Source organism: Saccopteryx leptura, chromosome 6 (assembly GCF_036850995.1).
Source record: "Saccopteryx leptura isolate mSacLep1 chromosome 6, mSacLep1_pri_phased_curated, whole genome shotgun sequence".
Classification (NCBI taxonomy): domain Eukaryota; kingdom Metazoa; phylum Chordata; class Mammalia; order Chiroptera; family Emballonuridae; genus Saccopteryx; species Saccopteryx leptura.
In genome coordinates, this window is record NC_089508.1 from 79,085,694 (window position 1) to 79,189,951 (window position 104,258).

The 104,258-nt window shown below is 42.7% G+C and overlaps 3 protein-coding genes across 7 annotated transcripts; 2 read left to right on the plus strand and 1 right to left on the minus strand.

Annotated features, from left to right (window-relative positions):
- Positions 1–212: 212 nt before the first annotated feature.
- Positions 213–32,676, plus strand: NDUFAF1 (NADH:ubiquinone oxidoreductase complex assembly factor 1). Of its 4 annotated transcripts, none has more exons than XM_066344261.1 (5): positions 213–307; positions 12,294–12,942; positions 26,132–26,317; positions 31,208–31,282; positions 32,440–32,676. In XM_066344261.1, the coding sequence occupies exons 2-5, from the start codon at positions 12,370–12,372 to the stop codon at positions 32,587–32,589; spliced, it is 984 nt and encodes a 327-aa protein (XP_066200358.1). In that variant the 5' UTR covers positions 213–307; positions 12,294–12,369; the 3' UTR covers positions 32,590–32,676. The 4 variants fall into 4 exon arrangements, with proteins under 4 accessions (XP_066200358.1, XP_066200361.1, XP_066200359.1 ...); XM_066344262.1 differs by lacking the exon at positions 213–307 and adding an exon at positions 342–455; XM_066344263.1 differs by lacking the exon at positions 213–307 and adding an exon at positions 9,482–9,511.
- A 129-nt stretch (positions 32,677–32,805) lies between these two features.
- NUSAP1 (nucleolar and spindle associated protein 1) lies at positions 32,806–78,730 on the minus strand. The gene is made up of 11 exons (XM_066344260.1): positions 78,575–78,730; positions 69,576–69,644; positions 61,998–62,141; positions 60,578–60,695; positions 55,180–55,281; positions 53,783–53,892; positions 46,708–46,895; positions 44,048–44,205; positions 39,092–39,208; positions 36,253–36,361; positions 32,806–35,276 (listed from the first exon to the last, which is right to left on the minus strand). The coding sequence occupies exons 1-11, from the start codon at positions 78,665–78,667 to the stop codon at positions 35,183–35,185; spliced, it is 1,302 nt and encodes a 433-aa protein (XP_066200357.1). The 5' UTR covers positions 78,668–78,730; the 3' UTR covers positions 32,806–35,182.
- A 270-nt stretch (positions 78,731–79,000) lies between these two features.
- On the plus strand, positions 79,001–97,043 carry OIP5 (Opa interacting protein 5). Of its 2 annotated transcripts, none has more exons than XM_066344266.1 (5): positions 79,001–79,344; positions 79,573–79,639; positions 85,109–85,231; positions 92,110–92,191; positions 96,610–97,043. In XM_066344266.1, exons 1-5 carry the CDS (start codon positions 79,035–79,037, stop codon positions 96,703–96,705), a joined length of 678 nt encoding a protein of 225 aa, XP_066200363.1. In that variant the 5' UTR covers positions 79,001–79,034; the 3' UTR covers positions 96,706–97,043. The 2 variants fall into 2 exon arrangements, with proteins under 2 accessions (XP_066200363.1, XP_066200364.1); XM_066344267.1 differs by having other exon boundaries at positions 85,133–85,231.
- The last annotated feature ends 7,215 nt before the right edge of the window (positions 97,044–104,258 follow it).

Sequence of the window (104,258 nt, forward strand, 5' to 3'; positions counted from 1 at the left end):
AGAAAAGATTAGGAGTCGTGGAAGCCGGACTTTTTGTAAAGCTTGTCGACCAAAAGCCTCAGGTCGCTTGCTTGGCTTGGGGATCCTCGTTTTTATTTCTAGGTCTTCCCGGAACACTACAGTCAAAATACTGGTTTGGCGGCGGCTTGTAAAAGCAGATGGACCTACAGCGGGAAAGTGAAGTACCCGGTAGGGAAAAACTGGAGACCCGGGCGGAAACTACTCTTGAGCGCGGGCGGGGGAGGCAAGCCGGAGGTTTCTGGCGGTATTTGCGTCTCGGACGCGGAGGGCGACAGATCACGAACAGGTGAGGGTCGAGGGGAGCTTCTCACCGCGGCATGGTTGGGACAGCTACCCCACTCGGGTTGGGACCTTATTGCCTGGACTCGAGAGTTTTGTCACTTAGTGTTTGACCTTGGGCAATTTTATCTTGGAACCTCTGTTTTCTCGTCTCTGTAAGTGGAATAATAATAGTACCTCTCTGACGATTGTTGTGAGGAGTCCATGAAAATACATTTAGAACAGTTTCTAGCACTTGGTAAGCCCTTGATAGGCAATCTATAAAAACTGCTCTCTATCTGCGCGGGTTACCTGCAGTCAAAAGTCATCAACTTTCGGCGGGACCGTCTGTTTATGGATTTGACTTTATTGGTTAAAAAAAAAAAAAGGGAACCATTTATAATTTTTCTTTTTTGAGAGAGAGACAAAGACAGCAAGGGAGAGAGATGAGAAGCATCAAGTCGTAGTTGGGTCGCGTTAGTTGTTCATTGGTTGCTTCTCATACCTGTGTGTGTGCGTGGGGCCTCCAGCACAGCCAGTGACCCCTTGCTCAAATTTCAAGCCAGCGACCATGGAATCGTATTTATGATCCCACCTCAAGCTGGTGAGCCTGTGTTCAAGGCAGATGACCTCAGGCTTTCAAACCTGGGTCCTCAGCGTCACAGGTCAATTCTCTATCCCCTGTACCACTACCTGGTCGGGCAAAGCATTTATAATTAAAGTTCTATTAGAGAAGTAGTAACACTCCTGAGGGTTTGGAAATAGGATGACCATTACTCATAATGCCATCATACTGCACAAGTTTGAGACTTTTATCCTGTCTCCCTCCTCCAAATATTTTTTCTGTACCTTTTTTATACTGTAATGTTAGCATATTTGCAGGGGTTTTTGTTTGTTTGTTTGTTTGTTTGTTTTTTCAGAGAGAGAGGCAGAGAGAGGGATAGACAGGGACAGACAGACAGGAACGGAGAGATGAGAAGCATCAATCATTAGTTTTTAGTTGCGCATTGCAACACCTTAATTGTTCGTTGATTGCCTTCTCTTACATGCCTTGACCGCGGACCTTCAGCAGACTAGTAACCCCTTGCTCGAGCCAGCGACCTTGGGTCCAAGCTGGTGAGCTTTTGCTCAAACCAGGTGAGCCCTCGCTCAAGCTGGCGACCTCGGGGCCTCAAACCTGGATTCTCTGCATCCCAGTCCGACGCTCTATCCACTGCGCCACCGCATGGTCAGGCATATTTGCAGTTTTGATTCCTTTGTTTAAATATTTGCTGCTTAGTGTAGCTTATGTATGGGGTATAAGAGAATAATTTTTACGATTGTACATACAAATTCCGTTTTATGGGCATATTTTTTTCCTAAATTTCTTTATATGTAGAGATAAAATATAAGTAGTATAAGTGAGGAAGTTTAAAAATATATTTTTAAGTATTTTATTTATTTATATATATATTTTAAGATTTTATTTAATCATTTGAGAGACAGAGAGAAGGGAAAGGAGCAGGAAGCATCAACTCCCATCTGTTCCTTTACCAGGCAAGCCCAGGGTTTCCAACCGGTGACCTCAGCGTTCCAGGTTTATGCTTTATCCACTGTGCCATCACAGGTCAGGCTGGAAATTTAAATATTACCTATGATTCTAGGACCTCATCTCAACTTTTTATTTTTCCTGGTTTCCTTCTATTTTTAGTCCATGTGAAAACATATTGTTGGCATGGTTTTCACTTACTCAGTAAACATTGAGCATTAGTTATGTTCAAGCCATAGTCCCTAAGATTAAGGCAGTCAGGCTGGTAGCTAGACAGATAAAAGCAAGAGTCTAATATATAAGAATTATGAGGTATGCACATATGAGAATATCGAGGAAGAGCAAAGTCAATGTCCTCCACAGTCAGAGGCCACCAGAAACGTGTCTATTGTTGAACAAGATGGGTTTATTCCTCCTTGTAGTGAGGGAGGACACATACCAGGGGAAACCTTGGGGCATCTCAGAAAGAGGGCCTTAGAAGGGATTTGCTATAGACATGCATTGTTTAGCAACAGGAATACATTCTGAGAAATGCATGGATAGGTGATTTTGTCCTTTTTTAAAATTATTTTTTATTTTAATTTCTTCTAGAGGCAGGGAGGCAGAGAGACTCCCGCATGTGCCCCTATTGGGATCCACCTGGCACGCCCTGTTTGGGGCCAATGCTCTGCCCATCTGGGGCCGCTGTTTCTTTGGCAATCAAGTCATTTTAGTACCTGAGGTGAGGCCATGGAGCCATCCTCAGCACCTGGGGCCAACTTGCTCAAACCATTCGTGCCATGACTGTGGGACGGGAAGAGAGAGAGAAAGAGAAGGGGGGGGGGGTGTGGAAAAGCAGATGGTCGCTTCTCCTGTGTGCGAGAATTGAACCTGGGACTTCCACACGCCAGGCTGATGCTCTACTACTGAGCCAATCAGCCAGGGCCAATTTTGTCCTTTCCTGAATACCATAGAGTATACTTACACGAACCTAAATAGTATGCCCAGTGATTTTCAATTTTTTTACTGTTGGGAACTGATGAAAATAAGAATTATTTTGGGGATTGCCATGGCAGAAATCACCCTGAACATAAGTGAATTTGATTATGATCATTGGATCTATAGACTTTATAAAACATCAGGGTGCTTAACTCTTTTGTGGACTGGTGTTTGAAAAACACTGGTATAGCCTGACTTGTGATGGCGTAGTGGATAAAGAGTCAACTGGAATCCTGAGGTCACTGGTTTGAAAGCCAGGGCTTGCTTGGTCAAGGCACATGTGGGAGTTGATGTTTACTGCTCCTCCCCCCACTTCTCTCTCTCTCTCTCCTCTCCTCTCTAAAATGAATAAATAAAAATCTAAAAAAAAAAAAAGAAAAAAACACTAGTATAGCTTACTGTACATGTAGGTTCTATGGTATAGCCTATTGCTCCTACACTATAAGCCTGTACAGCATGTTACTGTACAAAACAACATGAAATTAAGTACAAGAGAAAATAATGCAATCAACAGACATGGTAAACACAAGATATGAGAGGCTGCTGCTGGTGTAACACAGCCTACAATTTTATGTCAAACTTTTATTTTTTTACAAGTAGATAGAGTACACTTTAACAATAAAAAGTACAGTACAGTAAATAAACCAATAATGTAGTTGTTTATTATCATTATCAAGTATTAGGTACTGTATATAATTGAGTGTGCTATACTTTTATATGACTAGAAGCGCAGTAAGTTTGTTTACATCAGCATCATCATAAACATTTATCAGGGGTCCCCAAACTTTTTACACAGAGGGCCAGTTCACTGTCCCTCAGACCGTTGGAGGGCCGCCACATACAGTGCTCCTCTCACTGACCACCAATGAAAGAGGTGCCCCTTCCGGAAGTGTGGTGGGGGGCCGGATAAGTGACCTCAGGGGGCTGCATGTGGCCCGCGGGCCGTAGTTTGGGGACGCCTGATAATGTGCTGCACTATGATGTTAGGACGGCTGTGATGTTACTAGGTGATAGGAATTTTTCAGCTCAATTATAATCTAGGACCACCTTTGTATACTCAGTTCATAGTTGACTGAAACATTATTTGGTTATTCAGTGCATGACTATATTGGATTTAGGTTTGTGTTAAGTGATTTTGGGGAATGTAGTCAGGAGTTAGAGGTAATTCTGTGATTGGGTATCTTAAATCTTATCTAGGAGACAATTTTATGTATCTTTTCAATAGATTGAGGCTAATGCCATCACTAGTTGAGATTCAGCAGGTGCTTATAGTAGGATAGTAGATTGTTGGTACTTTTGTGGTTTGAACAGTGTTCTTTTTTTTCTTCTTTGTGTTCAGATAAGATTACAGTTGGTCTTAATACAGCTGAGGGTATTGCTCATGGATGTAAAGAAAAGTTAGGCCAGGGATTGGGCACATTTTGGAGGGCCATCTTTACCTTTTTAGGAGTTTGAATTTCTAGGAGAAATTGGTGAATTATGAGGGAAGTACCATATTTAGAAAAATCCCTTACTGTGAATTGGGAGGAAGTCAAAGTCAGGGAGATGTGTTAGGACTTTGCTCCTTAAAGGGTAGTCTGTTGGCCTACAAGGACATCACCTGGGAGCTTATTAGAAATGCAGAATCTCTCTCCAGACCTGTGGTGGCATAGTGGGTAGTGTGTCAATCTGTAATGCTGAAGTCACCTGATCGAAACCCCGGGCCTGCCCGGTCAAGGCACTTACGTGAAGCAACTACTCTGAGCTTTTGCTTCCCACTCCTCCCCCTTTCTAAAATCAATTAATAAAGTCTTTTTAAAAACTGCAGAATCTCGGACACCATTCTATACTTAATAAATCCAAATCTGCATTTTATAAAAATTCCCCGGATGATTCATAGGCACTTTAAAGTTTGAGAAGCCCTTTGTTAGGGGAATGATAATAGTCCCAGGAAGAAGCAATAAGGCATTGAACCATGACACTGGTGGTGAAGGTGGACAAATGTGGAGATATTGTTTGTTCAACAAATATTAGAAGTCTTCTGCATGTCTGACCCCATACTGGGAGTTGGAAGTACCATAATATCTCTTCCCTCAGGACACTTCCATTCTGGTCAGGGAGACTGACAAGTGAACTGGTTAGTGAACTGTAGCAGGGAAAGTGTAAGCCCAGGATCGATGAGAACTTATCACAGGGATGTGGTCTTGGTAAGAATTGAGTAGTAAAGGAAGGGTTCTTGGATGATAGCCAAGCTTAGTTCCAAAGGGTAAATTGGCCAGGCAAACTCAGTAGACGGCATTCCTGGCTTGGGAGTAGCATGGGCCAAGGCCTGACATTCAGAGAACAAGTACTGAGCAGAGTTTATTAAACTACAAGTGTTTTCTGGGATTGGAGCACAGAGTGAGGTGTGACTAGAGGTGAGGTTGGAGAGTTGAGCAGAGGCTACATCTGAAGGAATTGTAGACCCTGTGGAAAAAGTTAGGGTTTATTCTTAAAACCATGAGGGAGGTTCTGAAGTGTTTTGATCAGAAGATAAATGATTAGTTTTGTATTTTAAGACTTTGTAGATGCTGAGTGATGAGGTGGGGTTGCAAGTGTATAGGCAGGGAGCAGAGTGCAGTGATCTAGGAGAGAGAAGGTACTTATGCATCTGAGGTGGGGAGTGAGGGAGGAGGGGTATTCTAGAAAGTATGACTAGTTTTAAGTTCTAGTTAGAGTAGTCTGGGTGTTACTATTTTTTTTTAAATTTTTTGTTTTTTATTTATTCATTTTAGAGAGGAGAGGGAGAGAGAGAGAGGAGAGACAGAGAGAGAGAAGGGGGGGAGGAGCTGGAAGCATCAACTCCCATATGTGCCTTGACCAGGCAAGCCCAGTATTTCGAACCGGCGACCTCAACATTTCCAGGTCGACGCTTTATCCACTGCGCCACCACAGGTCAGGCATGTTACTATTATTTTTTAAGCATTCATTTTATTGACCTTAGAGAGAGAGAGAGAGAGAGGGACAGGAACATCAATCTGTCCCTGTGTATGCCCTGACTGGGGATTAAACCACCAGTCTCAGTGATTCAGGATGATGCTTGAACCAACTGAGCCATCCGACCAGGGCTGGGTGTTACTTTGATGTAGATTCTTAGGCAACTGAGGCAGGTAAGCTGGATTTTGGCATTTTTTTTCCTTAGGGTTTTGTGTTTTTGTGTGTGTGTGTGTGTGTGTGTGTGTGTGTGTGTGACAGAGACAGAGAGAGGGACAGATAGGGACAGACAGACAGGAAGGGAGAGAGATGAGAAGCATCAATTCTTCGTTGTAGCACCTTAGTTGTTCATTGATTGCTTTCTCATATGTGCCTTGACTGGGGGGCTACAGCAGACTGAGTGACCCCTTGCTCGAGCCAGTGACCTTGGGTCCAAGCTGGTGAGCTTTGCTCAAACCAGATGAGCCTGTGCATAAGCTGGCGACCTCAGAGTCTCGAACCTGTGTCCTCCGCGTCCCAGTCCAATTTCCTATCCACTGCACCACTGCGTGGTCTGGCTGGATTTTGGCATTTTTAAGGCTTTTTTTTTTTTTTTACAGAGAGAGAGAGTGAGTCAGAGAGAGGGATAGACAGGGACAGACAGGAACGGAGAGAGATGAGAAGCATCAATCATTAGTTTTTCATTGCGCGTTGCAACACCTTAGTTGTTCATTGATTGCTTTCTCATATGTGCCTTGACCGTGGGCCTTCAGCAGACCAAGTAGCCCCTTGCTGGAGCCAGCAACCTTGGGTCCAAGCTGGTGAGCTTTTGCTCAAACCAGATGAGCCTGCGCTCAAGCTGGTGACCTCGGGGTCTCGAACCTGGGTCCTCTGCATCCCAGTCCAACGCTCTATCCACTGAGCCACCGCCTGGTCAGGCTGAGGCTTTTTTTTCTTTTAAGTTTTCAGTGTCCTGATGAGTGGGTGAGTTTCTGTTTATCATTTGTCTCTCCTGGTGTTGGGAAAACAGCTTTGTTAGGATTGCTCGCTTGCCCTTTGCATGATTAGTGCGTGAACACAGGCAGAGCCATGTGTGCATAGTCTTTGTAAGGCTACAGTGCTTTCACTGAGGGTGGTGTTTGGCGGATTGCTTGCCTGCCACTGTGAGGGGCCGTTTTACTGTTCATTTGCTTGGCCATGAGAAGTGGTTTTTCCCTGCCTGTTTGCTCATCCAATATTGTGAGACTCTATTAAACAGGAATGGCCCAATGTTTTCTGGCTCTGCACTTCCTCTACTGTCTGCCTAATCCAATATGAACCTGCCTGGCCTCAACCACCAGATTAAATCTGGTGCTGTGAGCAGGATTTGGATTAGATTGTTATGGAGCCACAGCACTGTTGAAAAGTGGGAGAGAGGAGTGGCTGTTGTTCTCCAGCATATGGTTCCCTGTGGCTATCCTGTTGGGGGCCACTGGCAGGGTGTTTTTTACAGCCCTGTGAGAAGAAACTGAGAGCTCTGTGTGAGTGGCTACCCGAGGTCAGGAGTTCCAGGATGAGCTGCAGACTGAGCGTCAACAACAGCATGAGCTGGAATGGTTCCTGAAGAGAGTTGCTGATTTGAGAACTGCAGTTCAGGCTACAGGCTGAGAACCAACGATGACTTGAACTGGAATGAGTGCTAGAGAAGGAGGCTAACTGCTTTCAAGAGCTGCAGTGTGAAAATGTAGGCTGAACATCAGTGGCACCTGGAACTGGAACAGTCTGTGGAGAAGGAATTATAGGTTTCAAGCTGCCATTTGCCCTAGAAACAGAATGTTGGTAGCGACAGTTGTTAGAGAAGGAACTGCAGGTTTAAGAGCTCAAGTTTCAGCTTCAGGCTGAGAGCCTGCAGCCTTAAGAGCTGAAGCTGGTGCTGAAGAACGAGCTCCATTCATGCTGACGGAGGGGCTCTGAGTTGGTGATGGTAGCAGGTGTTTCCAACTCCTCTTCTTAGGAGAAGGAGGTTTGAGATGAAACTGCTGTCAGCAGACTCAGAGTGCAACCGGTGGTCATCCAGAAGGTGAAAACCCAGCAGCCAAAAGTGCCTCAGGGGCAGGCACATCTCCCTCTGCAAGTAGTGGAGCACTCTATGGTTCAGTCCTACGCTCCGAGTCAATGGAGTTAGGGGCGAAATTCAGGCAGAAACCCACTGAGTCCCTGGCAGCTTGGTTACTGTGGTTGTGGGACACAGGGGCAGATGGTATCATGTTCTCTGGAACAGAGATGGAGAAATTGGCCGCCATTCCCAGGCACTCCTCCTTGTGGCAGCATCTTCAGAACTGCCATGATAACCCAGGAAACCATACCCAATTAGAATGGGTGATGGCTGCCGTTCATATGGTCTGGCAGAATGCTGATGACTTGCCAAGGGCAGTGAGTAAGTGGCATTGCTATAGTGAGCTGCAGCAGGCCCTCCAGGAACTGGGTATGAGGAATGCTGCTTTCAACCTGAGGTCCCGTGGGCCAGATGGGGAAGTATTTATAGCAGGGATGAGGGACCTTATTCTCTGTAGCACCCCATCAGCCCTTTTGGGTCACTAGTGTCTATCTTGAGTCCCTATGTGGGCAGCCATCAGTGTGGTTACACAGATGGTGGCAGATTTGGGAGGGTGGAGGCAGCATGAAATCATAAGACTGTATGGGCTGCTGCCTGTGCTACCCCCCCCCCCCCCAATTAACAAGAGAAACAGGCCTGTAAAGGTTACCTGAACACAGGGGCGGGTTGATTTGATTGAGGCCAGGGCAGATAGGGAGAAATTAATGGCATGTCTAATAAAGTCCTGTTAGAGCTTTGGTGGCAGCTTAAGCTGCCACAGAAGTTCTAGCTGCTGAAAAAGCGGGGGAAGCAGGTGGCCCCAGCAGCTGCCAAGACAATGACTGGTGTTCGGGTTGCACGGTTGCAGGATTACTTGTTGAGACAGCTGATGGAGAGGAGGATCCCCAAGACCCATTGTCCCAGTTTGAAAGGGGGGAAGGATGAGGGACCCACCTAATAGGGATGGGCAAGGGGAGCTGGAGGCTCTTTGTGGTATTGACAGTCCACTGGTGCCCTTCTAATGTGTAGCAGGTATTGGCATAAGATGATAATAGGTACTTTTTTGCAGTAGTAGCAGCTAAGAGAACTGTCAAGGCAGTATAGGCCTTGAATGTGTTTGGCCCTGCCATACACTGTCAGCTTGCTGAGGTATTTAGATGGGCTTGTGGCAACAGAGTGCTTATGGAAAGGAGCTGAGGTCTGTTATCAAAAATCTATATGGCTCGTTGCCTGAGATGGACTTTTTCCTTGGGTGATTTTCACAGACAGCTGGGCTGTCTATCGTGGACTAATCATTGAGTGGTTTAATGGACTCTTGGACTGTGACCAGATGGGGGCACTGGCTCCCTTGCTGGATGGACACACTGCTTGTGGACAGTACTATAAGAAACCTTGATGGGGGCCATGGCACCTGTGGATGCGCACTGGGAAGTTTCTCCCATTCAGTTGCAGAGACACCAAGAACACTTTCTTCAATGGACATGGACCTGGACTTTAAAGGTCCCCACCTACAGTGGATGGCCTTGTTGGTACTGTGGGGTAGGGGGCTAGTGGTGGGCCTCCAATTAACTCCCTGGGCAGAGTGCTCAGGGAGACATTGTGAAAGGCACCTTTGTAATTATTGTGTAACTTGTGCTGTTGCTGTAGGCTTTGTTTGTGTAATGTACCTCACTTCTTGCATAGGGATCATTGCTGAAGATACCTGTCCCATAGATGGTGAGGTGAGCAACTCTAAAGGGGCGAATTGTTGGGAAAACAGCTGTGTTAGGCTTGCTCGCTTGCACTTTGCATGATTAGTGCATGAGCATGTGGCAGAATCGTGTGTGCATAACCTATGTAAGGCTACGGGTGGTTTGACTCAGGGTGGATTGCGGATTTCAGATTGCTTGCATTCCACTGCAAGGGGCTGTTTTGCTGTTTGTTCGCCTGCTGCCTTGAGAAGAGGTTTTCCTCTGCCTGTTTTCCCTTCCTATTTGCTCTGTTAAGTGGGAATGGCCCAGTACTTTTCTGGATCCACAGTTTCTCTACCGTCAGCCCAAATCCTGCCTGGCCTTGGCCACCGATATTAAACCCTTTCATGCGCTCTAAAATCAATAAAGTAAAGGTTAAAATTTAAAAAAAAAATGATATTTAAATGTGATGGTATTAATGCTGCTGTTGTTTAGTTTCCATCTTTATGGAGCTCAAATAATAACTGATAGTCAAAGCTTTGTTACTCAAAGTGTGAACCTTGGACTAGGAGCTTGTTAGACATGAAGAATCTTGGGGATCTTGTTAGACTCTTTGGATCAGAGACCCCTCTTATAGCTATCATTCCATCTGATCTTCAGAAGAATCCCTTAAGGAAGGTAGAGGAAGTGTTAACAAAGCCTTATCTCCTGACCAGGCAGTGGCACAGTGGATAGACTAGAGCAGTGGTTCTCAACCTTTCTAATGCCGTGACACCGCAATAATGTTGTGGTGACCCCAAACCAAAAAATAATTTTGGTGGCTACTTCATAACTGTAATTTTGCTACAGTTATGATTCGGAATGTAAATACCTGATATGCATTATGTATTTTCCGATGGCTTTAGGCGACCCCGCTGGGGTCGCGACCCACAGGTTGAGAACCGCTGGACTAGAGCATCTGCCTGGGATGCAGAGGACCCAGGTTCGAAACCCCAAGGCTGCTGTCTTGAGCACAGGCTCACCAGCTTGAGTGTGGGGTTGTAGACATGACCCCATGGTTGCTGGCTTGAGCCCAAAGGTCACTGGTTTGAGCAAGGGGTCACTGGCTCAACTAGAGCCTCCTGGTCAAAAAAAAAAAAAAAAAAAAAAAAGGTTAAAGCCTTATCCCCAGGAAATGGAGACTTTTTTTTCAGAGAGGGAGAGAGGGGAAGGGGAGGGCAGAGAGAGAGGGAGGGAGGTAGAGAAATGGAGAAAGGTGAGAAGCATCAACTCGTAGTTGCATCACTTTAATTGTTCATTGATTGCTTCTCATATGTGCCTTGATGGAGGTGGAGGTCTAGCCAAGCCAGTGACCCCTTGCTCAAGTCAGCAACCTTGGTCAGCAACCTTGGACTTCAAGCCAGCAATCTCTGGGCTTAAGCCAGAGACCCTACAATCAAGTTGATGAGCCTGCACTCAAACTGAATGAGCCTGCACTCATGCTGGCGACCTTGGTTTTTTTGTTTTGTTTTGTTTTGTTTTTTACAGGGACAGAGAGAGAGTCAGAGAGTAGAATAGTTAGGGACAGACAGACAGGAACGGAGAGAGATGAGAAGCATCAATTATCAGTTTTTCGTTGTGACGCCTTGGTTGTTCATTGATTGCTTTCTCATATGTGCCTTGACTGTGGGGCTACAGCAGACCAAGTAACCCCTTGCTCAAGTCAGCGACCTTGGGTCCAAGCTGGTGAGCTTTTTGTTCAAGACAGATGAGCCCGTGCTCAAGCTGGCGACCTCGGGGTCTCGAACCTGGGTCCTCCGCATCCCAGTCCGATGCTCTATCCACTGCGCCACCACCAGGTCAGGCGACCTTGGGGTTTTGAACCTGGGACTTCAGCGTCCCAGGTAAATGTTCTATGCCACTACCAGTCAGGCAGATGGAGACTCTCAAAAAATCAACTGCTTTAAAAAAAAAAAAAATCAACTGCTTTACCTAAGGGTAAACAGCTTTATTAGGTTTAGCCATGTGAAATTGCCAATATTCACAATACTTACCAACCTAATTAGAGGACAGAGCCAGGTGTCAAATCCAAGTTTTCTGACTCCATATACAATGTACAGTGTAAGTCCTTCTTTTTATGAAGTGCTAGTATGTTGTCAGTTAACCTAGATTCTGGAATGAATTGGTTGAATATTTTATTTTAGAAACCAATTATTTCTTTAAAAATATAGTCCTGGTGGGGTTGCCAGGAAACAGACAAACAAAAATAACCAAAAAACAAAACCAAAACAAACAAACGAGATCTGGCATGAAAATTTGTTTTAAAATTGAGACAATCTTGCCTGATCTTGCTTAAGAGCAGGCTCACTAGCTTAAGCAGGAGGTCACCAGCTCGAGCAAGGAGTCCCTGGCTCAGCCAGCCCCCCCCCCACCCCACCCCCGTCAATCCGTCAATGCATGTATCGTAAGCAATCAGTGAACTAAAGTGACTCAACTATGAGTTGATGTTTCTCATCTCCCTTCCTGTCTCAAAAATAAATAAATAAAAAAACAAACCAAAAAACCCCTGCAAACAATTGACATAATCTTTTGAAACATATACTTGAATTATTTTTTGGTTGGTTATAAACCCCATGAAGGGATCAGTGTTTATATTCATTTTGGTATTTTTTTACAAGGCAGAAGGATGCATTATGTATAGTGCAAACAGTATTCTCATAGTAAGCCCTGGGTAAATGTTTATAAAATTAGAAAATAAGTTCACGAATTTCACAATACATGATTCATGGTGAATTTGAAATTGTGTTGTATTTTTTGTCATACTGGTAACTCTTCAATGTCTCTTCTGTCATAGGTGGAATTGGGCTGTGTGCTGAAGCTTCTTTCCCTGGTAGCCCAGGGAGAAATTTATATTTTGACTTTTTCTTACCATGGCTTTGGTTTACAAATTGCTGAATGGCACTTATATTCTCAGAAAATGTCTGAAACCAAGTGTTGCCTCGTGTCCATTTTTGAATACTCGCTTCGCAGACTATTGTTCCAGTAGTCTTCAGAAACCAGTGGCTACTCCTGGCAAAGCTTCCTCTCAGAGAAACACTGAAGGGGATTTGCAAGATCACCAGAGAGAAGTTGATTTGGATATAATTTCTCCTGAGGAGCAGCATGAAGTTAGTTTTGATAAAGCAATTAAAGATGAAATGAAGGACCATTTTAGGCGTTTGAAGGATGATATTGTGAATCATTGGATAGGACCTGAAGGCCGCCCTCTGCATGAGGTCTTGCTGGAACAAGCCAAAGTTGTCTGGCAGTTCCGTGGAAAAGAAGATTTGGATAAATGGATAGTGACTTCAGATAAGACAATTGGAGGCAGAAGTGAAGTGTTCCTGAAAATGGGCAAGAATAACCAAAGTGCACTGCTGTATGGAACTCTGAGCTCTGCAGCGCCTCAGGATGGGGAGAGTGGTCGCAGCGGGTACTGTGCAATGATATCCAGGATTCCCAGGGTAGGTTTAGCCCAGGATCCTGAGCTTTCTAGTGAACAGGGATGAATTTCAGTGTAACATGAACTGTAGCCGAGCGCTTTTGTTTCTGTAAATGATAAAACCTGGCATCTCATCTTGTATGGGGTTAAGTTACTGGGAACAAGTGTAGAGCTGAAACATGAGGGGGCAGTGGTTCTTGAGGAGGGGCTACTTGTTTCTGGATATTACTTTGGGCAACTGGGGCCTTTTTTTTTTTTTGTATTTTTCTGAAGTTGGAAACGGGGAGGCAGTCAGACTCCTGCATGCACCCTACCGGGATCCACCCGACATGCCCACCAGGGGGCGATGCTCTGCCCATCTGGGGCATCGCTCTGTTGCGACCAGAGCCATTCTAGCGCCTGAGGCAGAGGCCATGGAGCCATCCTCAGCACCCGGGCCAACTTTGCTCCAATGGAGCCTTGGCTGCGGGAGGGGAAGAGAGAAACAGAGAGGAAGGAGAAGGGGAGGGGTGGAGAAGCAGATGGGCGCTTCTCCTGTGTGCCCTGGCCGGGAATCGAACCCGGGACTCCTGCACGCCAGGCCGACGCTCTACCACTGAGCCAACCGGCCAGGGCTGTACTGGGGCCTTCTTATGTATGAGGAGCTCTGAGAGGTTAGACAATTGAATGATGGTCTGGGAGATTTGCATCTCCTCTAATGTAGACCACAGACCCTGTAATGGCCAGGGGTTCCTTAGAGTGGAGGTAGGATCAGCCTGTGGCTTTTTTTTTTTTTAATTAAACTTAATTTTTGAGTAGTTTCAGTATTATAGAAAAACTGCGAAGTAGTACAGAGAGTTCCCATAGCCCTCACCTAGTTTCTCAAGTTGTTACCATCTTATATTGCTATAGTACATTTGTCACAATTAAGAAACCAACATTGGTACATTACTATTAACTAATTCCAGACTCTTTGATTTCACTAGTTTTTCCACTAATATTTTTCTGTTCCATGATCCCATTCAGGATCCTACATCACATCTAGTTGTCATATCTCCATAGTCTCCCCTGGTCTGTGAGAGTTTCTCAGTCTTTCCTTATTTTTCATGAGGATTTGAGAAATATTGGCCAGCTATTTTATAGAATGACCCTCAGAATCCTCAGGAATTCTGATGTTTTTTTTCTGGGTTTTTAGGAAGAATGCCACAGAGTTAAAGTACTCTTCTCATAATATCATATGAAAGGTACATGCTAGCAATATGACTTATCACTGATGTGTTAACCTTGATCACCTGGTCATTCCATTGTTCAGTTACTTTTATTCCTTCTTTTAATACTGTGTTCTTTGGAACAAGTCACTAAGTTCACTCTACTTCCAAGACAGGAAGGGTATGGTGGGGTTAAGTTGTTTCTCCTGGAAGATGTAGTATTATATATATACACAAAGGAAGATTTGTTTCTTCTCTCACATGTATACATTTAGTATGGACTCACACTTTGGGTTATATAATCCAGTACTCTGTTATGTATTTTGTTGCTCAGATTGTCCCAGCTCTTTCAGGTTGGCTCCTGTCCCTTTGATTTGCCCCCATCCTTTTGTTTTTTTTGAGCACCTTTTGGCTCTACAGGATTTTTTTTTTTTTCTCATTTTTAAAGATGTTATTTATTGATTTCAGAGAGGGGAAAGAGAGAGAGAAGGGGCCGGGAGCGGGAAGCATCAACTCATAGTAGTAGTTGCTTCTCAAATGTGCCTTGACTGGGAAGCCCAGGGTTTTGAACTGGTGACTTCAGCATTCCAGGTCAACGCTTGATCCTCTGCACCACCAGAGGTCAGGTTCTACAAGATGTTCTAAGCTCATTTTATATTCCCTTGTGTCAACCCTAGACCCCTGGATGGCAAACTGTGTCTCGTGAGCCACATGCGGCTCTTTCACAAAATACCACGTGTGGGCGCTACCTCGATAAGGAATGTACCTATCTATATAGTTTAAGTTTAAAAAATTTGGCTCTCAAAAGAAATTTCAATCGTTGTACTGTTGATATTTGGCTCTGTTGATTAATGAGTTTGCCGACCACTGCCTAGACCAATCCATTTTTTGAAGGAGCCTTGGCTCCTTTTTTGTGGAGAATGACATTAGAAACCAAGATCTGGACAGTGAGTATGCTTGTTGCTACTGGCTGACACGATGTGTAGGACATCTCAGTGGACATAGCTAGGAAGTATATGTATGCATACCAACCTGTGGAAACATGTTTCTAATTATTTCTGTATCCATCTGAATCTAAATATGAATTCATACTAATGTTCTGACTCTAATTTAGTACCATGTGGTTCAGCCTTCCCTCTGTAACAGTGAGAAACATATCTCCCACCATGTACCATCCTTTTACTTAATAATTTAAGTCCGATATAGGTTTAAAGCAGTTCCAGACTTTTTAACCTATAGCCCTGAGACAACTTTACCAACTAGACTAATAGTGTTTATATAAAGTGTTTTTGGCCCTGGCCGGTTGGCTCAGTGGTAGAGCATCGGCCTGGCGTGTGGAAGTTCCGGGTTCGATTCCCAGCCAGGGCACACAGGAGAGGCGCCCATCTGCTTCTCCACCCCTCCCCCTCTCCTTCCTCTCTGTCTCTCTCTTCCCCTCCCGCAGCCAAGGCTCCATTGGAGCAAAAGATGGCCCGGGCACTGGGGATGGCTCCTTGGCCTCTGCCCCAGGCGCTAGAGTGGATCTGGTCGCCACAGAGCGACGCCCCGAATGGGCAGAGCATCGCCCCCTGGTGGGTGAGCCGGGTGGATCCCGGTCGGGCGCATGTGGGAGTCTGACTGCCTCCCCGTTTCCAGCTTCAGAAAAATACAAAAAAAATAAAAATAAAAATAATAATAAAGTGTTTTTTGTCTTTAGCCTTACAGTTTCCAGTAAGAACAGTTTTCCAAAGTTACTGTCAGTTCCTTTATCTCGCCACTGGCCTGTGGATTTTTGCAAATTTTCTGACCTTATATCATTTCAGGGTTGCCCTGGACAGGTTACTATGCCTGGCCTTGGCAACAGCCCCTGGATGTTTGCTTGGATATTGTGCTTTAAGGAGGAAGACAAATGATAGTAGTAGTATTAGGTTCCTCTCCCCAGGTAATGATGAAAAAGAAAGGTAGGTAGTCTGTTGTTGTGAGTCAGGGGCGCAGAGAGAGAGATCAGCAGATGGAATCATCAAGGACTAGCAAATGACCACCTCTCGCTCAGGCAAATGGCCCTGAGTTCATGCATTGTCCTAATTTTATTCACAAGACTTCAAAAAGCTTGTTTACTGAGAAATTGGCATAACATCAAGAGTAACTTTTACTTAGAGATACATAGAGTGCACCTGCAAGATAGCTTAGTAACAACATAATATCAGAAGGCATTAATTGCTATTGCGTCTATGGATCCCACAACATTCCTCTCCTTATCTTAAGGGATAACCTTGGAAAGTACAGAAATCTTATGAGAATGTTTTACTGAGAACAAAAAGCCCAGCAACTGCCTTCAGTCACATAGACCTGTTTCAGTGACCCGCCTTCAAGTCACAAAACAACTTTCTTGGCAAAACATTCTTTTCTTGTTGGCTGTGTTCCCATCCAAGGCCATGCAGTGGGTTATTCCACTACATTTCCCTCTTTTTGTTTATGCTGAATGTTATGAAGCACCACAGAAAACACAGCCTTCTGTCATTCATCCCTTATTTCTCTTGCTTTGATTTGTTGACAGACTACATATAAAAGAAAGCATAGAATTAATACTATTATAAAAAGTCCTACAGTGGATCCCCAAAATTCCTTAATATATTCAGTAGAATTTAATTGTGATAAATTATCTATTAATCCCTTCAATATAGATTGACATGTTAGAATTTCTAATTTTCTTTGAAAAGCTTCATGAATATGTCTTTGTAATTTAATGATTTATTTAGTTACATTATTATGATTTAACAAATGCTTTTTAACATTTTCCTAATGGAAATAAGTACGATTTTTTTTTTTTTTTAAACTGTGGTATTTATTTATTTTTTATTCATTCATTTCTAGAGAGGAGAGACAGAGAGGGAGAGAGAGGAGAGAGACAGAGAGAGAGAAGGGGGGAGGAGCTGGAAACATCAACTCCCATATGCGCCCTGACCAGGCAAGCCCAGGGCCTCAAACCAGCGACCTCAGCACTTCTAGTTCGACGCTCCATCCACTGCGCCACCACAGGTCAGGCAATAAGTACGATTTTAAGAAATAGGGGTAACACAAAAAGTAGTTACATTCTAATCACATCTTAGTTTAATTTGTCTTTGCAGGCTAACAATTTGATCTTTTAACACAATCATAGTCTGTTCTAAATCATTAACTTTAGTATTAATGTTATTATTTATACGTTATTGAGAAGTCCACAGTTGTTCAGAATGTTCATGCCATTTTTGCACAAAGTCCACAGTCTGTATACTTTGGTGTAATGTAACTCCAGATATAGCAGCCACGGTGGTTACAGCTATTAGTCCTATAATGATGGTGATGATCAGTCCAACCAGTTTTTTGGTTTGCTTCAAGGACTTAATAAGATGTTGTAACAGCATTATGGAAGGGGAACCCTGCCACATCCGATGCATCTGTACTGGAATCTAGACTCCTGTTCAGGTTCTTAAAATGTAAAGACTTTGACTATTTTATTAAAAAGTATAGAAGAGTTAATACATGTATACAAAGCACACTTAGTGCAAGTTATTGAATAATTTTCAGCTATTTGGTTTCACCTATAATAAACATATAAGATAATCTAACACAAGCAGATATAAAATGTGTTTCATTTTTCTTAAAGATTAACATAATATAATTAGAAGGATAATTTCTCCAGATTTTTCCTTTCTACACTGACATATGTTTAAGTGCTATGGCTACTTTCTACAAATGATATTGTATAGGACCAAATTTTATATGAGGAGCTTAAGGTGACATCCCTCCTCTATACTATATGATAGTATGATTACTTTGATCACTAGCTATAATTAAACTATTGTTCTTATGCCACCTTAAATCAGCACCCTGCCCTTTAACTTGGGCAGAGCTATGAGGGCTTTAATCTATAACGTTTTATGTACAGATGTATTACTTTTTTTTTTTTCACAGAGACAGAGAGAGGGATAGACAGGGACAGTCAGGAACAGAGAGATGAGAAGCATCAATCATTAGTTTTTCGTTGCACATTGCGACACTTTAGTTGTTCATTGATTGCTTTCTCATATGTGCCTTGACCGCGGGCCTTCAGCAGACCAAGTAACCCCTTGCTTGAGCCAGCGACGTTGGGTCCAAGCTGGTGAGCTTTTGCTCTAACCATGAGCCCGCACTCAAGTTAGCGACCTCGGGGTCTTGAACCTGGGTCCTCCGCATCCTAGTCCGATGCTCTATCCACTGAGCCACTGCCTGGTCAGGCTTACTTTTAAATCTATATCCTTATAACAAACGTTTTTGTTTTTTGTTTTTTTTTCATCTCTTTACTGTTATCTCTGACAATAGAGAGCCAAGCTTGAGCTTCTATGTTTAAACAATGTGGCTCATGTCCTATACATATAGGTAATTCCTTAATTCCTGTTGTATGATTTTCTAATTTAATGCCTTCTTTCGAAGGTGCTAAGGGACCTCTATTATTTAAAGGTCCTAGAAGCCAATTAGTCATTAACAAAAATAGGAAAAGGCACTATTTTCCTAATGAATAGCTCTACTTAATGGAGGATTAGGAACATATGCCTAATAACTAAAATTTTCAGCTCTACTTACCAGAATTGTTACCAAAGCAATCATTGCTAAAAACAGGTTAGTAGCATTTTTTTCCTAGTAGCTTGTAGCATATTTTTACCATTAAAGGTCAGCTTTTTAAGTAGACCCTAACTTGGTATTTTAGCCTTTTCAATACTTAGCAGCAGTACCTTTAAGATTCTTCTTTTGGCCCTGGCCGGTTGGCTCAGCGGTAGAGTGTCGGCCTAGCGTGCGGAGGACCCGGGTTCGATTCCTGGCCAGGGCACACAGGAGAAGCGCCCATTTGCTTCTCCACCCCTCCGCCGTGCTTTCCTCTCTGTCTCTCTCTTCCCCTCCCGCAGCCAAGGCTCCATTGGAGCAAAGATGGCCTGGGCGCTGGGGATGGCTCTGTGGCCTCTGCCTCGGGCGCTGGAGTGGCTCTGGCCGCAACATGGCGACGCCCAGGATGGGCAGAGCGTCGCCCCTGGTGGGCGTGCCGGGTGGATCCCGGTGGGGCGCATGCGGGAGTCTGTCTGACTGTCTCTCCCTGTTTCCAGCTTCAGAAAAAAAAAAAAAATTCTTCTTTTGAAATTCATTTCTTCCATCTCAGCAATGGGCAGATATGGAAAGAATCTATTGTTCTTATTCATGTTGTTAGTTTAATTCTGCGAGCAGGACACCAAAGGACTTCACCGGATTCTGCAATGACACAAGCAAAACCCTCTTCCCCAATGTTGCACTAACTAGGTACCTATGGATTCAACTCACTTCTATAATGCATTGGTTGATTTAATTTTAGAACTGTTATTTTTTGTCCAATGTCTGTCTGCAGCAGTCAAATTATCTTCTCCTGTATTTAAGAAATTTAAAGTAAATAAAGCTTTGTGTAACATAATTCTAGGGAATAATCTCCTTTCTTCTCCCCCCTTTTGTTTAAGTAACATATTTTTCAGAGTGCAATTACTGCGTTCAATAATTACTTGTTCTTGTGGATTATATGGAATTCTAGTAGTATGTTTAATATTCTAAAATGCTAAGAATTGTTGAAATTTAGTAGATGTATAGGCAGGACTATTGTCAGTTTTAATTGCTTTAGGAATGCCTATAACATTAAAAGCTTTAATAAGCCTGACCAGGTGGTGGCGCAGTGGATAGAGCGTCGGACTGGGATGCGGAAGGACCCAGGTTCAAGACCTCGAGGTCGCCAGATTGAGCGCGGGCTCATCTGGCTTGAGCAAAGAGCTCACCAGCTTAGATCCAAGGTCGCTGGCTCCAGCAGGGGGTTAGTCAGTCTGCTGAAGGCCCGCGGTCAAGGCACATGTGAGAAAGCAATCAATGAACAACTAAAAAGTCGCAATGCGCAACGAGAAACTGATGATTGATGCTTCTCATCTCTCTCCATTCCTGTCTGTCTGTCCCTGTCTATCTCTGCCTCTGTAAAAAAAAAAAACAAAAAAAAAACTTTAATAAGATGTTGAATGACACAATTAGCCTTTTCTCTAGGCAAAGGTGTGGCCTATTGAAAGGAAGAATAAATATTAATAAAACTATACATAAGATAGTTTTTTTTTAAAAGAAGAAATATGAGTAATATCTATTTGCTACAGGTTATTACTGTGTTGCCCTCTAGGATTCATTCCTCTTGGTAATGGAGGAGCATTTGTAATACTATACTGAGGACAGTTTCTAACTATTCTGAGCTTCTCACCAGGTTATTTTAAATTTTTGCATTAAATCTTTTTTATTTGTATGAGTCTTTGTATAAAACTTAGTAGCTATTTTTATTGATCTAATGAGTAATTAATCAACTTCATTATCTGTAGTAGACATAGGTCCTGGTAAAGCTGTATGAGAACAAATGTGAGTTATATAGATAGGCAAATTTCATTCCTACAATAAAAGTTGTAACTCTTGAAACAATTTGTGCAATCTAGAATTATTTGAAATATGAACAGTTTCTATAAGTTTAATTGTATGTTCTACATATTGTGAATCAGTAACAATGTTAATAGGACAGGATGTTTGAATTTTGTCTTTAACTACAATCAAACTACAGTGATTTAAGGTTTCAGAAGCATTTTTAAGGATGACTGAAAGTTCAGCATTATTTTTATAAGCTATTAATATGTTATTTATATAATGGATTATTAAAGATTGAGGATATTTTTAACAAATTTTTTCTAAAGGTTGATTTACATAATGTTGATACAGTGTCTGACTATTCAACATTGCTTATTTAAGTAATATAAACTTAGTAAGAATAGTTAGTTATGCTTATTGTTATAGACACAACAGCTAACATTGCTAGAAACAGAGTCAGTGATGTTTTTTGAAATCTTAGTCTTAATTTAAAATTTTTTTGCTTCCTAGGTAAGTTTATTTAATTGTCAAATTTCCCTTTTTTTTTATTTCCAACTTATGCCGAGGCTTCAGTTTTCTGGAAGGTATCTACTAGTCCCGTATCTGTGGAAATAATAGCAAATCCTCACCCTTACATTTTGTCTACATTGTTGTTGTAAATTAGCAAACTGTCCATTTAAAAAGTTCACCTTGTGTAATATCAATAAGAGGGTTAGCATTAGCATTTTGATTAGCTTGAATACAAGCTTGATTTTCCTAAGTTATAAATTGTAACTCTTTCACTTTTGAAAGAACAGTCCAAGCTAACATTTCTAAATTTTTTGAACTAAAACATTCAGAGTCTATGAAGGAGGATAGCAGTTCCTGCGTATAAAGACAGTTAGTTTTATACTGGGAGCAAGCCGTTTTTAACTCTTTAAGAGCTTTGACAGAAATTTGGTCATAGTGAGTATAAAAAACTCCTTATCAGAAAGTTTAGATTGTAATTTAAAATGTTGCTCTTTTAATTATTTATAACATAAATGTTTTTCTTTATTAGAGGCTAAATGACCCTTGTTATTTTCCTATTGTAAAAGAAATTTTAGAGCTTTGTTAGGGACTTCTCCTAAGCCATGCAGCTTAGTGACTACTGCCTAAGTGGGCTAAAAAGAAAACTAATGTTGCTTAGTAATAAGAGATGTATTAGCTTCTATATCTAAAAGTCTTTTGTATTGTTAAGTCTATTATAGGGCATCAGAGGAACTAAATTCCCACTTTCCTCAGTGCCTCCTTTTTCAGGATGTTGCCTTTACAAGCAGCCAACTGTCTGAAGCAGCTTGTGATAAATTCTTAAAATGACTTAATTTTACTTAATTCCTTAGTTTTACAAATTTGAGTATATTTTACACATAAACAAGACAATTTTCAATACAGAAACACAAGTATAACATATAACTTTAATTAATCCTAATATTTGAATTCTTATTTGATTTCAAACTTTGAATATACCTTATAATGTATTAACCAAATTAGCAAGTCTTAAGGGTCCATATTCTATTTAATTTAAATTTAAATGAGCGCTCCTTATAATTTCTCATTTTAAAGCAAAAAATATATGGATGAAACTTTTTTCAATATAAAAACCGGCATTTTAAATTTTTGTATGTAAACAATTCAGGCCTTAAAAATCACATTTTAGACAGCATCAAACAAAAACTAAACAGAAATTAGAATCAGACAAACCAGACTAGACAAACCAAAGAGAACCCGGGATTTCAGAGCACAGTCAGACTAGAAAGATGCCTGCCTGATTTTAATCAGGGTATTTTCTGATAGAGGGACTGACGATGGATGAGACTAAACAAAATTTCCCGCCTGACCAGGCACTGGCTCAGTGGATAGAGCGTCGGACTAGGATGCCAAGGACCCAGGTTCGAGACCCCGAGGTCGCCAGCTTGAGCGCAGGCTCACCTGGTTTGAGCAAAAAACTCACCAGCTTGGACCCAAGGTCGCTGGCTCGAGCAAGGGGTTACTCAGTCTGCTGAAGGCCCGCAGTCAAGGCACATATGAGAAAGCAATCGATGAATAACTAGGGTGTCGCAACGAAAAACTGATGATTGATGCTTCTCATCTCTCCGTTCCTGTCTGTCTGTCCCTGTCTATCCCTCTCTCTGACTTTCTCTCTGTCTCTGTAAATAAATAAATAAATAAATAAATAAATAAATAAATAAATAAATAAATAAATAAATAAATAAAGGAAACATTAAAAAAATATTTAAAATTTCCCCAAGAAAATTCTCTTGGCAGCTGCTGGGATATTTTTTATAGTCAGATCCAACGCATGTCCCCTGCCTCAGTTTCCAGGCAAAGAATAAGAAAGAAACAAAATGATAGTTCAGAGGACTGTAGCTAAAAGAAAATTAGTATTTATTTATTTTATTATTACAAAGACTAGAGAATTCTAAGGATTTCATGATTCTTCTATATGTCCTTATTTTAATTGAATTTGTACCCAGTGATATAAAGCTTTAAACTTTTCTTCCTTGTCTCCAACTCCATGAATTTGCATCCAGGCTTTAAGACAAGCGATTTAATCTAAGCTATAACAGCATCAGTATAACCATTTTGTTGTCCCACAGCTGCATAAGCGCCAACTCCGATGAGCATTTCAAAAGTAACTCCGGGGGGATTATTTCTGGCGTTCATGTGAGATATTCGAAAAGCCTCCTCTCTCCACCAAGATTTTAATTGTAAATATTGTCCTGGTTCCAAAACCATACTGGCAAGTAAATCCCAATCCAAAGGAATGATTAAATGATTATTACAATAGGAAGAGATCAGACCTTGAACATATGAGGACTGAGGTCCATACGTAGCAACAGATTGTTTGACTAGCTTTAAGAAAGTAAATCCAAATTGGTCAAATTGGATATTATGCCCTCCCCTAGGATCTGGAGCATTAAGAGGAAAAGGCTGTCGAGTAATTGAAAAAATAGATGCAGAAAAATTACTAGAATTAGATTCTAAATCATCATGATGCACAAGCACCTGTTGCATTTCAGAGATTTTAGGGAGTTGAAAAATCCTTCCCCTGCCAGTACCAATTAATTTTTTACCTTGAATTGGAGGAGCCGTAGGCTCACATATATCTTGCTTTTGAACAGGATAAGCAGTATACTGATTTCCATTCTCCTGTTGTTCCAGTGTTTTTGTAGTTTACTTAATAAATGTTTTAAACAGGTAACATCATTCATAGGGGCTCCCTCATTTTTTAAGAAAGAGGGATGAAAGCCTTTGGATGGCTGAATTTCATTAACATTATCAGTAACTTCAGAAGCAGAGACAGTATTGTCCAAGTCATTATTCTGTTCATTCTGTGCTGAATCAAATTCTTCAGGCTCATTAAAAATAAACTCATTCAAGTCTTTAACAGAATCTCCATCTGATTGCAAAGGTCCAAGGGCTGTAGCAATAAAATTATAAGCAGCCCACATTTCAGCATCAAGTGGATCTCCGTGCTGATGAACACAGCTTAAAGATTTTCCTACTTGTTGCCAAACATTCAAATTCAATTGATTACAATGTTCAGGAGTATACCAATAACAGTGTTTCTGAATAGCATTTAAAAGACGTAACAAACCCTTGTCTTTTATCTGAGTACCAGACCCTTTTAAAAGGGATTTCAAAACCTGTATATAATTGTCACGTAATGAATGGGAATTTCCCATGACTTTGCTAGTTACCCGTACGCGTCCAACTTACCCTTTCGGGGTTCCGTCTGTTCCCAACCTCTTCTTAAGGCCCCACGTTGGGCGCCAAATGTTATTGTGAGTCGGGGGTGCAGAGAGAGAGAGATCAGCAGATGGAATCATCAAGGACTAGCAAAGGACCACCACTCGCTCAGGCAAATGGCCCTGAGTTCATGCAGTGTCCTAATTTTATTCACAAGACTTCAAAAAGCTTGTTTACTGAGAAATTGGCATAACATCAAGAGTAACTTTTACTTAGAGATACATAGAGTGCACCTGCAAGATAGCTTAGTAACAACATAATATCAGAAGGTATTAATTGCTATTGCTTCTATGGATCCCACAACATTCCTCTCCTTATCTTAAGGGATAACCTTGGAAAGTACAGAAATCTTATGAGAATGTTTTACTGAGAACAAAAAGCCCAGCAACTGCCTTCAGTCACATAGACCTGTTTCAGTGACCCGCCTTCAAGTCACAAAATAACTTTCTTGGCAAAACATTCTTTTCTTGTTGGCTGTGTTCCCATCCAAGGCCATGTAGTGGGTTATTCCACTACAGTAGTTTTTCAGAGGCAACAAACTATGCACACAAGATTTTTTTTTTTTTTTTGTATTTTTCTGAAGCTAGAAATGGGGAGAGACAGTCAGACAGACTCCCGCATGTGCCCGACCAGGATCCACCCGGCACGCCCACCAGGGGGCGATGCTCTGCCCACCAGGGGGCAATGCTCTGCCCCTCCGGGGCGTCGCTCTGTCGCGACCAGAGCCACTCCAGCGCCTGGGGCAGAGGCCAAGGAGCCATCCCCAGCGCCTGGGCCATCTTTGCTCCAATGGAGCCTCGGCTGCGGGAGGGGAAGAGAGAGACAGCGAGGAAGGAGAGGGGGAGGGGTGGAGAAGCAGATGGGCGCTTCCCCTGTGTGCCCTGGCTGGGAATCGAACCCGGGACCTCTGTACGCCAGGCCGACGCTCTACCACTGAGCCAACCGGCCAGGGCCAAGATTAATTTTTTATGTCCTGAAAATCCATAAAGTGGATTTGATCAGTTCACAGTAGAAAATAATTCTATGGCAAAATATGCACTGTGGAGAAATAGCAAATGTTAATAATGTGTTGTGATCAGTCCCTCACAGCAATATTGTAATTTCTGATCATCCCAATTTTACAGATGAGGAAACTGAGGCTTGGGAAGATTTAGTAACTTGTCCAAATTACACATCTAGTAAATAATAATTCATATCTGCACAATGGTGTTCATGAAATCAATTACCTGAGACTGCTATAAATAAACACTTTTGGAAATTAACACTAAATTCCACTTTGAAAGAAAGAGACAGTACAAATAGTTGTTAACAGAGTTTAGAGTTAAACAGTACTGGATTTATCACTTATTTGAGTGCTCAGTTTATTCACTTACAAAATGGAGTGCAATGATAGTACCTATCTCAGGGGATTAAATTATGCATGCAAAGTGTTTTAAGTTTTCAGTGGATGGTAGCTGTTATAAAATATCAGTTTTGAAACTTGAGCTCTTTTCACAGTTCTCTAATTTATAACAAGGCATTTGTCATTAAATGGCCTACTCAAAAGCCATTTCTCCACAGGGCCAGGGAAAGAAAGGGCATAACAGTAATTCTTTTCCATTCAGTGATACAGGTGAGTGCCTACCCATGTAAACCCTGTCCTAGGCCAATTGTCTTGAACATTACCTTAGAAACATATAATTATGTCAGTATTTTGTACTAAGGTAAGAATTGCCAGACTTATCTGTTTCATTATGGTGAGAGCTGAAAAAGAAAAATGGCTAGTGGATCCTTTTCTTGCTACAAAAGATAATGATTTACATTTTGCTAATAGTGGAAAATGAGGTAAAATTAACCTTCCTTTCTGTACCTTAGGGCCCTTTTGAGAGAAAGAGGTCTTATGATTGGTCCCAGTTCAACACTCTGTATCTCCGTGTCCGTGGAGATGGTCGGCCTTGGATGGTGAATATCAGAGAGGACACAGATATAATCCAGAGGAAGAATCAGATGTATAGTTACTTCATGTTCACCCGTGGGGGGCCCTACTGGCAGGAGGTCAAGGTAACAGCACAAGACTTTACTGTATATGAAATTAGGTCTTTTGAGATCATGGTTACATTGTAGTTGTGGCACTTTAGTTGTTCATTGATGGCTTTTTCATATGTGCCTTGTCTGGGGGGCTCCAGCTGAGCCCGTGACCCCCTTGCTCAAGCCAGCGACCAAGGGCTCAGGCCAGCAGTGAACCTTTGGGCTCAAGCCAGAGACCGTGAGGTCATGTCTATGATCCCACACTCAAGCCAGCAACCTCATGCTCAAGCCAGATGAGCCTGCGCTCAAGCTGGTTTGGGGTTTCGAACTTGGGTCCTCAGTGTCCTAGACCAATACTCTATCCACTGTGCCACCGCCGGGTCATCTTTTATTGTTGTAATTTAAATTGTTTTCAGAGTTTTTCACTATTATACCAAACTCTGAGGTAAACATCCTTAATTATTTTCTTAGGATATACTCCTAGAAATAAAATTCCTAGAATAGACCCTGGGTGGTTGGCTCAGTGGATAGTGTTGGCCCAGCGTATAGATATCTGGGTTTGGTTCTTAGTGCACACATGAGAAGCAACCATCTGCTTCTCTCCCCCCTCTCTCCCTTCTTTCTCTCTCTTCCCCTCTTGCAGCCAGTACCTCGATAGTTTTGAGCGTTTGCCCCAGGTGTGAGGACAGATCGGTTGGTCCAAGGTAGGCCTCACGCGCCGAGGATAGCTCTGTTGATTTAAGCATCAGCCCCAGATGGGGATCACCAGGTGGATCCCAGTGTGGGTGCATCAGGAGTCTGTCTTACTATCTCCCCTCCTCTCACTTAAAAAATAAATTCTTGAATAACTGATATATAAATTTTTAAGTTCTTTGATGCACATTGCCAAATTATTATTATTTTTTATTTTTTTAACCAAGACAGGCATAGAGAGGGATAGATAGGGACAGACAGACAGGAATGGAGAGAGATGAGAAGCATCAATCATCAGTTTTTCGTGGTGACACCTTAGTTGTTCATTGATTGCTTTATCATATGTGCCTTGACCGCGGGCCCCTTGCTCGAGCTAGTGACCTTGGGTCCAAGCTGGTGAGCTTTTTGCTCAAACCAGATGAACCATCGCTCAAGCTGGCAACCTCAGGGTCTTGAACCTGAGTCCTTCCGCATCCCAGTCCGGCGCTCTATGCACTGCGCCACCGCCTGGTCAGGCAAATTATTCTTTTTTTTTTTTTAATTTTTTTATTCATTTTAGAGAGGAGAGGGAGAGAGAGAGAGAGGAGAGACAGAGAGAGAGAAGGGAGGAGGAGCTGGAAGCAGCAACTCCCATATGTGCCTTGACCAGGCAAGCCCAGGGTTTTGAACCGGCGACCTTAGCATTTCCAGGTCGACGCTTTATCCACTGTGCCACCACAGGTCAGGCAGGCAAATTATTCTTAATTATCACTACCATGTAATCATTAACAATTACTTTCCCAAAATACATGTGGTGCTAATCTTTGGCTAGAAACAATAATTGTTTGCAATAGCTCATTTTTAATTATTAAGGGAGGTGTTAGATTTTAAAAAATTAAATATTAATTGCTGTTCACTTCATGAGTAATTCTGAAGTAAATACAAGTGAGATACTCAAATATTTACTCTGATTACAGATGGAAAACATAGAGGAAAATTAGGTATATTAGCTTTCTGTCCCTTATACAGAGAAAACTATATTTTTCTTTTTTAAGCAACCATTATAGATTTAATGTTCCTTCCTAGCTTCATTTTTTTTTCCAAGCTAAAAAAATTTAGTTCCCTTCATGTGGACAGTGATAAGAGAATTATGTGCCCAAAAGAGAAGAGATTCATTTCAATTGATAAGTGAGGTAGCTTACACATGCCCGTTGAATGTGCATTTCTAAAATGTTTCAAATAGTGCCTGACCAGGTAGTGCCGCAGTGGATAGAGCGTCGGAGTGGGATGCAGAGGACCCACGTTCGAAACCCCAAGGTGGCTGGCTTGAGCACGGGATCATAGACATGACCCCATGGCCTCTGGCTTGAGCCCAGAGGTCACTTGCTTGAAGCCCAATGTCACTTGCTTGAGCCCAAGGTTGATGGCTTGAGCAATGAGTGCCCCCCCCCCCCGTCAAGGCACATATGAGAACGCAATCAATGAGCAACTCAGATGCAGTGAAGAATTGATGCTTTTCATCTGTCTCCCTGTCTGTCCCTCTGTCCCTGTACTCCCCTTCTCTCTGTCTGTCACACAGAAAAAAAAAATGTTTAAAATAGTGAGGTAGATGACCCTGTGCCATGGCTTTTTATTATATGAGCTTTGTATTGAGTTTGCTTTTACATCAATTAAGTGTTTTTGGTGATAACTAATCTGGACAGTAAATTTTATTTTTTAAATTCATTTTTAGTTTTTGGTTCAAAAATCGCCTGACCTGTGCTCACGCAGTGGATAAAGCATTGACTTGGAATACTGAGGTCGCCTGGTCAAGGCACAAACCAGAAGCAATTATGAGTTGATGCTTCCTGGTCTTCCCTCTCTCTCCTATCTCTAAAATTAATAAATAAAATATTTTTTAAAAAAGAAAAATGTACATTGAGAAGTCTCGCTCCTACTCGTGTCCCTGTTTACCTCTCCTGCCCACCTTCTATAAGTAACTACTTTTATTAGCTTTTTATCTAGCTATGCAGTTTCTTTATGCAAATAGGAATATATATTATTTTCTTTTTTACTCAAAAATAAATACTGTATACTTTCTGTATCTTCTGCACCTGTTTATATATATATTTTTTGTATTTTTCTGAAGCTGGAAATGGGGCAAGACAGTCAGACAGACTCCCGCATGCGCCAGACCGGGATCCACCCGGCACGCCCACCAGGGGGCGATGCTCTGCCCCTCTGGGGCGTCGCTCTGCTGCAACCAGAGCCACTCTAGCGCCTGGGGCAGAGGCCAAGGAGCCATCCCCAGCGCCCGGGCCATCTTTGCTCCAATGGAGCCTTGGCTGCGGGAGGGGAAGAGAGAGACAGAGAGGAAGGCGCGGCGGAGGGGTAGAGAAGCAAATGGACGCTTCTCCTATGTGCCCTGGCCGGGAATCGAACCCGGGTCCTCCGCACGCTAGGCCGACGCTCTACCGCTGAGCCAACCGGCCAGGGCAACACTGTAGATTTTACTGTCAGGATAGCTTGGTTGGTTGGAGTGTCATCCTGATGTGCAGTTTTGTTTTGTTTTTTTAAACAAAATACTGGAGATTTTGTCTATATCTTACTTTTTGATTAATAATACATTGTGATGGGTTTTTTTTTTTTTTTGCTGTTAGAAAAACTATAATTTATGTATTTATCAGAGTTATCTGAAATGTAAATCCCTTTTTTAAAAAAATTAATTCTTGATTTTGGAGAGAGAGGGAGGGAGAGAGAGACAGATACAGAAACATTGATCTTCTCCTGTATATGCCCTGACCGGGGATCAAACCAGCAACCTCTACGCTTCAGAATGTTTTAACCAACCGAGCTATCTGTCCAGAGCTGAAATATAAATTCCTGAAAGTGAAATTATTAGGTCAAAGTTATAGCATTTCAGATTTTTGTTAGTGCTTTGTTTTCTATTGCTGTGTAAAACCTTACATAAAACCAGCAGTTTCAGAAGCGTACACTTAATAGCTCCCTGTTCTGTAGGTCTGAAGTTAGGACACAGTAAATCTGGGCTCAGTGCTCAGGGCCCCGTACAGTGTAATTCAGGTGTCAGCTGGGCTGTGTTTCTTTCTGTAGGCTCTGGGAAAGAATCTTCTAATTAGTTAAATTCAGTTCCTGTGATTGTAGGGCTGTTGTCCTTGTTTCTTTACTGGCTTTCAGGAGTCACTCTCAGCTCCTAGAAGCTGCCCACACTCCTTGCCTTTTTAGCTCCTTCCATGTTTAAAGCCAAAGCTAGCAGTGAAACACCCCACTCCCCCACTGAATCCCTTTCACGCTTTTTTTTTAAGGGGGGGGGAGTTAGGCTCTCGCATGTGCCCCAACTGGAATTTACCTGGCAACCCCCATCTGGGGCCAATGCTTGAATCAGCCAAGCTATCCTCAGTGCCTGGGGTAGATGCTCAAACCAGTTGAGCCACTGGCTGCGAGAGGGGAAGAGAGAAGGGGGAGAGGAATGGGAAGAGAAGCATATGGTCACTTCTTATGTGTGCCCTGACCAGGGATTGAACCTGGGACACCCATCTGCACATCAGGCCAAAGCTCTGTCCACTGAACCAACAGCCAGGGCTCTTTCATGCTTCTAATCTCTTTCACCAGTCCCTTTTATGGGTTCAAGGGATTAAGTCAGGCCTTCAGAGGATAATCTTATATAAAAGTCAACTGACTTAGGACCTTTTGCACAGTTCCTTCATAGCAACACTGAGATTAGTGTTTGAATACCTCAAAGGTGTGTGTATACTAGAAATTGGTATTTTGGGGGGGGCCATCATAGAATCCTGCCTACCACATTGCCAGCTGCTCTCTAGATTTCTTATAGCCCTGGCCAGCTAGCTCTGTTGGAGCACTGTCCCTCTGTGCCAGGGTTGGTTCCATCCCTGGTCAGGGCATGTGCAAGAGTCGACAACCAGTGAATGCATGAACAGAACGATGGATTGATGTTTCTGTCAGCTTCCGAAAAAAAAGCTAAAATTAAAATGAAAAAATGAGTTGTAATAATTTGCACTCCTACTAAGGGTTTACAAGTGTACCTGTTTCCATCTCTATTTTTCTATTGATTTGTTTAATCTTATTCTTAGTTATATGCCTGTGATCCAAATGAGTAGCTACTTGTCTTAATTGTGTATATTAAATAATTTTAGAATTAAATTTAAACCATTTCTCTTTATCGTTGCAAATACAATATTCATATGCCTCAGTTACTTACATTTCAACTATGAAGTAAGTGGTTTCTTTTTTCAGATTCCTTTCTCCAAATTTTTCTTCTCTAATCAAGGAAGAATCCGGGATGCCCAGTACCAGCTTTTGCTTGACAAGGTAACATTTTCCTCTACTCTCACTCAGAACTATATCTTTCGTGAAACAGAACTCTTGTGAGGATGAGTTCAGTACATTTTTGAAGGCTGGCAAATGAAAGGTGGAAATTCCTACTCAAAGCCACCCCTGTAATTCCCAGATAGATTATTGACATAGACCTATCATTTGAGCCAAACCCCCTTCTTGGAGGATTTCATCATGGGTCTTCTTTTTAACATGTCTACATTTTATTTTAGCTTTAAAATAAGAGAATAGTATTAAGAGTTCAGGATAGCTTCAAGAACCTCCATTAGACATCCATGTTGCCTTCACTAGTCTTAAGTGGCACATTAAAGGGAGAGGAGAGGAAGTAGAATGTGAAAAGAAAGTAGCCCTGTACTGTCTTTATAATTTGCTACGGCATTTGAGAACTATGGTATATTTGCTAACAGCCAATAGAATAAAGACTCAGCTACAGAATTTTAAAACAGAAACAAACCAGACCTTTGGTGGCACAGTAGATAAAGTATCAAACTGGAATGCTGAGGTTGCCGGTTCAGAACGCTAGGCTTGTCTGGTCAAAGTACATAGAGAAGCTATGAGTTGATGCTTCCTACTTCTCCCTCCATTCTCTCTGTCTCTCCTCTCTCTAAAAATCAATAAATAGTGCCTGACCTGTGGTGGCACCCTGTATAGTGTTGACCTGGAATGCTCAGGTTGCAAGTTTAAAACCCCAAGTTTACTCAGTCAAGGAACATCAGAAACAATTAATGAAAACCAAAGTGAAGCAACCATGAATTGATACTTCTCACCCTCTCTTTCTTTTTTTTTTTTTAAATTTTTTTTTTTAATTCATTTTAGAGAGGAGAGCGAAAGGGAGAGAGAGAGACAGAGAGGGAGAGAGAGAGAAGAGAGAGAGAGAGAAGGTGGGGAGGAGCTGGAAGCATCAACTCCCATATGTGCCTTGACCAGGCAAGCCCAGGGTTTCAAACCAGCGACCTCAGTATTTCCAGGTTGACGCTTTATCCACTGCGCCACCACAGGTCAGGCCCTCTCTTTCTCTCTCTCTAAAAATCAATAATTTAAACCTTAAAAAAAAAAAAAAACACACAAAAAAACCCTCCAGGAACACCAGTTAATGTCTGTGATTTTGATCTATTTCTCTATTTTAAATTCAGATCTCTTCTATCGGATTCACCCTGGCTGATAAAGTGGATGGTCCATTCTTCCTGGAAATAGATTTTATTGGAGTGTTTACTGACCCAGCCCACACAGAAGAATTTGCCTACGAAAATTCTCCAGTGCTCAACCCAAGACTTTTTAAATAGATTATGTGGTAGTTTCATATTACTAAACTAAGTGTAGTATTACCTATGATGATACAGAGACAAAATAAAGCATTTCTTTATATTGTATTTAATATTCCCTAAGACAAAGTTAAATGCTGCTCCTAAGAGGGACCATATAGAGGGAACCACAGCACAAAACCAAGTTCTAAGCTGTACCTTAACTTAGAAAACACAAGTTACTGATGCAGAGCTACTATGTGAAGAACTGTTGTTGGTTAGAATGATTATTAGAAACAATTCCTGCATGGTTTCCAAAGCAAGAAGTCTCTGAGATGACAGCTGATGGCCTTTTAGAACTCTATTCCTTATAGGTTTTTTCTGTTTTCTAATCCATCTCTGAGGAAGGGAGACTGCTGAAGAATATTAAGATCAAGATGCTGTTGAAGTCACAGAGAACAGACATACATACTGTCCTAGTCTGCTATTAACAAATTAATGTAGACCAGGTGGCTTCAACAATGTATATTTACTTCTTACAGTTCTGGAGGCTGAGAAGTCAAAGGTCAAGGTACCTGCATATCTGATGTCTAGTGAATGTCCACTTCTTGGCTTATAGATAGCTGCCTTCTGGCTGCATCCACTCCCCCCCCCCTTTTTTTTTTTACAGAGACAGAGAGAGGAATAGATAGGGACAGACAGACAGGAACGCAGAGAGATTAGAAGCGTTAATCATCAGTTTTTTGTTGCGACACCTTAGTTGTTCATTGATTTCTCATGTGCCTTGACCGTGGGCCTTCAGCAGACTGAGTGACCCCTTGCTCGAGCCAGCGACCTTGGGTCCAACGCTCTATCCACTGCGCCACTGCCTGGTCAGGCTACTCTTCCCCTTTTTACAGAGGCAATTAATTCCATCATGAGGGCTCCACCTTTATGACCTAACTGCCTCCCAAACAACCCATCTATAAGTACTAATACATTGGAAATTGGGGTTTCCAATTTAACATACATTTGGGGCAACACAAACATGTAGTAGTCCATAACATGTACTTGGAGAGCTAGTCCTCCAAAGATGCATAATCTCGACCAGTTTTTATTTTACAGTGACCTCTAAAAAATTGTTTCCATTGTTTTAAGGGAGAGAGAGAGAAACATCAGTTTGTTGTTCCACTTACTTATACATTCATTGATTGATTCTTGTATGTGCCCTGACCAGGGATGATGGAACCCGCAACCTTGGAATTTCAGGACGATAGTCTAACCAACTGAGCTACCTGGCCAGGCTAAAATCTAAATTTATTAAGCACCCAGGAGTATGTCATGTTCTGTGGGTTCATCATATATGTGAAAATGCAAAAGAAGGACATGGTCATTTTTTCCTGGGGTGGGAGTAGGTGGTCAGGAAAGGCTGTTTGAGGAGTACAAGCAAACTAGTTCATCTTAGCCAGTTAACTAAATATTGGAAGCCAGTTATGTTTACAAAGAATGAATCTCCCACCTTGAGAAAAACTTTATTTATGAACATCGGAAGCAGTACAAAACTGAGAAGCTCAATTTAGGTGCAACAAACATGGATATAATGCTATGTAACTCAATCCTTAAAGCAGCAGCCCTCAAATTTTAATATGGCTCTGTATATTGTTAAATAAGCAAGGCTAGAATGAGCTATACAGGATTTGATTTTAAGAATATATTGAATGAGATGGAAATTACATGAAGTGATCTGAACAAAGGTGTATAAGCTTGATAAAAACCACTTTGCATTGGTAAAATATTGATGCCATAACCAACCCTTAAAGCCCACAGTTTCATTAAGATGACTAGATTCTCTAGAGGAAGAAGAGGTCCTTTTCCCAAGCTTACTGTTGTTCAGTCTCTCTTTTTTTTTTTGTATTTTTCTGAAGTTGGAAACGGGGAGGCAGTCAGACTCCCGCATGCGCCCGACTGGGATCCACCCGGCATGCCCACCAGGGGGCGATGCTCTGCCCATCTGGGGCGTCGCTGTTGCAACCAGAGCCATTCTAGCGCCTGATGCAGAGGCCATGGAGCCATCCTCAGCACCCGGGCCAACTTTGCTCCAATGGAGCCTTGGCTGCAGAAGGGGAAGAGGGGGGGAGGGAGGTGTAGAGAAGCAGATGGGCGCCTCTCCTGTGTGCCCTGGGCGGGAATCGAACCTGGGACTCCTGCACACCAGGCCGACACTCTACCACTGAGCCAACCGGCCAGGGCCTATTGTTCAGTTTCTACTACAGCTTGTGGTATAACTAGTTGCCATCAGGTAAATGCTCTTGCCTAGAAGAAGATTGCAATTCTATTAATATTAGAGGCAGCAGTGAGAACTCGACATTAAAAATCTAGCTCAAGAATTTATAGGATAGAAAAAAAGAATATAGGTTGGGTCTTACTAGAAAACTGAGTTGTACAGGGAGTTAGGTTAAAACCATTTAGAAGAATTTGTTAGCTTTAAGGTAGTCATATCTTTCCAGAGATTGTAGTATGTGAAAAACCCACCAACACTACATATTGTGAACAAAGTTAAGAGCAGAAAAAGGTCTTTTCCTAAAGTGGGAAGGACTATAAAAATATGTACAAAAAAAGGTTCAGAATAGAGGAATATTTACAGGATGTTAAACTATTAATCTGCAGCCATAATGAGGCCCCTCCGAGTTCTCAAAACATTTGCTTTTTTCTCCTTCCGTTCTTGCTCATGTTTCTTCCGTTGCTCCTCCCTAAGAGGGACAAGTACACATTAGGCTGTAGTGAAGCTTGCACACTTGTGTAAAACACAGAGATACTGTAGCCTATCTGGTGGTGTGTGATGAAAATCATTATGTTAAAGGGTTATAAAAATATTTCCCTATTTATCTTCATGCAACATTCTAAAGTCAAACAGAACGAAAACCAAAAGGCACCTTGGTGTTTGATGCCAACCCCCGTAGTTTTTGTTTTAACTGATAAATCTATACCTCTGGGAATCAAAGGTCAAGCTCAAAATTACAGTCTAGTGAAAATGCAGGAACTAGGAATAAGAGTCTGATTTATGCCACTATGTTTTTATGAAAGGGATTAGGAAAAACAAAGCCCAGGATCATGTTAATGACCTTAATAGCAAATATAGTTAGTAAAGACTTGAGTGGCAGGTGGACATAGGCAAGTCAAATAACAGGTAACTCTGTATCAGGAGGGTTTCACGCAGGGAATTGACTTGGGAAGGACAAGCTGCAGTCCAGGGTGACCTCTGGCTCTAACTTGTTTTCATGCAGAAGAAAGCCTTTAAGACTCATCCTGGTGTTTTCCCCTGTGTAGGGGCCTTGAGCCTACTAACCCTGGTTTTGCTGGAAGTGAGGAATTGACATCTATCTGCATGCCTAGGTGCCCTGGGCACTTGTACTGGTGTCTAGAGGGATGTCCAAGTGCACTGTTTGGGCAGATACGTCACGTACAAGCAGTGCTGTGGATCTGGCTTCTCTTGGGAACCACCAGTAGAGCTTTGGAAACAATGCAGATACTTGGAATCCACCTCAAACCTACTGAATTAGAAACTACTGTGGTGGGGTCTAGGCATACATATGCCTCTTAGAAAGTTGTATATGTGATTGATTCTACTTGCAGTCTTTTCTTAAACACCACTTACTGAGACTCTATCCCTCAGAAGCTCTGCTTTTACATATAGTTTTTCAAAATCCTGGATAATTATGTACTCACCTGGTCTGGAAACGAGGTTGCTTGTAAGTTTTCTTGTGGAAGCTAACTCTGTTTACATGGTCATTTAGACATTTATTTTCTTTAGATTGTCCCCATGGTTTCAGTTTTCCTAGTTTAGGACAGAGACAAAGACAGATTAATATAATTCTTGTATTTATATTACCAATTTTATTCATCTGTGGCTACTTGCTTGCTACCAACATTTATACTTAAAAAAAATTTTTTTTTAATTACTGATTTACAGAGAGGAATGGAGAGAAAGAGAGAGAGAGAGAGAGAGAAACATTAACTTATCCCACTTATCTATACATTCATTGGTTGATTTCTGTATGTGCTCTCATGGGGGATCAAACCCAGACCTTGGTGTATTGAGATGACAATCAACTAAGCTACCTGGCCAGGGCTATCCTTTGTTGTAATAGACATTTGCCAGTGTAAATCTTTCATTAATAATAATAAAAATTTTAATTGATTGATTTTAAAGAGATGAAGGGAGAGGGGGAGCAAGAAAGAGAATGAGAGAAGGAAGTATTCATTTTGTTGTTCCACTTAGTTGTGCATTCATTGGTTGTGTCCTGTATGTGCATAACTGGAGATTGAACCTGCAACTTTGGTGATTCAGGATGATGCTCTAACTCAGTGGTCCCAACCTTTTTTGGGCCACGGACTGGTTTAATGTCAAAATATTTTCACGGACCGGCCTTTAGGGTGGGACGGATAAATGTATCACATGACCAAGGCAAGCGTCAAGAGTGAGTCTTAAATGTAACAGAGGGAATGTAGTCATTTTTAAAAAATAAAACATTGTTCAAACTTAAATATAAATAAAACGGAAATAATGTAAGTTATTTATTCTTTCTCTGCGGACCGGTACCAGTCCGCGGCCCGGGGGTTGGGGACCACTGCTCTGACTGAGCTAACTTGCCAGAACAATCTTTTATTAACTTTAATTTCATATTCCACAGATATAAACTGCATTTCTTCTCTAAATAATGTGTTGTTGGTTTTTTTTTAAATAAAATTTATTTATTGATTGATTTTTTGGAGAGAGGAGAGACAGAGAGAGAAATGGGGGAGAACAGAAAGCATCAACTCACTGTAGTTGCTTCCTGTATGTGCCTTGACCAGGCAAGCCCAGGGTTTCGAACTGGCGACCCTGGCGTTCCAGGTCAATGCTTGATCCACTGTGCCACCATAGGTCAGGCAATAATGTGGGTTTTTTTTGTTTTTAATTCTATTTTTTTAATCCTTGGAAAGACACAAGAAAACCTTAATAGAAAAAATGACTTCCATTGCACAGCACATTAAAGAAGCCATCATGCCTGAAATGAGGCAGCACAGTAGATAAAACGTGGACCTGGAGCCTGACCTGTGGTGGCGCAGTGGATAAAGCATTGACCTGGAATGCTGAGGTCACCAGTTCAAAACCCTGGGATTACCTGGTCAAGGCACATATGGGAGTTGATGCTTCCTGCTCCTCCCCTCTTCTCTCTCTCTCTCTCTTTCTCTCTCTCTCCTCTCTAAAATAAATAAATAAAGTCTTAAAAAATATTTTTAAAAAAACAAACAAAAAACAAACGTGGACCTGGAACCCTGATGTCGCTGCTTGGAAGCCCTGGGTTTGCCTGGTCAAGGCACATATGGGAGTTGATGCTGCCTGCTCCGCCCCCCCCCCCCCCACCACCACCACTCACCTTCTCTATCTCTCCTCTCTAAAAATAATAAAATCTAAAAAACACCAATGCAACCAAGTAGTTTATCCCAAGGTTACATAAGTATTACGTTTAATATTAAAGTGGTATTTCACCTGTGCAATTTGTTATTGCTGTTACCTATTAAATTGTATTTGGAATGGAATAAGTGGGAACATTTTGTTGGCTTTAGAACTGTGACCAAACTTCCAGATTTTATATACTGCTTTATTTGTATAGATTATGACCTGTCTTGAGTACCAATGATTTTCTATTTTCATACATTTTTTTTAATTAAGTGAGAGGCAGGGAGGTAGACAGACTCCTGCATGTGCCCTGACTGGGATTGACCCGGCAAGCCTCCTACGGGGGCTGCCCATCAGGGGCCACTGCTCCATTGCTTGGGCAACCAAGCTATTTTGGTGCCTGAGGCGAGGCCATAGAGCCATCCTCAGTACCTGGGGTCAGATTGCTCAAACCATTTGAGCCATGGCTGTGGGGGGGCGGGAGGTGGGTGAGAGAGAGAGAGGGAGAGAGAGAGAGAGGAGGGAGGAGGAAGGGTGGAGAAGCAGATGGTCACTTCTCCTGTGTGCCCTGACCAGAAATTTAACCCAGGACATCCACACAGAGGGCCAACACTCTACCACTGAGCCAACTGGCCAGGGGCTTCTGTGGAAAGTTTTTTTTAAAAAATTCTGAAAGCACTGAAAGATAAATCACATTAAATATTGATATTTTAAGTAGATGTAAGAATACTTTAATATATGCACAAGAATGACATCTGGCCAATAAATGTCCCAGGTCATTGGACCGGTGGTTCTCAGCGAGCCTGCGATCCTTTGAAAGCAGTAAAGGAAATATTCATTTACCCACAGGCTAACTTCTAAGTTTCTTGATTTTGGCTGAAATTTTATTAATTCTCTGTAGCAATATTGATTATTAATATATTATGTCTTTGGGTAACAAAAATGTAAGTGAATCAACTATTTAGTATTTGTTTAATAGACATTCTTTTTATTCATGGGGGGGGGGGTAGGTGCTGGAATTCTAGGTGGTCAAGTAAGGCTTCCAACTGAATCATATCCTTAGGTGCGAGATTGGTTAATTCTAAGTCTGCATGCCTTCTACCTCAAAAACTCCCCACATACCTTTGTGTGGCTCATAGGTGAGGGGACGAGACAAACTTGCTTTGAGATCAAACACTGGTTTTCTATTGGAGACTGGAGTCTGTGTTGCTTCAGCTGTCAACTTCAGTGGGGTAATAACTACAAAAAAAAAAAGTAAAAAGCCAACACACAAAACTCAAAGGCTTACTTAAAGAAAAAAGACCTGGGGTGTGTGTGTGTGTGTGTGTGTGTGTGTGTGTGTGTGTGTGTGTATTAATTAAAGTTTCACTTCTCAATCTTAAACCTCAACAGATGTAGGTTTAAAAAGGAAAGGAGGAGGAAGAGTAACAGAAAAGTTAACCACTGAGATTTGTTTCCTCTGTTAGCTGCTCACCAAATAGTCTAAACATTATTACATTTCCTAGGATAAGCTGGGAGTTTAGAATCCTCTTTAAAGAAGTAACTGAGTGCCTAACTAGGTGGTGGTGCAGTGGATAGAGCGTTGGACTGGGATGTGGAGGACCCAGGTTCAAAATCCTGAGGTTGCTGGCTTGAGTGCAGGCTCATCTGGCTTGAGCAAGGCTCACCAGCATGAGCCCAAGGTCGCTGGCTTGAGCAAGGGGTTACTCAGTCTGCTGAAGGCCCACAGTCAAGGCACATATGAGAAAGCAATCAATGAACAACTAAGGTGCCGCTATGAAGACTTGATGCTCATCTCTCTCCCTGTCTGTCTCTGTCTCACACACACACACACACACACACACACACACACACACACACACACAAAGTAACAGTAATTTTTCAGGCTGTTTCTTTGATACTATTTACTCTGATTAAAAATTATAAATTACTAATAGTAACATTTCATTAACGCAGATATAAAGTCTGCAAGGAACCTAACCTAATTACATATAGATCAAAAGATTCATAGCTGTTTGTTATGAGAGAGAAACAGACAGACAAGACAGACATAGAAGGGGAGAGAGATGAGAAGCATCAACTCATAGTTGCGGCACCTTAGTTGGTCATTGCTTTCTTTTTTCTTTATTCTTATATCTTTAAAGATTTTATTTTACTGTTTTAAGTGAGAGGAGGGGAGAGAGACATACTCCAGCATGTGCCCCAACTGGGATACACCCGGGAACCTCTATCTGGGGCCAATGCTCTGCCCATCTGTGGCCCATGCTCACAACTGAGCTCTTTTTAGTGCCTGAGGTGGAGGTTCTACAGAGCCATCCTCTGTGGCCAGGGCCAACAAGCTCGAATCAAACAAGCCATGGCTATGGGAGGAGGGGGAGGAGGGGAAGGAGACGGGGGAGAGGAGGAGAGAGTGAGAGGGAGAGAGAGAGAGAGAGAGTGAGAAGGGTGAAGGGATGAGAAGGAGATGGTCACTTCTCTCGTGTGTACTGACTGGTAATTGACCCCAGGACTTCCATACGCCAGGTTGATGCTCTACCACTGAGCCAACCAGCCAGGGCCCACTGATTGCTTTCATATGAGCCTTGACTGGGGGGCTCCAGCTGAGTCAGTGACCCCTTGCTCAAGCCAGCGAACTTTGGGTTCAAGCCAGTGACCCCGCACCCAAGCTGGTGAGCCCACACTCAAGCTGGCGACCTTGGGGTTTCAAATGTGGGTCCTCAGCATACTAGGCTGACTATCTATTACCTGGTTAGGTTCTGTTCGTTTTAAGTTTTGTAAAATTCATTTTTAGAGAGGAGAGAGAGACATAGAGGGAGAGAGAGGAGAGACAGAGAGAAGGGGGGAGGAGCTGGAAGCATCAACTCCCATATGTGCCTTGACCAGGCAAGCCCAGGGTTTCGAACCGGCGACCTCAGCATTTCCAGGTCAACGCTTTATCCACTGCGCCACCACAGGTCAGGCTAGGCTCTGTTTCTTATTAATAAAAACTATTTAAGAATGTGTATTTTTGTATCATAAAAGTTATATATATACCAGGTTGGTATAAATTAGTAACTCAAATTTTTGCTACAGTTGGGTACCTTATTACTGGCACACATTTTATATTCCTCTCTGCACGAGGCTGCATTCAGGCCATTGTCAAATGTTAACGCTTTACTGTATATATAAAAGAATACAGGAAAATCTAAATAAATAAAACAAGCACAAAACCCCTATGTTTAAACTACCCCATTATGTTAAGTGGTGGTAGGAAGGTGAGTAATGGGACACTCACACTGTTGATTAGAATATAAATTGGTACAATTCTGTCAGTCCAGACCCTTCTAACTAGCAGCTCCACTCCCAGGTCTAAAGAAACACTTGCACATGTGCAGACGTTCAAGAATGGTCATAGCTACATTACATATAATAACAAAAGTTGGAAATAACCACATATCCATCAGCAGTAAAATGTACAAATGAAAATCTATCCGTACCATTGAAAATGGGCCTTAATTGGGTAGCTCAGCTGAGTAGAGTGGTGTCCTGATATGCCAAGGTTACAGGTTCAATCATCAGTAAAAGCACATACAAGAACATAAATAAGTGAAACAACTAATCAATGTTTCCTTTTCTCTCTCTCTAAAATCAGCCCAAACCAATTGGCTCAATGGATTGAGCATCAGCCCAGCATACTAACATCCTAGGTCTAATCCCTGGTCAGGGCACACAAGAGAAGCGACTATATGCTTCTCTTCCCCTCCCTCTCTCTTCCCCTCGGCAGCAAGTGGCTCAATTGGTTCAGGCCTCGGCCCCAGGTGCCGAGGATAGGTCGGTTGAATCGAGCATCAGTTCTTGATGGGAGTTGCTGGGTGGATCACGGTCAGAGTGCATGTGGGAGTCTCTCTCTGAATCTCTCCTCCTCTCACTTAAAAATAAATCAATAAAATAAAATCAATAAATTAAAAAAAATTTTTAAGTGAAAATGATTGAGCTTTAGCTAATTTATCAATATGGATGATTCTTGAAACATGCTGAATGAATGAAGCAAATCACAGGAAAAATAAATCATGCAGTTTGACTTCCTTTTTATAAAATTCATATTTGATAAATGGTGAAAAAATATCTAATTCCAACTAGGCATACCCCTGAATTACTTAGAGGAGAAAGCTCAGAATATGATAAACATTAAGTTTCTGCCTCATGTCCTATCTGAGAGCACTTGACATTTCTTTCTCATTATAAGGTTGGTGTCTGCTGCTCAGTGAGATCGGAGGACTTAATGATGTCTGTAAAATGACAGCGTTGTGCTTTAGGCAGGTCCACCCTCTATTTTTTAGCACTGCCCTCTGACATCCCAAGTGCCATTCTTTCTTTATTTTTATTTATTGATTTTAGAGAGTAAGGGTGAGAGAGAAACGTCAATTGTTTCACTTACTTATGCACTCATTGGTTGATTCGTGTATGTGCCCTGACTGGGGCCTGAACCCGCAACTTTAGTGTATCGGGACAATGCTCTAACCAACTGAGCTACTTGGCCAGGGCTCCAAGTCTCTTTCTTCCCATGCCACAGAACTTTTTTTTTTTTTTTTTTGGCAGCAAATAAAAGAACTAGCTGTGCAGGAATACATTCAGAAGGGACTAAGTGGACAAAGAAAAGGGGTCCTTGGAGACAGGTTCAGGTTAGGCCAGGACAAGGTGCTATTCTACTAATTGCTCCCTTGGTTGCAAGTCTCCTAGCATCTATTAGATTTTAGGATAAAGAAAGGCAAGGAGAACCACAAGAGGGGAAGAAAGGGAGGAGGATGGAGAAGGCACAGGAGTGCTCCCGGAAGTGAGAGTGCTACAGGAATGATTTAGTGTTACATGGAATGTTTGTTAGCTGGTATAGATAACAATAAGGGTTAGGGTGGGAATGAGAGGTCATTTTGAGGAGAAATCATACAAATTTGCTATTTCCACCTCTGGACTTCTTGAAATTTAGCTAACTATTCAATCTTTAATTTAGGCCTTTAAGGCATGAAGACATTATTAAGCAGAGTCTCCACACTGATTACTACCAACAACAATCCTCTCCTCCAGCCTGAAGGTTCTTCTGGACTCCTCCAGTCTCAGGGAGTCGGGTAATCCTTTCTGTGTATTCAAGGCTCCTGGTTGACATATTCAATAGGAATCTCAGGAGAACCTTGACATACTCAGTTCTAAAACAAGCCTCAACCTGTTGGTGATAAGATTTTTTTTCCCTGAAGTGAGAAGCAGGCAGGTAGAGAGACAGACTCCCGCATCCCGCATGTGCCCAACTGGATCCACACAGCATGCCCTTCAGGAGGCGATGCTCTGCCCATCTGGGGCATTGCTCCATTGCAACCAGAGCCATTCTAGCACCTGAGGCGGAGGCCATGGAGCCATCCCCAGTGCCCAGACCAACTTTGCTCCCATGGAGCCTTGGCTGCAGGAGGGGAAGAGAGAGACAGAAAGAAAGGAGAGGGGGGAGGTTGGAGAAACAGATGGGTGCTTCTCCTGTGTGCCCTGACCGGGAATCAAACCCGGGACTTCCACACGCCGGGCTGATGCTCTACTACTGAGCCAACTGGCCAGGGCTGGTGATACTGTTTTAAACCTTCTCATAGTTTTACAGTATTCTTTTGAAAACCACCTGGTCATTATAGATGATAATCAAAGTGGACAGCGGGTGCAAGAGTATCTATATGGCTTCGGGCTTACCCAGTCTACCAGTCTGTCATTTATTTCATGAACTCCAGGGTCCTATTAGTTTCAAAGTCCCGCAGGACCATTCAGAGGCTGCAGTGAGTACTATGATCCTCTTTCTAATCCCTGGGTCTGAGAAGGGGCTTAATGCTCTTCAGGGAGGGTCCACCATCTTAGGACTCTTCTTGGACAGGATGGAGTCCTGAGTTCTCAGACAGATACTAGTTTTTGTTTGTGTGTCTGGCATTTCCCACACGAGTATAAAAGGAAACCTGTCCTATGGTGAAAGTTTGCTTTTACTTTTACAGATATGGAGAGGGTTCAAGGAAGCAGATACACTTAATTTCAGGAAGTTACATGGTTTAAAGATAAGCCAACAGTATATTTTACCTGTAGCAGAATTCCCCTTTGGGGTCTTTAACTTGTTTGTTCCAACCATAGCCTGGCCTTTTGGAGTATTCCCAGATATGGTCACATGTGGAGACTTTCTGGCTGGAGTTTTGGTCAGTGAACGCTTGTACTCATTATCTTTGGTAGTGGCTGAAAACCTAAACACAGGACAGTGAAGTACATGTGAGTAGTGTCAAGAGTGAGTTGTATCGATCTTTTGAACAAATCCACTTGTCCATCACCAAGCAGTGAAAGGGCCTCAATAAATACTGCTGAATAAATGAAACTCTTTTGCAAATTAAACATGTTCAGAAAACACTGAGGCTAAAGCAAATCATTTATCAACTTTTATTTATAAAATATGGCTTGTATTCTCCTCTTGCCCTGTCTTGACCAATGACAGTATAAAGCAGAGCTAGTCAAAAAACTCCCTTTATTTCTCCTCTTCCTGGTAATGGTATGTCAGAGGGAACAAGAAATTGCTATGCCAAATGAGTAATGGGAAAATTCTTATATCTTCCACGAATGTTATTTATTTGAGTGGTACATAGCCCATTTTCTACTCATAGCAGATTGTCATAAATGTATTTCATTGATTCTTTTTTTTTTTTTCAGAGACAGAGTCAGATAGGGATGGACAGGAATGGAGAGAGATGAGAAGCATCAATCATCAGTTTTTCATTGCGACACCTTAGTTGTTCATTGATTGCTTTCTCATATGTGCCTTGACAGGAGGGCTACAGCAGACCGAGTAACTCCTTACTCGAGCCAGTGACCTTGGGTCCAAGCTGGTGAGCTTTTGCTCAAACCAGATGAGCCCACGCTCAAGCTGGCGACCTCGGGGTCTCGAACTTGGGTCCTCCGCATCCCAGTCCGACTGTACCACTCCGCTCCATCCACTGTACCACCGCCTGGTCAGGTAGGCAATAACTTTTCTTACTGGTTCATAAAATAATGGTGAGCCCTCAGTTGATGGTGCCTTGAATTCAATGAATATCTACTAATGACAGATATAAAAATACATAGGGTTTGTGATGGGTGATTAACCAGGCGTCTTCTAGACTTATAATTAGTAATTTGATGCTGATCCTGAATCAACACCCAAAATTATTGCCAAAGACTGTAACAACAGAGTTAAGGCAACTGATGTACTAGGACAGATGCTGTCAAGTCCAGGCTGCTCTGTGCATTGCAATGTAACGAGGGCTAGCCCTGACCATGCTGTTTCTCTTTTTCCCCCCCATTGATTTGAGATAGAGGCCCCCCCCCCCCAAGTCAAGGCACATATAAGAAAGCAAGCAATGAACTTAGGAGCTGCAACAAAGTATTGATGCTTCTCAGCTCTCTCCCTTCCTGCCTGCCTGTCCCTTTCCCTGTCTCTTTCTCTGTCATATCTCTTGCTAGAAAAAAAAAGAAAAGAAAGAAGCATGAAGGCCCTGGCCGGTTGGCTCAGTGGTGGAGCATTGGCCTGGCGTGCGGGAGTCCTGGGTTCGATTCCCAGCCGGGGCACACGGGAGAGGTGCCCATCTGCTTCTCCACCCCTCCCCCTCTCCTTCCTCTCTGTCTCTCTCTTCCCCTCCCGCAGCCGAGGCTCCATTGGAGCAGGGATTGCCTGGGCGCTGGGGATGGCTCTGTGGCCTCTGCCTCAGGCGCTGGAGTGGCTCTGGATGCAACAGAGTGATGCCCCAGATGGGCAGGGCGTCGCCCCCTGGTGGGCGTGCAGGGTGGATCCCGGTCGGGCGCTTGCCAAGCGGGAGTCTGTCTGACTGCCTCCCTGTTTCCAGCTTTGGAAAGATGAAAAAAAAAAAGAAGCATGAAGATCTTCATCTGCGGGGACAGTCATAGTTGAGGAGGTACCCTGATGTCAGGAAAGGTACAAACAAAACAGAGGAATCGATGTGTATCAGATAGTTATGATATTGTATTTCCGAAGGGGTTACAGTATTCGTATTTTAGGACAAGTGTGTTTTTTAATTCATTTCATTGAGAGATCTTCTATAAGAATTTAGCTTCAGCCTGACCAGGCAGTGGCAATGGATAGAGCATTGGACTGGAAGCAGAGCAGACAACCCAGGTTTGAAACCCCGAGGTCACTGGCTTGAGGGCAAGCTCATCTGGCTTGAGCAAAGCTCACCAGCTTGAGCCCAAGGTCGCTGGCTTGAGCAAGGAGTCACTTGATCTGCTGTAGCCCCCTAGTCCAGGCACATATGAGAAAGCAACCAATGAACAACTAAGGAGCTGTGACAAAGAATTGATGCTTCTCATCTCTCTCCCTTCCTGTCTGTCTGTCCCTGTCTATCTCTCTCTTTCACCAAAAAATAAAAAAAAATTTAGCTTCACCTTTGTATTTGAGTAAATGGAAAAATTTCTCTTTATATATCTTTACAGGTATACATTAAACTAATAAAATGAAAAATATTCATATATATGTTATTTTCTATCTTTACTTATGAATCAAATGTGAGCTTAGAGAAGTTGGATAAAACAAGAAATTGAATACAGATTTAAAGAAAATGATTACAACTTATGAAAGCCATTTGTTGACACTTCTCTCTTTTCTGATCCTTTTTTTAATCAATATGGAAACATATTTAATGGAGTCCACATGAAATGTATTAAAATTTACATATAGCTTTTGATCACATTTTAGAGTTCTTTACCTGACATTCATTTTAGTTCCTGAGAGTGTGGAGTGCTTGACTGGCCCGTTCACACATGAGGTGCTCTGATCCGCAGTGCCCTGGGCCCGGCCTTGCAAGTGTCCCTGGCTTGCGGGAGTACAAGCCATAAAGAGTCTTCCTTTGAGACCAATTGGAGTTGCCACCACTTCCTTACTGACAGATTGCTTCTAAAGAAAGGAAAATGCACCATTAAAGCTTGAACACTTAGTCCCTGGCTGGGTCGTTCAGTTGGTTAGAGAATCATCCCAATACGCCAAGGTTGCAGGTTCAATCCCCAGTCAGGGCACGTACAAAAAAAAAAATCAATGAATGAATACATAAATAAGTGAAATAACAAATCATGGATGTTTCTCTTTCACAAAGCAAAAAAACCCTTGACCTCTTAGTATTGTCTGCTTGGCAAAGTGCAGAGGGGCACCCCCATTTATCTCCCCTTCCCAGTTTCATCCCCACTTTAACTCCACCTGTCACCCCTTTGTACCCACTACTTCAACCTATCCTATCTGCCTGGCAGGCTGAGCAAGTCCCTGCACCAATGTTGCTATGGCGACTCCGACTTAACAGTAACTTTTGGTTGTGCTGAGTAATGTGGTACAGAAAGCCTTTTCTAGCTCACAAGTGCCCAGGTACTTTCTAAATACAGAAACAGTGGCTTAAACAGGTCCTGTAGCCAGGAAGGGAGAATAAATAGGTTCTCTTGGACATATGGTAATATGTAATTTATTAAATACAAACTCCAAGAACCTATTACATAATTAGATGTGGAATCTATAATTAGTTCTACCCCTAATCACCACCAGTTTTAAAAGTTTCTTTTCAAAAAAGAAAAGAGAAAGGAAGGAGGGAAGTGCTCTTTTTGAAGCAGCTGGGAAGGGTTCCACTTAGGTAATCTTTTATCAACACACAAAGAATAACTGAATGAGTGAGGTAGCTGACACATGCCCGTTGAATGTGCATTTCTAAAATGTTTCAAATAGTACCTGACCAGGCTGTGGTGCAGAGGATAGAGCATCAGACTAGAATGCGGTGGACCCAGGCTGGAAACCTGGAGGTCGCTGGCTTGAGCGTGGGATCATAGACATGATGCCACATGGTTGCTGGCTTGAAGCCCAAGGTCGCTGGCTTGAGCAAGGGGTCTCTCGTTCTGCTGTAGCCCCAGTCAAGGCACATATGAGAAAGCAACTGATGAACAACTAAGGTGCCACAACGAAGAATTGATGCTTCTCATCTCACTCCCTTCCTGTCTGTCCCTTTCTGTGTCCAAAAAAAAAGAAATGTTAACTTCATTAACTGACCAGCAGAGCACCAGAGGTAGGACTACTAAAATTCACAATGAAAAGCCAAATGATAAAAAATTCTGATTGTATCCTATGAAATACAGACAACTAGAGAATTGTTGGCCCTGGTTGATTGGCTCAGCCAGTAGTGTCAGACTGGCATGAGGAAATCTTGGGTTGGAATCCAGATCAGGGTACACAGGAAAAGTGACCATCTGCTTTTCCACTTCTCCCTCTCCCCCTTATCTCTCTCTCCTCCGCTCCTGCAACCATGGCTCATTTTGAGCACGTTGGCTCCGGGCACTGAGGATGAAACCATGGCCTCACCTCAGGTGCTAAAAATAGCTTGGTTCCAGAGCAACAGAGCTATGGCCCAAGATGCGAAGAGCATCGCCCCATAGAGGGCTTACCAGATGGATCCTGGTTGGGGCATATGTGTGAGTCTGTCTCTCTGTCTCCCATCTCTCAATTAAAATAATAAAAGAGAGAGAGAATTATGTTAACTTCTCATTTCAACATCCAAGCAGAAGAATTGCTAATATTGTGAGACACATATAAAACTAAAAGATTTAGGCCCTGTCCGGTAGGCTAAGCGGATAGAGCATTGCCTGGTGTGCGGATGTACTGAGTTTGATCCCTAGTCAGAACACACATGAGAGGCAACCATCTGTACCTTTCTCTCTCCCTCCTCCCTCTCACCCAGCTTGTGGCTCAGTTGGTTTGAGCACTGGCCCTGGGCTCTGAGGATAGCTTGTCTGATTCAAGCATCAGCCCCAGGCGGCAGTTGTCGGGTAGATCCCAGTCAGGGTGCATGCAGGAGTCTGTCGCACTATTTCTCCCCTTTCACTTGAAAAAAAAAAAGAAAAGAAAAAAACTAAGATTTGATAAATACATTTTGACCATAAGCTGAGAACCCAAGTAAAATGTATTAAGTTGTATTTAATCACACCTTTTTTTTTTTTTTTGACAGAGACAGAGATAGAGAGTCAGAGAGAGGGATGGACAGACAGGAAGGGAGAGAGATGGGAAGCATCAATTCTTTGTTGTGGCATCTTAGTTGTTCACTGATTACTTTCTCATGTGTGCCTTGACCAGGGGGCTGCAGCAGAGCGAGTGACCCCTTGCTCAAGCCAGCGACCTTAGTGACCTTGGGCTCAAGCCAGCGACCTTAGAGCTCAAGCTAGCAACCATGGGGTCATGTCTATAATCCCACACTTAAGCTGGATGAGCTTGTGCTCAAGCCGGTGACCTTGGGGTTTTGAACCTGGGTCCTCTTCGTCCCAGTCCTATACTCTACCTTTTATACCTTCTTCTATGTTTCCCATAAAATCCCCTTTCCACACAGTGTCTCCTTGCAGTTCCCATTTGGCAACAGGCTAATCAACTCTACATTTGTTTGAGCACCACATAATATATAAATGATTCTACTTGTACTGAGAACCAATCTTTTTTACTTTTTTCCAGGTACAACAAACACTATCCTACTGACTCTGGTAGCACTAATTCATTTTGTTAGCAAATAATCCAATCAATTTCTCCCTTTCTTTTAGGAATAAAAATCTTATTCTCACAATCCAACAATTCTTTTTTTTTTTTTTTTTTTTTTTTTTCATTTTTCTGAAGCTGGAAACGGGGATAGACAGTCAGACAGACTCCCGCATGCGCCCGACCGGGATCCACCCGGCACGCCCACCAGGGGCAGTGCTCTGCCCCCCAGGGGGCGATGCTCTGCCCATCCTGGGCGTCGCCATATTGCGACCAGAGCCACTCTAGCGCCTGAGGCAGAGGCCACAGAGCCATGCCCAGCGCCCGGGCCATCTTTGCTCCAATGGAGCCTTGGCTGCGGGAGGGGAAGAGAGAGACAGAGAGGAAAGCGCGGCGGAGGGGTGGAGAAGCAAATGGGCGCTTCTCCTATGTGCCCTGGCCGGGAATCGAACCCGGGTCCTCCGCACGCTAGGCCGACGCTCTACCGCTGAGCCAACCGGCCAGGGCTACAATCCAACAATTCAATCATATCGTAACACAAAAGTAAACATTTGAAATAAGCTAATTCAAATAAAAATAATCAATTATAACATCTAAAGATATATAACATAAACAAGTAACAGAATGATCAAAGAAATGCCAATTCACTTGAGATTTTTTTGTATTATCAAGGATGTAAGGCCTGACCAGGTGGTGGTGCAATGGATACAGCATCGGACTGGGACACAGAGGACACAGGTTTGAAACCCTGAGGTCGTTGGTTTGAGTGCGGGCTCACCAGCTTCATCACGGGGTCGCTGGCTTGAGTGTAGGATCATCGACATGACCCCATGATTGCTGAGTTGAGTCCAAAGGTCACTGGCTTGAAGCCCAAGGTCATTAGCTTGAGCAAGGGGTCACTCCCTCTGCTGTAGCCCGCCGGTCAAGGCACATATGAGAACGCAATCAATGAAAAACTAAGATGCCACAATGAAGAATTGATGCTTCTCATCTCTTTCCCTTCCTGTCTGTGCCTATCTGTCCTTTTCTGTTTCTGTCATCAAAAAAAAAAAAAAAAGTAAATATTTGAAAAAATACATGTAAATTTTTTATCATTACCACTGTTAAAATAAACATGCATCTCGGACACAGGTTTCTTATCTTTGTAGAGGGCCATTTGGCTAGAAAATCAAACAGGTGTCTCTTCTCTAATCATGAAAGTCAAGGAAAGATTAGTTATGGCCAGGAGGAGTCTCTCTCTCGGATCTTTGCATTTTAATTACTATCACTATCACTATCAATGATCAATTCCTCAAACTTCTTATCAGCTAGGGCAAAGTTACTGTAATTGTTTTTATTCTCTAACCTCTAAATAGGTGATACTAAATAATCAATCTAATAGGTTAATTCCTTAAATAATGGGGGTGGGATTTTAGATCACACTCATTCAGATGGGGCTATAAATAAAAATAAGGTAAACTACAGATTTATTCAACACATCTTTAAGGCTACACTCAAGTTCATGGCTGAGATAGCTGTTTTGTCCTTAACTTTTACCTGGAAAATTAACTCATTCCCATGTTGTATAGGAAGCTTGACTTTTTTTCTTTTCTTTTTTTAAAAGATTTTATTTATTGATTTTACAGAGACAGGAGGGCAGGGAGGAATGAGAAGCACCAACCCATAGTTGCTTTACTTTTAGTTGTTCAGTGATTGTTGTATGTGCCTTGACGGGGCAAACCCAGGCCCTCGAACCAGAGACCTCAGCATTCCAGGTTGACGCTCCATTCACTGCTCCACCACAGCCCAGGTTTAAGCTTGACTTTCAATCAAGTACTTAAATATATATAGTTTCATGATAAGGTAAATGAGTGGCCTTGCTTCCAAGGAATATTTGCAACTAGCTCATGTCCATGCAGAAAAAGAAGATAAATGTCTACTTTCTGTAAAGTCTCAGCATGGGCCTCTTGCCCACATATTGAACTGTGAATGTAGTGACACCTGTCCCTTGCTTGTATATAAGTATAATGGACATACTACATATCTCCTCTCTGGATTCTCCATCTATGTTGTTTGATCAGTATGAAGGAATGGAGATGTTTAATGCCATCACCTGGCTTTGTTACTGTTTGCTTAAAGGATGATAAATAGTATCTTCAACTGTACAACAGTGGTTTTATGAGTACTGTGCAAATGAATGTTCATTACCCAAGATTAAGCTTCTCACTATAAAAAAGAAGCTTATGTCTTTTGTTTTTTCTTTTACTATTTACCATTTTTTTTAAAATATTTATTTATTCATTTTTAGAGAGGGGGAGAGAGAGAGAGAGAGAGAAGGGGGAGGAGCAGGAAACACCAACTTCCATATGTGCCTTGACCAGGCAAGCCCAGGGCTTCGAACCGGTGACCTCAGCATTTCAGGTCGCCACTTTATCCTCTGCACCACCACAGGTCAGGCTCTACTATTTACCATTTTTTTAAATTAATTAATTTATTTGTTTTTACAGAGAGAGAGAGAGAGTCAGAGAGAGGGATAGATAGGGATAGACAGGAATGGAGAGAAATGAGAAGCATCAATAATTAGTTTTTTGTTGCGACACCTTAGTTGTTCATTGATTGCTCTCTCATATGTGCCCTGACTTCGGGCCCTCAGGAGACCCAGTAACCCCTTGCTTGAGCCAGTGACCTTGGGTCCAAGCTGGTGGGATTTTCTCAAACCAGATGAGCTCGCGCTCAAGCTGGTGACCTCGGGGTCTCGAACCTGGGTCCTCCGCATCCCAGTCCGACGCTCTATCCACTGTGCCATCGCCTGGTCAGGCATACTATTTACAATTTATCACCTAATGCATGTCTTTGTTGGCATTAGTATCACAAACTCCAAAGTGACTGATACAATAGAAAATGTACCTGTTAACGGTGCTAATTTTCTACCCTTTGAAAATCGACTTTATACTGTTTTGTGTTGTAATAACACAAAGTGCCTCAAATTCTTTTTGAGAAATAGGAAGATGTCTGGTTATATATTAAAAATTCTAAAATAAATGCTTCCCAGGCCTTCCACCTTGAACAACAGATGCCACATAGAACAACGGCATCAACTTTGTGGGATGTTATCATCTCATTACTCTGCTGCTAACTCAACCTTGCAGGTTTATTTGATGACCTTTTTTCACTTAAAGGGGCGTTGAGTCCAGTAGGACTTGGACTGAAGACCCTCCAGGGGGCCCAGTTATCACTGAAAGCCTCTATATTAGTCACTGCTAGTCACCCCTTTTCCTTTAAGTGAAAGGGAAAGAAGTTGGCTTCATCAGTAAGCCAGTCTACCCTCAACAAAGGTGAAAGGCACAATGTCTGAACATGGAAAACAGAACAACTTATTGCCACTTTGAAATTCATTCTATATAGTGAAGACTGGAGGGTTTTGTAAATTCTCATGGTGAGAGGAAAGCAATTTAAGACAGTAAAGATACATTAAACTAAAACAAATACATTCTACTAATGGACTAATAGAAAGCTGGCTACATGGTGTATACATGGTATCAATATTAAAATCAAGTCCTGGCAGGTTGGCTCAGTGGTAGTACGTCAGCCTGATGTGTGGAATTCTGGGGTTCAATACCCAGTCAGGGCACCCAGGAGAAGTAACCATCTTCTTCTCCAAACCTCCCCCTTTTCTCTCTCTCTCTCTCCACCTCTCACAGCCATGGCTCATTTGAGCAAGGTGACCATGAGCACTGAGGACAGCCCCATAGCCTCGCATCAGACGCTAAAATAGCTCGGTTGCTGAGCAATGGCCCTGGATGGGCAGAGCATTGTCCCCTATAGGGCTTGCAGGGTGCATCCCGGTCAGGCGCATGCAGGAGTCTGTCTCTCTGCCTCCCCGCCTCTCATTTAAAAAAAAAAATTAAAATGAAAAATTTTAGTCCAATTAAGAACACAATCACCGCCTGACCAGGCGTGGTGCAGTGGATAGAGCATCAGACTGGGATGCTAAGGACCCAGGTTCAAGACCCCGAGGTCGCCAGCTTCAGCGCGGGCTCATCTGGTTTGAGCAAAAGCTCACCAGCTTGGACCCAAGGTCACTGGCTTGAGCAAGGGGTTACTCAGTCTGCTGAAGGCCCGCGGTCAAGGCACATATGAGAAAGCAATCAATGAATAACTAAGGTGTCGCAATGCGCAATGAAAAACTAATGATTGATGCTTCTCATCTCTCTGTTCCTGTCTGTCTGTCCCTGTCTAGCCCTCTCTCTGTTTCTGTAAAACAAACAAATTAATAAATAAATACAAACATTAAAAAAAAAGAACACAATTACCTTCGGTTCATTAAATAAATTGCGTTGTTCAAAATGTTTCTTTTTTCTCATAACATATTGATCAATGGACTCCATTTCCTTAAAACGGGCCTCATGAAGCTTCTTAAAGTCTAGAATGTTCCGCAAAATATGAAAATAACAAGACAAAATCATTTATTCACCTTCGCTGTTTTCTTATTATCACTTATTCTTTCCTTTGCATACCTGACATTCAGCATTATCTTTGCCAAAACTTTAATTTCAAAACATTTAGTCTTTGGAAACTTGGGGGTACAACATATCTATCTTAAAAACCATCAAATATTCACCATCTCTCCATTGTCTATTTCACTGCTAAATGACATCTTGGTTTAGTCCAGAGAATAAGAAGAGAGTCACATTTGTCCTCAACTCTCACAACTAATCAAATGGCCTTTTATTATCATAAATCTGATGTTTTAAAATGTTTAGAAAGCTCTATGCAAGATAAAGGGCAAAGAGTAAATATGTAAAGCTTTCTTCTTTTTTTTATATAACCCTTTCAAACTGTAAAAACCATTCTTAGTTAAAAGACTATAGGACAGGCCAAAGCAGGCAGCATTTTGCAGACCCCTGCTCTGTGCTATTCTAATTAAGTATAAATGTATCTTCTAACTAATAATATTTTAGCCCTGGCTAGGTAGCTTAGTTGGTTAGAATGTTGTCCCAATACTCTTAAGATTGCGGGTTTGATACCTGGTCAGGGCACATGGGGAAGTGACGGGTAAGTGCACAACTAAGTGGAACAAATGACTGCTTCTTTCACTATAAAATCAATCAATTAATCCAAACACACACACACACACAAAACAAAAATCAAGAACCAATGAATGTATAAATAAGTGAAACTGATGTTTCTCTCCCTCTCTAGAATCAATCAAAAATAAAATTTAATAAGAACCTTTTATTTAAGTATATGAATTTCTAATGTATGCTAAGTAGCATTTTAAGTACTATAAACAGGTAACAATCAATATTCTATGACAAGTAATAGGGAAGAAGAATTACATGTCCAAAATTGGAGTACCTTGTTACAAGGTAGACTCTGCCAAGTACGTACTTTACAGACATTTATTCTCAGATATTTACTGAATACTTGCTACATGCTAGTTACTATGTTAGGTAATCAGAAGTAGAAATATTGTCTTAATTAATCTATATATTAACCTGATGAAATAGGCAGTACAACCATTTCTACTTTCAACCGAGAAAGTGGGTTTACTGTGGATAAGTTGCCCAAGGTCTCTCAGCTAGAAAATGAATGCAGACGCCTGCCCAGTTCCAGCACCTCAGCTTTCAGCTGTGACAGCTCACTGACTCTTAACAGCAGTCTGAGGGCGCCAACCATTACTTTATGTTTATTTGTATGCAAAACTTACTTGGAGTAGTGCTTCCAATTTTTTTATTTTTTCCAGATTTGGAAAACCCATCTGTGTAGACAGACCTCTTTTTTTCTGACAGTACCTTTGAATCTTCATTACCTGAATATAAAGATACAGAACTAATTAAAAGATTTCAACAATTCTTGTCATTAAGAAATGTCAAAAGTTAATGTGAACATATTCATGTCATAGGCTTTGCCAAAGAACACAAAGAATGTTACAGCATCAATAAAATTTTAGCTTGTATGCTTCAAGTAGGCAGAAATTTTGTGCTTCCTGAATACCAGAAATTTAAAAACACTTTTTCAGCCTGACCAGGCAGTGGTGCAGTGGATAGACTGTTGACCCCGGACACTGAGGACCCAGGTTTGAAGCCCAGAGGTCACCCATTTGAGCACAGGCTCACCAGCTTGAGTGCCAGGGGTGCTGGCTTGAGCGTGGGATCATAGACATGACCCTATGGTTGCTGGCTTGAGCAAGGGGTCACTCACTCTGCTGGAGCCTGCCCCCCCACCCCATCAAGGCACATATGAGAAAGCAATCAATGAACTAATAAGGTGCACAAAGAAGAATTGATGCTTCTCATCTCTCTCCCTTTCTGTCTCTCCCCATCTGTCCCTTTCTCTGGCTGTCTCTCTTGGTAAAAAAATAAATAAAAAACTTTTTCAGAACCTTTGCTTTAAACATATTATCATAACTAGAATGATTAAAATCACAAAATTCTACCAGCCTAAGAAACAGTTAGCATTTTGGCATATTTCCTCAAGTCCTTTGCTTCTATACAGGCACATCTAACAACCACCTGTTCCAGACAGCTGCAATAAAGCAAGAAAAAATTGTTTTGCTGGTCAAGGTCTTGACTTGAACTTGTAAAAAAAACATATATGAAACACAATAAAATGAGGTATGCCTATACTTGCTTTACTTTTGTTCTTTAATCCGGTTGAAATGGTACTGTATACAAGGTTTACTATTTTTCCCCACTTAATATCAGTTTACACTTTCTGATATTTTTTTCAACTCGAGATAATGTACTGAAAAATATATAAGGGTTTTTTTTAAGTAATACTACCTTTTTTAAAAAATTGCGTTTAGAAAGATAATAAAGGAGAGAGAATGGAAAACGGAGAGAGAGTGAAAGAATGATTTGTTATTCCACTTGTTATGCACTCACTGGTTGATTCTTCTATGTGCCCTGACGAGGAACTGAACCTGCAATCTTGGCATACTGGCTTGACACTAACCAACTGAGCTATCTCACCAGGGCCCTCCAGTAATACTACTTATAAAGTCAACCATCCTTGAGGTTCCCTAAAGTATCCATAAAATAAGGCAAAGAACACTCAATAGGGAGGGAGGGCCTCCAGGGGCTTCTGATTGTACCTTGGTTCTAAAATCAGAGAGAAAAGTTCCATGAAAAACAGGATATCTACAGTTAGAGTCACTCCTCACAAGATACTTATTAATTATAAATGGAAAAGTAGTAACTTGACAGAGAAGGAACCTAGCAGACACCAGCATAACCAGGTGATGGAAGTTAATATGAGTAGTCATTAGACACACCAACACCTGTGCCTTCTCTGGTGCTGACTGAGGCCGACACATTATTCTGTGGGAATCCAGCCAAAAGTGCATGACCTGATGAACCCATCAGCACATTAAGACAAATGTCAACAACCGGAAAGACAAAAGAAGACTGAGGAACTATTTCAGATTAATGTTGACTGAAGACACATGACAATGAAATGCAAAGGATGAGCTGAGATTTTCCTGTTTTAAGAGTCATAATTGATGGGATTATTGGAATAATTACTGAAATAACTGATGCAACTAAATAAGACCTACCTATAGATTAGATTAGCAATTCCACTCTTTCTAGTCTCAAGATACATTTATACTCTCAAAAATTAAGGCCACTAAAGATTATTTTTCATATATGTCAATTATATCTATCAATATGTGCCATATTAGATAAAAAGACATTTAAAAACATTTGATTCACTAAAAATAACAGAATGTCCATTAAATTTCAACATAAATAAATTTATGAAAATGGCTAAAATTTCTAACACAAAAATAGTGGATAAAGTGGCATTTTCTTTTTTTACATTTCTTTAATATTTGACTTATCAAAGGCAGCTGGATTCCCTTTCCTACTTCCACAGATAATGTGATATATATTTTCTTTAGCTAGAGAGACAGATAGGGACAGACAGACAGGAAGGGAGATGAGAAGCATCAATTCTTTGTTGCAGCATCTTAGTTTATTGATTGCTTTTTCATATGTGCCTTGACTGGGGGACTCCAGCTGAGTCAGTGACCCCTCGCTCAAGCCAGTGACCTTTGGGATCAAGCCAATGACCATGGAGTCATGTCTGTAATCCCATGCTCAAGCCAGCAACCACTGGGTCATGTCTGTGATCCCACGCTCAAGCTGGCGACCTTGGGGCTTCAGACCTGGGTCCTCAGCATCCCAGGCCGACACTCTATCCATTGCACCATCGCCTTGTCAGGCTACAATATGTTGTTTTGATTGAGTATATATATATAAATGAAAACAAACCTTGCCAAATACAGATGTGTGGTTGAAAGGGAAGAGTAATTTCAGGTAATTGTGAAAATTCTTCCTTGATACTATACATAACTTCACAGTGGTTTTCTAAAGGTTAGGTGCAATGTGGAATATGAAACCACATCAATGAACTTTTTGTATTCTGTACATTTGTGAGAAAGTGTTTTTGTATTTTAAGAAATACACATCTGGCCCTGGCTAGTTGGCTCCATGGTAGACCGTCGGACCAGTGGGTAGATGTCCTGGGTTCGATTCCCAGTCAGGGCACACAGGAGAAGCAATCATCTGCTCTGCCACACTTCCCCCTCTTGCTTCTCGCTTTTCTCTCTCTCTCTTTTCCTGCCTCCCGAAGCCAAGGTTTGATTAGAGCAAGTTGTCCCTGGGTGCTCAGGATGGCTCCAGGGCCTCTGCCTCAGGTGCTAAAATGGCTCCAGCTGCAATGGAGCAAGGGCCCCAGATGGGTAGAGAATTGCCTCCTAGTAGGCTTGCTGGAAGGATCCCCGTCAGGGTGCATGCTGGTGTCTGTCTCTGCCTCCCTTCCTTTACTTAAAAAAAAAAAAAAGAAGAAATACACATCAGGCCCTGGCTGGTTGGTTCAGTGGATAGAGCTCTGGCTGGTATATGGATTTCCCAGGTTCAATCCCCAGTCAGGGCACACAAGAGAAGCAACCGTCTGCTGCTCTTTCTCTCCAATTCCCCCTTCTTTTCCTCCTCCTTTCTTGTAGCCAGTGGCTCAACTGGCCCAAGTGCCATCCCAGGCACTGAGGATAGCTTGGTTGGTCTGAGCCTGTCAGCCTCAGGAGCTAAATATAGCTTGGTTGATTTCAGATGGGTTGCCAGGTGGATCCCAGTGTGGGTACATCAGGAGTCTGTCTCACTATCTCCCTTCCTCTCACTTAAAAAAAAAAACACACACACACACACTGACATATTTAGGGTAAAGGGGCACACATCTGTAACTTACTCAAACAGTTCAGGAAAAAAATGTATACAACGCATATAATGTGTGTATATGTGCACATAAAGAGAAATGGAAAAAATGTGGAAAGTGTTAACTATGGGAAATCTAGGTGAAAGTTACGTAGGAATCCTTGTTACTATTCTTGCAACTTTAAGTCTGAAATTATGTCAAAGTAAAAAGTTTTAAAATTTTCTCTCTGGTAGGGAGGGGGTAGAGGGTATTATATTGAGTGGGACACTTGAAAACATGTCAACGCAACAAATTAAACATCAAAATTAAAAGCAAATTTGATTCGATAGGTACCCACCCAGTGTTTCTATGGCATCAAAACTGAGTCCTAGAGCTATGTCTCCCAGATAAAATAACTGATAGAATAGTAGACATTTGTAATTTCATCCCGACTTCTGACTCTTTTGGCATATTTCTTAACTACTTTCTCTAAATTATGATTTTAAAATGGGTATATAAGGTATATGCATCAAAAGACAAAGAAGTGTCAAACCTGGGATGTTTATTAAAAACTGCAGACTCCCAGCCTGACCTGTGGTGGCACAGTGGATAAAGCGTCGACCTGGAAATGCTGAGGTCGCTGGTTCGAAACCCTGGGCTTGCCTGGTCAAGGCACATATGGGAGTTGATGCTTCCAGCTCCTCCCCCCTGTCTCTCTCTCTTCTCTCTCTCCTCTCTAAAATGAATAAAAAAAAAAAAAAAAAAAAAAAAAAACGGTAGAAAAACTGCAGACTCCCAGACTCACCTGAGATCTACTGAATCAGAACCTCAACCTCCGGGAACTAGATTTAGTAAGAAATGCAAAAATCTGAGGAAAATGGGAAGGCTCAGCATTAGAAATTCTGCACTTAACTGCTTCGTGGACACTAGGCAGGCCGACGGGCTGGGGTGAAAGGAACACAGAGGCACTCTATCGCTCAAGGACTGAAATCAGAACGCACCAACTCCTGGTAGTTATATGGGAATTGAAGTGTTAGTGTCTTATTGAAACAAACGTTTAGTTGAAAAAGTTTAGGGAAGAGGTTTTTAGGAGGGTACAGTCTAAAAAAAATATACATTTATCATAAATAAAAAAGGCCTCACAACTGGGAAGATAGACTTTGCAGCTCCCTTTTAACAGTCTCGGTCGAACAGGCAAACAGGTCTTTGCACTTGTCTCTGGAGTAGGCCAGAGGAGCTAATGGACAAAAGGTAGACTCTCCTCATCACTGAGTAGGGATCAAATTCCCTAAGCTTTCCAGCTACCACTCTTATTCTGGTTTCTAAAATTAATGAAGACGATCTGATGGCTTACCATATTTGGTTCTAATTTTTGCTTTAATTGTTAAATTGTTAGAAATTCTACATAATGGTGTTACGGGTTAAACTGTACCTCCCCCCCAAATATGCTAAAGTTTTAACCTCCAGTAATCACAATATAACCTTATTTGGAAATAAGGTCTTTGTAGATATAATCAAGCTAAGATGAGGTCATTAGGATGGAAACCCTAATACAACAGGACTGTCCTTTCAAGGAGGAAAGGAGAATGCCAAGCAGCAGAGGTAGAGACTTAGAGTAATGTAGCTACAAGCCAAAAGACACCGAGGGTCAGCTTCTACCACAGGTAGAATGAGGCCAGGAAGGATTCTATCCAGGGTCTAGGAGAGCAGCCTTACTGACTCCTTGATTTTGGATGTCCAGCCTCCAGAACTGTGCGAGAATAAATGTGTTGTCTTAAGCCATCCAGTTCGTAGCACTTTGGTGTGGCAATCATAGGAATCTAAGGCTCGTGACTGCCCTCGCAATGCTGGGATGTTTTAGTTCCCTGGCATACCATTTGTTCCACTTCCTCCTGAGAACACTGCGTTCTCACCTCCTTGATTCTCGTCTGGTGGAGGAGCTCCTGCTGTAGTTCTGAGAGTCTGGTTTTCCTGCTTTTCTTGATTCTGGAACTCAGTGGGATCACTTGTTTTTATCTCTGAATGACCCTGCTACAAATTTTAAAAGTAAATAAATGATAAATAAGAGGTTCATCATATTTGAAAGTCACTTAGAGAGTACATCTTAAAATTTCTCATCATAAAAACAGGCATTTTTGTTAACTATCTGTAGTGATATTAACTAGACTTAGGGTGCTCATTTTGCAATGATCAAACAAACATGGATCAAATCATTAAGTTGTACACCTGAAACTAAAGTAATTTTATATGTCAATTATACCTCAATTCAAAAGTATACCATTGAAAACTTTAAAAACATTACTTATATTAAGATAGTAAAAGAAAAAGAAAAACAAAACATAATCATTGCTTTCAAAAAACAGGTATCTAGTTGAGGGGGAAAAAGGAATTAAAATAGGAGAATAAAGTTTCTGAGTGGCAGATTGGGTCTCTGCCTTACCAAGTGTCATAAGAGACTCAGACAGGCTAACGACTTAAGGGATCGCACAGAACTAAAAAATAAATACTAAGACCATGCATCATAAAAATTATGTCTGGGGCCCTGGCTAGTTGGCTCAGCAGTAGAGCGTCAGCCCGACATGTGGAAGTCCCAGGTTTGATTCCTGGCCAGGGCATACAGGAGAAGCACCCATCTGCTTCTCCACCCTTCCCCATCTCTTTCTCTCTGTCTCTCTCTTCCTCTCCTGCAGCCAAGGCTCCATTGGAGCAAAGTTGGCCCGGGCGCTGAAGACGGCTCCATGGCCTCCGCCTCAGGCGCTAGAATGGGTCTGGTTGCAACAGAGCAACGTCCCAGATGGGCAGAGCATCGCCCCCTAGTGGGCATGCCAGGTGGATCCCTGTCAGGCACACGGGGGAGTCTGTATCTCTGCCCCCCTGCTTCTCACTTGAGAAAAAAACAAACAAAAAATTACGTTTGAATGAAAAGATAACCTAATCAGAGTCCTCACAAAGCAAGTGAGGGAGCCCTTGCAATCATATGACCTTACTGCTATAAGACTAAGAATAATGTGGTCACCAGGTCTGGGACAGGATAGGAAAGAGGAAAACAATCATATTTAATGTTGGTTTCATTTTCCTTCTTATTTACTATACCTCACTTAAGTAAACACTTAATGAAGGCTCATATTTAATTTGTGCTTAATACTTAATTAAGTGCTTTCTGAGAATTACCACCAGGATGTGATGAGCAGCCTAGACTTGGATCTGTGTGTTCATGGAGTTTACAACACCCAGTGTTTACCGCTACCTAAGGAATTTGAAAAAGAGGTCCCTAAGAATATACCAATTCTGGCACAGGTGGTGCTTATTTTCAGTTTGTATACATCCATTTACCTGGAAGTCAGGATTCCTGTGGACAGTCCTGTGCCTTCTCCTTGTTTTGGTGACATAGCCAGCTAGTTCCTTCTCAGCTAGTTCCTGGTTGCTAGTCTGTATCTCAGTCTCATCACAAGAGGATGCAGAAGTTTGACTTTCATCCTGAAAAGAGACACATTAATCTGCCATCTCCTATATATAACGGTATACTTATGTATAATGCTCAGAAATTACCAGCATTTCTTTTATTCAAAAAAATTTTTTTAATTGATTTTTAGAGAGAGAGGAAGGGAGGGTGGGAGAGAGGAGAGGGATAGAGGAGGGATGGAGGAGGGGGGGAGGGAGAAGAAAGAGAGAAACATCAATTTGTTGTTCTACTTAGCTATGCTTTCATTGGTTGATCCTTGTATGTGTCTTGACCAGGGATTGAACCCACAAGCTCAGCATATTGGGATGACGCTCTAACCAAATGAGCTAACTGACCAGAGCAGAATCAGCATATGAATTGAATAAAAATACCAAACAAACCAAAAGATGAACACACACACACACACACACACACACACACACACACACACACACACACACACATAAAAAATAAACCTATGCTGAGGTCGCCAGTTCGAAACCCTGGGCTTGCCTGGTCAAGGCACATATGGGAGTTGATGCTTCCAGCTCCAACCCCCCTTCTCTCTCTCTGTCTCTCCTCTCTCTCTCTCTCTCTCTCTCTCCCTCTCCTCTCTAAAATGAATAAATAAAAAAATTTAAAAAATAAATAAATAAATAAACCTAAGAAAAAATATATACAGGCAGTCCCCAGGTTAATAATGAGATAAATTGGAATAGGTAATTTTACCTATTAAGTGCAATTTAGACAGATGTTTGTCTTAACATTGTGTGCGTATGTGAATATACTGCTCACAAAAAATTAGGGGATATTTCAAAATGAATATGAAGTGATAAAAAAAGGAGGCATTTGATTTTTTTTTTTTTTTTTCAGAGACAGAGAGAGAGTCAGAGAGAGGGATAGATAGGGACAGACAGAAACGAAGAGAGATGAGAAGCATCAAACATTAGTTTTTCGTTGCAACACCTTAGTTGTTCATTGATTGCCTTCTCATATGTGCTTTGACTGTGGGCCTTCAGCAGACCAAGTAACCACTTGCTTGAGCCAGCGACCTTGGGTCCAAGCTGGTGAGCTTTGCTCAAACCCCATGAGCCCACGCTCAAGCTGGTGACCTCAGGGTCTCTAACTTGGGTCCTCCACATCCCAGTCTGACACTCTATCCACTGCGCCACTGCCTGGTCAGGCTGATTTTTTTAATTAAACAAAAACATCAGAAAAGCAAACAAGTCAAAGAAAGATCTATTATGCAAATGAGATGCAAACTCAATTATCGTGATTAAGTAGCAAGTGGGGGTGAACAGAAGCACGTCAAACTGGATGAGAGTGCCACACATTGACTGTTCAGTAGGGTGTATGGACAGGATCAGATTATCCAGCAGTTCCTGTGGGATCCTCTGCCACTCTTGCTCCAGGGCAACTTGCAGCTCAAGAAGTGTTGTGGGAGGCATTGGATGGTTTGCCGGATGTCTTCTCAGTGCATTCCAAGCATGTTCAATGGGATTCAGGTCTGGAGAATGTGAAGGGCAGTCCATGCATTCGATTCCCGCCTTCTGAGCATGTTGTCAAAGAGATGCACATGGTGGGTGGGGCCTTGCATTATCGTCCATGAAAAGAAAGTTGTTTCCAACTGCTCCAGCATGGGGTACCACTATAGGGGGCAGGACCTCATTTTGATATCTTTTTTTTTTTTTCAGGGAGAGAGGGATAGACAGGGACAGAGATGAGAAGCATCAATCATTAGTTTTTCCATTGTGCGTTGCAACACCTCAGTTGTTCATTGATTGCTTTCTCATATGTGCCTTGACCGGGGGCCTTCAGCAGACCGAGTAACCCCTTGCTTGAGCCAGAGACCTCGGGTCCAAGCTGGTGAGCTTTGCTCAAACCAGATGAGCCCGCGCTCAATCTGGCGACCTTGGGGTCTCAAACCTGGGTCCTCTGCATCCCAGTCCAATGCTCTATCCACTGTATCACCACCTGGTCAGGCTCATTTTGATATCTGACAGCAGTCACAATCCATTTCTGATGATGTGGAGGTCAGTACAACCACCAATGCTGATGCTAGCCCACACCATTATTCCAGCACCACTGAAGGAATCCCTTTCTGGCAGGAAAGGTAGATTCTCCCGTGTTCCTCATACACGCCACATCAGGACACAATTATCAGGCCACAGACTGAACCGTGACTCATCTGAGGAGAGGACAGTTGACCACTCATCACGGGTCCAATGACAGTACTCATCAGCCCACCTTCTATGGGTTCATTGGTGTTAAGCAGATAACGGAATGCATATCATTGGTTGCTGGGCATGCAGTTTAACATGATGGAGCCAATTTCACATGGTCTGGGTGCATATCAGCCGTCTAGTGGCAGCAAGAAACTGTCCCCATAGCTCTGTTGCATTGCTGCACCTATTCCTTCTTGCCAATAAGGTCAAGTGGCGGTCATCTCTTGCTGTTGTGACAGATGGGCAACCCTGCCCATGTCCTCTTCATACTGTGCCAGTCTCTTGGAAGCAATTCCAGTCTGCTAATCACGCTTTGGGATGTTCCAAGTGCTGTTGTCACTGTCGTCTGTGTCCGACCAGCTTCAAGACATCCTATGGCGCCTGACCTGTGGTGGCGCAGTGGATAAAGTATCGACCTGGAAATGCGGAGGTCGTCAGTTCGAAACCCTGGGTTTGCCTGGTCAGGGCACATATGGGAGTTGATGCTTCCAGCTCCTCCCCCCTTCTCTCTCTCTCTGTCTCTCTCTCTCCTCTCCCCTCTAAATATGAAAAAAAAAAAAAAAAGACATCCTATGACCCTCTAGGATTCCCATTTGAGCAAATTGTGTTGCAGGGGCATTGCAAGGGCAGGGAAATTGCAGGATGTGCACTTTCAAGATCAGGGAACATGCAGATACCCCAGTACTTTCAGCCTTTTGAACAGTGCATTTTCACCAATGAAATAAAAGTTGGTTTTACATCTCATTTACATAATCAACAAGTTTCTTTGACTTGTTTTTCTGATGTTCTTGTTTAATAAAAAAATAAAATGTTTTTATCGCTTCATATTCATTTCAAAATATCCCCTAATTTTTGTGAGCAGTATATAATTATATATACACACACACAAACACGTCTATTGATTTTTACAGAGGGAGGAGAGGGACACAGAATGAGAAGTAGTTGCTTCAGTCTAGATGTTACATAGTATATATTTTTTTAAAGATTCCATTTTTTTATTTTAGAGAAAGGCTAGAGAGAAGAGGGAAGTAGAAAGAATCAACAACTCATAGTTGCTTCTCAAATGCACCTTGACTGGGCAAGCTGGGGCCTCAAACCAGTGATCTCTCAGCATTCCAGATGGACACTCCATCCACTGTGCCACCACAGGCCAGGCTTAAAGTATTTATTTTTACCTTTCTGTGCATATAAATACTTAAACATTTCCAAATACAATCTTAAATAATCTTGGATGATGCAGAAGATGAGACTTGTTGGAGAGCATGGGACTGGTGTTAGAGTCAGGGTTTGATTCTGCTGCTGGGGTCAGTTTCTTGAAATAACATCAAGGGAGGTTTGTACAGAGCTTTTCATTTTCTTATCACATAAATAGCCCTGTAGCATCTCAGGTCCTCGGTAACTATATGGTAAACTTTGGTGAACCTCTCTGTATCATGATCTTGTTCTTCTAACTTAGCCAGTCCTGCTTCAACTACAACTTGATCCTTCTCATCTCTCTCCCTTCCCGTCTCTTCTCTCTCTCTTGCTTAAAAAAAAAAAGGAATAAACTTTCCACTATAGAAGTGGCACCTTTGAGTATACCACATATTACTTTAAAGTCCTTATTCACCTCAGCCGCCATAGTAGCATAGTGCAGGACAGGTGCTATAACTAGTTTAGAAGTCTGTTGAGCACAGCTCCCAGAGTTTAAATCCACACATCTTAACCATGGTATGTCTGTCTGGGAGGCTGACAGTGATCAGGAAAGCTGTGTTCATTCCAGAATGCATACTGATGTAACGATAACAAACTTGTCTAAATCCACTGAATAGGCACTCCTGATTTGGATAAAGGAGTCCCCAGCACACAGCCAGACTAACTCACACCTGGAGTTGCTCCAACTTCTAGTTAAGGCTGATCTATTGTGAGAGAATAAGACTTTCAGAAGGTGTGATGTCATACTCACTGAGATGTGAGCCACACCTGTGCACTCCCCAAGTGATGATTTGGGGGTCTGGAAGCTTACATATTTGTTTATACTTGGGGACATCAATGATCTCTTTGCTGTATGTTTGGGCTGTGCGGGCCCCTTCTGTCACCTTAGATAAGTAAAATCTTGATTTCAGAAAGCACTATAATCATGTATCCTTAACCATTTAAATACACACACACATAAAATGATTAGGTTGCTATAAAAACTTTTAATTGAAAATTATTTTTTGTTGTCTATATTTAGTTAATTAAAACCTGGAATCAAAAAGTTTTGAAAATTTCAAGTTTTTAATTGTTTATAACTTGGACTACAGTTAACAGAGATCATACAGAGAAGAGGAAGTTAAATTTTCAGTTTGTGTTTACACTTACCTTCACTTCCAGATATATAATGGATGCTCTCTTTTAAGATACCAAGAGGCAGAAAAAGCCCAATAGAGATCAGGGGAACTACCAGCTTTTAGGATACACCCTTAAAGGCTCCAATGCCCCAAAGGGGTCTCCTAGGATGCCATCTGGGTCCTGCTTCAATAGTGGAAAGGAAGGTCATTGAGCTAAAAGCCTGCCAGACTTACATGCCTCTGCTGTGAGGAAACAGGGACACTGGAAGGTAGGCTTCCCCCTCGCTCCTCTAAGGGAGGGTTCAGTCTCTTTCAGCCCTGCTCCAGCCACCTATGACCTAACCTTGCCCAGAATGCTGGGGTTTGCCACTGAAGGCTGAAGGTGCCCAGGGCTGTCGGCTCCATCTATCACACTGTGGATGAGCCTAGGGTATTTCTTCCAAGAAGCAGGTAAATTAATCTCATTTGCACAAGGGCCACTTAACTATGTCTTGCCTGAATAGTCAGGTTTTTTATTCTTCCCTCGAAGATCTCTGTTGTGAATGTTCATAGTCCTGTTTTCTGCTGCTTTGTTTAATATATAGTGTTTCCTTTATTCCTCCTACCTCAATGTCCTACTCATATTTCAGGCTAGGACCTACTCCTAATTTAGAGCTCTCTTTCCCCCTTTTGCCAACTTCTATTATGAATCTACCTTTGCCACCCAGCTTAGTGTACCCCAAGGTACACTCTTTACCACACCACAGTTGCAGAGCTCCAGGGAAAAGCAACCTGGACTCATCTCTCTAGGCAGAGGAGAACAGAAGCTCCATCTCCACACATGCTGCAGATGGCTTTTCCAGTCTACCTGAATCATTACCAGCTAGAAGCAGTGGTCACTGGGACTTGGACATGAGCTGCAAAGTATAGAATTGTGACAATTCCAGTGCTATGCGAACTTTTCCTGGACTCCTGCTCCTTGTGACAGCTCCTAACAGACTGAACTGGGGTTGGGTTGCATTTGCAGGGATTTGGCATGGCGTTGGGGCCAACTTGGACTTGGTGAACATGTTAAGGACACTACTCTTTTATGGATTCTTGCTGTATTGGCCAAGAGTTTGCTTAAAGGCTTTAATCACAGTAAAAAAAAAAAAAAATAGAAGACTGGATAAAGAAGATATGGCACATATACACCATGGTATACTATTCAGCCATAAGAAATGATGACATCGGATCACTTACAACAAAATGGTGGGATCTTGATAACATTATACAGAGTGAAATAAGTAAATCAGAAAAAAACAAGAACTGCAGGATTCCACACATTGGTGGGACATAAAAACGAGACTAAGAGACATGGACAAGAGTGTGGTGGTTACGGGGGGCAGGGGAGGGAAGGAGGGAGAGGGGGAGGGGGGGAGGGGCACAAAAAAAACTAAATAGAAGGTGACGAAGGACAATCTGACTTTGGGTGATGGGTATGCAACAGAATTGAATGACAAGATAACCTGGCCCTGGCCGGTTGGCTCAGCGGTAGAGCATCGGCCTGGTGTGCGGGGGACCCGGGTTCGATTCCCAGCCAGGGCACATAGGAGAAGCGCCCATTTGCTTCTCCATCCCCCCCACCCCCTTCCTCTCTCTCTCTCTTCCCCTCCCGCAGCCAAGGCTCCATTGGAGCAAAGATGGTCCGGGCGCTGGGGATGGCTCCTTGGCCTCTGCCCCAGGCACTAGAGTGCCTCTGGTCGCAGCAGAGCGACGCCCCGGAGGGGCAGAGCATCGCCCCCTGGTGGGCAGAGCGTCGCCCCTGGTGGGCGTGCCGGGTGGATCCTGGTCGGGCGCATGCGAGAGTCTGTCTGACTGTCTCTCCCCGTTTCCAGCTTCAGAAAAATACAAAAAAAAAAAGATAACCTGAACATGTTTTCTTTGAATATATGTACCCTGATTTATTGATGTCACCCCATTAAAATTAATAAAAATTTATTTATTAAAAAACAAACAAACAAACAAAAAACATAATGAATGCTCTCCAAGGCCCACTTCCTTAAGGCCTTTCAACATTTCCCCATATTTCAAGTTATGAAAACTGGTCCGAATGAAGCATCCATTGGTCCTTTCAGGCATCATGCCTTCTCAAAAATCTTTGGTGTGGATTTAAGCAGCTATGACAATCTCTGCCATTAGCAGTGGTTTAAGTTTACTACAAGTCTCTTTCACAGTCCTCACTTTGTTTTATTGGCCCAAGATTCAATACAGCAGAGCAAGAAATGAAGAATCAAGGCGTTTGAGTTTTTCCCAGTCACAAGAAAAGAAATGACAGAGGTGCTACTTAACCTGGGTTTTTCTGACTTTTGAATTCAGTTCCTTCCCCACTCATATCACACTCACTCTCATAACTTTTGGCAACTAGTAGCTAACTTTTGCATTTGTACAAGAACGTCTTATTCAACAGATTAATTGCTGCAAGGCAACTTTGCTATTTATAACCAAGTTATTATGAAAGGACTTACTATCTATTATCAATTAGGATCTCTTGGGATCCCATGTCTTAGCCCGACCAGGTGGTGGTGCAGTGCATAGAGCATTGGCCTGGAACACTGAGGACCTAGGTTTGAAACTCCAAGGTCGTCGATTTGGGCACTGGGCTCATCAGTTTGAGTGCGGTGTCGCAGCTTGAGTGTGGGATCATAGACATGACCCCAAGGTCGCTGGCTTGAACAAGGGGTCATTGGCTCAGCTGAAGCCTCTCAGTCAAGGCACATATTAGAAGCAATCAATAAACAACTAAGGTGCCACAACTATGAGTTGATGCTTCTCATCTCCCTCCCTTCCAGTCTGTCCCTCAATCTCTCTCTCAAAAAACAAACAAACAACAGCAGTCATCACTAACTGAGTTTATCACTCATTAACTAAATATGATTCCTTTGCTAAATAGGTGATGAGAAACCTTACTTACCTGATTTTCATTTGCTTTTCTTGCTTCCTGTTTCAGGTGGGCTTTCAAGGCTTTTAGCAACTTGCTTGCCTGCAGGAAAGTTAAAGATCTTAATAGTACAGCCAAAAACCAAATAAGCAAGACAGATCCATTGAATGTTTTCTCCTGTTCTTATATTTATCAACTGTCCTTTGGAATGGCTCTGGGAATAGAATGAAGACCAAAATAGAATTGGTCCCTGTCCTCGCAGATTTCAGAGCAGGCTGAAGTCAGACAAGAAAAGGCAATGACAGTGCAGTGGTGTCTGTACCAACGTGAGGAAAATCAGAATGTTGTGACAGAACAAGGTGGGCTTGTCCACAGGGTCGAGACTTCAGCAGGTAACTGGATTTGCCAGTTCTAGGGTAAAGGCATGATGTCTCTAGCTGTTGAGGCCTGAAGGATGATTAGGAGAGAGTGGGGCACAGGAAAAAGTATAAAGAAATACCATGGGGAGGCAAGAATGAGTGAAGTTTAAAAAACTACCCTGGCCTGACCTGTGGTGGAGCAGTGGATAAAGCGTCGATCTAGAAATGCTGAGGTCGCCGGTTCGAAACCCTGGGCTTGCCTGGTCAAGGCACATATGGGACTTGATGCTTCCAGCTCCTCCCCCCTTCTCTCTCTCTGTCTCTCTCTCCTCTCTCTCCCTCTCTGTCTCTTTCTCCTCTCTAAAAATGAATAATAAAAAAAAATACCCTGGCCAGGTAAGTCAGTTAAGAGTGTCATCCTAATACACCAAGGTTGTAGGTTTGATATCTAGTCAGGGCACATAAAAGAATCAACCAGTCCGTCTGGCTTGAGCATGGAATCACCAGCTTGAACGTGGGATCATAGGCATGACCTCATGGTTGCTGACTTCAAAAGGGGTCACTAACTTGGCTGCAGTGCCCCCTCTCCCATCAAGGCACATATGAGAAAGCAATCAATGAACAACTAAGGTGGTGCAACTATGAGTTGATGCTTCTCATCTCTCTTCCTCTCTGTCTGTCCCACCTCCTCGCTAAGATAAAAATAAATAAAATCAATGTATAAAAAACCTATCAATGTATAAATAAGTGGAACAACAAATCAATGTTCCTCTCTCTCTCTCTCCCTAAAATCAATAAAAACAAATTAAAAGAGCCTGATCAAGTGGTGGCACAGTGGATAGAGCATCAAACTGGGACGTGGAGGACCCAGGTTCGAAACTCCAAGGTGACTAGCTTGAGAGTGGGAATGGTCCCATGGTTGCTGGCTTGAAGCCCAAAGTCCCTGGCTTGAGCAAGGGGTCACTTGCTCTGCTGTAGCCCCACACACACACCAGTCAAGGCACATATGAGAAAGCAATCAATGAACAACTAAAGTGCCACAATGAAGAATTGATGCTTCTCATCTCTCTCCCTTCCTGTCTGTCCCTCCCTTTCTCCCTCTAAAACAAAACAAAATAAGTTCCAGACATCACTTTACCACAAAATACATCAGCCACATCTCCTAAAAATAAGGAAATATTTTCCTACATAACCTCAAATACATTATTGTACCCAGGACAGGCAGAAGTTTCCAATATCCTCTGATATGTAGCCTATAATCAAATTTTTTCATCTATCTCCAATGATAGCTTTTCTTTTTTCTTCTTCTTTTAATAAACATTTTTTAAAATATTGATTTTAGAGAGAAAGGAAGAAAGAAAGAGAGAGAGACAGGAACATTGATCTGTTCCTCTAGGTGCCCTGACCGGGGACAGAACCAGCAACCTCTGTGCTTCAGAATGCCGCTCTAACCAACCCTGAGGTCAGGGTGCTCTTCTTTTCTTAAATTTCCTCCAATAGGATCAAGTCAAGTTTCTCATTATTTTTGGAGGAGTTTGGGTTTTATTTTAGGTATAAGGAAAGTCACGGGAGGGCACTGAGCAGAAGAAAATGACATGTTCTAAGTTTCAAAGACCACTTGAGTACCAAGAGAAAGCACAATTAGAGAAAACAAGGCCAAAGAGAGAAGCCTGGGTTACTCCATGTTCAGAGATTTGGCCAAGGAAGAACCAGCAAAGGAGACTAGAAAAAAGTGGAAGGCAGGACAAAATGAAATACCAAGGAGATGGACCACAAGCGTTGTAAGATGCAGGGCATGGTTGTCGTGATAAGAGCGCTTTCAGTGGTAAAGAACAAAGAAATTGGCCTGACCTGTGGTGGTACAGTGGATAAAGTGTTGACCTCGAAAGCTGAGGTTGCCAGTTCAAATCCCTGGGCTTGCCTGGTCAAGAAACATACAGGAAGCAACTATATACTACAAAGTAGATGCTTTCCGCTTCTCCCCACCTCACCCCTCTCTCCAAAACTCAATTTAAAAAAAAATAAAGAAAAAAGAAAGAACAGAGAAACTGGGCAGTAGATAAAGGTGTGGTGTCAGGAGAGTTTTTGTTTCCTCTTCTTTTTTTTATAGAACTACTTCTTAAGTTCTATAAATGTCCAACCACTATGCTGTACAACTAAAACTAAACTAATATAATATTGACCCTTAATTGTAATTAATTAAAAATAAATGTATGAGCCTGACCAGGCAGTGGTGCAGTGCATAGAGCATTGGACTGGGACGCAGAGGACCCAGGTTCGAGCCCTAAGGTTGCCGGCTTGAGTACAGGGTCTCTGACTTGAGTTGCAGGGTCATTCATTCTGCTGGAGCCTCCCAGTCAAGGCACATATGAGAAAGCAATCAACGAACAACTAAGGTGCTGCAACAAAGACTTGATGCTTCTCATCCCCCTCCCTTCCTGCCTGCCTGTCCCTATCTGTCCCTCTCTCTGTCTCTGTCTCTAGCTTAAAAGAAAAAAAAAGATAAGACTTGATTGTATGCAATATGTAAATTAACCAGCAGAGTAGGAAAAATTGATGGAGAGAAATAATTGCAGGGAGTGTGACAATGCAGGAAAGAACAGGATCCCTAGCACAAACAGCAAGGCTGCCTTAGACACAGCCTTTCTCCAACTGGAGGGAGGCAGAGTAGGTGGGACAGGTGCAGGCTGTCTTGTAGTGTTTGGGGGTGGAAAGATAAGGTAATTCTCAGCTGATTGCACCTATGTTTCTGTGGCCAATGAAGAAAAGTAATCAAATGAGGGAAGGGAGCCAGTCTGAGGTGAGACGATATAAATTAATTCCCCTCGAAAATGGGAAAGTTAAGGCCCTGGCCGGTGGCTCAGTGGATAGAGCGTCAGCCTGTCATGCAAACGACCTGGGTTCACTTAATGGTCAGGACACAGAGGAGAAGCGACCATCTGCTTCTCTCCTTGTCCCTCTCCCCTTTCCCTCTCTATTCCCCTCCTGAAGCCAGTGGCTAAATAAATAGGATAGATAGGTTCGAGACTTGGCCCAGGTGCTGAAGATAACTCAGTTGCCTGAGCCTGTTAACCACAGATGCTAAAAATAGCTCTGCTGATTCAAGCATCTCCCCGCCACCATGGGGGCTGCCAGTAAGGGCACCTGCAGGAGTCTGTCTATAATCTCCCTTCTTCTCACTTAAAAAAAATGGGAGCCCTGGCCAGTTGGCTCAGTGGTAGAGTGTCAGCCTGGCGTGCAGGAGTCCTGGGTTTGATTCCCGGCCAGGGCACACAGGAGAAGCGACCATCTGCTTCTCCACCCCTACCACCTCCTTCCTCTCTGTCTCTCTCTTCCCCTCCCGCAGCCAAGGCTCCATTGAAGCAAAGTTGGCCCGGGCACTGAGGATGGCTCTGTGGCCTCTGCCTCAGGCACTAGAATGGCTCTGGTTGCAATGTAGCAACGCCCCAGATGGGCAGAGCATCGCCCCCTGGTGGGCATGCTGGGTGGATCCTGGTCGGGCGCATGTGGGAGTCTGTCTGACTGCCTCCCTGTTTCCAACTTCAGAAAAATACAAAAAAAAAAAAAAAAAAACACAAAAAAAAAATAAAAGAGGAGAGGGGAGTTAATGATTATCAAGGAAGTAGCGTAGGATCAAATGCGCCTTTTACAATTGATGGTCACAAATTTAAGTTGTCAACATATAAGTGGTTTTTCAAGCCAGGATCAGCAGGTTAGGTATAGGCAAGGATTAAACACATAGCTCAGTTTAATCAGGCTGAGTTTTGTCAGGTGAGGGAGGGAAGCTGCAAGAAAGTGTCAGTCTTTGTAATCTAAGCTGGCAGAAGCAAAGTGAGGGTACAAATGAGAAAAGGACTAGTGGCCACTTAATAAATATTGGTAACTGACTCCTTCATCTTGCTTTTCCATTAATACAGTATTTCAATCAAAAGAGCTAATATCTTCTCTTCTAAATTTACTTAGAATGCTGTCCCACTAGTGGAAGTTATTTAAATCTCACTCTGCGTGCTCTCCCTCCAGTTGCCCCTGGCCCTCCTCAGCCCTTCCGGCATATTTTCCTTGCCCCTTTCTTTATGCTAAGCAACAAGGGCTCTTCTTTTGCCTCGTAACTTGTTTTCTATTTTTTTCTTTTTTAAATTTTAGAAAGAGAGGGAAAGAGTGGGGAGAAGCAGGAAGCATCAACTCATAGTAGTTGTTTCCAGTATGTGACTTGACTGGGCAGGGCCGGGGTTTCAAACCTGCGACCTCAGCATTCCAGGTTGACACTATCCACTGCACCACCACAGGTCAGGTTGTAACTTGTTTTCAAAAGCCCACTTCTACCTCTGTGACTTTCTAAATAACTTTCTTTTTAAAAAAAAAATTTTTTTAATTTATTTATTCATTTTAGAGGAGAGAGAGAGAGAGAAGGGGGGGGGGGGAGCAGGAAGCATCAACTTCCATATGTGCCTTGACCAGGTAAGCCCAGGGTTTTGAACCGGCGACCTCAGTGTTCCAGGTCAAAGCTTGATCCACTGTGCCACCACAGGTCAGGCTAAATAACTTTCTTATAGTTTAATTTCTTAAACCAATTTACTCATTTTTCGCTATGTACTTGGAATTTTAAAAGGCAATTGATTTTGCCTGACCGGTGGTGGCACAGTGAATAAATCGTCGAGCTGGGACGCTGATGTCCCAGATTTGAAACCCCGAGGTCACTGGCTTGAGCCCTTGAGCCCTGTTTATTTGGCTTGAGCACAGGATCATCTTACATGTTTCCATGGTAGCTAGATTGATGAACCCCAAGGTTCCTGGCTTGAGCAAGGGTACTCTGGCTTGGCTGGAGCCCCTGGGGTCAAGGCATGTATGAGATGCAATCAATGAACAACTAAAGTGAAACAATTATGAGCTGATGCTTCCCATCTGCCTTCCTCACACACACAAAAAAAGACAATTGATTTAATAAGCTCCCGTACCAGGGGTCAGGAACCTTTTTGGCTGAGAGAGCCATGAACACCACATATATATATATATTTTGTTTTGTTTTGTTATTTTTCTGAAGTTGGAAACGGGGAGGCAATCAGACAGACTCCCCCATGCGCCTGACCGGGATCCACCCGGCATGCCCACCAGGGGGTGATGTTCTGCCCATCTAGGGCGTCGCTCTGTTGCAACCAGAGCCATTCTAGCGCCTGAGGCAGAGGCCACAGAGCCATCCTCGGTGCTGGGCCAGCCTTGCTCCAATGGAGCCTTAATGCCACATATTTTAAAATGTAATTCTGTGAAAGCCATACAACGACCCGTGTACATTATGCATTATCCAATAAAAATTTGGTGGTGTCCTGGAGGACAGCTGTGATTGGCTCCAGCGACCCGCAACCATGAACATGAGCAGTAGGAAATGAATGGATTGTAATACATGAGAATGTTTTATACTTTTAACGTTATTATTATTTTTATTAAAGATTTGTCTGCAAGCCAGATGCAGCCATCAAAAGAGCCACATCTGGATCGTGAGCCATAGGTTCCCGACCCCTGTCCTATACTGTACCAACTGTAAATAGTTTAAGACTATGGAAAATTTCAAATGCATACAAAAGTAGATTAGTGTAACGAACTCCCATTTCAACAATTGTGACATTCTGCGGCTCTTCATCTAATCTCCCCTTTTCCTGGAGTTGTTTTTTTTTTAATAGCAAATCCAAGGCATCATAACATTTCACCTATAAATACTTGGTATGTATTACCAAGAAATAGGACTTTTACCACAATACCATTATTACACCCAACAAAATTAATAATACCTTAATATAATTTAATGTCTAATCTAAGTTTAATTTTCTGTCTCAAAGGTGTCTTTTTTTTTTTTTTTTTAGATTTTATTTACTCATTTTTTTTTATTAGAAAGAGAGAGAGAGAACAGGGGGAGGAGCTGGAAGCTTCAACTCCCATATGTGCCTTGACCAGGGAAGCCCAGGGTTTCGAACCAGCGACCTCAGCATTCCAGGTCAATGCTTTATCCACTGCGCCACCACAGGTCAGGCTCAAAGGTGTCTTTTTATAACTGGCTACAATAAAGACTTGTATGATCAAATTTGTCTGAGTAATAGTAACTCTTAACAAATATTTGACACCTACTATGTGCCAGACATTGTGTGCTAGGCTGGCAATGGGCTCTGTAGTGACAAATAATGCAGCAAAACACCTCTGTGACAACAGGTGATTCATTGACCACCCCAGATCAGCTGCCTCAAGAGACGGTAATCAGTGAGAATTATAGAAAAAGAGCTAAACTTGCAATAGTTCTTCAAAGACCCAAACGGTTGTGGGGTCTTATGGTTAGCCACAGCTCTGAACTCCAGTAGGAAGCCTCCACTTTAATTCCCAAAGAGTAGGTGTAAATAATAAAATGTACTGCACTTAGTACTATAAAGACTTCCAAGGTGGAAGGATGGAATCCCTGTTTAAGGAATTTAACTTTTAGTAGAAAAGATAACACACGTACACAAATAACAAGTGCAAGGTGGAAGCCTGCCAAGTGCTCAGAAACAGTACTTGAAATTAAACTGTTCTAAATCACTGAGGGCTCCTGGGATTACTGGGCTGGTGGACCTGTGGCTAAGGGAATGTAGAGGAGGGGACAGGGCACCAAGTCAGTGATGACAGTTGTCTAACTGTGACCAGTAATTGGCAATTATTCATGCAGATAAAGAAGGCAGAGGGAGAAGGGGATCTGAGGCCTAAGGGTCAAATTAGCAAAGGCACAAAGATGGACAAAAGTACCAAGAATTCAGGGAGTAGTCAGTTTAGATTCAGTCTTATAGAAAAGATTGTAACTAAAAAACAAAAACAACTATCTAGCCAGATTGCAAAAAAACCCTAAGGTTCTAGGCTTTATTTATTAAGTACGGGGAAACCATTTAACACCCATAGTTCAGAAATATCTCCAAAGGCACTCCTTTATCATTCAGCCCCAACAGACACCTGGGTGTTAGAGGAAAGCCAAAGCACCAAGTGACTTTCTGTTCCCACCCTGAGAAAGGGAAGGTCAAGACCAAGCATACATGACTGAAGGCAGTCGTGTCCAGGGAAGGCCTCAAGGACATGATGCTTGGCCCTGCTGAAGCTTTCTGCAGGTCAGGAATCAGACAGTAGATGGTGTGGTGTTATGTCTCAAAAAAGGCAAGAGCAATCTAATCAGTTTTTCAAAACTAAATAATAAAATTGTACACTGTATTCTGTTTGCTAGTTTCTCACACATGATGTCATGTTTCTGCTTAATAAATCTGATCCCTCTAAGGCACTTCAATCCTGGAGAGATTGAGGTGGCCCTTCTGGAGCTTTCGGCAGGTCAGGAATCAAACAGCAGATAGTGTGGTGTTGTCTCAGAAAGGGCAAGAGCAATCTAATCAGTTTTGCAAAACTAAATAATAAAATTGTAGTATTGCAGTGTCGGTCAAGACAGCTGCTGCCTCATTCCTTTGCGGCTCCTCTTCATGAAACCCTGAATAATAACACCTGGGCGCTGATTATTTTGTTTAAACCATTTAAAAGCATTTGTAATGGCTGATGTAGGTATTCATTCAGTGTAAATACCAAAGCCAGAAGAACAAATCTCCTGAGTTTATATTAGCAAAATGAGAGAAAGCACCAACAGAATCTAATACAGAAGCTCCATCCAAACTGAATCGCCACATTTCCCCCCAACATTCTGCAGCCTCAAGAGTCAGACCTGACTGATTTGGAAACACTACCACAATAGTGATCAATAAATGAATGATGAAATAAAAAAAGAAACAAAAAAGCCCTGGCTTAGTTGGCTCAGAGGATAGAGCATCCGCCCAGTGTGCAGTGTGCAGATGTCCCAGGTCAGGTCACACAAGGGAAGGGACCATCTGCTCTTCCCTTTCCCTTTCTCTCCCCCTTTTCTCCTCTCGCAGCCAGTGGCTAGATTGATTCAAGCCGCAGGCCCAGACAGGGGTTGCCCAGTGGATCCTGGTCAGACTCACGTGGGAGTCTAACTCCCTTCCTCTCACTTAAAGAAAAAAATAATAATAAACGATCATTCCAGATCAAGGCTGAGTTATAAAAATATGTGTATGGAAGTGGTCCCCTAAACACCATCCTTTCTTCCAGGTCCCCCAATAGAGATTTTGGGCGCTGTTACAAATTATGTAAGTTTGGAATTTTACAAAATTCAAGGCAGTTATTTCCTTGACTGCCTAACAATTAGTGTCTATCTCCCCTCCTTTATTGAGGTACAGGTTACTCTCAGGATTCCAGGAAGGAAGGGAGAGTTAAAAATCAGTGTAGGGTGGTATGTAAATTTTGTCTCTTATTGAAAGGGAAAGGAAGTTCTTCAAATAACCTTAATCCTTTCATAGAATTATAGTTAAACTAAATGACCCAGTCGTCCTTGTAAGTCAGGCAAACTCCCATATCCTTTTCCCTCCATTCTCTAAGAGAAAGGACAGGTCAAGAAAACCTGACTTTCTCTCCTAAAATACTAATATTAATTTTTGCAATTCTTTGGTACCTTACCACACCCCTCCGTCTAAATTTCGCAGAGATAGATACTCACGAAACAAATCTATCCCCCGCTAAGAAGCAGGCTGGATCCCTTCCGACCGCGTCTCCCTAAGACCGCTCAGCCTACCCCACCCACTGCTACCGTCCTCCGCCACCGGCCCATACCCTCAGGTTAGCTCGGAGGCCCAGACTCTTGGCCAGGTTCTGCAGGTCACTGTACTTGAAGGAGTTCAGCTCCTCCACTGAGGGGACGGGCATCGCGATCCACAGTCCAGAAACCACGCTGAGTATCTTCCAGGCACTACTGGGTCTTTCAAAACTAGCGCCAAACTAAGCGTTTACTAAGCCAACCTTTATAGACAGTTTAAAATTAAGAATGCTGCACTTCCATTGGTGAAAAGTGCCTCGGAGGCGGGGTTTCCTGTCGGTGACCAATAGAAAGGCTGAACCCCCTTCTAACCACACGTTTCTACGTTCCACCCCTCACCAACGATTAGGCTCCAAGGGCGTGCCCAGGCAATGACTGCGCTGCAGGGCTCAAGGTATCCAATGAAGACGCAGGGCCCGTGTTTGGGGCGGGGTCTAGTGCGTGTTCGAAAAGAAGGCGGCAGCCACGGCCGGGAGGATGGCGGCTTGGCGTAACTCCCGGTTTAAAAAGTTGGGGGACGGTAACTTTTGTGATGGCGCTAAGACAACTGACGAACATTCTTCTACGACTTCCATGGAGTGGGACACGCAGGTGGTGAAAGGGTCCTCGCCGCTCGGCGCCTCAGGGCTGTGGACAGAGAAGCCGCCATCCGTCCCGCGGCTGCCATCGTGGCTGCAGCCCGAGAGGTGCGTGGTGTTCCAGTGCGCGCAGTGCCACGCCGTGCTCGCGGACTCCGTGCACCTCGCCTGGGATCTCTCGCGTTCCCTCGGGGCCGTTGTTTTTTCCAGTGAGTCCGAGCGGCGTCTGGGGAAGGCGGAAGAGGGCCCGAGAGGGTGTTCCACTTTTTCCCGCGGTGGGGAGCGGGCGGGGTAAGAAAAGAGAGTTAAGATCTAAAAATTAGCCCTTTACTAGGGATGGGGGCAATTTACTTGATTTTTGTGGACTTGATGAGCCTGTCACAAGGTGGGTAGTCTTTCTAGGTAGTCATTCGTACTCGATTTCATTTTCTTTTCAGGGGTTACAAATAACGTGGTTTTGGAAGCTCCCTTCCTAGTTGGCATTGAAGGTTTACTCAAAGGCAGGTACGTACTGAGATTCCTGATTGGTGTCTAGTCCCTGCCTTAAGGATGCTGAGGAGCGTATACCCGGCCTGCACAAGGAGAAAACAATTTGTTTCTATTTTGCACTGGAAGAAAGTTTATTCCATCCATACAGTGTATTGAAAGTATGCTTCCTTTACCTGTTTCAGTCTTCTCTGAACTTGACGCATTAATGAATGGAAAAGTTGTATTTGTTTGTAGATTTTAAAGTAAGGACCACATATCCCTAGTGGCTTGTGCAAGTGAAGTGAGGCCAAGAAGGGTATGTCTAGTGGAGGAAAAAGGAGGAAATGACCTTTTGGTGTATGGTAGAATAAGATACTAGAAACCACAATCCTTTGAAATAACTAGTGTGTGTGTGTGTGTGTGTATATATATATAATTTTTTTTTTTAAGAGAGAGAGAGAGACGACTGAAGCATCAACTCATAGTTGTGGCATCTTAGTTATTCATTGATTGCTTTCTCACATGTGCCTTGATGGGCGGGTGTATGTAGGGGGTGCACTCCAGCCAAGCCAATGACCTTGGATTCAAGCCAGCAACCATGGGGTTATATCTAGGATCCCACACTCAATCTGGCGAGCCAGGGCTCAAGCTGGTGAGCCTGGGCTCAAGCCAGTGACTAAGGTGTTGCAAGGAGAAACTGATGATTGATGCTTCTCATCTCTCTGTTCCTGTCTGTCTGTTCCTGTCTATCCCTCTCTCTGACTCTGTCTCTGTAAAAAATAAAAATTAAGAAAAAAATAAAAAAAGATAAGGTCATAATTCTGTATAACATGGTACAACAATTTTACATATAACTGAAAATGCACTAAGCCTTTTACCAGAAAAGGTGGTCAAGTTCATAGTCAATGTTTACTTTTTGCCTTGATTTGTCATAACTTAAATACTATGGTGTAAATTTAATAATACTGTGATATAAAGACAGTTTATCTTGTGTTACCGTATTTCTCTATGTATAAGACGCTCCCATATATAAGACACTTCTTAATTTTGGGTCCTGAAATTTGAAAAAAAATGTATTGCATGAAGTTATTGTATTCAGGTTCTATTCATCATAAAATTCATACAACTCCTCATCACTGTCAAAACTCCCATCCATGGCCCTGGCTTATTGGCTCAATGGTAGAGCGTCGGCCCAGCGTGTAGAAGTTCCGGGTTTGATTCCCGGCCAGGGCACTCAGGAGAAGCATCCATCTGCTTCTCCATTCCCCCTTTTCTTTCTCTCTGTTTCTCTCTTCCCCTCCCACAGCCAAGGCTCCATTGGAGCAAAGTTGATCCAGGCGCTGAGGATGGCTCCATGGCTTCTGCCTCAGGTGCTAGAATGGCTCCCGTAGCAACAGCATCGGCCCAGGTGGGCAGAGCATTGCCCCCTAGTGGGCCTGCTGTGTGGATCCCTGTCAGGGGCATGCGGGAGTCTGTCTCTGCCGCCCTGCCTCTCACTTCAGAAAAATTCAAAAAAAGCAAACAAAAAAAACCTTCCATCCATTAGCTTGTCCTCATCTGTGTCTGATGACAAATCACTGTCTTCATATATTGCCCCATTCTCAGTTCCATCTATGGCATTTGAAATGCCACACTTCTTAAATTACTTGACAACGATCTCAATCTTGATATTATCCCAGAATCTTTTCACCCAGGTACAAATTTCTCCTATAGTTGGTTTCTTCACTCTTCCTGCTGGTTTCAAATTGTCCCCAGAAGACTTCACCCACATCCATTGGTTCCATTCATCTCTTATGGCAGCTTTGAAGGGTTTGTTAATGCTGACATCAAGTGGTCAGAGCTGGGATGGCAAGACTTCAGGTATGATGGCAAGTTTTGTTTTTTGCTCTGCAGCAGTCTTTGTGTTTTTTATTTTGTGTGCCCTGAACTGATCAAGCACCAATATGTCAAGTTTGTGTAAGAGCCCACCTGGTCTTCTCCAAACTTTCTCAAATCAGATCTTCATCCCATCCTGATCCATCCAACCCTTGTCATGAACATGGATAATCACTCCTCGAGGAATGTCTTCTTTTGGCATTGTTTTGATTTTGGAAATCAGCATAGGAGGCAGCTTGGTTCCATCGGCACAACAAGCTAGAACAACTGTATAATGGCTCTTTTCATGTCCACTTGTCTTCACAGTTACAGTTTTCACCCCTTTCTTTTTTTTTTTTTTTTTTTTTTTGCATTTTTCCGAAGCTGGAAACAAGGAGGCAGTCAGACAGACTCCCGCATGCGCCTGGCCAGGATCCACCCGGCATGCCCACCAGGGGGCGATGCTCTGCCCCTCTGGGGAGTCGCTCTGTTGCATCCAGAGCCATCCTAGTGCCTGAGGCAGAGGCCACAGAGCCATCCTCAGCGCCCAGGCCAGAGCCTCAGCTGCGGGAGGGGAAGAGAGAGACAGAGAGGAAGGAGAGGGGGAGGGGTGGAGAAGCAGATGGGCACTTTTCCAGTGTGCCCTGGCCGGGAATCGAACCCGGGACTCCTGCACGCCAGGCCGACGCTCTACCACTGAGCCAACTGGCTAGGGCCTTTCACTCCTTTCTTATCAACAGTTCTGTTACTTGGGACATCATATTGAAAGGGGACTTTGTCCATATTTGCAATCTGTCCCAACTCAAACTGATGTGTATTCTGACATTGAATGACAAAATGATGAAATTCAAGGACTTTCTGCTCATAGCTTTCAGGCATCATTTGAGCTAGTCTGGTGTGTGTACACATGTTTAGTCCATTCCATTTCTTAAACCTGAAGGACCAGTTGTGTCCTCCTTTGAAAGCAGTAACTTCTTTTTCATCAGCAATTCTTGCCTCATGCTGAACCATCTTTGTGGACACAGAATTCCAATTGCCTTTTGCTCTTCAATCCATATCTTCAGTTCCCTCTCTAAATTAAGCCATTTTGCTGACATCCCTCCCATGGCCTTCTCCTGCCATGGCATTTTCAGTAGGGTTTCTTCTTGTAGCTAGTCTTGGATTGATTTCTCAGTTGAAGGAAGACCAAACCACGTTCCACAGCACGATTTCTATTCACTTTTGCAAACTGGATCACTTTTAACTTGAATTCAGCAAAATTTTGAATTGTACAAAATCATTTCTGTGCAGGACATGGCAAAATGTATCCTACCATAATATATTGGTAGCAAGTGTGAAACAATGAGCGCAAAGACAACAAATGCGAAAATGCGGGAAATGCAAGTAAAAAAATCTACAGCAATGAGCGCAGAAACAAGTGCAAAAGAGCAGGAAATTTTAAAAACGGGAAATACAAGTAAAAAAATCTACAACCACTGTATTAGATGCACCCAGTTTTTAGACCACAAATTTTTCAAAAGGGGTGCATCTTATACATAGGGAAATAGGGAATAAAAGGAATGAAAACATTTGCTAAGGGAGGGAAGAAAACAAACATTTGTAAACACAAACAATAACAAAGAGGAAATACTCATGACAGTTAACAGTTCACATTTCTATACCTGGTCACATGGTCATAGCTGGTATCTATAACTACCTTCTACTGCCCCTTATATATTACCTCTGCCTTCAGCAAGCACTCAACTGGTCATAGTTCTTCACTTGATGTGTTGATCAAACCTCTATTTGTGAAGGACCTGAGCCATTAGCAGACTAATACTTCATGAAAGAACTTGTCTTATATTGCATGCATAAGAATAATTTTGAGATTTTGCTTTGTGCCATGTATTAGTTTTCGTGAGACGTTTGTCTATATAACGATTTTCAACTGGTGTACTGCAAGAATTTCTAACGCAATTTCTGACTGCCTGACCTGTGGTGGCGCAGTGGATAAAGCCTTGACCTGGAAACGCTGAGGTCGCCGGTTTGAAACCCTGGGCTTGCCTGGTCAAGGCACATATGGGAGTTGATGCTTCCTGCTCTTCCCCCCTTCTCTGTCTCTGTCTCTCTTTCCTCTGTCTCTCTCTCCTCTCTAAAAATGAATAAATAAATACAATTTAAAAAAAAAAAAGAAAGTATCTCTAAAGCAATTTCTGATTAGTCAGGGGCACTGACCTCTCTTCCCTTAGATTGTTAAATAAAAAAATGACAACAGCCAACATAGCAGTAGCCATCTGGAGCGAATGAATCAAAATTATACCATTTTTTGTTAAGATTGACAAAAATGTGTTTTTTGGTGTGCCGCAGAATTTTAGTAATTTATGTGTGCTATGAGATAAAATAGGTTGAAAATTGCTGACCTATAGGTAGTACTGGGCTTTGTTTGTTGTAATCAATTCCTACATCGGAATTAATTCAAATAAATGCAACTTTATTTCAAGGCTTACTTTTTGGTTACCATAGTCACAAAGAATGCAGTACTACATGTGAGGTGTAGGACTTCATTTACCAATAAAACTTAGTCTATTTTGCTGTTTGGTCTTTTATAGTATCAGTTGACATGGATCTGTTTATTTTTAGCCATGTGATTTTTATATTCTGTAGAATTTTACTGCATAGTATTATGTTTATACAAATTTTTTCTCTTACCAAGCCACTTTAAAATTGCTTTCAGTAGGTGCGTGATGAAACAGTTTATTTTTTCCTAAAATATTTTTTTTTCTTTTCTTGGAGAGAAAGAGAGGGAGGAGAATGATGAGAAGCATCAATTCGTAGGTACTTTACTTTAGCTATTCACTGATTGGAGACTGGGGGGGGGGTACGCTCAGCATCTTAGGTAGACTCTAGCCACTGTGCAGCCACCTGGTCAGGCCTATTTCTTTGTAATATTCGAATATTCTTCTATACCAGCAAATATGTTAAGTTCCCAATTCTTTATTCATAAATGTTTCAGAGGATGAAGGAAAAGAAAATGGATGGCTTGCTAGGGTAATAGGATTCCTTTTCTTAAAGTCTTTTGTTTTATCTGCAAAATAAAAATCCTGATTTGAATTCTATTAATAAATTGTTTAGTAAGCCCCAGTCAACTTGATTGTTTAATGGTAGCTAACTTAAATGGTCATATTTAGTTTATACGTTAAATGTTTGTGTTTTTTTGTTTTGTTTTGTTTTCAGCCGTAATAAGAAAATATTTATTGATTGCCTCATTATACAGTATAGACATTCTACTAGGTTCTGGAGATACAGAATGAGTAAGATATAGCCGTCTATAAAATAGGTGCTCAGTTCATTAGTCAGGTAGCTATAGATTCAAATACAAATTATACGTGTTAAACGTTAATCTGATTAGTTAGTTCTTTCTGCTTATCAGATGTAAATTACTTTTCTCTGTTGAAGTGACAGTTGTGCATCCATGATTTCTCTTGCGGCCAGAATCCACAAAGTTATCTGTAATTTGGGGTGTAATTATATTAAAATATGAGTTAACCTTTTTTGAATGTGATATTCTTATTGTAGCATAATTTTTAGAAATGGTTCCAGAGACTGGTTATTTTGTATTTTTTCTCTGATTTCCTTTCTTACCCTTATTTTGATGTTTTTGTTTTCCCCCAGCACTTACAACCTTTTATTCTGTAGTTCCTGTGGGATACCCATTGGTTTCCATCTGTATTCTACCCATGCTGACCTGGCTGCCTTGAGAGGTCACTTTTGCCTTTCCAGTAATAAAATGATGTGGTGAGTAGATTTAGATATTCTTTACCAAGGTAATTTTAAAAGATCTTCCAGAAAAGGCAGAATGTTTGTACCAAAGAAGATGCTAAAGCCAGGTGCTAGGACACTGAAGTCCCAGGTTTGAAACCCTGAGGTTGCTGGCTTGAGAGCAGGCTCACCAGCTGTTGAGCGTAGGGTCGTTGGCTTGAGTGTGGGGTCATAGACATGATCCCATGGTTCCGGGCTTGAGCCCAAAGGTCACTGGCTTGAACAAGGGGTCACTGGTTTGGCTGCAGCCTTCCCCTCAAGGCATGGATGAGAAGCAGTCAATGAGCAACTAAAGTGATGCAACTACGAGTTGATCCTTCTCATCTCTCTCCCTTCCTGTCTTGGTTGCTCTCTCTCTCAGGTTTTCATAATCATATAATGGAATAATTGAGAACACATACTTTCATTATAGAAATTTGTGGAAGTAAGCTTTAAATAATGTAGTAAACACTTTTTGGGTTTGTGCCTAGCCCCTGTCTCCCTCCCAATAGGGTTGGACCTTGTGGCCATATTTGAATCATGTGTGATACCACTCCCAGATAATGGGATCAAGAGTGAACACTTGACCAAGCTAAGCCAGTCAGGCTTTCTACCCTAGGTATTTAAAATAAGGACCCAGAGGCATTGGTAATTTGCAGATGGTATTGGTGCTGAATTTGGGAAGTGAAAGGTTTAAGGTAGCTATTTTCTACATTATGCATGTAGATACAGAGAAATCTTGTCTGCAGAAAAAGACACAAAGCAGATACACAAAGAAAAGTAAAAAATAATGACCATGTGGCCTCAAATCTGAATAGGTACCCCACTGGCTGGTCCTTCTTGTGAATTACTTTGGATATTTCTTTATCTTCCTAATAAATTCACTTATTAATTAAGATTTATTCTTAGAATAAACTAAAACATCCATCAAAGTCTTTTATTGACCATTAAAAAAAAACAAAAAAACTGTCATTGATGACATAGTTTGTGCAAGGCACTCACTAAGTTCTTATATAAGAAAATTGGAGCTCAGTAAGATAGAGGATCTGAGATTTAAATCCATATCTTAATTCTAACGTTAATTTTCCTTTTATAAAACAAAGTTTCCTTTTTTTCACTTAATATGCTTAGATAGGTATTTCTACTTGAGTTATGGATGACTAAACAATAAACTCATAAATCCTATCCTTCACCATGAGGTCTAGTGTACACTAGGTATGCCATTTGTTTTCTTCTTTACTTTTAAGATTTTATTCATTGATTTTGCAGAGAGAGGGGTACATGGAATGAGAAGTAGTTGCTTCACTCTAGCTGTCTACTGGTTACCTGTCATATGTGCCTTGCCCAGGCAAGCCCAGGGTTTTGAACCAGTAACCTCGGCGTACCATGTCAGTGTTCTATCCACTGAACGACCACAGGCCAGGCCCATTTTGTTCTTCAGTGCAGATTTTCAAAAGGCGTTATATACTTGAGAAATACTATAATTTCTGCTTTCTTATATAATTTCTATTTAGAATTAAGTTTAATGAGGAGAGCCCTGACTGGATAGCTCAGTTGGTTAAAACGTTATCCTGAAGCACAGAGGTTGCCGGTTTGATCCCTGGTCAGGGCACATACAGGAACAGATTGATGTTCCTGTCTCTCTCTCTCTCTCTCTCCCCTCCTCTCTCAATAATGTCAATAAATAAACATAAAAAAATTTTTTTTAATTAAAAAGGGGGATGAAATGATCCCCCTTAGTAACCTCAAGTATTTTTATTGATTTTATTATTTTTTTGAGAGGGACAGACAAGAAAGGAGAGACATGAGAGGCATCAACTCATAGTTCTGGTAGAATAGTTGTTCATTGGTTGCTTTCTCATTGGTTGCTCTGATTGAGGGTGGGGGGTGCTCTAGTTTAGCCACTGACCCCTTGCTCAAGCCAGCGGCCCGGAGCTTAAGCCAGCGAACATGGGCTTCAAGACAGAGACTGTGGTGTTGTCTATGATCCCGCGCTCAAGTCAGCGACCCTGGGACCTCAAACCTGGGTCCTCAGTGTCCCAGTCCGACACTACCCACTCTGTCACTACCTGGTCAGGCTATTTATTTAATTTATTTTTTTTGAAAAGATTTTATTTATTCATTTTAGAGAGGGAGAGAGAGAAGAGGGAAGGAGCAAGAAGCATCAACTCCCATATGTGCCTTGACTGAGCAAGACCATGGTTTTGAACCGGCAACGTCAGCATTCCAGGTCATCACTTTATCCACTGTGCCACCACAGGTCAAGCAAGCTATTTATTTATTTAAAAAAAAATTTTTTTTTAAGTGAGAGGAGGGGAGAAAGTCAGACTTCTGCATATTCCCCGACCAAGATCTACCTGGCAACCCCTGTCTGGGGCCAATGCTTGAATCAACTGAGCTATCCTCAGCCACCTGAGGCCAATGCTTCAGACCAGTCAAGCCACTGGCTGCAGAAGTGGGATAGGAGGAGGGGAGAAGCAGGTGGTCACTTCTCATGTGTGCCCTGATCAGGGATTGAACCAAGGACATCTGCCCGCTGGGCTGATGCTCTATCAACTGAGCCAACCAGCCAGGGCCTAACCAAATATTTTTTAGAAATAGTTATAAGTAGCCTGACCAGGTGGTGGCGCAGTAGATAGAGCATTGGACTGGAATGCAGAGGACCCAGGTTCAAAACCCCAAGGTTGCTGGCTTGAGCGCGGGCTCACCAGCTTGAGTGTGGGGTTGCTGGCTTGAGTTTGGGGTTGTAGACAAGACCCCATGGTTTCTGGGTTGAAGCCCAATGTCCCTGGCTTGAGCTCAATGTCACTGGTTTGAGCAAGGGGTCACTCGCTCTGCTGTAGTCCCCTGGTGAAGGCACATATGAGAAAGCAATCAATGAACAGCTAAGGAGCCACAGTGAAGAATTGATGCATCTCATCTCTCTCCCTTCCTGTTTGTCCCTATCTGTTTCTCTCTCTGCAGAGCTATAATTTAGGTTTTGTTTAGGGGAAGTAAGCTTTTTTTTTTTTTTTTTTTGTATTTTTCTGAAGCTGGAAACGGGAAGAGACAGTCAGACAGACTCCTGCATGCGCCTGACCGGGATCCACCCGGCACGCCCACCAGGGGGTGACGCTCTGCCCCTCTGGGGGTCGCTTTGCTGCGACCAGAGCCACTCTAGCGCCTGGGGCAGAGGCCAAGGAGCCATCCCCAGCATCCGGGCCATCTTTGCTCCAATGGAGCCTCGCTGCGGGAGGGGAAGAGAGACAGAGAGGAAGGAGAGGGGGAGGGGTGTAGAAGCAGATGGGCGCTTCTCCTGTGTGCCCTGGCCGGGAATCGAACCCGGGACCTCTGCACGCCAGGCCGACGCTCTACCACTGAGCCAACCGGCCAGGGCCGGGAAGTAAGCTTTTAGTAACAAAAAATTTTAATATAAATTTGCCTGACTGGTGGTTGCTCATTGGATAGAGCATCAACCTGGGATGCTGAGGTCCCTGATCCAAAACCCATGGTTGCCTGCCTGAGTGCAAGCAAGCCAGCTTGAGAGAAGGGTTTCTGGCTTGAGACAGTCCCCCACCCCAATCCTTCAAGGCACATATGAGAAGCAGTCGATGAACAACTAAAGTAAAGCAACTACAAGTTGATGGTTCTCATTTTTCTTCTTCCTCTTACTCTTCCTTTCTGTCTTTCTCTAAAACCAAAATTTTTTTTTTTTTTTTTTTTTTTTATAGAGGCAGAGATAGACAGGGACTGACAGACAGGAACAGAGAGATGAGAAGCATCAATCATCAGTTTCTCGTTGAGCGTTGCGACGTCTTAGTTGTTCATTGATTGCTTTCTCACATGTGCCTTGACTGTGGGCCTTCAGCAGACCGAGTAACCCCCTGCTGGAGCCAGTGACCTTGGGTCCAAGCTGGTGAGCTCTTTGCTCAAACCAGATGAGCCTGCGCTCAAGCTGGCGACCTCAGGGTCTCGAACCTGGGTCCTTCCGCATCCCAGTCCAACGTTCTATCCACTGCGCCACCACCTGGTCAGGCATCTAAAACCAAAAATTTTTTTTTAAAAGCATTATGGGGCCTGACCAGGCGGTGGCGCAGTGGATAGAGCATCGGACTGGGATGTGGAGGACCCAGGTTCGAGACCCCGAGGTCACCAACTTGAGCAAGGGGTTACTCGGTCTGCTGTAGCCCCACTGTCAAGGCACGTATGAGAGGGTGGTCCGTGAACAACTAAGGTGTCACAACGAAAAACTACTGATTGATGCTTCTCATCTCTCTCTGTTCCTGTCTGTCTGTCCCTATCTGTCCCTCTCTCTGACTCTCTCTCTGTCTCTGTTAAAAAAATAAATAAAATATTAAAAAAAAAAAAGAAAAGAAAAGCATTATGGGATTCTAAATAATTTTTTATTCTTTAAAATGAGTTAGGCTCGAAGGTTGGTATATTCTTTGTTTCCTTTTTTCTGTGTGAGAGGGAGAGACTGAGAAAGGAAGGGAGAGAGGAGAATAATCAGCTTGTACTTGTGTCCCTTTAGTTGTTCTTGATTGCTTCTCATACGTGCCTCGACCGGGGGGCTCCAGGTGAGCCAGTGACCCCTTGCTCAAGCCAGCAACCTTGGGCTCAAGCCAGTGACCATGGGATTATATGTATGATCCCAAGCTCAAACTGCTGACCTGGGGGTTTCAGACCTGGGACTTCAGTGTCCCAAATCAACACTCTACCTACTGTGCCACCACTGGTCAGGCTGTTCTTTCTGATCAAGTAGAAATTAGAAAAGTATAGGTAGGACAAGTCTGGGAAGATAATATATCTATGTGTGTATTAGAATTAATTTGGTTGCCAGTCACAGGAACCTAGCATGGGTTTAACAAGTAAAGGGTGGAGGTGGTTGGCCACTCCAGGAGTCTTCTAGTGGCTCAGCCATGACAGGGATATGTGTCAGTATCTCTGGTTCTCTTGGCCTTTTTCTCTTGCGTACAGGATGGCTGCTGCAATTATAAGCATTATATCCCTAGACAGTAGCATCTCCACGTGGAAGGAAAGGGATTTGAGAAGTATTGAATACAGGAATGGTCTTTTTTTTTTTCTTGTATTTTTCCGAAGCTGGAAACGGGGAGGCAGTCAGACAGACTCCCGCATGCGCCCGACCATGATCCACCCGGCATGCCCACTAGGGGGCGATGCTCTGCCCCTCTGGGGCGTCGCTCTGCTGCAATCAGAGTCATTCTAGTGCCTGAGGCAGAAGCCACAGAGCCATCCTTAGCACCCGGGCAAACTTTGCTCCAATGGAGCCTATTCTGTGGGAGGGGAAGAGAGAGACAGAGAGGAAGGAGAGGGGGAGGGGTGGAGAAGCAGATGGGTGCTTCTCCTGTGTGCCCTGGCCGGGAATTGAACCCAGGACTCCTGCACGCCAGGCCGATGCTCTACCACTGAGCCAACTGGCCAGGGCCAGGAATGATCTTCTTTTATCAGCAAAATAATTACTGACCAGAACTATGTTATGATCATCTTTTCTTTTCTTTTTTAATGGGAGAGGGCTGCTTTACCAAGTAGTGGCACAATGGATAGAGCATCGACCTGGGATGGAGAGAATCCAAGTTCGAAACCTAAGGTCACCAGTCACCAGCTTTAGTGTGGGTTCACCAGCTTGAATACGGGGTCGCTGGTTTGAGCTCAAGGTCACCTGTTTGAGTGTGGGATCATAGCTATGATCCCGTAGTCGCTGGCTCGAGCAAGGGGTCACTGGCTCAGCTGGAGCACCCCCCAGCCCTTCAAGGCATGTATGAAAAAGCAATCAACAAATAACTAAAATGCTGCAACTATGAGTTGAGGCTTTCTAACTTCTCCCCTTTCCTGTCTGTTTGTCCGTCCCTGTCTGTAGGTCTCTAAAAAAAGAAAAAGCAGGAAGGGAGAGAGAGAGAGAGAAGCATCAACTTATCCATGTAGTTGTGCACCCACTGATTGCTTCTCATATGTGCCCCAGTCTTGGCTCCAACCAGCAATTCCCTTGGGATCCAGCTGGCAACCAAGGCCCTCTGGGATGATGCCCTACACAGTGCCAGCAGCCAGGACTGTCATGATCATCTTAAGTTAGGAAAGGAAGTATGTGACAAGAGGGAAAAAAGATTGCCACAGTTGGCTTAGAAAATTTATGCTTTATCTGCTGGAAGTGGGCACACTGAACAAAATCTTGGTTCTGTTAACACCAAAGAACTGAAGAATGGCTTCTGGATAGGCAACCAACACTTATTTGTCATAATGTGATTATTTCTAATGTACTACACAATCTACTGGTGGAGCGTGGAGCTTACACTCATCGTGTTTATTCATATGACTGGTTTTGTGTAATTTTTCCTGGTTTTGTGTAATTTTGTCTGATATATTTCTGGCTGGAAAGGGGTAGGATGAGGAATAGAGTCTCTCTGATGATTTGTTAATTGAGAATTTGTTTTTCCTACAAAATACATTATGAATCTTGAAATGGAAATCATTAAGTAGGCTGTCTTTGACAGATATTACGTCAGAGGGCAAATTTGGTTCATTGATAATCTCTTTTTTTTTTTTTTAGGTATAAGGAGGGAAGATAGTGAGGCAGGTTCCTGCATGCACCCCACCTGGCAACCCCATCTTGGGCCGATGCTCGAGTATCGAGCTATTTTTAGTGCCTGGGGCCATGCTTGAGCCAAAAAGCCACTGGCTGCGGGAGGAGAAGAGGGAGAGAAGGGGCAGAGGGAGGGGAAGAGAAGCAAATGGTTGCTTTTCCTATGTGACCTGATTGGGAATCGAACCAGGATGTCCATATACCAGGCCGATGCTCTATCCATTGAGCCACCAGCCAGGGCCTCATTGATAATGTTAACTGTGGTATGGTACTAATATTTATTCTATTTTCTATCTAGCTATCTCTTAAAAACAAAAGCCATCGTAAGTGCATCTGAGATGGATATTGATACCATGCCTCTACCAGAAAAAGTTGCAGAGGTAAAATTTCATGATTGTTTTGTTTCTTTTAATCTAGACAACTCCTCATAATTTGTGTCAGTGAACTTGGGGGTGATGAAATGATGTGATACTCTAACAATTCTTTTTTTTTTTTTTTAAGCGAGAGAGAGGAGACCCAGGAAGGGAGAAAGATGAGAAGCATCAACTCATAGTTGTGGCAAATGATCTCAGTTGCTTAGATGAGGGGGGAACATAAATACTGTGAAAAATTGTTATGGGAGATGACTTTAAGAATGGTGACCTTAGGCCTGACCAGGCAGTGGCACAGTGGATAGAGCATTGGATTGGGATGCCGAGGACCCAGGTTCGAGACCCTGAGGTCACCAGCTTGAGCGCGGGCTCATCTGGTTTGAGCAAAGCTCACCAGCTTGGACCCAAGGTCGCTGGCTCCAGCAAGGGGTTACTCAGTCTGCTGAAGGCCCGCAGTCAAGGCACGTATGAGAAAGCAATCAATGAACAACTAAGGTGTCGCAACGAAAAACTAATGATTGATGCTTCTCATCTCTCTCCGTTCCTAACTGTCCCTATCTATCCCTCTCTGACTCTCTCTCTGTCCCTGTTAAAAAAAGAAAAAGAATGGTGACCTTAGGAGTTCCACTGACAACCTTTTACCCAGCAAAACAGTCATAATGGAAGAAAATTATAAAGAAAACAATCATCTTAAGTCTGGAAAATTTCCTTAAAGCCTAAAGTAAATGAGACATTTTTTCAAGAAAACCTACTAATCCTGTAGGTCTCACTGTAAGAACAGTGAGAGCCTGTAGCATTTGAGCCATAACATGGTCCCTCCTTCCCAGACCCCTCAAGCTCAGAAGGGAATGCAGCCAGGAACACAGGGGTCCTTTATCCCCTAGCTCCCATTTGAGGGCTGTGGTTTCTTCCCAGGGGAGGCAGGCTATCAGTATTTCTCATCAGAATCTCTTCCAGGCAAGAACAACCAGTTTCTAGTAGGCTGATAGTACTGGGAACTCGTTCACACTTGCCCCGCCTTGCTCATAGGGCAGAGGTTTCCTGGTGGCAGAGGTAAGCTGAGAAGACAGAAGCTACTGCCTCTGCCCAGCACCCTGCATATAAAGCAGGGATGTCATTGTGAGAGACACCACCCCTGTCTCCAATTTAGGATCTCAGTTGAAGAGGCAGATTGCAAACACAGAACTTTGAAGCTCTCCCAAGGAACTGCCTTTATTTTTTTACTTTTCTATTACTGTTGACAACATTAGTTGTATATATACAGTGTAGTGATTAGACATTTATATAAATTACGAAGTAATTTCCCCCATAAGTCTAGTACCCACCTGGCACCATGCATATTTATTGCAATATTATTGACTATATTCCCTATGCTGTACTTTATATCCTGAGACTTTTTATAACTGCCAGTTTGTACCGCATAATTCCTTCACCTTTTTCACCTTGCCCCCAAACTCCCCTCCTGCTGGCAACCATCAGTTTGTTCTCTATATCTGTGAGTTTGTTTCTGTTTTGTTAGTTTTTTGATGATGTTGTTGTTTTCAATTACACATATGAGTGAAATAATATGGTAGTTTTCTTTGATTATTTCACTTAGAAATTTTGTCCTGGTCTGAGAAAGAGTTAATCACCCTGATGATGTATGAAGATTATAGACCCTTTCATATGAAATTAACTCTTTCTCAGACCAGCATAAAATTTCTAGCTGACTAGCACTGGAGCAGCAGTTGAAAACCATGGGTCTTAAGTCTATGCATGTTGTTGCAAATAGTAAGCTTTCATTTCTGTTTTTTTCGGCCAAGTAAAATTCCATTTTATATATGTACCACATCTTTTTTGTTTTGTACTTTTTTGTACCACATTTTTATCCAGTCATCTATTGATCTGCACTTAGGTTGTTTCCATATCTTGGCTATAGTGTAGAAATGTCCTTCTTTGTCTCTTTGTTAAAGCCTTTGCATTAAAGCCTACTTTTTTTTTTAAGTGAGAGGAGGGGAGATAGACAGACTATCGCATGTGCGAGACACCCAGGATCCACCCAGTAACCCCATCTGTAGCCAGTACTCAGACAACCAAGCTATTCTCAGTGCCTGGGGCTATTGCTGGAACCATTTGAACTTGGCTGCAATAGGTAGAAGAGAGAGTAGGAGGAGAGGGAGGGTTGAGATGCAGATGGTCGCTTTTCATGTGTGCCCTGACTGGAAATCAAACCTGGGACATCTGCACCCTGGGCCACACTCTTATCTACTGAGCCAACTGGCCAGGGCCTAAATTCTACTTTTTCTAAGTATTGCTACCACATTTTCTTTTTTCTCTTCCACTTGCATGAAATGTGTTTTCCAACCCTTTACTTTCAGTCTGTGTGTCTTTTGATCTGAAATAGGTCGCTTGTAAGCAGCATATATGTAAAAGTCTTGTTTTCTTACCCATTTAGCAAACCTGTTTTTTTTTGTTTGTTTGTTTGTTTCTTTTTTTAGAGAGAGAGAGAGAGAGGGGGGAGGAGCAGGAAGCATCAACTCCCATATGTGCCTTGACCAGGCAAGCCCAAGGTTTTGAACCAGCAACCTCAGTGTTCCAGGTCAATGCTTTATCCCACTGCGCCACCACAGGTCAGGCCAGCAAACCTGTTTTTTAAAAAAAATTTTAGCAAGAGACAAAGACAGGAAAGGCAAGAGATGAGAAGCCCCAGCTCATAGTTGCAGCCCTGTAGTTGTTTATTGATTTCTTTCTAAATTGTGCCTTGACCGTGGTGGTGGGCTTCAGCTGAGCCACTGACCCTTTGCTCAAGCCAGTGACCTTGGGCTTCGAGCAAGCAACCATAGGGTTATATGTATGATTCTACGCTCGAGCTGTCAACCACGTCCTCGAGCTGGTGAGCCTGTGCTCAAGCCGGATGAGCCTGCGCTCAAATTGGAGACCTCAGGTTTTGAACAGTCCACTGTGCCACCACCTGATCAGGCCACCCTTTCTTTTGATTGGAGTCCATTTGTATTTAAAGTAATTATTGATACGTATGTAGTTATTGCCATTTTATTATTTTTTTTATTTTTCACTTTAAAAAGTACCCTTGCCTGACTGATCTTTCATGTAAAACTTTATATCTGAGGACCTTATTATACTCTTTATTGTATAAACTTCTCTTAGAAATATACTGCTTACGCCTGACCAGGCGGTGGCAAAGTGGATAAAGCGTCGGACTGGGATGTAGAGGACCCGGGTTCAAGACTCTGAGGTCACCAGCTTGAGCGCGAGCTTATCTGTTTTGAGCAAAAAGCTCACCAGCTTGGATCCAAGGTCGCTGGCTTGAGCAAGGGGTTACTCGGTCTGCTGAAGGCCCGCAGTCAAGACACATATGAGAGGGCAATCAATGAACAACTAAGGTGTCGCAACAAAAAACTGATGATTGATGCTTCTCATCTCTCTCCGTTCCTGTCTTTCTGTCCCTATCTATCCCTCTCTCTGACTCTCTCTGTCCCTGTAAAATATATATATATATTTTTTTATTGCAATATAAGTCTATATATATCTATATATGTGTATATATATATATATACTGCTTACAAAAATTAGGGGATATTTCAAAATGAATATGAAGCAATAAAATATCTCCTAATTTTTGTGAGCAGTATAAAACAAATGTGTTAATGAAATGTGCTGAGACATTGCCAGCTTCCAGTAACTATCTTGAATTTGAAACGGCTTCTAGTACCAACAAATTGAGAGTTAAGTTTGAAAAGCTCCAATATGGGCCCTGGGTGGTTGACTCAGTGGTAGAACGTCAGCCTGGCATGTGGAAGTCCCAGGTTCAATTTCCGGCCAGGGCACACAGAAGTGTCCATCTGCTTCTCCACCCTTCCCTCTCTCCTTTATCTTTCTCTTACCCTCTTGCAGCCAAGGCTCCATGGGAGCAAAGTTGGCCTGGTCAGTGAGGATGGCTCCATGGCCTCTGCTTCAGGAGCTAGAATGGCTCCGATTGCAGTGGAGCAAGGGCCCAAGCATCGCCCCCTGGTGGGCATGCAGGTTGGATCTTGGTTGGGCGCATGTGGGAGTCTGTCTGCCTCCCCGCCACTTCTCACTTCGGAAAAATTAAAAAAATAAAATAAAAAGAAGCTCCAATACACCTTAACCAGGTGGTGGTGCAGTGGATCAAGTGTCGGACTGGGACACAGAGGACCCAGTTCAAAACTCTGAGGTCGCCAGCTTGAGTCTAAGGTTGCTGGCTTGAGCAAGGAATCACTTGCTCTAATTTAGCCCCCCCCCCCCCCCCATCAAGGCACATAGGAGAAAGCAATCAATGAACAACTAAGGTGCCACAACGAAGAATTGATGTTTCTCATCTCTCTCCTTTCCTGTCTGCCTATCTGTCTCTCTGTCACAAAAAAAAGTAAAAATAAAATGCTCTGATATGTATATATTTCTCTTTCCAGCTGAAAGAAGAAATAATGTTAACGCATACTCACTTAAATTCACTGATGGAGACACTGAAGAAACTGACTCCTGACCAGTCCAAGTCAGAAAACTGATCAAGAACAGAGCTGGAATATCAGCATCAGGCCTAACTGCCATCTTCTAAAACAGATGCCGTTAGATCATTTCTTGAGAAAGATGAATTCCAGGAATGGACAGGAAATGTGGTTTATGTTTACCTCTAGCCTTATTTTTCAAATTTTTGTGAAAGTTTCTAGAAAATGAGAAACTAAGAAGCCTTCTGTCCAGGTTTCATAGCTGTTTGCCTTTAGAAATTATTTTTAGCTTGAGTATTATAATAATTTCTGAAAACATCTTTAACTGCATATTTATGGATTAAGAGGCAATGTGCCATGAATGCTCTAATCAAAAAGTGAGTTTTAAATAAAGTTGTACTTGATGTTGACTTCTGTGATTCCTACATGGAGCAGTTATATGAATTATGAGAATTTTGTTTGTTTGTTTTTTGTTTTTTTTATAAGAGCTCTAATCTTTTTTTTTTTTTTTTTTTTTTTTTAACAGAGACAGTGAGTCAGAGAGAGGGATAGACAGGGACAGACAGACAGACAGGAACGGAGAGAGATGAGAAGCATCAATCATTAGTTTTTCATTGTGCGTTGCAACACCTTAGTTGTCCATTGATTGCTTTCTCATATGTGCCTTGACCGCGGGCCTTCAGCAGACCGAGTGACCCCTTGCTCGAGCCAGCGACCTTGGGTTCAAGCTGGTGGGCTTTTGCTCAAACCAGATGAGCCCATGCTCAAGCTGGTGACCTCGGGGTCTCGAACCTGGGTTTTCCGCATCCCAGTCTGACACTCTATCCACTGCGCCACCGCCTGGTCAGGCGAATTTTTTGTTTTTTTAATTTTTCCATTGATTTGCGAGGGAGAAGGCAGGTGAGAAAGAGGAACGGGGGTTAGGGGGAGAGAGAGGAAGGGTGATGGAGAAAGAAGCATCAACTCCTGGTTCCACCTAGTTACATTTAGTTGTGTGCTCATTGCTTCTCATCTGTGCTCTGACCGGGTGTTGAACCCATGACCTCTGGGGCACCAGGTTGATGCTTTAGCCACTGAGCAACTCGGCCAGGGTCAAGAATCATTTTCTTAATGTAAAATATAGGTAAATATATTCTGTAAGTAATATATTCACTTAGTTGAATGATAGATGATTTTTTTTTTCATTTGGAAACTGAGCTTAATAATTAACAAGGGTGCCTGACCAGGCGGTGGCGCAGTGGATAGAGCGTCGGACTGGGATACCGAGGACCCAGGTTCGAGACCCTGAGGTCGCCAGCTTGAGCACAGGCTCATCTATCAATAGTTTGAGCAAAAGCTCACCAGCTTGGACCCAAGGTCTCTGGCTCGAGCAAGGGGTTACTCGGTCTGCTGAAGGCCCACCAAGGCACATATGAGAAAGCAATCAATGAACAACTAAGGTGTCACAATGCGCAATGAAAAACTAATGATTGATGCTTCTCATCTCTCTGTTCCTGTCTGTCTGTCCCTGTCTATCCCTCTCTCTGACTTTCTCTCTCTGTCTCTGTAAAAATAAATAAATAAATAAGGTAGTGAACGGAATAATAAAACATCAAACAATGGCCCTGGCCAGGTGGATCAGTGGAGAGAACATCATCCTGGCACACTGAGGTTGCAGGTTTAATCTGTATCAGAGCACATATGAGGAGCAACCAGTGAGCACACAAGTAAATGGAACAAATAAGTGGAACCCGTTGATGCTTCTCTCTCAAATCAGTGGAGGGAAGTCACTGAAATGCTGTTTTTTACATATTTTGCTTTACATAGCACTTTGGCTCCTAGCAACTGAGTTAAGGGTTTGAAGAGGGACATAGTGTTACAAGCACACAGCAGGTACCTGAACTAGCCTGAGAGGGGGTGGGGTGTCAAAGAAGGCCTGTCTGAGGAATTGAAGTTTTAGCTGTCGTCTTAGGAATTAATAAGGTGGTGGAGACAACAGTCTATGCAAAGGCCCTGTAAGGCCCTTGAAAAATGACGTGCAGGAGTTCTGGTGATCAGAGACCAGAAGGTGCAAAGCCTTACTGGGTTCCGGAAGGATGTTTGTTTTTAGCCCAAGAACAATGGGAATCCCTTGAAGAATTTTAGAGGAGGAGGCCTGTGACAGGATCAAATTTTCTTTTCAGCATCTGATTGTGGTTGTCCTGTGGAGATGGGTGGAGGAGTGGCAACCTTCCAGTTAAGAGGCTAACACTAGCACAGGGGTCAGAAACCTTTTTAGCTGAGAAAGCCATGAACGCCACATATTTTAAAATGTAATTCCATGAAAGCCATACAATGACCCATGTACGTTATGCATTATCTAAGAAAAATTTGGTGTTGTCCCAGAGGACAGCTGTGATTGGCTCCAGCCACCTGCAACCATGAACATGAGTGGTAGAAAATGAATGGATTGTAATACATGAGAATGTCATATTTTTAATATTATTTTTTAATTAAAGATTTGTCTGCAAGCCAGATGCAGCCATCAAACGAGCCACATCTGGTTTGCAAGCCATAAGTTCCTGACCCCTGCACTAGCACAATCAAGGAAGTCAAGCAGTGGTGCACTCAGAAGTTAACTTGGTTCAGATGTAGGTAGATTTTTTTTCATAGCAGATTCTTCCCACTGCATAAAGGATATTTCCCTTTAAATTGTTCATAATTGTGATTTCATTTATGCTTTAGAGTTGCAAAATTTGGTTCTGTAAGCAAGGATGAATCCTATATTAATATACAGTACCAGAAAATTAATACTATATTGAATCCTCCTGGGTTTTTTATTGTGTGTGGGTATATCTGCCTCAACATATTTCCTTTATCTAAATTAAAAAGCAGTGAGCCTCTGGATTTGCCATTTTGGTAGACTTAAATTAAATGATAGAACTTGACATCAAATCAATCTGGCAGGTTTTAAAGAGTTCCTTTTTAGCCTGCCCTGTGGTGGCGCAGTGGATAAAGCCTCGACCTAGAAAACTAAGGTCGTCGGTTCAAACCCTGGGCTTGCCTGGTCAAGGCACATGTGGGAGTTGATGCTACCTGCTCCTCCCCCCTTCTCTCTCTCCCTCTCTAAAATAAAGAAATAAAATCTTAAAAAAAAAAAAAAAAGTTCCTTTTTTCCCAAATACAGATTTTTATGTTTACTCTAGAAAAATGTGCAGATACAGATATATGACAAAATAAAGGGTGTACACTTCCCTTTCCATTTTTGAGAAGCATAATAAAGCATGCTGGGAAATGGGCAAGCTCTAGAGCCAAACTATTTGGATTCAGATTGTGTCTTAGGAACTTACTAGTCATAAACTTGAAGAATTGACTCAAACCCTTCTTGTAAAATAGGGATTAAAACTCAGGTGAATCCTGGCCTGTTGGCTCAGTAGTAGAGCGTCAGCCCGGTGTGTGGATGTCCTGGGTTCAATTCTTGGTCAGGGAACACAGGAGAAGTGACTATCTGCTTCTCTCCCCCTTCTCTCCCTGTTCCCCTCCCGCAGCCAGTGGCTCTATTGGTTCAAGCGTGAAGATAGTTCCATTATAGTGCATCAGCCCCCAGATGGGGTTGCCAGGTGGATCTGGTCGGGGTGTATGCGGGAGTCTGCCTCTCTATCTCCCCTCCTTTCACCTAAAATAAATAATTAATTTTTAAAAATTGAGAATATACAAGGTAATTAGAGTAGTACTTAGTACACAGTAAGTACTCAAACACTAGCTAGTATAGGCCCTGGCCAGCTAGCTCAGTGGTAGAGTGCCAGCTCAGCATGTGGAAGTCCTGGGTTCGATTCCTGGCCAGGGCACACAGGAGAAATGCCCATCTGCTTCTCCACCTTTCCCCCTCTCCTTTCTATCTGTCTCTTCCTCTCCTGCAGCCAAGGCTCTATTGGAGCAGAGTTGGCCTGGGCACTGAGGACGGCTCCATGGTCTCCACCTTGGGTGCTAGAATGGCTTCAGTTGCAGCGGAGCAATGCCCCAGATGGGCAGAGCATTGCCCCCTGGTGGGCATGCTGGGAGGATCCTGGTCGGGCACATGTGGGAATCTTTCTGCCTCCCGCTTCTCACTTCGGAAAAATACAAAACAAAACAAAAAAAAACTAGCTAGTATAACCTTCATGAATGTGGATAGCCATGTATAAAGGTAATTTTAAATTTATGTATGAATATATTTTGTAAAGATTTATTTTTATTTTTATTTATTTTTTTTATTTTGTAAAGATTTTATTGATTTTATAGAAAGCGGTGGGGAGGGAAGTAAGAAGTATCAACTCATAATTGGTTCACTTTAGTTGTTCACTGATTGCTTGTTGTATGTTTCTTGACTGGGTAAGCCCAGGGTTTTGAACCAGCAACCTCAGCATTCTAGGTCAACGCTTATCCACTGAGCCACCACAGGCCAGGCTCAATTATATATATATTTTTTCACAATTATATATATATATTTTTTCACACAATTATATTTTTAACATTCTTTAACCTACTTTATTTTTGTATTTTTCTGAAGTGAGAAGCAAGGAGGCAGAGAGAATTCGCATGCACCCTACCGAAATCCACCAGGCAAGGCCACTAGGGGGCGATGCTTTTCCCATTTGGGGCATTAGCTCCATTGCAACCAGAAACATTCTAGCACCTGAGGCGAGGCCATAGTGCCATCCTCAGCGCCTGGGCCAACTTGCTCCAATGGAGCCTTGGTTGCGGGAGGGGAAGAGAGAGAGAAAGGAGAAGGGTAGAGTGGAGAAGCAGATGGGCGCTTCTCCTGTATGCCCTGGCCGGGAATCAAACCCGAGACTTCCACATGCCGGGCCAACACTCTACCACTAAGCCAACTGGCCAGGGCCCAACCTACTTTTCACACAATACATGTCTTGGACAACTTTCTATACCAGCCCATTCACAAATTACATTTAACATTTGCATACGATCCAATTATATTAGTATATCAGAATTTAATCATTCTTATTATATTGGATCCTTCAATTTTTATATACCTGTAATGATTATTTCTGTAGGAGTGACTCCTAAAGCGGACATCAAAGGGCATGTGCATTTTCAATTTTGATGTCACATCCCATAAATATACTAATTGATACTCACACAAGTGGTTGACCTTTTTATACATGCTTTAGGCAGTTTAAGCTCCTCTGGGGGTGTTAACAACAGTGGCTTATATTAACAAATTCTAAGACTACTTCACTAAAATTTGATACCATTTAGCACTGTCTATATGTTGAATAAAAGTAGTTTCAAATTTCTATGTAATTAGAAGAATAAAATTGCATATTGAAAGTCTCCTGAGTTAACTTTTGAGCTTAAGAGCAGAAACCACTTTCATTATGTTTTTGTTTTTAGGTGAGAGGAGGGGAAGATAGTGAGGCAGGCTCCTCCTGCATGTGCCTCAACCAGGATCCACCTGGCAACCCTGTCTGGGCTGATGCTCAAGTACTGAGCTATTTTTAGCCCCTCTGGCTTACCTGTTCTGACCATCCTAGCTATCCTCAGCATCCAGGCCAACGCTCGAACCAATGGAGCCCCTGTCTGTGGGAGGCAAAGAGGGAGAGAAGGGGGAAAGGAAAGGAGAGAGCAGATGGTCACTTCTCCTGCGTACCCAGACTGGAATTAACCCCAGGCTGACCATACACTGTGCTGACGCTCTATACACTGAGCAAACTGGCCACAGCCAAGGCATCCCATTTAAACTTGTGCCATTCCCTTTATTTTGGGGTACAACCATATACGTCTGAAAGCAAATGTTTCTGGTAAGGAAATAGTGAGCTAAGTATGATAATGGCACAACCATTGTAGGGAATCCTATCCTATCTGAAATACAAAGCATTTATGATCCTTTTATTTTTAAATATTGGCTAAGTTAACTAAACATGTTTTAACACCATAATTAAGATCCTTTTCTCTTGATTCAGATGAAAGTTTTTTTTCAAGTTTATAAAGAAATTAGACCTTACAAACTTCCTTAGGAACTGAATATTATAAATACAGAGGAACAAAACCTGTGTGGTGTTTGTGGTATTACTAATATAATAGTTCCTTTGACTTATGAGACTATTCATTTAACATACACTGAGTGGTACACTTCACCTCTAGGAACTGTTAGATCTTGGGCTTACATAATGAAGATGGTGGTCCTGCCTGGTAGCTCTAGATAGAGCATTGGTCTGGCATACAGACGTCCTGGGTTTGATTCCTGGTCAGTATACACAGGGGAAGTGACCAGCTGCTTCTCTCCCACTCCCACAGCCAGTGGCTTGATTGGTTTAAGCACTGGCCACGGACAGGATAACTCGGCTCGATTAGAGCATTGACCCAGTGGTTGCCCAGTGGATCAGAGTGGGGGGCGCATGCAGAAATCTGTCCCCTCCTCTCACTTCAAAACAAAAACAAGGCCCTGGCCGTTTGGCTCCGTGGTAGAGCGTCAGCCTGGCGTGCGGAAGTCCCAGGTTCGATTCCCGGCCAGGGCACAAAGGAGAGGCGCCCATCTGCTTCTCCACCCTTCCCCCTCTCCTTCCTCTCTGTCTCTCTCTCTTCCCTTCTCGCAGCGAAGGCTCCATTGGAGCAAAAAGATGGCCCGGGCGGTGGGGATGGCTCCTTGGCCTCTGCCTCAGGCGCTAGAGTGGCTCTGATTGCAACAGAGCGACGCCCCGGATGGGCAGAGCATCGCCCCCTGGTGGGCGTGCCGGGTGGATCCCAGTCGGGCGCATGCGGCAGTCTGTCTGACTGCCTCCCCGTTTCCAGCTTCAGAAAAATGCAAACAAAAACAAAAACAAAACAGGCTGCCCTGGCACATTTACACTCTTGGGAGCACATGCTCACTGTTCTCTTTCTTCTTCCTCTTCTTTCCCCCAAGGAGTCTTACCTTGTCTTTCTCTTCTCTAAGCTCCAAGGGCCCTCCCTTTGCAGTTGTAACTTGTTTCCTAAACCTACACAGCTCAGCTGGTTCACTTCTACCCCTAACTTTCTCAACTTCCTTATAATTTGAAGAAGTAAAACTAATAAAATGGGATGCCTATTTCTTCAGGTGGCTGCCTGTTTCCATGGAACAGAAACCATCACAACTCAAGTATCTGGATCTAGCCTCAGCACTGGTCGGTGGATAGATTCCTTTTCCCATCCCTGTAGTTTACTACATTAGAAATTACTCATCCCAAGTAACAACAGTGACATTTTAGTGCATTCTCAGCCCATGCTGCTTTATTGCCAAAAATATATATACACAGGTGCAGAGTTTCCACTCTTAAAGCAGTTCCTTTTTACATCAAAGAATAAAGTCTTTTCTAAAATTCCAAAGATGCATAGATTAAAAAGCGCAAGCTACCTTTTGTAATACTTTTAACATTCAATGAAGTACTTTTAACATTATTTATACCAATTGTGCAATGCAAAGATGCAGAACAGCAAATAACAGTGTGCAACAACTGTACTTAACAGGACAGTACATAAAACTATAATGAGGGTACTCTAGTGTGAATCTTAAATTACAAGGGCTGATTTTAAGGTAAGCTCCAAGATGACTGCTGTTAAGGAGTGACGTATTGCCAGAATACCTTTCTTATCCATGGAAGAAAAATATATTTTAGTCGACGGCAAGGCTGAACATC

Excerpts from the sequence above, each read along its gene's own strand:
- NDUFAF1 (XM_066344261.1), top strand. The coding sequence starts at position 12,370 with ATGGCTTTGGTTTACAAATTGCTGAATGGCACTTATATTCTCAGAAAA. Across the intron at positions 12,943-26,131 it reads TGATATCCAGGATTCCCAGG|GGCCCTTTTGAGAGAAAGAG; the intron begins GTAGGTTTAGCC and ends TCTGTACCTTAG. Across the intron at positions 26,318-31,207 it reads CCTACTGGCAGGAGGTCAAG|ATTCCTTTCTCCAAATTTTT; the intron begins GTAACAGCACAA and ends TTCTTTTTTCAG.
- NUSAP1 (XM_066344260.1), bottom strand. The coding sequence starts at position 78,667 with ATGCCCGTCCCCTCAGTGGAGGAGCTGAACTCCTTCAAGTACAGTGAC. Across the intron at positions 44,206-46,707 it reads GGAACTAAAATGAATGTCAG|GTTTTCAGCCACTACCAAAG; the intron begins GTAAAGAACTCT and ends TCCTGTGTTTAG. Across the intron at positions 35,277-36,252 it reads CAACCTCGTTTCCAGACCAG|GGAGGAGCAACGGAAGAAAC; the intron begins GTGAGTACATAA and ends TGTCCCTCTTAG.
- OIP5 (XM_066344266.1), top strand. The coding sequence starts at position 79,035 with ATGGCGGCTTGGCGTAACTCCCGGTTTAAAAAGTTGGGGGACGGTAAC. Across the intron at positions 79,640-85,108 it reads GAAGGTTTACTCAAAGGCAG|CACTTACAACCTTTTATTCT; the intron begins GTACGTACTGAG and ends GTTTTCCCCCAG. Across the intron at positions 85,232-92,109 it reads TCCAGTAATAAAATGATGTG|CTATCTCTTAAAAACAAAAG; the intron begins GTGAGTAGATTT and ends TTTTCTATCTAG.